This window comes from Balaenoptera borealis (genome assembly GCF_965194805.1).
Source record: "Balaenoptera borealis genome assembly, chromosome: 16".
NCBI classification, from domain to species: Eukaryota; Metazoa; Chordata; class Mammalia; order Artiodactyla; family Balaenopteridae; genus Balaenoptera; species Balaenoptera borealis.
Genome location: NC_138872.1, coordinates 2,921,420 through 3,065,598, shown reverse-complemented (window position 1 = coordinate 3,065,598; position 144,179 = coordinate 2,921,420). Strand labels below are relative to the sequence as shown.

The window sequence follows — 144,179 nt, the reverse complement described above, 5'->3', positions numbered from 1 at the left end:
TCCCACCTCTTCTTACTGGAGTCAAGACCGCCTGGAGTTCGGGAGATCCCCACTCCTGTGGGGAACGGGGTGCTAATCCTTCCCCAGTAACTTGGGCTGGGAGCCTGCCTCTCTGCCCAGACAAGGCAGCTGAAGCCAGAGCCGGCCACGCTGGGTCGCAGGCAGGGCTGAACCAGTTGTCAGCGTTACAATTATCGTCCCTGTCATCTTCGTCATCATTGTCCTTGGAGCTGCCACGTATGTGACCGACGCTGCATCAGATACGCTAGTGTGGTGCAAACACTCGGGCTCAACAGCCCATCTCAGGTTCAAGTGCCGCCTTCATCACTTGCTGGCTCTGTGACCTCAGGCAAGGTGCTTATCCTCTTTGTGCGTCAGCGTTCTCATCTGCAAAATGGGTGTCATGCTACTGGCACTTCACTGGGCTGCTGCGGTGGAATGAGTGGTACAGAGCCCACAGAGCACAGGAAAGGGCACGTGCACAAAAAACAATGGTTTCTATCATCTCATACAATCCGATAACAACCCCATGGAGAAAGGAGTGTTTTTATCCTCATTTTAAAAGTGCATGTTGAACAGACTTGGTTCTTACGACTGGGGATCCATTTATGAACCAGACTGAAAGCACCTTTGCCCCTGTGGAGTTTTCACTCTAGACTTGGAAGACAACAATAAACAAGAAGGCAAATGAATCAGTCACAAAATTTTAGCTCATGGGAGATGCCAGGAAGGAAACCAGGTGGGGCCATTGCTGGGGAATAAATGGGAGGGAAGACCTACCAGACAGTGCAGGCAGAGAAGGGCCACTTGAGCTGAGACCTGAGTGCAGAGAAAGGAGGTCAACCCTTTGAATATCAGGCGGAATTGAACTGCAGGTGAAGGGAGTGAGCGTGCAAAGGCCCCGAGGCAGGAAGCAGACATTGTCTTCCAGGTAAGGCAAGGCCGTCGTGGCTGGAGCTTAGTGAGCAGTGGCTTCTGCCCTCCTCTGACTGGCTTTGCTCTTGCCAGAGTTTTTAGACATAGTCCTTGATTGTGAAAAAGAGTCTTTCTGTAAGCAAACATTTTGTAATGCCTCCTCTTCATCCTGAAATGAAATCCGTAAGTAACACACACTACCTATTACATATATTTTTTTAAATTCACTATAAAGCCCTACTTGTGACATAGGGGAGAACAGAGGAGCATAATGTTAATAAAATAAGAGGTATTCAATATTTACATGCTCAGTACGATGGAACTAGAACCGAAATGCCCCCACAGGCTTCAGAATCATCTCCTGGGGACATCACGGCTGTTGGGAGCCTGTGACCTCACAGCAAAGTGGGAGTGCAGCGTGGTGGAGACCCCGCTCCTGAGATGATTTGGGGCAATGAAGGCCGTCTCAGCAGCCTCATCCGGGGCCCTGTTGAGCCTGGGCCCCTGCTCATTTCCCCAGTGAAGGAGCTGCTGCCTCTGAGCAGTGAGTGTGATAAGCTCCTCCTGTGGCCCCCGGGGAGTGCAGAGGACAGGCGGGATGTGGCTGGGACCATCTGGAGGAGTTTATTCTCAGTGTCGCTCTGAACACGAGTCCTTTCCCGACCCTCACTTGCTGAGTCATCAGCCTCTGCCGCCACCCCTGGAGCCCGCCTGTGCCTGTGCCTGGGGTGAGAAGTGAGGGTCCAGCACCCCCTTCTGGGTCTGAAGACACAGCCCCCTGCATTCCAGATGGGGAGGCGGCAGTCTGTGAAAGCGTGCCCGAGCCGGGGGTCTCCCTGAGGTCTGTAGACAGGGCCGGGGGAGGTGTGGTCATCAGGACTCAACCTCAGCGACCCCCTCCGACCTGCCCACGCAGGAGGAGCGTCTCCCCGAATCCTCCAGTTCAGGAGTCCCCAGCCCCTGGGCCGCAGACCGCTACTGGTCCTCGGCCTGTTAGGAACCGGGCTGCACAGCGGGAGGTGAGCGGCGGGTGAGCGAACGAGGCTTCATCTGCCGCCCCCCGTCGCTCCCCGTCGCTCGCGTCACCGCCTGAGCCATCCCCGCCACCCCCACCCCGTCCATGGAAAAATCGTCTTCCACGGAGCTGGTCCCTGGTGCCAAAAAGGTTCAGGACCACTGCTCCACTTTACCTTCAACTGTTTGGGTCTTTGTTTTTAAACCTCGCCCCGAACTTGCCTTCTGTTCTCAGTCAATTCACACATGTTTATTGAGGTTCCAGTGTCATTTTATGGATTGTGTTCCACTTAGTAAATGTTTACTGAGCCCTCATTCTGAAAGGATAGGGTGAGCAAGGATCCCGAGCAAATACGGAGCTGTCTTCTCACTCCAGGAGGCTGAGGGCTCTCCGGGAAGCTGGGCAGGCGCACACACTTTACAAGGAAGAGTGGCTGAGAGCGGAGGCTGGGCTGGTTCCCCGGATGGATGTGCCTGTCAGTGAGCAGAGGTGCCCCGCGTCACACTGACATGGGGGCACGTCCCCTTGGGTGGGGACCAAGGGAGCTGGTTTTGAACGAAGCAACCTCATTGTCGTGCACCCCCGCCTCCTTCCTTCCCTCCCTTCCTTCCTTTATGTTTTTCCTTAGATGTAGAGTTGGGTTTATCAGGCTCCAGCTCATAGCACATCATCTTTATCCAATGTGAAAGTCCCTTTTTTTTCCCCCCATTGCCCAAGAGCCCCACCTCTATCTGTCTTCTCCCTTTTGGGACTCACTCAGATGTGACTGATGTTGGTCCATAAAATACACATGTATCCTCATAAAATACAGAGGGTTGTTGTGATGTGGCATTGTGCTCTAACTCTCATTCTGTTTCTCACATCTTTCAGTCAACACAACATTTTAAAACAATCTGTGCCTCTGCGTGCACATCGAGTCTGTTACTTCTCACTGCATCGTAGCCTTGCACGTGTGTATCCACGGCGTCACATACCCCAACATACAGGGGCTAGTTTGCTTCCGGCCCCCAGTGCCTCAAAGACTGTGCACCGAACATTTCTGGGCATATCTTGGAACAGTCACTTTAAGTCTGGTCGCAGGGCACGGTTCAAGTGGGCAAATGCTGCCCCACCTGGAGTGGATGCGCTGGAGGGACTGGGCGTGGATGAAGCTGTTTCCTTCCCAGAAGCAGCTGCTGGAGACGGAGGAGAAGAGGCTCCATTCCCTCCTCCGTTGACAGGAAAGCCGAAGTCTCAGACAAGGAGGAAGGTGAGAGCAAACTAGGTGCACATGTGTGACGTCGGGTGAAGCATTAGCGGACGCCTGTGTGTGGTGCCTGGACACCCGATGTCTGTACTTGAAGAAATGAGTGAGGGGGTCTGAGCAACTATTCTGGAAGAGGAGAGGCCGAGGGCGCAGGCAGCTCCTGAGCTCAGCTCCTGGGATAACGACGCTGAGCAGCCGTACTCGCCCTCCCCTGCGAGCGTCCACAGAGGACCTCACTGTGGGCCGCCCTGTGCTTGTCCTCCCGCCTTGGCTGGAAGGGCCGCCGGAAGGAGCAGGACGGGGTCATCGCACGTCCTCTGAGGACGTTTCCTAGGCCCCCATCAAGGGAGCACTTTCCATGATCACCAGACAGCCTGGAACCTGAGACTGGGGCCAGTTAGCGCCTTGCTAGCTCCACTAAGGAGACTTCAGAAGAGCTATCCTGTTTGCTTTCCAGGCCGTCAGACGCAAAGGTGCCGAGGGCCGCAAGGGACCATTAGGGATGACGGCGCCTGCTGGGATGTCGGGAACGGCAGGGGCTGGGCTGCTGGGCTGATCTCAAGGCAGGAGCGGTGCCTGCAAACCAAGTGGGGTTTGTGCAAGCAGTGTCCCCAGACGCAGGGCAGCCCGGGCTCCGCTGCCTGCCTTTGTCCCAGTGAATTGCTTGGTGAGCCCCTGTCTCTGTGGCTCATGGGCACCAAAAATGCCACCATGTTAGGCCAGGTCTGGTTCCCTGAGGATGAAAGAGGTTGACTCCAGGATCAGTTTCCCCCAAGACTTTCTCGATGTGCTGAGCTTCATTAAGGAAACTTTCAGAAAGGAGAAAAAGACAATAAGCGGCCCCTGAAAGTGTGTTCTTGCACCTTGCTATGCAGCCGCTCTGTGGAGGGGCCGATTCTGTGTGAAGAAGTGAAATTCATTTTTTCATCCATTGAGAACACTCCGAGTCACTGTCTCGCGGAGCTTACGTTTAGTGTCGTGAGGGCAGATAAACACACAACTCAGTACACACAGAACAGAATGAGGCCGAGGGCAGAAGTGCTGTGAGGGGAAATAAAGGAGCAGAAGCCTGAAGGAGAGAGCGAGCCACCCACGTGGGACAAGATTCCTCAGAAAGGGGGACATGTGTGCAAAGGCCGGGAGGTCAGAGACCCATGAGGAGGCCAGCGCAGCAACTGGAGGAAGGGAGATGTCGCAGGAGGGCTGAGAGGTGGTCGGCAGCCAGGTCACTCAGGGTGTGTGGACCACGGCTGACGGGGGCTTCATTTCTCATCCGGCAAGACGAGCAGCCCCTGGGGGGTCCTGAGAAGAGGGGTGACGTTGGTCTAACTGCTGAGTGGTGAACAGACCAGAACAGGACAGACATCAGCGCATGGGAACAATTCAGGGAACGTCCAGGGGCAGACAATGGCCGCTCAGACCAGGGTGGGGAGAAGTGGTTGGATACGGTTGACTTTTGAGAATAAATCTGTCGTTAAGGGGAGGAAATACATTGTCTTCATTTCTGCAGAATCTGAGCTTTGAGACAAAAAGGAATCCAGTGCTTCTGTAATGTGAAAGGAGAATGCATAGATGACATGGCGCGTGGCCCAGATCCTCCCATCAGGACCGAGACCCTCAGCCCCACCCCCCCATTGCAGGGCTTGGTGCTTATGGATGCCTCACAGCTCTGTCCCTCTCTGGACACGGACCCGGCCCGCGGCCGCCACCTCGCCCAAGACCCGCCCCTTCCCGGCAGCCTGGGTCCCATGTCCCCTTGGGGTTCACCTTCTCCCTGTGCCTATTCCTCGTCCCCTCCTCTCAGGTTGTTCCTGAGACCACTCCCTAGTGAACCCGCTAAGGACAAATCTCCACCTCACATCCTGTTTTCTGGAGACCCCAACTTCTGGCAATTATCACCTTTTCAGTGGTTGGACTGCACGTAGAGACCCATTTAATTCTACCTTCTAATGGAAGGTTTGGGGCAGGGGAGATTCTTGTTTCAAAGAGCAAGATCTCAAGGCAGTGAGGGAAAGCGCTCATGGATATGCGTGACTAATAAACTCCTAAAGATGAGTTTTACATTGTGAATACAGAGGTAGGTGGAGAAGAACAAGCTATAGAACTTTCCAGAACATGGCAAAATAGGGGCAGATAAATGGGGTGCCTTGTAACAGAGCCGTCCTGAAGTCAGATATTTGGTCACCATGTCTGAATCATGAAAATCCTAAATATGATATGGCCAGACGTGCCTCTCCTTTGTCGTTCACTGCTCCTGGAAACCCATCTCTCAGCTCATTTTGTAGTGTTCTTCAGAGATTGATGGGAAAAAAAAAAAAGCATGTCCTCAGTTACCAGACAGTATGGGCAGCGTGATCTCAGTGGAGATTGAGTCCGGGAATGCTCTTTGTTGTTCCGTGACGAGCTGGGAAGCTCTGGGAGCCTGCTCAGTCCCGTAGGCATTTGCGCTTGTCAGAGGGAGAGAAGAGCCCAGGCTTGGAAGGCATCTGTTCAGGGCGGAGGGAACATCCCCAAGGGCTCCCTGGAGGACCAGGAAGAAGGCTGTGCTCATGGAGATGTTATTTTCCATAACAGAGAAGAGAGAGGGGACAGGGTGACAGGTAGACTGAGCACACGCCGGTGACAAGAGGTGGGTGACCGTGGAGAGGGAAGACGTCAGAGAACCCGGGATCTGTGACTGAGACAGGAGCGCTCTGAAACCCGACATCGCCTTCAAGATTCCCGCCCGAGAGCAGGTCAGTTCACACCTGTTTCCTCTAAGCAGCGATGGACACAGGTGCCAGAACCTTTTGACTGGGGTTTGTCCAAAGGAAGCCACTACCATTGGCTTTCAGTGGAGAACCCCCCACGTGTCATTTGGAAGGCTGGGCTCGTGGGCTCCATAATTAGCAGAAAGGGCCGCCTCCAATTCCAGCGGTTAGAATGAGGCCCGAGGCTGTGGCGATTGATCTGAGGAACCAGCAGCAGGCCTGCTGGAGCAAATTGTACCTGTCAAGGTGTTCTGCAGGAAAGGCGCAGGTATGAAGACTGCCGAGTCAGCAGCAGAGGGCCTAGGAGTCTCCTGGGGTCTGGTCCAGGAAGATGCGCTTTAACAAGCTCCCCAGAGGATTCTGGGACTAGATGAAAGGCCCTTTCCCATCTGTGAGTCCTCACCTCCTTCCAGGAACAATGAGATTGTTTCATTCCTCCGTCTCTGCCCCCACCCCGTTACATTTTCCCCCAGCAATGGATTTTTGCCATAATCTATATACAAGGTACACAGCCCCACTGAGAATTTAGCCAACTAATGAAACCTCAAATTCCACTCCAAATCTTTCTTATTGATTTGCTTTTGGAAAGTGGGCCCTAATTGGCCATTAAGAAAGTGTGCCGTAGGTTCCTTTATGGGCCCCCTGGATTTATCCAGCTGGGACCCGAGTCAGAGGGAACGAGAGGCTTTCACTCAATGTCACAGAACGTTTAACTAACCGTTTCATTTCTTCCCAGACCTAAAGGAACAAACACATTTATTAAAGCATTTTGATCCTTTGGAGACAGATTAATACGAAGCTTGTGTCAGTTCTGTAGGATAAAATGAGTCAATAAGGAGAAATGCACACTGACAGGAGATCCTCTGAGCCACAGGCAGGACGATGCACATGTGTATTGTCACAGAGAAACATTACTTAGGAAGAATAATCCGCAGTGTTGTATTTCTCTTACTGAGTGGATACTCGAAATCTCAGTTTGCATGTGTGTGTTTGTGTGTGTTTGGGGTGAGTCTATTTTTTTTTTAACTGAATATAGTGAACACATTTGAATAAGGTTTTGAACTCAAGTGTAGCAATGCCATGAGTTTCTATTTAGCCTCTGCCATGATTTGGGGGGCCATGTGGTCTCCATCGAAACTGCTCATCTGTCACAGTTATTGTGCCAAAGTGAACACAGACATCACTTAAACACACTGTGTGGCTGCATTCCAATAAAACTTTATTTATAAAGTAACAGGAGGAGACCCACTGAAGCCAGGAAAAGCCCCATATCTGTCCATCCTGAAGAGGCAGTCTGTTTTCATATCTCATTACTAAAGGATTGTTTATTCATTGGCGATGTATTCTGACCTTGTATTTGGGGGGTAGTTCAACTCTCAGGAACTAATTCAGGAAGTATGTATGTGTATTATACTTCTTGTAGTTGGAGACTCTTCCTGGCAGATGCTTTATTCTAATTTAAATGAGTTCTCCTTTTAGAACAGGAGTTTAACATGGAAATAATGTAGATTGTATTTTGCAAGCAACACCTTCATATCTAAGAACAGTCATTTGCTTCAAAGACAATTCAGACCCTGACTTCTTTTACTTTAAAAAAAAATTAAATTTGAGTAAAATTTAATTGTGTTGAAATGGAGATTAGCATTATGGTTTAATAATAACTAGGAAAAGGTCTTTCATTTTGACTAGGGAATTCCTGAATTCAATAAATGACAAAGTTAATTAGACAACAAGGACAAAAGCGTCTGTTTCGTTAATCCTGTAAGCAAAATGAGACTTGATGGGATCACTGGCAAATTGGTGTTTCTGAAGTTCCCAGTAAACACCCCACTCGTGTTCCCAGTTTGGGGAAAAAGAAATTCAGAACAAGTGTTACTACAGGAACACCAAATCTCTTTTTTGTTTTGCTAATAATGGATTATTATTCATGCCTCAAAGCCAACATTATTAACCTTTAAAACTACATGCTTAAAAAGGAATGACTCCATCTAAAACCAGGAGCAAAATTAGATTCAGGTGATGGTATCTGTGGCTGTCTTCTGATAACCTGTTTCCTTCCTAATTAATTAGCCTCTCAGAACCAGGAGTTGCCAAGCAGGAGAGTGTGTGGGGAAGCTTCTCCAGGAACGTGAGACAAACGAGATGCAGGCCAATCATGGCTTTCCTCCTGGGAAGCACAGCTGTTCACAGCCCATATTTGTGTTTAGACAGGGGAGGAGGAGAGGAGGGGGAGACAGAGACACGGAGAGATTCCAAACTGGGGAAGCCATTTCCCTTTCTAGTTGGAAACAAACACATTCTGAACCTTTCCTCCATCTGTGCAGCAGAAAATTATGACAACAAATGTTTGCCAGTCACAACGTGATTTCACATATTATCTTAGCATTTAATGATCACACACGCCTCATCAAGTAAGTGCTAATATGCCTAAATTACAGATAAAGAAACTGAGGCTTAGAGAGTTCCGGAGGTTTCCTGGGATCATAAAGGAGATCCTGGAAAATCTGACTTTTTTCGGTCCAAAGTCACTGGGTGCACTTTCATCACCATTGGTTTTGGCCCAGGGTTCCCTGGATTCAGTGTAAGTAGCAGAGACTGATTATAAGCGCTTCAGTAAACACTGTCTGCCTGCCTGCTCGTTCTCCAGGTAATTGCTTTTGTATCAGCAGCTCATCCGCAGCGGGGGCAGCACACACATCTGTGACTTTCCTTTTCTTCTTGATACCTCACTGTCTCAGGCCACACTGGGGTTCATCAGAAAGAAAGAGGGCCCAGGGTTCCGTACTGAGCCACAGCTGTCATCGTCCCCATGCTGCAGTTCTCACCTGGGCAGTTATCCCTCTGAGCCCTGGATGGACGCCATTTCTCACAGCAGTTCACCTCCTGGCCACACAGGACGTCAGTGGGCTCCGCGGCACAAAAGTCACTTGCCAAATATTGGATAACTGTGTCCTGTAGTAACATTGTACACAGTTGTGTACAGTTACATATATTGTACAGCATAAAGGAACATTTACAGGAACACGTTTATTTAGAGATAAACTCATAGAAGAACAGCTCCTGAAAGAAAGCTGAAAGTTTAGCATCAAGCAGACAGACAGAATTTGCCTTTGTAGGGGAATTCAGTGTCTAGCTGAGCCTGAATGGAGGCTGCGAGATTGCCACGTCCCTCGGTTATTCCCGATGGGATCGATTGGCAAACTAAAAATAAGGTGAAAAGGAGTGATTCTGGCACCCTGCTCTCCATCTGTTACTCCTAGCTCAAAAGATTCCCAGGCTGAGATCTGACATTGGTCAGAACCCAGCCCAGGGAAACATGCTGCCTGCCACATTCCCCCATGGGCGAGGCCACCAAGGATGGAGACCTTGGGTTGAAAGATGCGTTGCTAAGGAGACCAGGATGTGGACGCGGCAGATGAGCCCTGAACCCCGAACGCACTTCCTCTGGAACAGACGATTTGCTCTTTCCAGTCTCAGCTTCCCCATAAATCAGACACAGGCCCTGTATTAATAACGGGGCAAACTTTGGTTTTGCCACTACGTAAAGACGTTTCCCCCACAACTTTTCTTCCTGCTTGCTACGAAAGGACAGCTAAGAAAACAAGATGCCTATTTGGCATTTAATGGTGTGACAACAAAAACACTGGTGATAATTACATGTTATACGCATCATGAACCATTCCCTTTCACCCATTCTGCCACGCCATCGGGTATTTGCAGCGACCCTCTGAGGAAGGGGCTGTGTGGTTATTAGAATGACCATATGGCCTGGTTTTACTGCAATGGTCCCACTTCCTGTGGCATGGCATAATTATACCTCACTGCCTTTCTATTCTTGAAAGTGTCGCAGCTTGGACAACAGGATGCATGGTCACCCTAACTTTCAAATCCACACTTTATTAATCTGGAAGTCGAGAGTCGGAGAGGCTAGTTGCCCGGGCATACCCAGGGCAAAGGGCAGCCTTGGGATCCAAAGTCAGAAGGAAGATTCTGAACCACTCGTGGTCTCCTGAGTCTCACACGATGGCAAGGGGCATGTCGCTGACCACAGCCCTCCTGACCGTTCTGCCACAAGAAGGCTAGTTTATGAGTCGCTGAAGGCAGGCCAGGGGGCCCTGGGAGCCCACATGTTAACATAACAACAACAGTCACATTTGGGGAAACTGAGATCATCAGCCAAACCCTAGCAACGCCTGCCTGCTTCTTCTTGTTCCTGATGTTCAGGCTCAGGCTTCGGGCTGGAATTCTCAATGGACAGGCTACCCCTGCCTGGGCTACCAGCCCAGTGGAGAAAGCGGGGTTTTGGGGGGAAAGTGCTTTAAAAGCTGTTTCTATATCATAAAAGCATAAAGTCTTACTTATGGGAAAATCAAATTTTTGATGGACTTCCTTCACCCTAGTTGGCAGGTCTATTGTTTAAATTTTAAATGATGGATGTGGGAGTGGGGGCACCACATTTTTTCCTGATGCTGTGGATTCCCCAGGCCTTCATGGGACTCGACCTCTGTCTTGAAGACAGAACGTCCTACCGAGTAGAATTTGGAAGGTTGTGTCTGTGTCTGGAGGTGAAGTCCACTGACAAAGGCCCTCCAGCCATCAGTAGCCAGCAAATTAGTATGTGTGCATCCACGGTCTGTCTCAGCAGGAGAATGATTTACCTAATGCCTGTGATCAGCAGGACACCTAGTAGATCAGAGGGTGTTTGGAAGGTCTCGGGCTGGACCCTCCGGTGAGAAAGGCTCTTAAGACAGGACACATAAAATAACAGGGCCCTCAGGGGCGACGGAGCGTCTCTGCCCCGCCTTTGATTCCATATGTTTGCGTTCAAAACTGGCCTCTTAACAACATGGGGCTTCCCGCTCTTGACCTGAGTTGCCTAGTTCAAGGCCCATCCTTCCAGGAGGTGTCAGGGCCTCCTGTTTCCCAGTTAAAGGTTAGGAGCACCCAGTGGTGACCATGCCAACATGGGTTGGAATTCACCAGATTCTACAGCTTTAAAATTATGTGATTCTGAGACTAGATAGAAATTACAGGGAAAAATCTGTAAAAAATACAAACACATGGAGGCTAAACAATACACTACTAAATAACCAAGAGATCACTGAAGAAATCAAAGAGAAAATCAAAAAATACCTAGAAACAAATGACAATGAAAACACGATGACCCAAAACCTATGGGATGCAGCAAAAGCAGTTCTAAGAGGGAAGTTTATAGCAATACAATCCTACCTCAAGAAACAAGAAAAATCTCAAATAAACAATCTAACCTTACACCTAAAGCAACTAGAGAAAGAAGAACAAAATATCCCCAAAGTTAGCAGAAGGAAAGAAATTGTAAAGATCAGATAAGAAATAAATGAAAAAGAAATGGAGGAAATGATAGCAAAGATCAATAAAACTAAAAGCTGGTTCTTTGAGAAGATAAACAAAATGGATAAACCACTAGCCAGACTCATCAAGAAAAAAAGGGAGAAGACTCAAATCAGTAGAATTAGAAAGGAAAAAGGTGAAGTAACAACTGACACTGCAGAAGTACAAAGGATCATGAGAGACGACTACAAGCAACTCTATGCCAATAAAATGGACAACCTGGAAGAAATGGACAAATTCTTAGAAAAGCACAACCTTCTGAGATTGAACCAGGAAGAAATAGAAAATATAAACAGACCAATCACAAACATGGAAATTGAAACTGTGATTAAAAATCTTCCAACAAACAAAAGCCCAGGACCAGATGGCTTCACAGGCGAATTCTATCAAACATTTAGAGAAGAGCTAACACCCATCCTTCTCAAACTCTTCCAAAATATAGCAGAGGGAGGAACACTCCCAAATGCATTCTTCGAGTCCACCATCACCCTGATACAAAAACCAGAGAGAGATGTCACAAAAAAAGAAAATTACAGGCCACTATCTCTGATGAACATAGATGCAAAAATCCTCTACAAAATACTAGCAAAGAGAATCCAACAGCACATTAAAAGGATCATAGAACATGATCAAGTCGGGTTTTTCTCAGGAATGCAAGCATTCTTCAATATACGCAAATCAATCAATGTGATGCACCATATTAACAAATTGAAGGAGAAAAACCATATGATCATCTCAATAGATGCAGAAAAAGCCTTCAACAAAATTCAACACCCATTTATGATAAAAACCCTCCAGAAAGTAGGCATAGAAGGAACTTACCTCAACATAATAAAGGCCATATATGATAAACCCACAGCCAACATCGTTCTCAATGGTGAAACACTGAAACCATTTCCATTAAGATCAGGAACAAGACAAGGTTGCCCACTCTCACCACTGTTATTCAACATAGTTCTGGAAGTTTTAGCCACAGCAATCAGAGAAGAAAAAGAAATAAAAGGAATCCAAATCAGAAAAGAAGAAGTAAAACTGTCACTGTTTGCAGATGACATGATACTATACATAGAGAATCCTAAAGATGCTACCAGAAAACTACTAGAGCTAATCACTGAATTTGGTAAAGTAGCAGGACACAAACTTAATGCACAGAAATCTCTTGCATTCCTATACATTAATGATGAAAAATCTGAAAGAGAAATTAAGGAAGCACTCCCATTTACCATTGCAACAAAAAGAATAAAATACCTAGGAATAAACCTATCTAAGGAGACAAAAGACCTGCATGCAGAAAACTATAAGGCACTGATGAAAGGAATTAAAGATGATACAAACAGATGGAGAGATATGCCATGTTCTTGGATTGGAAGAATCAATATTGTGAAAATGACTATACTACCCAAAGCAATCTACAGATTTAATGCAATCTCTATCAAGCTACCAATGGCATTTTTCACAGAACTAAATCAAAAAATTTCACAATTTGTATGGAAACACAAAAGACCCCGAATAGCCAAAGCAATCTTGAGAAAGAAAAACGGAGCTGGAGGAATCAGGCTCCCAGACTTCAGACTATACTACAAAGCTACAGTAATCAAGACAGTATGGTAGTGGCACAAAAACAGAAATATAGATCAATGAAACAGGATACAAAGCCCAGAGATAAACCCCTGCACATATGGTCACCTTATCTTTGATAAAGGAGGCAAGAATATACAATGGAGAAAAGACAGCCTCTTCAGTAAGTGGTGCTGGGAAAACTGGACAGCTACATGTCAAAGAATGAAATTAGAACACTCCCTAACACCGTACACAAAAATAAACTCAAAATGGATTAAAGACCTAAATGTAAGGCCAAACACTATAAAACTCTTAGAGGTAAACGTAGAACACTGTATGACATACATCACAGCAAGATCCTTTTTGACCCACCTCCTAGAGAAATGGAAATAAAAACAAAAATAAACAAATGGGACCTAATGAAACTTAAAAGCGTTTGCATAGCAAAGGAAATCACAAACAAGACGAGAAGACAACCCTCATAATGGGAGAAAATATTTGCAAATGAAGGAAATGATAAAGGATTAACCTCCAAAATATACAAGCAGCTCATGCAGCTCAATATAAAAAAAACAAGCAACCCAATCCAAAAATGGGCAGAAGACCTAAATAGACATTTCTCCAGAGACGATTTACAGATTGCCCACAAATACATGAAAGGATGCTCAACATCACTAATCATTAGAGAAATGCAAATCAAAACTACAATGAGGTGTCACCTCACAGCGGTCAGAATGGCCATCATCAAAAATCTGCAAACAATAAATACTGGAGAGGGTGTGGAGAAAAGGGAACCCTCTTGCAGTGTTGGTGGGAATGTAAATTGATACAGCCAGTATGGAGAACAGTATGGAGGTTCCTTAAAAAACTAAAAATAGAGCTACCATACGACCCAGCAATCCCACTACTGGGCATATACCCTCAGAAAACCAGAATTCAAAAAGAGTCCACAATAGCCAGGACATGGAAGCTTACTTTAATTTAATTTTTATTTTATTTGTTTATGTAAAAAGCCCATCTGTGAACCCCTGGCTTATTTTCCTTTGAAAATGACTAATTTCATATTTTATAAGTGCACAGTGAATGCCGATGAGTCTTCATTTGTCACTGGGTGCCTGTGATTGGAACAGTCATTCCCCAAATATATCTTGCAGAAGAGCCAGCGGGATCATTGGTGCTGGTTGCACAGAAGGGAGGCTTTTTCCTGCCACGTCCCTGTCCATCTGGCTTAGTGACCTCCCTCAGACTGCAGGTGTGTCAGCATGATTTACACTCATATTCCGTGTGGTCCTTTGCCAATAGAATTGACTGGCCATTAAAGAGGAGGAGAGAATTCTGTAGACATCCATACACATCCATTTCAGGATATATGGCCCATCAGCTGCTGGTGGTTAAAGTAATACAGAGGCCTAAAACCATTTTGAATATCAATATCCATCCCCAACTTTCAACAGCATTCTAATTTGGCAATGCTTGGTGGTGCTTCTGCCTTTCCAGCCAAATGACATTTGTCACACTCAAGTAGGAACAATTATTAATAATTTTCATTTCATTAGAAGCACTACAATAAAATGTCAGCAGTCTTAAAAGTGCATCAGAAGTGTACAAATTAATTTTGATTTTCTGAAGTGTAATTACTTTTGTAAGTACTAGACTGTGTAATCACTTTGGGCGTTGTTACTTGTGCAATCAATTATACTTAAATGCACTTATCTGTTTTCAAACATGATTTTCAGAGGTCACCTGTTGGTGCTTTTTGCTATTATAATAGGAAGTTGCTCTAGTTCATATTGGACATGCAGTAACCAAGGCATGGTTAAGGTAGTGATGAGATGAATAGAAATATAATAGTAAAAATTGTCTTAGTAAGAGACCAGCCCAACCCACAGAAGACTTTGGGGCTTAGTTTTGATTTAATTCTGGCTGGGGGACTACCTAGTGACTACAAAATGTTTTTACAGTGGAAAAATAAAGGTGGTAGTTCATATCTATTTTAGAATGTGGATGTTGAAAACTTGGTTTCTGATAGCTGACTTTCCAACTTGCTAGCTGTGTACCATTGAGTACATTCCTGCACACCTGTTTGCTGTTTACTCACCTATAACATGAAGGGGATGGAGCATCTACTCCCATGAATCTCTGGGCCTGCTTCCATCATTTCATCTTTACTACACAGCCTGGTGCAGAGTAGATGTGAAATTAATAGTTATTGAAGAAGTAAATGAATAAGCATTGATGAAAATTCAGTGTTAAAACATAGAACATGATGATTAGCTGTTAGCTAGTATTATTAATCATCATGATCAATATAGTATTAATAATGATCATTTCAATCTTAGAAAAATCTATTGATTCCATTTATTTTGACCAGGAAATGGAACCAAACTCAATATAGCCATGGAAAGATTCTACACGTCACTAATAATTACATAAATGCAAGATAAAGCATCAATTGAATACCTTTATTGCTTACAGTATATCGAAATGAGATCAATAGCATTCAGAGATGGTGGAGTGGTGGAGACACGGGTGCTTTCATACACTGTTGACAGGACTATAAATTGGCTCAACCTTCCTGAAGAGTGATTTGGCTAAATATATCACAATTAAACATGTACACATGTACTTTTGGCATCTAAGTTACAGAAATAACGTTTAAGTAGACAAAGATATATACACGAATGATTTTTTTTGTAGTATTAAATGCATAAAATGGATACACCATAAATGTCCATCAATAAGGTATAGCTAAACAAGTTATGGTTTGCCCAAGATCAAAATTTTATATATACGTTAAGAAGAAGAATCTTTGTGAATTGGCATGTACATTTTTTCTAAATTACTGTGCTAAGTGATACAAGCAAGTTGCAATCCAACATGTATCATAAGCTTATATATATTTTTAAAGAATGGACTAGATTGCATAAAACCTAAGAAGAAACTAGAAAGCGAGTTATGATCAAGCATAAAGAATTACTGTCTTTTGGGGAATGGATTGCACGTGTGTGGCTTTGACTTTTATTTATTATTTCACATATTTTAAGTAGTGGTATTATGTGTGGTTTTAATTTATTTGGCATTGGTAAGAAATTTAAATAAATGCATCACATTTATTTAAAAATAGATGTAAGCCTATGAGAACACTCTTGGTAAGTAACCAACTGAATCAATGAAAGAAGGGTAACCAGACCCATCTGAATCATCCCCCCGCCGGGTCCATTTGGGCTGTGTTCCCAGGCTTATGCCTTAATTGGCTCCCAGCTGGAATTGATTAGCAAGTGTACCAGTATAAATGGACGCCTCATGAAAAGGGGTTGGTAGATCCCTATAATTTATACAAAGAATCATTTACTTAAACTTCAACATTCTCAGGACCTTCCAGTAATAAAACTCCGAAAGTAGGACTACTCTCAGTACTTTCCAAAAATATGGATAAACTCTCAAAATTATGTCTTTCTCCTCAAATGATTTCCTTAGCTGTTAGCTAAATTCCTGCCAAAACGTCATTGTACGAAAATGGTGAGGTCCTGCCTCCATGGAAATGGAAATAACAGCTCCAGCTCTTTGTGAACGGGAACCAGAGTGGTGGTTTCTTGTCTTTGTTAGAATCCATTCCATTTGAGGTCCATGAATGGGGTGTCCGCCTCACTTTTACCATGTTGATTTTTAAGAAAGAATCACATTTTAAAACATTGTATTAGTAAGTAAAGTCATAATTACAAGAAAAATGAAATAAATAAAATAAGAAAATAACATAAAATAAAAACGTAAGACCTATTTTTAAAAAAAAATCTCCTGCTCTAAATAACATAAAACCTTGCATTGACCTGAGTACTTGGCTAATGAGGCATTTGCCAAGTTGTTTAGTTTTTATGGCTTGCCAAGTGTGTAATTACTTTGCTTGGCACTTTTAGAAAATGTTATTATGAACCCTTCTTCCAAAGAAAATTATGCAACATAATTATTAACTCTAAAATTACACACACATTTATCTGCTAGTATTCGCTTTCATGCTTCAGCTGTCACTTAAACATCGCCCGCTTGAATCACGCACCTGTTCACAATGATGTTTTCAATGTGTTTCTGCTAATTTCCCATTATATGGTAGAAAGCCAAACACTGGGAAAAGGAACGTAACAAAAACTGGGCTTTAATGGAAAATCACTTCCTGTAACGTCTGAGACCCTGATAGCCTTCACACGGAAGGAGGACCATTGAATCCTTGTCCATCGTGATCATGTTATTCACGGCCTCTGTTGTACATTTTCACCCATTTTGAATATTTCAACCAGAAACAACAGCACTTCTGACTCACACACAAAGGCAGGCTGGATCATGTCCGGGTTAGATTCTATTCTTGCTTTCTCTTGAATGTTGCCTCTGAAAAGAAAGAAAAGAATGCCTTTTTTTTTTTTTTATTAAATTTATTTATTTATTTTTTATTTATTTATGGCTGTGTTGGGTCTTCGTTTCTGTGTGAGGGCTTTCTCTAGTTGTGGCAAGCGGGGGCCACTCTTCATCACGGTGCGCGGGCCTCTCACTATCGCGGCCTCTCTTGTTGTGGAGCACAGGCTCCAGACGCGCGGGCTCAGTAATTGTGGCTCACGGGCCCTGTTGCTCCGCGGCATGTGGGATCTTCCCAGACCAGGGCTTGAACCCGTGTCCCCTGCATCGGCAGGCAGATTCTCAACCACTGCGCCACCAGGGAAGCCCAAGAATGCCTTTTTTAATGGACAGAAGTGAAAATGTCCAAGGACAAAGTTTCACGAATAAAACTTTCATTTCAAGGTGGTCTTCACCCAGATTTCATCTTTGAATTCCCTTTATGTGAGACATCTGCTGTCTGCTAACCAGAAGCTCCCCAAGGGCAGGGCTGGGTATCATAACTGCCCAGCCTCAGCACCTGCTCAAGCTCGGGGGTCCCCCCGATGCTCAGGAATTATTTATTAATAGGCTGTTTTCCTTTTGCTTCAGTTCATCAGTGATCAGAACATAAGAACTATTATAGATTGAATTGTGTCCCCCACTAAATTATATGTTGACATCCTAACCCCCAGGACCTCAGAATGTGACTATATTTGGAGATGGGACATTTAAAGAGGTGTTTAAGTTAAATGAGGTCATGTGGATGGGCCCTCATCCAATGTGGCTGATGTCTTTATAGGAAGAGGAGATTAGGACACAGACACATGCTCAGAGGGAAGACATGGGGAGAAGACAGCTGTCTAAAGGACGAGGAGAGAGGCCTTAGAAGGAACCAGTGCTGTCAACACCACTGTCTTGAACTTACAGACTCCAGAAAGGTGAGAAAATAAATTTCTTTTGTTTAAGCCCCCCTCCCCCAGTCTGTGGTCCACTGTTATGGCAGCCCTAGCAAACTAATATCTTGCTCTGCTTAGTAGAGAACTCTTTGTGAGTAGCTATGGAATAACTTGAGCTAATTCCGTTGAAGCTTCATTTTGAATTTCAAGACAGAAGAGAAATGGATTCAGCAGTGGCAGTGTGGTGGGATCTGTCCGTAGGGAACTGCCACCCCCCAGAAACCCTGGGGAGTCAGGAGTCCGTGGTTCACTGGGTGACCACGTCCAGGGAGACGGGAAAGTGCAGAGTCAATATATCTGGATGATTGTGGCTTTCTTTGTAAGATATTGTGCCAGCATTTTCCTGGACAGTAGTGGACAGCTTTACTGTCATATTTTAATCCATTTCCATTATACAAACTTCCCAAATGTCAGGTTAAAGATCCACTGTAAATTGCTGGAAATGTCATAGTTACGGTGCAAAGGGGAATTCTAAAAATGCACTAACCTATGCACATGGACACTGGCTTCCCAAGACCTGAGGGGCAGCTGTCATCTTCTTCTTGTAAAGTTATCAAGCTCCAGACGTTGGGTTGGTTGCCCTCTTCTTGTAGAAATGTGATAGTGGATCAAACTCCAGCTAATCTTCATGGGTGCCCCAAGTCAAATGAAGGTCTGATGCTGAATACATTGTTGTTTGCAGGGAAACAGCTTTTATTGAAGCTTTACATGTTGAACTAGGATGTATATCACTCAAATAATTTTTTAAAAACCTGTGTTTAGAGTTCTTGAGACACAGTGCTGGATTATTTCCACATTTACTGGCCCTACACTTCCTAAATTGATTGCTTCTTTTGCTTCTGGTTTAGCAATAGAGATTAAAATTTATTTCTCTGGGGAGAGAAAAAGGACACAAATAAGAAAGCTCTGGGAACATAACCTTTTTTTCCCCTGTGAGCCCTGAGAGTTTATCAATATAGACCCATGTGACCATACTCTCTGGTATGTTATCAGATATTATTTTGCTTTTTGCTGGATGCCTCCTTAGATAATCCAAGAGAAATGACATGCAAATCTGCATGCTGCATTCTTAGAAAACATTTTTAGGTCCCATTTTAAGGAAAGAGTGAGACATATTTTCACTTTTACACCTTCTGTTCCAAAATGAAAACATTGACTTGAAAGCCAGGCTTGCAAACAGCTTCCCACTTAAACAATGAAAATGCACTGAAATCTTTCCAGTGATACAGAAGTTATATGTAAGATGTAGAATTCAGGTGCTTATAAGCATATAGAATATATGGAAATTCACCAAATTAAACCAATGAAGCATATTACTTTTCAATGCAAAGTGATATATTAAAGAAAAGTAGCAACAGTCTCTGCTGGAATGTTCACTTAGCCCTCATGGAAATACCAAATTAAGCAACAAAGAAAAAGATGGTTCTGCTTATTATGCATTGGATATAAGAAAAGAATACAACCATCTAAGTTGTATTCATGGGGAAACCCCCACCTTTTTGCAGGAAGAAGTGACTCTCCAAATTGAAGGCGAAGTTTATTATCACAGAGTTAGTTCATGTGAAAAATGGAGCATTCAAATAGGGACTCCTAGACCGTTAACAGCACAGATCCCACGGTGATTACAACTGTAAACCTGGAGTGTGCATTTCCCTTTGCCAAATGTATTGGTTTTTTTCCTAGTGATTAACTGGAGGAAAAAGGTAAAGTCAGGCACATATTAATTTCCAAATTCAAATAAAGTGGTGTGACACAGTACCTGGCTAGCCTCATTTTAATTTCCACTTGGTACAAGGACATTCTCTTAGATTTGTATCTTACTGTTCTTTTTTATTATGTCTCAGAAGCTTGCCATGTGGGGAAAAAATCATGCTGCTCATCAGATAGACTTGCTCTAATACAATCTCAGCTCTAATCCCTGGAAATGTCTTGCGTTAATGCTTCGTAAAGCTCATCAGTTTTTACTATCTAACTCAAATCAGGAACAAAAAGATACACTGTTTCCTTGAGTCCATATGTATTTAGCAAATTTACCTTAAAACCCACTGTCTACAATAGACAATGCATATGTTATATAATGTGCTTATAACTCTAGGAAAGCTTCTTTGTTTAATGAACGTAATATCCTGCGAAGTTTATCTGAACAATAAATGGTGTTTTAGGTGCACGAGGAGCATTTGAAGCTACTCTTTCAGAAAAGCCACATTTGCTGAAATTTTTCTGGTTTCCTGAATCGTGTTGAGATCACAGGGTTTTCAGGTAAGACACCAAAACTTGCTTTTTACTGGAACTCTTACTTTGGAAGGCACAATTCTAAGAGTCACAAATTTGGTGGTAAATTGATGTTTAGCCATGGCCACAGTGACTTTTCACACCATCACAGAGGAGTGTGAGAGTATGAGAACCTCTCATGGAAGTGGAGTGAGTGCCTGGGCTGGAAAGCGCTATTTTAACCCAGAGATGGAGAGACAGTGCTCCAGGGCGGGGCGGGGGGGGGGGGCGGGCCTGGGTGTGCGATGCTGGGCGTCTTGAGGTCTGAACTCGGCATCAGAGGGGTCCCTCACCGTGTCCTCCTGGAGCACACTCCCCATAACATCGTCTCTGGACCCAGGGAGCAAGGACCTGTGGGGCATTCAGCCTCCAGCGTGGTCCCTTGCTGCCCATTCACGTCTTTGCGCCTCATCACCTTCATTGTGTCGCCAGGAGCACCAAGCAGGACCTTCTCAGGTGGCGGGTCAGCCGTGCGCTCACACGAGACCACGAAGTGTGAATAAAACGCAGCTTTCAGTTTGCACTGACGTTATTGAATCTTGCTCATCAGCATATTCCTCCCCACCCCCCACCCGCTGCTCAGCCAGAAACAGACTTGCCAGTGAACACAACCTTGCTTTCCCTGGTCTAACTAGTTGCCCTCGGCTCGGATCGCCCCTTCTGTGTGATGCCCAGTTTTTCAGGTTCGGCTTCTTCCCTCTTCGTCTCCCCAGATGAAGTTGGTGCCGCCGGGGGCGCTGCTGATGGCAGTGGGTAGAGGAGGCTTCTGAGCGGCGTGTGGACCCTGGACCACCTCTCGGGTCTTGGTTGGCCTCCGTGGAGGTGCTGCCCCTTGTGCCTGGCCAGGCCACTGTCCAGCTCCTACTGGCCTGTGATCCAGCTCGGGTCTCACTGGCCCTTTTGGGTCTGGCTCATGTTCCATCCTTGGCCAAATGGTTCCCCTTGTACCTCTCTGTCATATCGTCACTTCTGAATACCTCCTGGGACCCATGGAGACCCCAAGGGGAACCTAGGCCCTCCTCTGCCTCATCCTGCCACTCTGAAGGCTTGCCCTGGGTGTGGTCATCTCTGCTGGGGCAAGAGGGAGCCACTCCTGCAAAGTGCTGTCCTCCTAGGCGGCCAAGGGGGAGTCAGATTCCCCACACGAGGCAACCTGGTTTGGTAAAACAGGTCTTGCATTCATATTCCTGATTGCCTGTATTGGAGTCCGGGCCACTTAGGACCTGTGAGAACTTGGCCCAGTTACCTACATTTCTAATGCTTCAGTTTCCTCATCTGCGAATTGCGGATGATGAAAAGAGCAGCCTCTACCTCTTGTGGTAATACTCTTGCAGTATTTAGAGCAGAGAATACCATGTCGTTAAACCTCAGCAATGACTGCCGTTATTGCTAATACAACCTGAGTCCACGATGGTAGATGAGGTGGAGGGAGAGAGTCAGTGCTTTATTGCTGGGCCAAGGTGATGCTAAGGACACTCCAGGAATGCACCTCTACGGCTGGATAACACACGGCTGCTTGCTGTGCGCCAGGTATCAGAGCGGCTTGAGAGTGGCTCTAATTTAGCCCAATTTTACAGACAAACCAGATCAGAGAAATTATGTTACCTGCCCTAGGTAAAGAAATCTATCTTTTTTTTTTTTTTAAACATCTTTATTGGAGTATAATTGCTTTACAATGGTGTGTTAGTTTCTGCTTTATAACAAAGTGAATCAGTTATACATACACATATGTCCCCATATCTCTTCCCTCTTGCGTCTCCCTCCCTCCCACTCTCCCTATCCCACCCTTCCAGGCGGTCACAAAGCACCGAGCTGATCTCCCTGTGCTATGCGGCTGCTTCCCACTAGCTATCTATTTTACGTTTGGTAGTGTATATATGTCCATGCCACTCTCTCACTTTGTCCCAGCTTACCCTTCCCCCTCCCCGTATCCTGAAGTCCATTCTCTAGTAGGTCTGTGTCTTTATTCCTGGCTTGCCCCTAGGTTTTTCATGACCATTTTGGGTTTTTTTGTTTTTTTTAGATTCCATATATATGTGTTAGCATATGGTATTTGTTTTTCTCTTTCTGACTTACTTCACTCTGTATGACAGACTCTAGGTTCATCCACCTTCCTACAAATAACTCAATTTCCTTTCTTTTGATGGCTGAGTAATATTCCATTGTATATATGTGCCACACCTTCTTTATGCATTCATCTGTCGATGGACACTTAGGTTGCTTCCATGTCCTGGCTATTGTAAATGGAGCTGCAATGAACATTTTGGTACATGACTCGTTTTGAACTACGGTTTTCTCAAGGTATATGCCCAGTAGTGGGATTGCTGGGTCATATGGTAGTTCTATTTTTAGTTTCTTAAGAAACCTCCATACTGTTCTCCATAGTGGCTGTATTAGTTTACATTCCCACCAACACAGCAAGAGGGTTCGCTTTTCTCCACACCCTCTCCAGCATTTATTGTTTGTAGATTTTTTGATGATGGCCATTCTGACCAGTGTGAGATGATATCTCATTGTAGTTTTGATTTACATTTCTCTAATGATTAATGATGTTGAGCATTCTTTCATGTGTTTGTTGGGAATCTGTATATCTTCTTTGGAGAAATGTCTATTTAGGTCTTCCGCCCATTTTTGGATTGGGTTCTTTGTTTTTTTGATATTGAGCTGCATGAGCTGCTTGTAAATTTTGGAGATTAATCCTTTGTCAGTTGCTTCATTTGCAAATATTTTCTCCCATTCTGAGGGCTGTCTTTTCATCTTGTTTATGGTTTCCTTTGCTGTGCAAAAGACTTTAAGTTTCATTAGGTCCCATTTGTTTATTTTTGTTTTTATTTCCCTTTCTCTAGGAGGTGGGTCAAAAAGGATCTTGCTGTGATTTATGTCATAGAGTGTTCTGCCTATGTTTTCCTCTAAGAGTTTTATAGTGTCTGGCCTTACATTTAGGTCTTTAATCCATTTTGAGTTTATTTTTGTGTATGGTGTTAGGAAGTGTTCTAATTTCATTCTTTGACATGTAGCTGTCCAGTTTTCCCAGCACCACTTACTGAAGAGGCTGTCTTTTCTCCATTGTATACTCTTGCCTCCTTTATCAAAGATAAGGTGACCATGTGTGCACGGGTTTATCTCTGGGCTTTCTATCCTGTGCAATTGATCTATATTTCTGTTTTTGTGCCAGTACCATACTGTCTTGATTACTGTAGCTCTGTAGTATATAGTCTGAAGTCTGGGAGCCTGATTCCTCCTGCTCTGTTTTTCTTTCTCAAGGTTGCTTTGGCTATTCAGGGTCTTTTGTGTTTCCATACAAATTGTGATTTTTTTGTTCTAGTTCTGTGAAAAATGCCAGTGGTAGTTTGATAGGGCTTGCATTGAATCTGTAAATTGCTTTGGGTAGTGTAGTCATTTTCACAATGTTGATTCTTCCAATCCAAGAACATGATATATCTCTCCATCTATTAGTATCATCTTTAATTTCTTTCATCAGTGACTTATAATTTTCTGCATACAGGTCTTTTGTCTCCTTAGGTAGGTTTATTCCTAGGTATTTTATTCTTTTTGTTGCAATGGTAAATGGGAGTGCTTCCTTAATTTCACTTTCAGATTTTCATCATTAATGTATAGGAATGCAAGAGATTTCTGTGCATTAAGTTTGTATCCTGCTACTTTACCAAATTCATTGATTAGCTCTAGTAGTTTTCTGGTAGCATCTTTAGGATTCTCTATGTATAGTATCATGTCATCTGCAAACAGTGACAGCTTTACTTCTTCTTTTCCAGTTTGGATTCCTTTTATTTCTTTTTCTTCTCTGATTGCTGTGGCTAACACTTCCAAAACTATGTTGAATAATAGTGGTGAGAGTGGGCAACCTTGTCTTGTTCCTGATCTTAATGGAAATGGTCTCAGTTTTTCACCATTGAGGACGATGTTGGCTGTGGGTTTGTCATATATGGCCTTTATTATGTTGAGGAAAGTTCCCTCTATGCCTACTTTCTGGAGGGTTTTTATCATAAATGGGTATTGAATGTTGTCAAAAGCTTTCTCTGCATCTATTGAGATGATCATATGGTTTTTCTCCTTCAGTTTGTTAATATGGTGTATCACATTGATTGATTTGCGTATATTGAAGAATCCTTGCATTCCTGGGATAAACCCCACTTGATCATGGTGTATGATCCTTTTAATGTGCTGTTGGATTCTGTTTGCTAGTATTTTGTTGAGGATTTTTACATCTATGTTCATTAGTGATATTGGCCTCTAGTTTTCTTTTTTTGTGACATCTTTGTCTGGTTTTGGTATCAGGGTGATGGTGGCTTTGAAGAATGCGTTTGGGAGTGTTCCTCCCTTTGATATATTTTGGAAGAGTTTGAGAAGGATAGGTGTTAGCTCTTCTCTAATTGTTTGATAGAATTCGCCTGTGAAGCCATTTGGTCCTGGGCTTTTGTTTGTTGGAAGATTTTTAATCACAGTTTCAATTTCCATGTTTGTGATTGGTCTGTTCATATTTTCTATTTCTTCCTGGTTCAGTCTCTGAAGGTTGTGCATTTCTAAGAATTTGTCCATTTCTTCCAGGTTGTCCATTTTATTGGCATACAGTTGCTTGTAGTAATCTCTCATGATCCTTTGTACTTCTGCAGTGTCAGTTGTTACTTCACCTTTTTCATTTCTAATTCTGTTGATTTGAGTCTTCTCCCTCTTTTTCTTGATGAGTCTCACTAATGGCTTATCAATTTTGTTTATCTTCTCAAAGAACCAGCTTTTAGTTTTATTGATCTTTGCTATGGTTTCCTTCATTTCTTTTTCATTTATTTCTGATCTGATCTTTATGATTTCTTTCCTTCTGCTAACTTTGGGGTTTTTTTGTTCTTCTTTCTCTAATTGCTTTAGGTGTAAGGTTAGGTTGTTTATTTGGGATGTTTCTTGTTTCTTAAGGTAGGATTGTATTGCCATAAACTTACCTCTTACAACTGATTTTGCTGCATCCCTTAGGTTTTGGGTCGTTGTGTTTTCATTGTCCTTTGTTTCTAGGTATTTTTTGATGTCCTCTTTGATTTCTTCAGTGATCTCTTGGTTATTAAGTAGTGTATTGTTTAGCCTCCATGTGTTTGTATTTTTTACAGGTTTTTTTCCTGTAATTGATATCTAGTCTCATAGTGTTGTGGTCAGAAAAGATACTTGATACGATTTCAATTTTCTTACATTTACCAAGGCTTGATTTGTGACCCAAGATATGATCTATCTGGAGAATGTTCCATGAGCACTTGAGAAGAATGTGTATTCTGTTGTTTTTGGATGGAATGTCCTATAAATATCAATTAAGTCCATCTTGTTTAATGTATCATTTAAAGCTTGTGTTTCCTTTTTTTTTTTTCATTTTGGATGATCTGTCCATTGATGAAAGTGGGGTGTTAAAGTCCCCTACTATGATTATGTTACTGTCAATTTCCCCTTTTATGGCTGTTAGTATTTGCCTTATGTATTGAGGTGCTCCTATGTTGGGTGCATAAATATTTACAATTGTTATATCTTCTTCTTGGATTGATCCCTTGATCATTATGTAGTGTCCTTCTTTGTTTCTTGTAATAGTCTTTGTTTTAAAGTCTGTTTTATCTGATATGAGAATTGCTACTCCAGCTTTCTTTTGATTTCCATTTGCATGGAATATCTTTTTCCATCCCCTCACTTTCAGTCTGTATGTGTCCCTAGGTCTGAAGTGGGTCTCTTGCAGACAGCATATATACGGGTCTTGTTTTTGTATTCATTGAGCCAGTCTGTGTGTTTTGGTGGGAGCATTTAATGCATTTACATTTAAGGTAATTATTGATAAGTATGTTCCTATTACCATTTTCTTAATTGTTTTGGGTTTGTTATTGTAGGTCTTTTCCTTCTCTTGTGTTTCCTGCCTAGAGAAGTTTCTTTAGCATTTGTTGTAAAGCTGGTTTGGTGGTGCTGTATTCTCTTAGCTTTTGCTTGTCTGTAAAGGTTTTAATTTCTCCATCAAATCTGAATGTGATCCTTGCTGGGTTGAGTAATCTTGGTTGTAATCTTTTCTCCTTCATCACTTTAAATATGTCCTGCCACTCCCTTCTGGCTTGCAGAGTTTCTGCTGAAAGATCAGCTGTTAACCTTATGGGGATTCCCTTGTGTGTTATTTGTTGTTTTTCCCTTGCTGCTTTTAATATTTTTCTTTGTATTTAATTTTTGATAGTTTGATTATTATGTGTCTTGACGTGTTTCTCCTTGGATTTATCCTGTATGGGACTCTCTGTGCTTCCTGGACTTGATTAACTATTTCCTTTCCCATGTTAGGGAAGTTTTCAACTATAATCTCTTCAAATATTTTCTCAGTTCCTTTCTTTTTCTCTTCTTCTTCTGGGACCCCTATAATTCGAATGTTGGTGCGTTTAATGTTGTCCCAGAGGTCTCTGAGACTGTCCTCAATTCTTTTCATTCTTTTTTCTTTATTCTGGTCTGCCGTAATTATTTCCAGTATTTTATCTTCCAGGTCACTTATCCGTTCTTCTGCCTCAGGTATTCTGCTATTGATCCCTTCTAGAGAATTTTTAGTTTCATTTATTCTGTTGTTCATCACTGTTTGTTTGCTCTTTCGTTCTTCTAGGTCCTTGTTAAACGTTTCTTGTATTTTCTCCATTCTATTTCCAAGATTTTGGATCATCTTTACTATCATTGTTCTGAAATCTTTTTCAGGTAGACTGCCTATTTCCTCTTCATTTGTTAGGTCTGGTGGGGTTTTGCCTTGCTCCTTCGTCTGCTGTGTGTTTCTCTGTCTTCTCATTTTGCTTAACTTACTGTGTTTGGGGGTCTCCTTTTTACAGGCTGCAGGTTCATAGTTCCCGTTGTTTTTGGTGTCTGCTCCCATTGGTAACGTTCGTTCAGTGGCTTGTGTAGGCTTCCTGGTGGAGGGGACTGGTGCCTGTGTTCTGGTGGATGAGGCTGGATCTTGTCTTTCTGGTGGGCAGGTCTACATCTGGTGGTGTGTTTTGGGGTGTCTGTGGCCTTATTATGATTTTAGGCAGCCTCTGTGCTAATGGATGGGGTTGTGTTCCTGTCTTGCTAGTTGTTTGGCATAGAGTGTCCTGCACCGTAGCTTGCTGGTTGTTGAGTGGAGCTGCGTCTTGGTGTTGAGATGGAGATCTCTGGGAGATTTTCACCGTTTGATATTACGTGGAGCTGGGAGGTCTCTTGTGGACCAGTGTCCTGAATTGGCTCTCCCACCTCAGAGGCACAGCCCTGACGCCTGGCTGGAGCACCAAGAGCCTGTCATCCACACGGTGAGTGGCAGAGGTGCTGTTAATTTCCTGCGTTGTTCACAAAGAGAGCAGCTTAAATCCTCAGTGGCAGCGGCAGTTGGCGACAGGGAACCCGAATTGCAGAGTGAACATCTGTCTGTGACCATCTGTCTGCAAGCCTGCTGGGGGTCAGAGGCACAGTGAAATATAGACCTGACCTGTTGTGTGGTAAAGGGGGCAAGAGGGGAATCTATCATAATTTTAATTTGTAGTTTGACTTATTATCTTCAAATTAAGGTGTAACTAATTGAACGCACATGTGTGTACTCAGGTATTGAATATACACATATATAGATAGGCATTCAAATTGGCTTTCTTCATTCATTATGCTGATGTGTTGAATATAGGTGGGATTTAAAAAATAGATGTATTTCCAGGAAATAATAAAGTAAAACCTGCCATCTTAAAAGGACAACATGATGTTGGCATCTGTATTAGTTCTGTCTTGCCCCCAAACTTAGAAGGTTAAAACGGCAAACATTTATTATCTCCCCTAGTTTCTGAAAGTCAGGAATCCAAGAGCAGTTTAGCTAGTGGATTCTGGCTAAGGGTCTCCCGGGAGGTTGCATCCCAGCTGTCAGTGGGGCTGCATCTGCTGAAGGCTTGAGTAGGGCTGCAGAACCCGCCTCCAAGGTGGCGCCCTCACCTGGGTGTGGGTGGGAGGCCTGGGTTCCTCACCACCTGGGCTCTGCACAGGGCTGCCTGAGAGCCTCCTGGGATGGCAGCTGACGCCCCCTAGAGACTGATCGGTAAAATACACAGCAAGCAAGAAGCCACCGTTTATCACCTGGTCCGTCCCCACCATCACTTCTGTTTTATTCGTTAGAAGTGCATCAGTAAGTCCAGCCATTCTCAGAGGGAGGAGAATCAGGCTCCACCTTTTCAAGAGGGGATTATCAAAGGATGTGTGGATGTTTTAAAACCACCACCGCATCCATTCATACTGCTTTAAACCCTGGTACCCCACTGTGCACCAAGAGAGCCCTGTGGTTTGCCCATGGCTTCTTCGGGGGTGCTTTGATTGTGCTTCAGATGGCGTGCATCGGGCATGCACATTATTGCCTGGAGTCACCGCAGACGGGGCACACACCTGGTCAGCTGCTGTGACAGAGATACCTGGCTTTCCCCCATCTAGGCAAGGACCCAAAAGCATCATATTTCTAGGTTGTAAGTGCTGCGAAGGTGATTTTGCTCCAAATGTGTACTCAGCACCTAAAACAGTTTTTAGCACATAGTAATTGCTCAATAAATAATAGTCTATTGAATGAATGAATGAACAAATGAGTGAATGAATCAATGACCATGCCTATCGACATGCAAGGACTGCATGTCAGTCTCAAAGAAGGAAGAGCCTCTGAAGGGGAAGGAAGGCTTAAGCACCAATGGGGAAAAAAAAATCCAAAACAGAGTGTGTGTGTGTTTTCAGACATTTATACAGATTATAGCTAAGAAAATAGGGAGAAGTCTATGCAGACATTGTCAGCTTCAATCACATATCCCTGAACTTGTAGCTAAAAGATAATAAAATCCAGCATCTCTGTTAGCACTCAGAGTTATTAATTCACAGGCAGGCACTTTGGATGAATTCTGGATGAGAAGCTGAATTTTCAGGAGCACAGCAGGAAAATCATCACTTACCGCAGTTGAGAATGGTTATCAGTGATTAGCGTCCCTGTGTTTGATGTGGTAGCTTTTGTGCTACGCGCAGCGTGGGGTGAAGTAGCCAACTCTCTAGACGAGAGTCTCAGTGCACTGAAACAAGCCGTGTATACAGGGCGCAGTGAGCATGGCCAGGCGTTGAGGGCAGATACAAGAGGCTTCTTCACCTGGGAAAGAAGAGGGGCGTGCTGCTGGCCAGGGCTCCACACCCAGGTCAGAACGCTTCCATCAGGGGATCGAACGGTCATGGGAAGGAGACGTGGACAGAGCACATTTCATACCCAGGCTTAGCCTCACATTTGTGAACAGATGGACATTTAGATCATTTTTCTAGCCTGAGATGATTCCCTGCATGGAGCCAAGATGCGCAGTTGAAAAGTGAGAAGTATAGCCTCTCAACATGAAAATTGGCGTCCGTGCACTGGAACTATGGTTAATTGGTATTTGGCTGAAGCATTGACTTTCGGCTGGAGTGTTCGGTGTGGTGCCACGAGGGTGTCTTGTGAGCCTGCCTTGCTCCAGGGTGTGTAGCCCTGGGAACTCAACACGTTGATCAAAGTCTCTGCCATCGCGGGGGTTTCTCTTAAAAGACACTGTGGTTGGTGCTGCAATTTCATCTAAAAATTAAGCAACAAGAATCTCTCCCTACATGTGCACACCTCACATCTTTTGGAGTGTAAGTGGGTGGGCATGTGGATCTGTGTGTAGAATCCCAGCCTCTCAGAGCTGATAGTAGCCTCTCTGTAGGATTAGGGACTTTGGACAGTCTGTTGACTCTTTCCTCAGAGCACAAACGTGGTAAATTATCCTCAGAGAAGACAGGCTGGGGTCCCCAGGGACGGATGATTAAAGAGGAGAGTAGGCATCCGTGACTCATTGGCAGTTGGGCGTATGAATTGTTGCTAAGCTTTGCTCAGTGCTGATCATTTATCAGAAAACAAACCCACATGGCTTCTTAAAATGCCTCATAATCATCCATAAATGGTTTTTTAAATTATTCCATTTCATAAGTACAGTCAACTTGGTTGCCTCTAAAAATACATATACCACAGAAATTTATTTGGACAATTGACAGTTTCTCTCAAGCTTGTTCCATTTTAATATTTACTGTGATCTGTAACCAGGTTATAAATAATTATATTCCTGGTAAATTTATTTGCCTCAGTGAAATACAAAATTTAGCTTAAATATCTCGAATCTGTGATTGGTTTTAGGATATAAATATTCTCTCTGCTGTGAAATAGGTATGAATCATCAGGTACCAGTGGAAAACATTACACAGTCATTATGCACCCTCCAAAGGTGACTGATGACTGCTTATCACAATTTCTTCAGAGAGGTATTAGGCATCAAATGATTCATCAGTCATATTTCAGGAATCTGTTTGACTAACAGGGGTAGAATTATCTGAGCATCCTTTCACACTTATATCGCTTCCAGTAAAAACCACTCCTGTCTCTTCTGCGTGCACTTAATGAAGTCTGTGATCTTGCCAGCCTGTGACATTTGACATGCTCAGATGAAAGCAAATAACAAAGATGCTAGATGACAGTCCATGTTCTTAATTAAAAGATTTATTGTTCAACACTGTGTGTGGCATTTCTTCACTCTCTTATAAATAGTTTACAAATTTTGAGAGCGTCAAACTTAAAACACCAATAAGCTAATAAATTAACTCAGATAATTGAAGAACAGTATCCTTGGAGTTCTAGGTGTTTAATTTTTATTTTTGATCGTCATTGGATTTGAATTTTCTAAAATTAAGCACTGTAGAGAAATCTATATCTGCAGGGCATGTTTAGCCCTCTAAGTAACTTCTTTAGAATGGCCCAAACTTGGTTGCCCTAAAAGTATCAGAAAAATTAATTATTAAGAACTCATCACTTAATATAAATAGTGAAAATGTTTTAGAAGCTGCCTTTCTCCTTTTCTTCTCCCTCCATTTCTGTGGTCACTGACATTCCCTCTGCTGGAAGCACTTTTCCCCACATAACCACCTAACACACTCCCTCATCTTCCCCAAGTACTTGCGGAGATTTTCACCTTTCAATGTGCTCTACAGACACCATGCTATTTAAAATGGTAACACCCCCTCCCTACCCCCTCCCCAGACCTCCTGCTTCCCCTGGCCCTGATTTATGTTTTTCATGGGCCTTTTCACTTTCTGACATGTTGTGTTAGTATTGACTGGCTGTCTTCTCCCACAGGTAGGGAACCTCCGTGTGGCTGTTTGTTTTGGTCACCACTGGTCCCCCTAACCGCTAAGATGGTGCTTCTCCCCTTCTGGGCACTCAGTTAATGCCAGCAACCTGGGGTGACCTCTACCTGCCAATTCATCTGAGCACCTGGCCAGCTGGCTAGAACATCCACCTTTAGTGTAGTGATGCTTACATCTCTGGACCACGTGGATGTCTTACAAACATTTCTGGATTGAGAACCAAAACGTGAAAGCTGAGTATTTGGTGAGGATTCACCCACTTCTGCATTCTCCATTCCTTGGAGTGTACAGCTGTCTCAAAAATACTGCTACTAACCTTTCTGTAAACAAATTCCTACCCAACACTAGAAGCTATTTAGTTACACTAAAGCATGAGATGTGAGTCAAGTGGATTTTATATTTTAGGTTATAAAAATGGAACTTTGGCACAATACTCAGACCTTTCACAAAAGGGAACATTTTTCCCTCTTGTTATTGTAGGCAGATCTGGATCTAGAACTAATCATTTTCAGATTGTTCTCATGGCCCTGAAATAGGATTGTCCTTTCCACGCCTGCTTCTGTCATGTGCATCCAGAGAAAAACGTTTCCCCTCAGTTCCTTTCTTCTTCCTGCATTTTGATCCATAGTCTAACCTCTTAAAATGTATGAATTAACATTGGGATATATACTTAACAGAAAGTCAAGATAAACTCCGTATAAGATGGCTACCTTTAGAAATATTTAAAATATGTTATTATAGAATATTCTACGTTACGGGGATTTTTCCATTTATAGATAAATTGGTCTATTTGAGGAAGCTAAAATTATGATTTTGCTTTCCCACAAAACTCTCTTTAATCCTGGCGTGACCAGGCTGACCTGTAAAGATAATATCCTAAATCTACCTTAAACTTCTTCCATTTCGGTTTAATTCTGATTCCTTTTCCTGCAAGGCAGCATTTGTAGTCTCTAGGGGAAAAAAGTCACGTGGGTTTAAAAATGCTGAGGCAGGCCAGGGTGACCCGTTTGTACATCCCCACCCAGCTCATCTTTCCAGAGGATGTCTCAGGGGTCCCTTGGGGTCTGGACTGGTGGATCCTGGTGTCTGGTGACATGGAGTAAGTCCACAGTGGAGGGGGAGGCGCCTGATTGGACCTCACTGCCCTAACCTTGTGGTTGCTTCCGAGAGCCTCCTGGTCTTGGCTTGATTTTGGCCACACTTTCGCTCTTATTGTCTCTGAGACATCAACAGGCGTTATTCAACAAGTAAATGGTGCTAATTAGTGCCAGACACACCTCTACACACTCTACAAGATGACCTCATCGAAGACCACATGACCCCCCGCCACGGGGTAGGTATTGCTGTGATGCCCATTTTATAGAGGAGTAGATGGAGGCGAAAGCAAGCTTGGTGTCTGGTAGCAACAGGGTTAAATAGGGTCTTGTGGGAAAGCAAAATCATCTAGCCCTAATCACCTCCCCAAGTGCCCTCTCCAGAAACCATCTCACCGTTAGGGCTTCAACATAGGAGTTTGGGAGGGACGCAAACATTCGTCCATAACACAGGGCCTCCCGGTCTCAGCACTACCGACATTTGGGGCCGGGTGATTCTCGGCAGTAGGGGCCGTCCTGGGCATTGGCGGATGTTCAGCAGCTTCCCTGGCCTCCACCCTCAAGATGCGAGTAGCTTCCCTCCAGCCATGACCCCAAAGTGTCTCCAGACAGGGACAAACCTCCTCTTGGAGGTAGAGTTACTGCCACTTGTGAATCACTGGGCCAACCCACCTCTGAAGCTTGGGCTCTCAGCTCCGATGCCATCCAAGGTCACCTTGCAGATGATCCCGTGGCTCTGGTTTTAGTGGCAGGGGTTGAACAAAATGTCTTTAAACTACCCTCTAGCCCTGACATCCACAAGCCTTTAATCAAGAAGCTTATGACTTTGTAGGGACTTCCCTGGCAGTCCAAATGGTTAAGAATCCATGCTTCCACTGCGGGTGTGACACAGGTTCGATCCCCAGTTAGGGAACTAAGATCCTGCATGCCTCGGCGCAGGCATTAAAAAAAGTTTATGACCTTGTAGAAGAGGCAAGGCATATGCAGAATTAACCTTAAGCATCTTAGTGCTTTGTTTTGATTTTTTTCTCTCCTGAATTGAGAAAGTGGAAGGTACTCTCTGTCCTGGAGAAGCAAGGGCACACTTTTAAAGGGCCAGTTACCTCTGGCTTTCTTGAATACAGCCCATGAAAGATCTTAGCCAGCTCCACGCCAAACTCCTTGGGGCAGCCTTTTCCTTGTAGGGCTTACAGGATCCTTTGGTCCTGAGCAGGACTAGGTGATGGCTTCCTAGGAAGGAAGGCCTTTGCACAGGGGCCTGTTCTGGCAACCACACCTGCATGCTCAGTAGAGGGACCGCTTGCTGCCTGTCACTGACGGGAGGTGCTCTGAGACCACCTACATATTCGGAAGATGGAACCAAATACGTGAGGATTAAGTACTTCGGTGAACCTGAAATTACAATTGTAATATATTTTTTAACAGAAGTGAACATGTGGTGTTTTAAATTTATCCAAGATTAACCCATATTCAACACTTTAAGCACCCAGGCTGCTGTAATAAACATTGTCTAATTATGCATTTTTGGGAGTGCACTTTGTGTTGGGTTTTCGAGTTGGAATTTGGATCCGACTGAAGTTATCTACACAGTGCAGTTTTTGTGTATAATAAACTAGGGATTCAAAATAGTAAGTCTTTTTTGAGTAACTCCACTTTGGGGTCTCCTTGTAGCTTCTCTCTAGAAAGGAATGTAGTTGAGCGCAGTGCTTGCCTGAGTTTAGAGTGGCCTCTCTACCTTTGACATTCTGGTTGCATTCAGGTACATTTTTGGTTGGTACAGGGTAGCAGTGCAGTTTGCAGTCCTGCGTTTTCCTAAAATTCAGCTTTTTCTCCATGTTCGGTGATATTATTGGAGGTTTCATCATGACCCAGATTCTGCCAGTTTTGATTTTAAACACGAAGCAGTGCATTTACATCACTCGAGTAAAGGGTCTGGTCCTTCCTGACTTCTGCTTCAAACTAATGCAACGTGGAGGTAGGTGGCCCCCAGATGATAGCAATAGAAGTGACACTTTTGGCAGAGGCAGTAGGATAACCCGATGTCTTACTGGTTCCCACTCTCTTGGGAGATTTCTTAGCTCCACCTTAGGCTAGGCACTGCAACATTTTGAGCCCAGCTGATAAAAAGAATATTTTGATAACCTTTTTTTACCCTTTCCATGACAGCATTTTAATGGTCCCCTTCCATCTTCCTAACAATGCATCTCCTTCCGGGAGCATCCAGCTGGGGATGGGAGAGGCAGCCTGTTGAGATCAATTCTGAGGCCTGATTCCCTGCCCACCCTACCCTGCCACCTCCTGCTCTTGAAATGTAGACACATGGACTCCTAACGTCTATTCTGTACCCTGTGGGAGTTTAAAACCCTCCCAGGATTTCTGCAAATGCCCCAGGGCTTACATTCCCATAGTCATGTTGAGATCAGAGCCCTCACTTCCTCGGGGGGTAAGTTGCTGTAACATTCTGCGTGAGGTGTTTCTTTAAACTTCTGACCCAGAAGCCCAAACCAGCCCCTTTCTCTGTTTCTCACCCTCCCCGCAGAAGAAACCACTTGAGGAGCTTTGTGTCTCTGGCACACTTTCGTCAGTGTTTGTAGGGACTGAGACAGGGCAGGACTCAAGCTGTAGGATCACACACTCGGTTTTCTTACGCAGCAGGTTAATCCAGATTCCTCCCCCAATTTAGCTCCGGGCTGCTCTTGGCACAGGCAAGCCCATCACAGAGCTCAGAGCATGAAGGCTTTTTCCTATGAGAAGGGAGGCTACCGAGACGATGGGGAACGCACCTTCCCTTGCTGGCTCCAATCTCCTATCCTCCCTGTGGGTTCTCAGCTTATAGGACCCACTGTGTCCTCACAGGAGCATCAGAGCTCTTTCACATGTCACAGGAGCTGTTCAGAAAGCGACCTTGCCCAACAGGAACCAAGGATAGTTCTTGAACCTTATCACCAAGGACAGCTCTCACGCCCCACCCCCATGCTCAGCCGCAGAAACAAGAAAGGTTCCCACATTATATACAATTTGCAAATTAAACAGGGAAATATCAAAGGCAAAAATGTTCTAAGGCCAAAGGCAATGCCGTTTGCTTCACATGCAGCTGTACCTTGTTTTATTGTGCTTCTCAGATACTGTGTTTTTTTACGAATTGAAGGTTGTGGAAACCCTGTGTTGTCAGATGATGGTTAGCATTTTTTAGCAAGATAGTTTTTTTTAATGAAGGCATGTACATTGCTTTTTTTAGACATAATGCTATCGCACACCTAATAGACTACAGTCTAGTGTAAACATAACTTTTGTATGCACTGTGAAACCAAAACAATTGTGTGACTCACTTTCTTGTGATACTCACTTTATTGCGGTGGTCTGGAACCAAACCGGCAATAACTCTGAGGGGTGCCTGTATAAGGAAACGCAGGATATTACAAGATTGTTATGGTCCTGAATTTGATGAAAAAAGCAGAGCAATATGGACCAGGTTAAGTTTTAACTTTCAGCCAACCTTGGGCCAGGTGCTGGAATTTCCCCCCCCGCTCCATGCCCTGAACCCCATAGAGGTCCCAACATCACCACTTTACTCCTCTGGGATGGTGAACCCTTGCCCAGTGTGGAACCCTTAGGTTGGTGTTTGTGATTCATGAAAGAAATCATGAATCAATATATTTGGTAAATTATGCCTTAGGTGCAGTTATATAACTTCTTGTAAAGAGCAGGATTGCGTGGCGTCTGTAGCATAACAATTGCAGTTGGATTATTCAAGGGAGGTGTGAATATGCATGTCTCAAATGTTAGACAAAGAAAATCCTTTTTTTTGTAGGGGGGGCGGATGATGTCCATCACTAATGACCAGAGCTGTAAGGGCACACTTGTGGAGATGCTGGGTTTGGGAAGAAGCACATGCTCTCGGAGGTGAGACTCTGGCTTCTCCAAAATGAGGGAGAGGACTCAGTTTAATCATGTCAGTCTGGCTCCCATCCACCCAGCAGGTGCCCACACACCTGCTCTCTGCATCTTGGCTCTGGATGTCGTTTCTCGTTCCCCCGCCCGTCTGCTCCATTCCGGGTCTTTCCTCCTATGCCCCTAACCATCCATCACCTGTCTCAGCCTTGGCCCCCCTCCTCTCCCTGGTCCTCGCTCCTTCTAAAGGCCTCAGGCTCGCATTCTCCAAGGCCCTTCACTCCGCTCCAGCCCCGCGCATCCTCACGTGGGGTGTGGGTTAGAGGAGTTCCTGTGAAGAGAACAGACATTCTCACCAAGGGGAACAATTGCATCATTCTGCCTCCTTGATAAGCAAAGGTTCAGCAATGAGAAGATGTTCTGTGGAGGGAAGAATCTTGGGCATTTGCTGGATTCCCGGCTGTCAGTCTGGAATCCCCTTCTTAGTGTCTATAGGAACATAGATTTGGTGGCTGCAGGTCTGTGTTCATTCGAGTGTCAGCCCTGCCAGGCACTGAGAGTCCGAAAGAGTCTCAGAAGAGAGGTTAAATGACTTACCCAGAGACTCAACACTTCTTCTGGAAATTAGTGAAGAGTCTGATCAAATCTGTGAGTCTTTTAGTCACGTGTAACATTCTTAATCTCGGTGTCGGGCACATAGGAAATGAGGAATACAGATTATCTGACGCTATTATCATTATTAGTGTTGTTATTGTCATCCTCGACTGATTCCAGCACCATAACGCAGAGGACCATCCAGAAGCCCAGAGCCTCCACCCTCAGGGCTTCCACTGCCTGGACCAGGGAATTATACCTTCCCTGGTCCAGGCAGTGGAAGGGAATGGACTCCTTCCCTTGGAATCAGAACCTGCCTCTCCCTGGGGGCCTCTTGAAGGGAGCTGCATCTCTCCAGATTAAACGCTGCCGTTGCTTTGAAGCACACAGATTTATTCGGTTGTCATATTTGTTGGGTTGCTCTGCAAGAAAATGATTGCTCCTAATTAACATATCAACACATGAATCATTTCTGGAGCCCTAGCAGCACACACTGCCCAGCTGCTGGTCATTTCTTGCAGAAGACAATCAGGGAAAATATAACAAGCCTGCAGTTCTCACCCTAGCTCGATGCTCCCCTGCCACCGCCCCCGTCTCCCCTGCTGTTCCGGTAACATGACAGGCACTGTGGGATGGGGAGGTGTCAGCTGAGAGCAGGCTGGGGGCTGAGGGAGTGACTTGGTCTTTCTGATGACAGATGTTCTCAGCTAGGTTGCAGGACTCTAATGGGGGCAGGAGGAGGACTTTACAAGACCATTCTGTCTTGAGGACAGAATTGAGTCTTGTTTAACTGAGGAAGCATTTCGTGGTATCTAAATCAGAGCATGGGCTCAAGCCTCTCCGTCTCTTCCTAAGTGCATAGACCAAGTCCTCATCTTGGCCCGTGAAGCACATCTCCATGGGCATCAGACCCAACCAGCATGGCAGGGCTTCCCAAGTCAGAAACAGGCTCATGGAGGGGGTTTGGGGGAAGGATGCCTTAACACTGAACAAGGTGTGCCCCAAGGCAGTTGTATGTCCACCTTGCATCTCAAAATGTGTGTCCCTGTGTTTGATGACAATTAGAAAAAGAAGATGCATTTGGATGCCCACTCTTAACGTTTAAATTCCTCAAGGCCTCTGGTATCATGAGAGACACGTTTCCAGCCAAAATTTCACTTAGTTGCACTCACAATCCAAGCACACACTCCTATATTGATCATCACAAACAATTAAGTTTGTGAAGAAAACCACAAGCCAGGCAGCACGATGGTTTTTCCTGCGTCAGATTCTGTCCAGTGTTCACCTGTTTGCTAATCCTACACACATGTATTGCCATCCCTAGATTCCACACCAGGTTATCCCTTATTTGAGTCAGTTCTCAACATATTCAGCCCATGGAGACTTCTCCATGTATAAAGGACAATAGATATGTCAGAACGATGATGAGAAATGTATCTGGTGAATTTGGGTGGTATCTTGGTTAACTGCAACTAATGAATCAAAAATCCTGTTGTAGCTTTTAAACTATGTTTGTATTGGCCAGTGTATTTTGATTTCCTGTGGACATTGTGTGTTCTATCAGAAGATAAGTGATACTTGGGTTCACGATTCCTGTTACTGTAAACTCTAAGAGGTCCTGAACCATATGTGTTTTTGTTCCTCATTGAGTCTCCGGCACTTACAACAGTGGTTAGTGCATAGCAGGTGACCAACATATATCAGTTAATCAAATTTTAATGAATGCATGGAGAGGTGGATGGATGTGGCAGTACAGGGGCTTTGAGACAGATGTTGGGTTTTAGTAACTTACATGGCATCTTTCATCCATCTGTACTGAACACCAAGAGTTTTGGAACACAGGCACCTGGCACCTGCTGGACCTTAGCTAGTGACGACCACATCTGCAATGTTTGATTTAAGCATATCTCAATGAGTGACTTCTTACTTCTCGTCTCAACCCTGGATACACACTGGAATCACCTAGGGAACTTTTGAGATGATGAAAATGTAATTATGGTGATGGTTGCTCTATAAATACCCTAAGCCTCCTCAATTGTATACTTTAAGCAGGTTAGCTTTATGAGATGTAAATTATATCTCAGAAAAGCTGTTAAAGAATAGTGAATCCCTCACCCGGAGGTTCAAATTCAACTGGTCTGGAGTGTAGCTGGTAAAATCTCCCTGGGTGATTCTAATATGTGGCGAAGGTTGAGAATTACTGGTTTCCAATCTCTCCAGGACTCTGTGACAAATCAATTTCTGCACACATCTGGGAATCGCGGGCCTGCTATGGAGACCATTGATTATTCTATTGGCATAGACCTGGCTACCCAGGGACCCACATCAAGTGTCACGTACTGTCAATAATGTCTTAACTCCACTGTTCCTAAACCTGACCGAGCATCTTACGAAACGGAGATTTTGTAGAAGACATCTCCCCTTGGCCTACCTGCCGACTTCCTGAGTCACCATCCCCTGAGGCAGGGCTTGGAAATCCGAGTCTTTAAGAGCTCTTCCACGGAGCCCGAGACCCCTGATCAGCATTCATAGGGCTACTACATGCATGTTAACATCAGGCACCCAAGACCCCAGCTAAACTGCATATCTTCCCAGAAGTGTCTTGTGTGTCACCTTGTTGGAAACTGTTTGCACGCACAGTCACAAGGCTGTTGAAACAAATGGCAGTTAGTTTACTTAAAGGGAGAGGGATGTTTGTATGAGGCCATCCAGAGAGAGAGGCTGGCCCCTGCCACGTGCTGGCTGTCCAACCCCGGGTGGTGTGTTTTCCCCCGGCACTGCTCCTTCTCTGTCTCGCATACTGCGAAGGCGCTGACTCCTTACACGTGAGGTCTGCTTTCCCGTCTCTGGTCTGAATCCCAAGCTTTCATAGGATGCTTAGGTTCTCAGTGGCACTTCTTCCCTCCCATAACCTCAATTTCTCAGGAGCCATCCTGTCTTCCAGCTCGTAAACATCCTTCTCTCCCATCTTAACAACAACAAAAAAAACGCTCAGTCCCTTCCCGCACATCCCACACCCCGCAAGCTATACCCCAGTTCCACCTCCGTTTTGCATCCAGACTCACTGCTGAAAATACTTGACTGACAGACCACTTTCTGCCTGTTCCTCCGTGTCAGTCCCCTCCCCCCGCCCCCCGCATGGACCCCAGCTCTCTGACCTGCTTTCCTCATCCTTGCCTACCTCACATTCCATTTCAGCATTCTTGAGACTCTGGCCTTTCTCTTTTTTCTTTCTTTGTCTTACTCTTTGTTCATCTTGATTTTTATTTGTCTCTTCTTCTTTATTCTTCCCTAGAGGTTCTCATCCACTTCAGTATCACTGTCTATAAACTGAAGACACCCAGATGATCACTCAACCCAATCAAAAGCTCCTCAGTGCTGCATTTCAAATGCTTCTCGAATTCAGTATCACCTGCAGTTTTCCCTACAGATCTCTGTCTGTGGTCCCCGTCTCGGTGCCTAGCACCACGCTCCATCCAGTGGGTTAACGCAAACTGGAGCCTTGGCGTCTTCCTTCTTTATCCTCCTTAATCAGTGTTCCCTACATGTTAAAAGTTTTACCTCCAGGTATTTCTCAAATCTCTTTGGTGCTCTTCGTCTCTGCAAACTCGCACTTTTCCAAATTGTTCTTTCAGAATGCAAGACTCATCACCTCTTACTCCTAAAAGAAATCCGTAAATGATTCTCTGTGGCTCATTGGATAAAGAACAAAATTTCTAACCACTTCATGTAAGACCCTGGAGAGTCTCACCCTGCTGGTCCCTCCAGCTTCTGGCGGGACCCTCTCCCCCCTGCTCACTGCTCCCCAACCACACCAGTCTCTACCCTCCATGGAGAGAGAGAGAGAGAGCGTTCAGTTTTCTGACACTGGTGTCTCAGTGCTTAGCATAGTTGCATCCTTATGATGGGCCCTGAAAGAATATCTGTAGACCAAGTAAATATTGAACTACCTAAGCCTCAGTCTGCCCGTATGTAAACTGGAGCTGATGATTGTAGCTAACATTTAGGATGACTTCATTCAGATGGCACGTGATAACACCAGTGAGATACTCACACAGTGTCCAGCACATCATTAGGGCACTGACACTGATGGTGATGATGACGATGATGATAAACCCACCAGGGGCATCGTATGGACAGAACCCAACTCATGCTAGATAGTTAAAGCTATTGCTCTGGAAGCAGGATCTTAGAGGGTTTGTGGGTAGCACCCAATGTGGGCCTCCATTTCCTCTAATATGAAATGGGGGTGTGGGCCTGGAAAGGTTTTCTACTTCTTTCCCCAAGACTTTGATGTGGTCGTGTGCCCTGCGGGAGGGGCCAGAGTTGAGGGCTGGGGAGCGCCAGGGGCACCCCAGCTGCTTGATTCAGAGCAGGGCCCATGTCACGGTTTCCATATTAAGCTCTGGCACAAACGGTCTGTGGCCACAGCCCTGATAGTGATACCTCACTGTGGGACTGGGGGAGGTTTGATGCAGTCAGGATTCCTTGTGCTATAAGCAAACAAAACCTAACCCAAACTGGCCTTGCCATGAAGAAACTATTGACAGCTGGGCTTGCGCCCAGACTCAGGTCCCCATCTGAGCTCCCTGCTCTGCCTTCTCCCGAGAACGCCTCGTCCCAGCCCGTCTCCCCCCGTCTCTCCCCAGGAAGGGCTGAGGGGCCGGCTGACGTCCTAGCTCAAAGGTGTCGCCAGGTGAAGGGCAAGTCTCCAAGCAAGTCCTGAGGTCCACTCTGATTGGGCTAACCTGGGTCGTCGCATGCCCACCCCCATTCGTGCCCTTGGGAATACGAGGTGCTGATGACACCCCAACCAAGTTGGGTTCTGCACCCCACTTTTGGGGGTGAGGATAAAACCTCCTGTGAGCGTGTGAGCCGGGAGTGTGAGAGGCTTCTCGGGGGGAAATTGCCAAACGGTTGCTAGAAGGAGTGCTGAGAGCAAAATGCAAAGCCCAACATTCTGATGCTTAGACAGTTTTAAATCCTCAGAAGAATCTAAATTCACTCAAGCCATTTCGGTGAAAATTGCTGCTTCAGCTCCAGCTGCCAAATAAAACATTCCTGACCCCCGGCACCTCTGGACCATCTCTCGGACTAAAGAATTTAAACTTCAGTCTCGAGGCCCTAGAAGAAACCAACTGGCCTTCTCTTAACTCCAGCATTGCTAACAGAATAGTCAGGAAATGAACAAAGCTTGCCGGAGTGCTGGTGTCGGCAGAATTCCAACTGTCACGTCTTCCTTCCCCGAGCTGTTTGCACGGCTCTTATCCTCTCTATCTTGAAGATCTTGACAAATTCCTTACCCATTCAAGCAGCTCCCTCTCCATTACGTCCTTGCTGACCTAGAATATTAGTCTTTTGTGTGCTACTATATCAAACGCTTGCTTGAAGTCCAAGTAAATTATAGCCGGGCTTTCTCCTGTTGACTCTTTGTGCTGTTTCCTTGAAAAATTCTATCAGATTGACCAAGCGTGGTTTTCCTTTGGTGCGTCCATGCTGACTACCTGTAATTAAGCTCAGGCGCGTGCGCCCTGCTTGGTGCCTGGGCTCATGTTCCGCGTTCTGCGCTGGCTCCCTCTGCAGCCAAGGTGGAGCCCAGCAAGGTCCTGAGGAACACAGAGACGCTGCGGTTCTTTCCCAAAGAACCAGTCCAGGGCTCTACTGCCTCCTTTCCTGTGGATATTCCCATCATGCCTGAGAAGGAGCATCCCCAGGGATGCTAACTTCAGTCCAAGAGGCAGAAGACACCTGGGCTTTGGAGGCTGATGTCTTGGGTCCAGATCCAGCTCTGCCTTTTAGTAGCTTTGTCGTCCTGAGCGAGTCACCAGATACCTCTGAACCTGTATCCTCATCTGTCCAGTGGCAACGACAGTGAGCCCCATTTGCAGAACATCCGTCAGAGGTGTTCTTTCCACAGTAAGCCATACAGTAGGTGAACAGTGATGGTGTCAATGGCTTATTTCTGCAAGTTGGCTACTTCCCCAGTCTGTATCTAATCTTATTTCCTACTGTAACTGCTTTCACTGTATATGACTTTAAATATATTTCTAATTTAATTTACACATAAAATTTAAATATATTTAAATTTTTATCATGCTTAATAGACTATTTCTTCTACAGTCTTGATGCTTACCTAGGAAAGGGCTTGGCTAGATGCTTGGTTTCTCTCTACCACTTATCCCCGGGAGAGCAGGGAGCTCTGACTGCTGGGTTTGCAGAGGGATCTGGGCATGCTCAGTGAAGTTTTCTTCTCCCTGTGGAATCTGCCTCTCTTCCTGCAGCCAGAAGATTCTGCTCTGTTCTCTGTTTCCCCAGAGCAGTCTGGATTTTCAATTGTCGTTCCAGTGTAATCCCTAACAGCACCTTTTTCTACTCTCATTATGTCCCACTTTGGGGGGTAGACTCTGCAGTCACCCCGGATCTCCGTCATGCACTGAAAGTGTCTCTCCCTCTAAAGGGGCTTCAGCTGGTGGTCCAGCTGGGCCTGCGTCTAGACGGGCTTCATTCAGGGGTGGGCACCCACAAGCTTGCTAGGCTTCTGTAAGGAAGGTGACCTTTTTTTTTCCCCCTTTTCTTTAGCTTCTGTTTGGGTTTTTATTGGTGCATGATTCGGGAAGGAAGAGAATGCCAAAGTGCTCCTACCCCATCTGGAATTTGTGTCCCCACTCCCCGTCTCACCCTACCCCTTAGTCAAACAAAGTTAAGTCTTATCCAAGGCGTCTTTCCTAAGGCATGGCTCCACCCTCCGTGAGTTGGGAGTAACCCCTGCTTCCTCTGAACTCCCAAGGGACCTCCTGTGCACCTCTGCTGGGACACTTGTCAATTTTTCCTGGTACCCAGTTATGCTGGTGTCTTATCATCTGCTTCTTCAGGATCAGTCCTACCCTGGTCCATCTCTGTCTTCTCTCAGTCCTAATGGAAGCTTTGCTGGTAGGGAGCGTGGAGTGAGAATGTTTTTCTTTATGTTTATCAGTTTTTCATAAAAGGATATGATAAAGAATACAAATGAACATCCGGATGGAAGAGATGCACAGGGCAAAGAACATGGGAAGGGGACAGAGTTTCCATGCTCCCTCCAAGTGCACTACTTTCTCCACCTCTCAGCTTATTCACCAACCCAGAAGCTCTCTGAACCCTTCAGAGTGTTGTAAATGAATGTGTGAATGAATAAGTGAACGCACTAGTGCTGTCTTTGCCCTTGGGGTGCATATTGATGCTTCATTCTAGTCCATTCAGGCTTACAATTATACCCACGGATAGAAATGCAAGTTATAAGCATTAAACTTATAAACAAATATCACAGGGGCTAATGGTTGAAGATTACTACCTATGGAAGATGTTTTGAGTTAGTTAAGACTTTTTAGTTGCAAGTGGCAGTGACCCAGCTCCAACTAGCTAACTGACGAGGGGAGTGTATAGGTTTACAGTACATCCCTAGGCTCCAGGGAATGTTGAACAAGGGAAGGATGGGAAAAACCAAATCTCAGGAGCAAATGCACCAGAAGATTCAGAGGCCGCCCGGACACCAGCCCTCTCTGGTTTCTCTCTGCCTTCGGCTTCAGTCTTTCTCACCACAGACTGGCTTCTTCCAAATGGAGGGGAACTTGGCCACAGGCTGATCTCAGGCATTACTGCACTTGACAGTGAGTCCACGAGACAGATGGTCTCTTCTGAGATTCTACTGGGAGGAATCTGGTTGTCCCAACTGGTGTCCAACATCTGCTGCCAGGCTGACCACCTGTGGTCTTGGGTGGGTGTTGAGGAGGAAGGGAGAGCTGGGAGGGGCACAGCAGTTGCGTCGGGGAGCAAGTGGACGGGAGAGGGTGGGATGCAGAGGAGCGGCTCTAAAAGGAAGGAGGTGCTGGGGGGATGGAGCAGTGGGTCCTTCAGTGACAGTGTGCCGTTGTCCTCTTTGATGCTTGCACTTTAGACATTTGGACCTGGACGCTGGGGTGAAGGGAAAGTAAGGAAGACTAGAAAGAGTCAGAGGAACATAAAGCTAATGGATTAAGAAGCAGCACCCACTGAAGGTCATTACACCTGGCAGCAGTGGGTCTCAGAAACCACAGGGTAAAGAGGACCATCACTACGTCCACCTGATGATGGACACAGTGCGGTCCTTATAAGTTTGGGCTACGGCCAATCCATGAGCTGGGGTAGCAAGGCACTGGGCCTGGAAACCTGAAGTGGTCTTATCTAAACCACTGGATGCTCCTCAGACTCTCCTGTATCCCTTTGCAGAACTTGGGCTAATACTCCAATCACCTGTGAGCCGGGTAACTTTGGACAGGCTTCCGGGCTCCCCCTCCCGGCAAGCCTCGGTCTTCCTAACACTACATGGTGGTGATTACATCTCATCAGCAGGGGTTTGTGGTGTTCAGAGGGTGGATGTCGGGTGCTCAGGTCACTCAGACCCAGTGACAGGTGCCTGCTCTCATAAGCAATGGAGACGGATCAACTTCCACGTCTTCCTCCTGCTGGGCCCCTGCTGCTTCCACTTCACTCCCCCTCCTGCAGGACGTCATTCTGGCAAGCAGCGACAGCACAGCTCTGCTGTGAGGGTCTTGCTGAGCATAAGCCCAGTTCTGGGATGTTCTGTCTGACTCTGCACCCCTGGAAACATCTGACCTCCTCTTAGCAGCCCCTTCTACTTCACCTGTCGAGGGACAGGGCAGACACTGAGACCACTCACTTCCTGGCTGAAGGCAGATCTGAGAGGTTGCGGGCATGGTTCATCTTGTTCCCTGGGGATTGCTTGGAAGCTGCACGTGTGTCCAGAGAGACTGGTGTCATCTTCCTATCATCAGTGTGCAACCTGTTTGAGAGTACACTAGCCCATAGGAAAGCACAACCTGAAAGTGGAGAGAATAAGATCAAAACTGTGTGAAGGTACTGGAGTCACTGAATCCATCTTGACCCGAAGCCAAACCCTTGCTATTTTCTAGGCTTGGAAAAGACCTAAAAATGGACGATACAAGAAGATGCCAGCTCTTCACTTCTCTTGTAAAAGAATAAATCCCTGAGACAATTGTACTAGATGTGCGGGGTGAAGGTGCCCAAAAGGGAGTGGGTACAGCAGGCAGAGGAGGGCAGCATAGCAATTCCCTAGACCAGGGACAGGAAGGAAGTCCAGGGATGCTGTGAACCACCTGGGCTCAGGGATGCAGGTGCAGGTGCTTAAGCACAGCATCTCCCAGCTCCAGCCCAGATGGGACATGCCAACCTTGTACTCAAGGGCTGGAGACTCACACCAGCTCTGCAGTCCTGAGCCCTGACAGTATGGAAATAAAATTCCTATGCAGCACTTAATTTAATCCTGACAACAGTTTTCAAAGAAAGTTACTGTTTTTCCATCTTGATTTTATAGATTGTGTAACTAGTAACTGGCCGAAATAGGATCTGAACCTGACATTCTACTCAAGCAACTGTATCTTATGCACTCTGCTATTCTGCATCCAAGGACTGTGTCCTGGAACAGTGGGCATTTGGGTGGCGAGCAGGGAGGACTGTGTGGATAAAGGGAGGCTCCTTCTGTGCTTCAGTGCTGGCAGGGTTGGGGGGTGGCAGTGGAGAGCCCTGATGACCTGCCAGGAGGGAGGGGGCAGCTCAGAGTGGCTAAAGTTGAAGTAAAGGCGAAACGTGAAGTTGCTCTTTCTTGCATGGGGTTCATGGGCTAAGATCCTTACTCGCTGCATGTTCCATCTCTTAGCCATCTGAGTTCTGATTTCCGAACGTGGCCAGAGTCATTTAACTCCAGCCGCCTCAAAGCCTGGCTGGGACCTACCCAGTGGCTCTGTCTTTGCAACCTTGGAAAGGTCTGTTAATTGAATCTGCAGCTGAAAAGTGTTTAAAATGGGGTATCCTGTTGCAAGAAATTATTTGTAAGTAATCCTCACAGTGATAATTTTGGAAAGTGATAAATGCAACTGTTATAAAAATGCACACCTTGTAATATATAAAACGCAGGTTCATAAATACACATGGAAGGTGCTTAATAAATTACATGCTGAATAAACAGAAGAAGAAATGGATGCTTTGAATTTTCTTACTCAACCCCATCATCTTCTCCATATCCACCAAGATTTTCATATATATTTTTTCAAATCTAATGAAAGTTCTGTGTTATGTTTTAAGTAACTGTGTCTTCATTAAAGTGGGATATGCTGGTATCTTATAAACGTGTAAGCTTCTTTGAAGCAAAATGGATCTCTCTACTCAATGTGAACAGTGAGTGTTAATTCACTAGAGCCTAGGAGGGGAAAAAAAGAAATAAAAGAAAAAATATATATCTCACTAAAATCAGTACTAAGGCTACTTCCGTAAATATGAATTCCACTGCAAGTGGCATCATCATTGCTTTGTGAATCGGCACCCAGACCTTGGCCGTGGAACAGAGGCATAGATTATCTATTGATTGCCGGCATTGTTTATTGTCATAAGAGGAATTCTTCCTACATAGTGGGATTATGACACTTCTTTTTGATTAAAGGTCCAAGACATCATCTGAGAATTATAATGCCATCAGTCAGGCTGAGCTGAATTCATGTAGAAATTCAGTCACCATCAGATTTGCAATTGTAAATATTTTGAGAAGGAATTGGGAGAAACGAATGGCACCATCTTTCATTATCTGCGTGAACTAACGTGCCCTGTGTTGCAGAACAAAGTCTGCGGTAAGAGGATTCTAAATGAAGCACGAAGAACGTGCCTGTTTCATCCTCCACAATCGTAGCGCAGGAGGTGTTCTGACACAGTGTTCCCAGAGCAGAGAGTTCAGCTTTGGGCCACCTGAGCTGACAGCTGCCCTGTGAGCCCACAGCACGCCGGTTTCTCTGAGCCCCGCCCGGGGTTTCTCAGTGTTGGCACGGCTGATGTTTAGGGTCAGAGAAGTCTCTGTTGCAGGGGGCTGTCCTAGCACTGCAGGACGTCTAGCAGCTTCCCTGGCCTGGCATCTAGCATCACTAGATGCCAGCAGCACCCACCTGGCAGTTGTGACAACCAGAAATGTTCCCAGACATTGAAAAGTCCGCCTCGGGAGCAGAATCATCCCCAGTTGAGAATGGTCCAGCCTCTTGTTCCTTCATATCCTGTCTCGTGTCACTGGACGTCAGGCCTCAGCATTGGTTGTCCCCAAGTCCACGCAGAGGATCCTGCAAGGGTAGCTTGTGCACGCACATCCCTGCTCAGCACGTGGATTCCCCGCTGTTCGACAAGCTTCGTGTCCTGCTCCGAGGAAAAAGGAGCGTTGCATCATCTCCTTCCCTCGCCACCTGTCTCTGAAACAGGGCCATCCTCCTGTCACACATTCAGCCAGAGATCTCCTGTAGTGTTGCAGCTAACACAGCTTTCAGTGCAGCCGGATGGGGTTCCTCACTGTGCATCCCAGCTCCCAGGGCAGAATTCAGGCACTCTGTGAATATCCCCTGAGTCAATGTGGTTCCCACAGGTGGTCAGGGAACTTTGGGGTGCCCCTCCATCTCTCCTCAACCCTGGCCATTGGACAAGTGTGCCACTCAATTAAAAAATATGTTGTATGTACACAATCTTATTAAGCTATCCGTTTATAATTTAAATGATTGGAATGGAAGAAATTAAATATGTTCTTTACCTTCTTTATATTTCATTAAATTATATGTAACATTATTATGTTACTGTATATTTACTCTAATATTTTTAGATTAAATTATACATATATAATTTAATAGAACTTAAGGAATAGAATGGAAGGAATACACACACCAATATACATACAGACAGCAGTTTTCTATTTTTTTTTTAAATTTTATTTATTTATTTATTTATTTATTTTTGGCTGTGTTGGGTCTTCGTTTCTGTGCGAGGGCTTTTCTCTAGTTGCGGCAAGCGGGGGCCACTCTTCATTGCAGTGCGCGGGCCTCTCACTGTCGCGGCCTCTCTTGTTGCGGAGCACAGGCTCCAGACGCGCAGGCTCAGTAGTTGTGGCTCACGGGCCTAGTTGCTCCGTGGCACGTGGGATCTTCCCAGACCAGGGCTCGAACCCGTGTCCCCTGCATTGGCAGGCAGATTCCCAACCACTGCGCCACCAGGGAAGCCCCTCTTCTATTATTTATATCCAGTGACTTTCTTCACTAAAAATAATTCTCCACTCGCCCCTTCTCCATTGTTTCTGACCACACCCCGACGTAGGTATGGGATATGGAAAAAACATGCAGAGAAGACATCTAGCTGGTTAGTAAATGTGAACAGATGCAAGGTGGTTGGTCGACTCCGGAAGTCGTCAGGGCTCATGGGTGAAAATAACCATTTTGGCTGATGTGTTGACAATACAAGTTAAATATTGAAGCCATCTGGTAGAGGTGAGCATTTGAAGGGGCAGTGTCTCATACCTTTCATGAGAAGTTAAGTTGGTGCACACGTTTGGGGGGCAATTTGTTGATATGTTTCAGAATTTCAAGTGTAGGGATGCTCCATCCGAGCCATCCAATTGCTAGAAAGCCCTCTAAAAATACACTAATTTTTTAACAGTGGTTACTTGCTGGGAATGAAAGATGGATAAGAGCAGAGGATGAAGAATGTCAGTTTATTCTCTATTTTTTGTACTGTTTGGATTTTCCATGCTGAGTATTTACGTATTATTGTGTAAATTGAAAAATAAATTCATAGAACACTGGAAAATGGACTATAATAATCATAGAAAAAGGCAAATGCCTTTCTTAAATACAAAAATAATCTTCAACACCATTGTTTTAAAATGTATAAAATATTATAAATTAATGTAATATTTTAAAATACTATTGTCCTTCATAAAATATTATTGTCCTAAGACTGAAAAATAAGATATAAGTTTGAGGCAGTTGGCATATAGGAGAAGCACACTTAACAATTATTTGTGAAAGTTTACGTTGGTACAACATTCCTGCTGGACCACTTAGAAATACAAATTTAAGATCTTTTAAAATAACCAAACATTTTGACCCAGAAATTTGACTTTGAAGAAGAGACTCTAAAAAATAATTATAGAAATATAACATATATTAGAAGATGTTCACTGCATTGTTATTTATAATATAAGCAAATGGAAACAGCATTTATATGTTCTTAACTAAGAAGTTGGTTAACTACAATAGGACATCGTATTATGATGAAACATATCATAAATCATTAGAAATAATGTTGTGAAAGAAATAAGTATTACATTGAAAATTCACATGGTGTTTTGCTAAAAAAAAAAAAAAAGATATGGAGCTGTGTTTGTAGGATGATCATTCCAGTCTCAAGGTCCGTAGTAATCTACAGGAGATGAGACTATGGGTGGCTTTTAATTTTACTTTTGGTGTCTGTGTATAACCAAATATTTGTATTCTTGAGGAAAAAAATTTCAAAACAAACGTGGCGGCATTCATGTCAGGGAAGAATCGACCTTGTCCCTCGTTAAACTTCTCCCCGGGAAGTGACATTTCTGCCTTTACCCCCAGTTGAGCTGTGGGGCAGGACGGGGAGGGGGCACGGACTCGGAGAAGCACCACGAGGAGGTGACTCAACTTCTGAGTCGCCTGGAGTTGGCTTCGTTTTCTTTTGCAGTGTGTATGGGGGTGTTGTTTGAAAGTGGGAGCTGCAGACAGGTTTACAGTCTGACGTGTTGAACAAGTTTGATGTGTTCAGAGCAGATCAATGACTGAGTCAAGGGCTGGAGGGGAAGAAAATCAGTATTCACATTCGCAGGGGTTTCGGGGATGCAAGAAAGTAAAGATCACAGAGTATGGAGTAACAGGTGAGGGCAGAGGACCTTTCAGAGGACTCAAGGTCGACCAATTCCCCTCGATGGCCCCGGACACTTGGGATTTCCCTCCCTGAGACCCTCAGCAAGTTCCCTCCAACCCAGGAGTCTTTCCCGCTCTTTGGGTGCACAGGGGGTCCCAGGGCTGCCCCCAACCTCCCACCCACCTCTGCCCCCGGCTGTAACAAACTCTTCTTTGACCTTGCTCTAACAGGATCTTTGGTCATCCCCAACTGACCATCTTTCCTGTCCATATTTCTTCTCAGTGTGCCTTATGCCTTGTTGTTTATCCCCAGTGATGGGGGGGCAGAGGCCAAGCATCTGGTATTAGGACAGGACAGCCTGGGCCTCTTCCAGGCTCACCACTCGCCATGCCCAAGGAGTCAAGACAAGTCAGTCAATGTCTCTGCCACACATTTTCCTCTCCAGGAAAAGGCAGAGGTGATGGCTGCTTTGCAGGACTGATTCAGGGATCAGGAGTGAAGCACATCTAACCCCTAGCTTAGTGTCTGGACCAAACGTGTTTAATAAATGGTTCTTATTATCATCATTATTTCCAGATAGATTTCCAGCTCAATATGGTGTGCAAGGCTGGAAAAAAGCCTGACTGTATCAACTGCTTCAAGAAGATATTTCCTCAAATTTGGTCTATGGAATATATTCATGACTGTTGCTTTGGGGCAGTGGGAGGATTATATTTCTAACCTTCACTTTTTAAAAGGTATTTTTTAGATATCTGTAAAAAGGCAGCAAACAGAATTGTTCCTCTTACTATGTGATAATCTAAGAAAAATAATCTAATGCTCGTGTAGGGCTTCTTATGTGCTAGGTACTATTCTAATGCTTCATATTTCATCTTTAATCCTGTAAGACTACTATTGTTCCCATTTTAGAGATGAGATAGCTGAGGTTCAGAAGCATTAAAGCATTTGCCCTGGCACACAGCTGCTAAGGAGCAGAACCAAGGTTTGGACCCAGGCATCCAGCTCAAAACCACCACACTCTGTCCTTTGACAGATACCCAAGGTCAAGCCTCCCGGTGTCCAGGCAGCACTTATCAACTGCCCTTCACATGAATGTTGTCGACTGATTGGCCACTGCTCTGTGCTGTGTATTTTGGCTGAATATTTCAACATATATCTGCGGCATTATTCAACATTTATGGTGCCTGAAATATTTATACTGAGCAAATTGCTTCCCCACAGCTCTGTGGCTGGAAAGGCAGTTTTATCAAAACAGCAGCAAAGTGACAAAACCACACAAATTCGTGAGGCTCTCAAACTATCTGGAACTTCTCAAGTGAGAACTTCGAAGAGAAGAGAAGCATATGCAGATTCGGTTTCTGAAATATCAAGATCAGATCAATGAATAAACAATATCAAGGTGAATGAGTTGAGGAGTAACCTAATTCAGTTGCTCCCAAATATCGTGACAAATGTAGTTTACATGTTTGTTTCTTTGCCACGTCATGCGTGGAGAAGCAGAATGTTCATATCCCACTCTGAGCAAAAAGTGGAAATAGATTTGATCCTGTACCTCATATGGGGATGAAGCTCAGCAACATTATCCCAAGTTTTAAGCAGCTGTGCGTTCTAGAATAGATCCCAAAAAGTGTTATTTAATAAAACATTTTTTGAAGCATGTCTTCTTTTATTAAAAAATGCACATGCAAAAAAATTACTTTATGTTGATATATTTTATTCTCATTAACTTATGCCTAAGCAGATTCCTCTAATTTGTTTTTTGTTCTGTGAATATGAATCAAATTTTTATTATTTCTTTAAGTGATTAATTCACCTTTGAAAACTTTTTTTGGTGCTGTCTACTTTAATCTAAGCCTACATTTATATTTCATGAACTCCTCTCGGTGTTCCATCAATATATTATAATTTAAAAATGTTTCATGGTTAGGTAAGTTTAGAAAATGCTGATCTAGAACTATCTAAAAGTGTTTTCTTGTCATGTAGAAAAGAGGTAAGATTTTTGTACTGGGAACAATTCCACTATCTGTTTTGATAATCTCTGATTAACAATGGCATGAAATGGACTATAGATATAAAAATGATTAAGAAAAGTTACCTAGGAAGAAAATGGTGCCCTTGGGTTTTACCCTTGGTGAAATCAGAAGCCACTGGAGAGTTTCAGCCAAGATTGGACAGGAACCGACTTGTGTTCTGAAAGACCCATTCTGGCCGTGTTGACAGAGAAAGGGGAGGGGGGAGAATGGAAGCGGGTGGGGGGAGGTCGCTGCAGTAATCAGGCAGGAGAGGATGATGGCTTGGTCCAGGGAGGTGGCGGTGGGGATGGTGAGGAATGGTCAGATTCAGACGTACTTTGCAGTAGGGAATTTGCTACAGATTGGACATGGGATGCACGAGGAAGAGGGGGGTTGAGGCCACCTCAAGAAATTTGGCCTGAGAACCTGGAAAGATGGATTTTCCATTTGCTAAGGTGAAGAAGACTTTGCTTGAATTTTAGGGTGATGGATTAAAAGTCCAGTTGGAACATTTTAAGTGTGAGTTGCATCTCAGCCATCTCACTGCAGATGATGGGTGGGAATCTGGATTGTCAGGGAGAGGGACTCGCCAGAACTCTGAGATCCGGGCCATTAGCATGTGTATGATTTGGCAGTAAATTGGATGAGATCCCTTAGGAAAGTGGTTTTCAAACTTGGCTGCACATGGCCATCACCTGGGAAGCTTCGAAAACGTACTGATGTTTCCGTTCCCCCCAAGAAATTCCGATTGAATTCATCTAGGGTGCGTTGAAAGTTTTCACAACACTCCAGGTGATTCTGATGTGCAGCCAAGATTGAGAACCACTACCTAGGGAACCTAATAGAAGTAAGGAAGTAACAGAACTGAGCCCTGAGCCCTGGGCATCCCAACATTTTGAGGTTAGAGAAGTGAGGAGGAACCAGCAAGGGAGACTCAGAAGGAGTATCAGTGAAGAAAGTGGAGAATCAAGAAAGAAGTGGAGAGTCAATCAGAAGCCAAGTGAAGACAGGAGGCCATGCTCTGCTGTGTCAGATGCTGCAGACAAATAACGTTAACATGAGAACTGAAAGAAGACTTCTGGGCTTAGCAGTGAGGAGCTTTTAGAGTTCTTCTCAGGGACAGTTTTGGTGAATGGTAGGGATATAAGCTCGATGGGTAGGTTCAACAGACAAGGGAAAGAGAGGAACTTGATACAAGTATAGACAACTCTTTGCAGAAAATTAACATAAAAGGGAAAGTCGAGTGGACTGGCGAGAGATAGAGGATCAAGAGAGTTCAGATGTTGGTCTGTTTCTTGAGTTTAGGCAGGAATCACACTACTAACAGATTTTCATTACAAAGATGACCAAGGGTGTGATAGAAGCTGATGAATTGCTGAAGTAGGTCCTGGAATATTTCAGAGGCGAGAAATCCAGTGCCAGAACAGAGAGGATGGACGGCCTTGGATGAGAGCACAGGCAGTTCACCAAAAGTAACAACAGGGAGGGCACCCGTCCACCTGCACGCAGGCTAGTGGGTGTGATGGTGGCAGAACGCGGAAGTCCTCCTCTCACTGCTTCTGTGTTCTTCCTGATGAGGAAGCAAGGTATTCTGCTGTGAGTGAGGATGGGGAGGAGGTATCTCTGTTTCAAAGAGAAGAAAGAAGATGCTCAGTAACCCTCCAGGAGGGGAAGGAGGGGAGAGTGAGCCCCAGACTCGGGCACACGTCCAGTTAAAACTGAGAACGCTGGGCCTCCCCTGCAGGCTCTCTGCTTCAGTAGGTGGTGCTGATGCTGCTGGCTGGGGACCACGTGTTGAGGACCAGTGGGTTGCGGAGCGCGGAGCTTAGAGTCCAGCGAGGCTGCATGGACTTCTCTTGAGGTGAGCTCACGATTTCTGGTTGAGGCCAGGTAGGGTGGTTGCATTTTCCTTTCAGCTCCTTTCAGCTGTGTATGTGCGGGTGTAAACAGAGTTGGATCTGACCAGATGGGACTTGGCTAGGTGAGCGCAAGGAAGAAACAAATACCCTCTGTTCCTAGAAAGCCTTTAGAAAACTTGCTTTAATAACGAAATGAAAATAAGTCACCTTTAATAAGAATTCCACCAAGCAGGGTTGGGTAGGAAATATGCATTGATTTGTGTATTAAGAAGCATTATGTGACAGGGACTACCAGAGAAAAGAAGTCATACCAGCATTAGCCAGTAACAATGCCTGGGAATTGCTGCATCTACTTGAGTTTCCTTTGACTTTATCAATGATGTAAAGACCTTGCATATATATGGATATGTAGATGTGCGTGTGCATATCACGTAGTTTTTCATAGTATGAAAACTTACAGAAGAATCACGTATGACCTCAGATTTACCTCTCTGAGCTTCATCTTCTCCATCGATAAAGTGCAAACAATGATGATGTCTACTTCAAAGGATTGTAATGATCTAAAAGTTAAGTCATTAGCTTTTGTTTGTGGAAGTGTATAGCTAAGTACTTGGAAGAAAGTTAGTATATCTTCACATACTTTTAAGTGGTATAGTTTTGATTACCCTACATCATTCTGGGTCTAATGCTACTTGGGGGTCTTGACAGTCTTGCCCAGTGGTCTCAGAAGGTGGTAAATGTCTTAAGAGTGGGCCTGGTGAAAGAAAATCAAAATGGAGTTGGTACTGCTAAGAGAACTCTCTAAAGTGGAGCGGGGAGGCCACAGAAGAAGTGTGACTTATGCGTGTCTCAGCCTGGATGGGATCTGACCTTTGGGCCTGATGAAATCATCCAGAACACCTGCTGTAAACTCAAGATACTTATCGGACGCTTACCCTAAAATAACTCGCCACAGTCTAGTTATCAGACCCCTACCCAAAAACAGCTTGTAAGGACAGATCTTTTCTGACTCGCGTGAGAGCCAATCACAGTTCTCTGCCGGCAACTTGTAACAACCTTGTGGCTTTTGTCTTCATAAGCCCTTGACTCTGTCTCTCGGAACACTCTTTCGGGGTTACCGGAATCTGTGTCTTCCCAGTTGCAATTCTTAAGACCCCCAGTAAACTACTTTCTTATTCGCATCCTTCTTCCTGCACTATGTTTTGGTTGACGGCCCTAGTTCTCCATCTCCTCTTGCTCAAGAAGCAGATGAAGGCTCCCAACACGATGGCAGCTGGAGATGAGAAGAGAGGAACTTCTAAGATTAGAAGTGTGTGTGTTTGTGTGTGTCTGTATATACTTTAAAATTTACATATAAATGTAAATTGTGTCTAAATTGCTAATGCTAAAAGCATCTTCCCAGCTTTTAGATGAAAAAAATGGGTATTACGTTCTGCCCCAAACATGCAGTCTCTGGTAAGTGAAAAGCTTTTGAGTGAGTTCGGTTTTGGAGCCCTCAGCCCCCCACCGAATGCTGTAAATTATCAGATGGGAGGGAGTGCAGTCACCGCCTGACTCCTTAATGAGTTTCCCATAAATCTGGGCCACTCAGTAGAGGTCAAATTGATAACCACGAACAATGAATATCCGCGCCTTCTAGAGTTCTACACAGAATGCGACTGTAGCTACCGAATGGCTGCTTCTTTATCGCGCTTTCAGAAAACAGTGGTACTTCAAACACTCCTAACGGCCAGCCTGAAAATCAGAGATCATTATTGTGTTCATTTCAGTGAATCAAGACATAAAATCCTCTGATGATGCACTTTAGACATTGGAGAACCAATGCTTGATTATTTATTGCTTTGGATTTACAATTAAATTATTTCTCCTGAAACCTTTCTGGTGGCTTTTGGTTTTGGATCTGCACTGTTCAAATTTTAAATACTCATGGAAATCTCTCAATTCCCCTTGGGCTCTTTCCCCTTAAAGACTGAAGTACAGTGTGCTTAAATTTCTGGTCTTTGTATTGATGAAGTTTCTAGCTTCTTAGGAGTGTAGCTTGGAGGTAGGATTTGAGAAAGTTTGGGATTCTCACTGTGCAAAAAGTGAGCTGAAGCCCCAGGATACTTTGGAACTATTTTGCTTGATTTTCCTTTAATTAAACAAAACAGGTTTGAGAAAACAGTCGCTGGGTAAAGGAGCACATTTGTCTCCATTCCACCCCTTTCCTTCTGAGGCAAACACCGTGACACCTTGCCATGAAAATTTCTTACAATGATCTTCTCTAACATTTTGTCTCAGTGATATGGTTCTTTTAGAAATCAGTTCTAAAATGTTGTGTATCTTCTCTAGCAATGGGATGGAGAAATGCATGCAGAAGAGGAATGTTGTTTTATGTAAATTGCAAGTCCTACTAATAAGCCTTAAGGGAAAGGAGGACCCTCTTTAAAGAAAAGTGAAAACAGAATGATCATATTCTTTTATTGCAAAGCTCCAGTGCTGGGGATTGGCACTCATAAGTATAATACTGATAATATGTAATCATAATGGTTGTGGTAGATTGTATACTGCTCCCAATTATTCACTACCCTCCCTGTAACAGGATTACATGACCTTGTCCCTGTTAACACCAGACTTGTCCACTGGACTTGCTTTGGCCAATTAAATGTGAGTGAAAACGGTAAATGCCATCCCCCTATCCATGGCATCAGTCCACAACGATGCCCAAATCCTATGGGAGGTTCTGAGTCTCACTGTGCCTTCCCCCCACCACCATAGAAAGGGAACGGGGTTGGGGGCAGAGCCTCAGAGGACCTTGTCATCGCCAGCCCCTGAGATTCGGGAGGGATTTGTTGCCACGGCGCAACCAAAAGAAAACTAATACAGTAATAAAGGTCATCTTTATTAAATCAGGTATTATTCCAAGTGCATTTCTTGTATTAACTTATACAGTCATCACAACAAAGCTATTCTTCTTCCTGTTTTGGAGATGAAGTGAGAGGTTAAGTGACTCGCCCCACGTGAGTAGGTAGTGACAGCACCGTTACTGTAACGCGGGCAGGGTGGATGGTCAGCGTCCACGCCCTCAGCCTCAACCAGCTGATCATTGAAGCAGACAGGGCAGCTTCTGGAACAAACTGCGATCTGCCACTTGGATTCTTCCAAACCCAAGGATGGTCCCCTTAGAGGAGTGAAGTCACCCCAAATAAGGGAAGAAATTGGAAACCCTGGGGCCCAGAGCCTGGCGTCGGATTTGGGAAGCATTTTGGAGTCTGCACCATGATCAGCAGAACGTTCCAAAGGAGAAGTTCCTCCCCGCTCCCACGCCTCATATTTTCAGAACGTTAACTTTCAACATTAAAGTCCAGTTGATGTAGGTGACCAAGAGTTACCAAGTTATACCCAGGTGTTTTTTCTTTTACTAGTTTGTAATAACATTTTTATTCCCAATAAAAAGAGCTCTATTCTTTTTTTGTTGTTGTTACTGTTTTTTAAAAAATTTTATTTATTTATTTATTTATGGCTGCGTTGGGTCTTTGTTGCTGCACGCAGACTTTCTCTAGTTGCGGCGAATGGCGGCTGCTCTTCGTTGTGGTGCGTGGGCTTCTCATTGCCGTGGCTTCTCTTGTTGCGGAGCACGGCTTCTAGGCATGTGGGCTCAGTAGTTGTGGCTTGTGGGCTATAGAGCGCAGGCTCAGTAGTTGTGGCACGCAGGCTCAGTAGTTGTGGCCTAGGGGCTCTAGAGTGCAGGCTCAGTAGTTGTGGCGCACGGGCTTAGCTGCTCCACGGCATGTGGGATCTTCCCAGACCAGGACTCAAACCCGTGTCCCCTGCATTGGCAGACGGATTCTTAACCACTGCGCCACCAGGGAAGCCCACTGTGTTGTTTTTTTTTTTTATTGAACTGTTTTTTTAAATTGAACTATAGTTGATTTACAATGTTGTGTTAGTTTCAGGTATACAGCAAAGTGATTCAGTTATATATATTATATATATATATTCTTTTTCAGATTCTTTTCTCTTATAGGTTATCACAAAATATCGAGTAGAGTTCCCTGTGCTATACAGTAGGTCCTTGTTGGTTATCTATTTTATATATAGTAGTGTGCATATGTTAATCCCAAACTCCTAATTTATCCCTCCCCCCTTTCCTCTTCTCTTTTTTAAATAAACTTTTAAAATTTGCAATGATATTAGATTTACAGAAAAATTGCAGTGACGGTACAGAGGGTTCCTGTATGTCCTTCACTCAGTTTTCCTGGCATTAACATCTTATGTAGCCATCATACCTTTGTCGAAACTGAGAACTTAACTTGATATGTACTCTTAACTAAACTCCAGGCTTTAGTCACGTCACCAGTTTTTCTAGGAATGTCCCTTTCTCCTCCAGGGTCAATCTGGCATCCACCTTATATTAGTGTCATGTCTCCTTCATCTTGCTAGTAGGCCTGCCATACAAGAAATGCTAAAGCAACTTCTTTAGAAAGAATGAAAAGAAACAATCATATTCTTTTACTGCAAAGCTCCCGTCCTGTGGATTGGCAGTGATAAGTATAATACTGATGACATGTAATCATAGTGGTTGTGGTAGATTGCATACTGCTCCCGGTTATTCACTGCCCTCCCTGTAAGAGGCAAGTGGACAGATGCTAAAGATTATGTAGAAGGGTGTCCATCAAATCTGATAACAGCGAAGCACTGGAAGCGATGTAGATGTTCACAGATAAGAGGCTGGAGAGACACATTACGGTACAATGACAGATTGGAATGCTCCGTGCCACTCGACAGTGTGTAGCTGAGCCCATCAACGTGGACAAACACCCCGGACAGATGATTAAGTGAAAATGCAGGCTCCACATTGCTGCCTCTTCTCCAGTCCGCGTTACCGTCACTGGAGTGGGTTCCCACGTGAATGTGCGTGCACGGCTGTCCGTAGCAGTTATTTGCAGAAACTGTAAACACTTCAGGAAACGCTAAAAGCAATTGCCCACTGATGGCAGGATTCTAGAGGATATCTTACTTCATGCTTTGCTTCATTGTTCAGATTTTCTAGACTATGTATTTAGAGAGGAGCCCATATTTAGAATGAATGTAGTTAGAGAAAAGCAGTTTTCAGCTTCGAGAGGCGGGACGGCAAAGCCGAGACTATTTTCATTTCGGGCACAAGCGCCCAGGAGTGGAATGTGTGTTCAGAGCAGCGCCGGCCAGCGCGTCCCAATTGCTGTAACAGTGCCTGTGACGAGTTCAGCAGCCTCCTGGCGTGAAGTGTCCAGAGTCCCATTACAGCATCTTCACTAGTGGTGCAGGCCCTGCTGTCCCCCGGACGGGGCTTTGCCGCCTGGGAGCTGGGGCATCAGGCAAGTTACTGGACTCCTCGGAGCTTCAGTTTCCCCTCCTTAGCCAGAGAGGATCACAGGTCTTCACGCGGTCATGCGAGGGTTTAATGAAATGACCTGTGTTCATCCCTTGGTGCACCACCTGACGCAGAGTAAGCACTCAGTAAACCAAGGCTACAGTTCATCTTAACCCTCGGCTAAGCCCATGTGGTAAATATGGTCCTCAAGATAACAGGGTGTGGTCCACTAAAGGATGGATTTCCTGGCCGGGTTCCCAGCTCGTTCACTTGTGAAAATTTCTGAAAACCCTCCATCGGGGTCTGGCCTGTGCTGGTGAAGGTGGCTTTAACCCATCCTGAGGCTGCCGGCACGGCGGTGTGTCCTCCCACCACTGGCTCAGGGTAGGGGTTGGGGTACAGCCTCCCCCTTGGCCGGGGGGGCCCCAAAGAATACCAGGCTGGGGAATAAAAACCCTTCATTTTCTCCCTTTAGAAGAGAAAGCGACAGATTCATGCCTGTACCCTAAAACACATCAATTAAACCCAACAAAACCACTTTAGGAAGCAAAGAGATCATTAACAACATTCGGGCCTGAACCCCTCCACAAAGGCCACTATCCACAGCTACCATGTTGGCAACACGAATGTGGCTGAAAGATGTCATACAGAAGAGACTTGTGGGGAACAGTGAGACATGGATGGATTTCAGCACCGCAGAAATCCACAGCACAGCCTTCCCGACGTCCTCCGTCTCACCCCAGCGTCTGCAGTGCATGGTTTGACCCAGAAACCACGTTTAAGAAAATGAATCAGACAAGCCAAGTTTGCAGACATTGCCTAAACATGGCCATTTTATTTCTTTTTCCTTTGAAATCCAAACAGCTTGAGGAGACAGCAGCACATGTGGTTGGCTAATTTCTATACTATGCATACCCTAATGGATTTTTTTTTAAACCGTTATTTTTTTAATAGCTGTATGACTGACATGTAAAAAGCAGTACATATTAAATGTATACAACTTAATGAGTTTGGGGATAAGTATAGTCCCATGAAACCATTGCACCATCAAGGCCGTAGATATATGCATCAACTCCCAAAATTTCCTCCTGCCCCTGTTATTATTATTAGTTTTGTGGTAAGAGCACTTAATGTAAGATCTACCCTCTTGGAAAATTTTGAGCATACAATACAGTATTGTTAGCTCTAGGCACTCTGCTGGCTAGAATATCTCCAGAACTTACTTCTCCTGCATAAGTGAAACTTGGCACCCCTTGACCAACATCTCCCAGTTTCCCTCCCCCACCTTGGCAATCACTATTCTACCCTTTGCTTGCGGAGTTTGAGTAGATTAGATTTCACATATACGTGAGATCATGCAGTATTTATCTTTCTGTGACTGGATTACTTCACTCAGCACAATGTCCTACAGGCCCATCTATGTTGTTGCAGATGGCAGCCTTTCTTTCTTCTTAAAAGCTGAATAATATTCCACTCCAAATATATCTCACATTTTCTTTATCCATTCATCAGTGGATGGACATTTATGTTGTTTCCGTATCTTGGCTACTGTGAATGAACAGGCAAAACATGCTGTGAACATGGGGATGCAGGTATCCCTTCCAGATACTGATTTCAATTCCTTTGGATAAATATCCAGAATTGAGATGGCTGAATCATATGGTAGTTCCATTTTTAATTTTTTAAAGAAGCGCCATACTGTTTTCCACAGTGGCTGCACCAATTTACATTCCCACCAACAGTGCTCCAGGGTTTCCCTTTCTCCACATCCTCACCGACACTTGCTATCTTTTGTTTTTCTTAAAAGTAGCCATTCTAAGAGGTGCGAGGAGATAGCTCAGTGTGGTTTTTGATTTGCATTTCCCTGATGATTAGTGATGCTAAGTACCTTTTCATGTACCCGTTGGCCATCTGTATGTATCTTTGGAAAGGTATCTATTCAACTCGTTTGTCCATTTTTTAACAGGGCCTGGAGCCTAATCTGCAGAGAAGTTAGACGTTTACATGCATCACTTGACGTGTTTCCTCATTTCTCTGCTTAGATGCTAGGATCTCTCACTTGGGGTCCAGAGCCCCCATGAAGGTATGTTCATCTGTGGATGGTTGTTTATATCATATTTTTTCTGTGAGGGGACAGAGCCTGTGACCTCCTATTGTACCACTTGCTGATGTCCTTTTAAGTGATCCTTTCTACAGCCACTAAATCACTGATCCACCATCTGGAAAGCCCTCACTAAAACAGGTCAGGGACACAGATCACTTTCCTTGCTTTCTGGATTTCTAAGCCCAAAGGATTAGAGCAGACCACAGTTCAGGTGAAAATGTTAACAATTGGACACTGAGTATTTGTGATTCCAACATGAGATAGAGCCAGCACAGTGGGGAGGTGTCTGCTCCCGGCCCAGGGTCACCTGCACTGGAAAACCTCCTTCACCACTAGGTAGCTGTTTGACCTCTGGCACTTGATCCTTTCTGGCCCCAGGTTAAAGTCCTCCTTTGTAAAGTACTTACAACTCCTAACTTGCAGGCTGTGCACGAGTTAGGTGCACGGTCCACATCGAGTTCTGTGCATGTAGGTCATTGTTCTGTTCGAAGCTGCTTGAAGACAGAAACGAGGGAGGTCACAGTCAGCTGCAGGTCTGCATGTGTTTTGGCAGGCCTGGCAGGAGGTAGAGGGACACAACAGCGATGTGGCCTGGAGGTGGGATGGGAACACAAGGCTATTTTCTGGACCCCAGAAGGAGACGGGCAAAGTTGGGGCAGTGAGGCCGGCCTCCCGGGGAAGTTGGGATGGGACTGGAACAGAGGATGTCAGGGTAACGAGTTCGGCCTCTGTCTCTCAGCCCAGGAAATGGGGCCAGGCAGGGGTCAGAGAGCCTGGGCAGGAGGCTGTTAAAATAAATCACGACCGGAGGCTCAGGGGCTGGTCCAGGGCAGTGAGAGGGGAGAGGAGAGGAGGAGTGAAGAGGCAGGTAGGGCAGAAGGGAAAGAATGAACCACAATTCAAAACCTCAGGGGCGTGCAATGGCTGAGGAAAGGGTATCTCTCATATTTGATTTGTCCTAAAAACAGACAGATAAAAGAGCACTGTGCCTGTCACAAAACAGAGCGTCAATAAAGAAAATACATGGTTATTTTTTTCTGTGTGTAGTTCTTCTTGATTTCTTTTTTTTTTAACATCTTTATTGGAGTATAATTGCTTTACAATGGTGTGTTAGTTTCTGCTTTATAACAAAGTGAATCAACTATACATATACATATATCCCCATATCCCCTCCCTCTTGTGTCTCCCTCCCACCCTCCCTATCCCACCCCTCCAGGTGGTCACAAAGCACCAAGCTGATCTCCCTGTGCTATGTGGCTGCTTCCCACTAGCTAGCTATTTTACATTTAGTAGTATATATATGTCCATGCCATTCTCTCACTTCATCCCAGCTTACCCTTCCCCCTCCCTATGTCCTGAAGTCCATTCTCTACATCTGCGTCTTTATTCCTGTCCTACCCCTAGGTTCTTCAGAACCATTTTTTTTTAGATTCCATATATATGTGTTAGCATACGGTATTTGTTTTTCTCTTTCTGACTTACTTCACTCTGTATGACAGTCTCTAAGTCCATCCACCTCACTACAAATAACTCAGTTTCATTTCTTTTTATGGCTGAGTAATATTCCATTGTACATATATATATATATATATATATATATATATATATATGTGCCACATCTTCTTTATCCATTCATCTGTCGATGGACACTTAGGTTGCTTCCATGTCCTGGCTATTGTAAGTAGTGCTGCAGTGAACATTGTGATACTTGACTCGTTTTGAATTATGGTTTTCTCAGGGTATATGCCCAGTAGTGGGATTGCTGTGTCGTATGGTAGTTGTATTTTTAGTTTTTTAAGGAATCTCCATACTGTTCAATTTACATCCCACCAACAGTGCAAGAGGGTTCCCTTTTCTCCACACTCTCTCCAGCATTTATTGTTTGTAGATTTTTTGATGATGGCCATTCTGACCGCTGTGAGATGATACCGCATTGTAGTTTTGATTTGATTTCTCTAATGATTAGTGATGTTGAGCATCCTTTCATGTGTTTGTTGGCAATCTGTGTATCTTCTTTGTAGAAATGTCTGTTTAGGTCTTCTGCCCATTTTTGGTTTGGGTTGCTTGTTTTTTTGATATTGACCTGCATGAGCTGCTTGTATATTTTGGAGATTAATCCTTTGTCAGTTGCTTCATTTGCAAATATTTTCTCCCATTCTGAGAGCTGTCTTTTTGTCTTGTTTATGGTTTCCTTTGCTGTGCAAAAGCTTTTAAGTTTCATTAGGTCCCATTTGTTTATTTTTGTTTTTATTTCCATTCCTCTAGGAGGTGGGTCAAAAAGGATCTTGCTGTGATGTATGTCATAGAGTGTTCTGCCTATGTTTTCCTCTAAGAGTTTTATAGTGTCTGGCCTTAAATTTAGGTCTTTAATCCATTTTCAGTTTATTTTTGTGTATGGTGTTAGGGAGTGTTGTAATTTCATTCTTTTACATGTGGCTGTCCAGTTAAGAAAATACATGTTGACTGAAGAAAGGATTCGGGGGGAACCCTCCAGATGGTTGTGTATGTTCAGAACCTTACAACCCTGAACTGGAGTGAATCACAAACCTCAGTCAAAATGAAATTATGCGAGATTTCATTTTCCATTAGTTTTTTAAAAAATGCATTTGATCTTAGAAGTGAGTAAAACTTCAAATGTTTTAAAATGCTACGTCATTTTTTCTTCAATTTTCATCCATTAGTCCCTTCCAAAAAGTCTAGCTTGTATAAGTATTTCAAAGACAAAAAATAGTCTTATTTTTAAAAATGTAGAAAAAGAAGAATTGCCATCAGAAGTTTCTGCAGCTAATTGGCAATAATGTCGTATTTGAAAAACTGGTGTATTGCAGGCTGTTGTAAGCATCCAGCAATTTTGCTGCCAAATCCCTCTTTCTGTACTGATGAGCCCTCTTTGACAATATCGTAACTGTGTGTGTGTTTTAAGAGAACACCTTGCACCAGCATCTAAAAATCGTTAGGAAAAATGGGATAAAAATGTGCATTAAAGGTGATGAGGAAATTTAGATGAGACCTAAAACAGCCGGGATGAGAAAGCAGCAAATCAAAGAGATCAAAGGTAGGGCTGGCTGCTCTCAGCGGTGATGCCGTGGAAGGAGCCTGTTCAGGTAAGGGCTTAATTAGGGCTGTCAGTCACACTAATTGCCTGTGATTAAATAGTGTGAGTCAGCAGGGCCGCGGTTCGCCCAGCGACAGGCATCACCCCTGAGCTCGGAAGGGCAGTCGGCGACCACGCCTCACCTCAAGGGCAAGTGGCACTGTTCGTGGATACTTTCTGTGAGCACCTACGTGGATCAATCTGCTTTCTCCAAACAGCAAGCACTTTGTTTTATCAGCACCAAGTCACGCGCTGGAGGAAGCTTCCAAAGAGCCCTTATTTGATTTCCGTGCTTCCGAGGTGGGGCTGAGGGCGTCAGTTATTAATGAGCAAAGCTCCAGGCATGGACTACGAACCTTCGGCGCCTTGTAATGCTACCAGATCCCTGTTTCTCTCTTTGGCGTCCTGTCTTCACAGCCCAGGCCCTCTTGCGCTGCCCAGCTGGTGTCTGGGGAGGTGCTTCTCTCTGCAGTCCCCCCTGCATTTGTTCTCCATTCCAAGGCCATGGCTGTGCCTTGGCCAAGAAACGCCTCCCCACCACCGCTCCTCTCAGCCCCACCGACCTCCTCTTTTCCAAATCTAACCAAGCTTGGCGGGCGGCGGGCGGCGGTCTGCCTCACATCCTTTTAGGTAACTGCCCCTCCCTCTCCCCACCCCAAGGAGACCCGGCCCTCCTCTGGGTTCCTTTGCACTTGCTGCAGCAGTAATGCACTCTGCCCAGGGACCATCTGTATCCAGTTGACTGAAGTGCTCCCCGAGTGCAAATATTCCTGCTTGGGTCCTCTCTGGGGTTGCCGCACTATTTTGAAAGCACTCTGTATTTTCAAAAATAGTTTAAAATCCAGAGTAGATACTCAGGAGATGTTTATTAGGTCAAAGGAAGTACATACTGCTGGACAGAATCAAAAGGCCTTAGGGAGGGAGGCTGCAGAGAATCCCAAAAGGTCTGTTTTCATCTGGATGGCTTGGCTAGGATACCAAATAAAGCAATAAAAATGTTAATCTTCCCAGCCCTGCCTTCTGCTTCATGGAGCCTCCGAGGCTATGACAGCAATAAAGTAGGTGGAAAAGTTAAAGAGGAAAACATAAATTAGGTCATGAGAGGATAAAGAGACGGATTTTCAATAGGCTTCAACCTTCAGAGTTGGGAGGGCCTAAATTAAGTGGATCATACGAAATTCAATAAACAAGGATTGTAGACGGCAGATGATTTATCCCATTATAATTTGAATTAAGCTCAAGCATCAATAACACCCCTGACCCAAAGGTTATTAAGAGACAGCTAATAACATGAACTGAACCAGCACATCTTGTATATTATTGCTGGGAATTTAGGACTCAGGCATTTAGGGCTGGGGAATTGATTGCCCGACAGAGAAATTTCATCCCTGGTGCCGTGGAGCAGACCTCAGGGGAAGACGCAGCCAGCAGCGTGCCCAAGCCACCCGCCTGCAGCCCAGGACCCACTCACCCATGACCAAGACAACCTGAACGTTTCCCTCAGCTTGGGGAAACGTCAGACACATTTCTTCCTAGCTGGAGTTTTCTCACCTCCCCTTGCTTAGAGCACTTACTTAGAAAACTTGAAATTGTAAATTCTTCCTCTGCCCCTTTGCAGATGTCCTCCCAGCCCCTTGCCTGTTTAACAACCCAGGAAATACCTTTCTCGAGGACCTGAGGGCCGCCTCCTTGAAGTGTGGACAGAGAAGGAGCTAGCGCCTCACCTCTCAGTCTCCCTAGGAGAGGAGCAGCCTGACTTCCACATCACAGAGGAAAACGTTCACTCAGTGTGCCACACACACACACCACTGGCTACCTCCCCGAAGGTGGCTTCCAGCACTTTCCACTGGCTCCCCAGGGCTTACCACCCCCCCCCCGCCCCCACTGCTGGTTTCAGTGGAGTTGAGTTCGGCCCCGACTGCACTAGTCTTGAGGAATGTCTCGCCTGCCTGTTTAACTCTGTCTGGGGCCAGTTTGACTTTGACACGCGTCTGCAGGCATCAGTGGATGAGCATTTGCTCAAGCCCGGACCGCCGCTCTAGCAAGCGCTCGGCTGCCCTGTGTATAAACACGTGCGCGCCAGCCAGTTAATCCAGGCCGTTTGCCTCTGTTTGTGTCAGATGATTCAGACTGTGTTCAGACGTGGAAAACACACCGAATCAATCTCAGAACTGGGCCCAGCAAATCTCAGGAGAACTGTTGGACGGCCTTTTGTTTCCCAGCGCACTCTCTTCCCCAGGCTAGCCTAATTTCAAGCTCCCCGACGTCGGCTTTGTATTAGTCACCTACATCATTTGGTGTGATAGGGCTTTTGCCTTTCAGCACCACTGAGGCACAATGTCGGCAGAGTCAAGCTGCCTCACACCAGCAGGGGCCCTTTTGAGTGTGCTCCCGAGCCCCACCAAGCCCTTTATCCTTTCATCTTACAGGACCCCCAGGAAAACACTGCTAACCCCTCTTCACTGATGAGGAAGCCAGGCTCAGAAAGACTGAGGGTCTTGCCCAAGGTCACATGCACGGACAGAGCCAGAGCTGGGCCCCCGAGACTGCACGATTTCACAGCAGAATGTAGCAAGGATTTAATTGAGTGGAGTAGGAATCCCAGAGGGAACGTAAACCCAGCGGGGGTATATCTAGATTGCTGGCAGGGCAGCTGGGTCAGAAACCAATCTCCTGAGGGACCAAAGGGGACTCCTGCTGGAAGGAGACCTTTCCTGGCAGAAGCACTGGAGGAGGGTCTGGGCACTGTGTGTCTAGGGCAGGCGGGGTATTGTCTGGGAAGAAAGGAAGGGATGGGCTACGGCAGGACCCATGAACTCAGCTGTCTCGCTGGGTTCTGCAGGACTTCAGGACCCCTCTGCTTGTGCAACACCAAGGGAACAGAGCCATCCCCCTTCCCATGACAGGACATCATTGAGCCTTGGAAAGTCAAAGCTTCAGTGCTTCAGCAACTGGGAGAGAACCAGGGCCGCACAAATAAGGCGGCACCAGTGGAGGCTCAGTGGATGCGAGGACGGGGCGGCAGCCATCCTGGGGGGAGGAGTCTTGCTCATGAGCACAGGTGAGCGCCCGCCACCTGTGGACTTCAGATACTCCTGCAGAGGGATGTTCTAGGGACTGAAGGGACCACAGGAGTCACTGAGGATTGCTTTTCTGTTGTCATCGTCTCTCCTCCTCTACCTAGTAGCCAGTGAGGACTGGGGAGGCAGCTCTGCTGTCTCTCTATCGGCAATTTCACCCCCACCTGCCGAGAGTGAGATGCTTCCATGGGAGTTTGACTCTGCCTCCCAAAGGTCAAGTTAAAACCACTACGTCTCCGGTGCTGCCTTTACAGGCGCTGGGTAGGGTGGGACCTGCCGATGGAAGTTGATATCTGCCAGGAGAATTGCCTGTCAGTCAGTGAAACTATCACCTGTTCACTTGATAAGAGAAAATTAAATTATTCAGCTCCCAATAACACAAGCAGCACCCCAGCCATGATAGTGGCGTAATTGTTTTACAATTAAGGCACGCCGAGTCATGTTAATAATGTGTGCATTGAGTCGCTTATTTTTTCCCAAAGAGAGGCAATTCAAATAAGTAATTTAGTGGTAGAAATAAACTATGAATTTAATTTATATGTTCATTAATTGTACAATTAAACAGAATACTAATTGACTGTAGAATTATAGCTAAATGGAACACTGCACCCGGGTAATTAGTTCTCGTCCTGTTTTTCATTGTGAACGTAATTTTTGGTGGTCTCATCCTACCCAATTAGGTTTTGTTTGGCTTTATTGGAGCATAAATCATTCTTCTAGCACAGAGATTTAATCCCCCCAATACAGCTGGTGTGTTACTCCCTTTTTGCCACAGGTTAACTCTTAAAAGAAAGGACATCTGGCTGTAGCAGTCGGGCTGGGCTGGTGCCGCTCGGCAACTTCCAGTGCGTTCCCTGCAGCAGCGAGGGTAGAGGCGAACAGTGCGGTCAGTGATGGTAGCATCTTGCTTCTTCCCCTGCATCCGGGAGGGGCCGGAAGTCCGGACGACCTGCTCACCGCTTCTAAGGTTTTCACCTGGAATGGCCATTTTTAAACCATGGTCCCTTGAAGCCCACACAGGCTGTGGGCTCCGACACGGAGGAAGCCTGACAGGCAGGAAAGGTGTGTATGCAGGAAACGTGGTATCTTTTCATGGAAATGAAACGTCTGCAGTAAACTCAGGACCACTTACCTTTGTGGGCTGCTCCATCGGGAACTCGCACCTTAAGCTTGATGTCATGAGCCAGAGGGTCCGGTTAGGATCAGCTAATCTCTGGTTCATCCTGAGATACATGTTTTCCCAGCTGCTCAGAAAGAAGAAAAGGAGAAGGGAAGATGTGAAGTGGTGGCTCGCTAATGACGCTGGAACGTAGCTTCCCCACGTGCATCGGGGAGGCTGGGGTACAGAGCCCCACGCAGGCGCCTATGGAGGCACCAGGATCTCGCGGGGGTTCGGGTGGCTTGTCAAAGTGCACATTCCTGGCAGAGGGGCCCTCCCGGAGCAGTTTAAACTTCAGGGCTTCTCTCGGGCACAGTCCCTGAATGCGGCATAAAGTCAGACATGAAGCAGGCTGTTGCCAGCACGTTTTCCTTACACAGAGCTTCTGTGGGACCAGGTTTGCTCAAGTCATCCAACAAACAGGGTGCATCCCAGACATGGTGACGGGTACTGGGGATACAGCGTCGGACAAGGCAAACCCAAATCCCTGCCCCATGGGACCCACGGCTGAGACCACAACCACAGGGAATGTGACCCAGGGCCATCGGATGAGTCTCCTTGGCCGGCCCTGACCCAGCTGGAGGGGAATCCAAACAGCAGTCCCCGTATCAGCCTCCTGTGGCAGCTGTAACAAATTATCACCAACTTGGCAGCTAAAACAACACAAACTAGTTATGTGACAGTTCTGGGCGCTGGAAGTCTGACATGGATCTCCCGGGGCAAGATCAAGGTGTCATCAGCACTGGTCCCCTTTGAGGCTCCAGGGCCGCATTCCTTGCCTGGCCTTTTCCAGCTTCTGGAAGCGCCTGCGTTCCTTGGCTCGTGATCCCTTCCTCCGTCTTCAGAGTCAGCAGTGGTGTCACTCCCACCTCTGCCTCTGTCCTCACATCTCCCATTTTGACCCTCCAGCCTCCCTCTTGCACTTAAGGACCCTCGTGAGGACTTTGGGTCCATCCAGACCATCCAGGACACCCTCCCATCTCAAGATCTTCAGTTAAATCAAATCTGGGAAGTCCCTTTTGCCATGTTGGGTAACCTGGTTCCAGGGATTAAGGTGAGGACGTTTGGGGGGACGTTATTCTTCCCACCACCCTCCCCGTGGGGAAAAGGCGTGCAGTGGTGCCAGGTCTTAGATTCTGGGGGAAACAGAGGGTCCTTCTGAGAAGCTTTAGAAATACTTGGTGTTAACTCTTCATTCCATCCTCCAGTCTGCTCCCAGTGACACTGAAATGAGAAATGTGACATTCAGAAGTGACAGGAATGCTCAAAGGCAAAAACCCTTCCTGCCCGTGGAGAGGAACTGGGTGGAACCAGTTTTTGTTTTATGTTTTTGTTGCATTATTTATACCATTGAAAGGCAAATTCCCATAGAAACGAATTATGACAGCAATGAAAGTTAGAAGGGTGGCCTCCCAGGTGATTCCATAATCTAGGGAAGGAGAAATTGCTCAGAACATCATTCACTTTACCATAAAAGTGTTGATGTAACAGGGCCTTAAACTGGAAAATTTCCCTAGTGACTAGTTTGCATGAAATTTATAATTATACATGAAACGTAATTAAAGAGCAGTCATTGTTGGTTCCTGAGTGTCAATAACTGAACATTTACCAGAGGAGAAGGCAAGCTTGCACCTCAGGAGTCTGTGGTGTACACACCCTCCCCCGAACCTTAGTTCCTTCCCGTCTTTATTTTGTTCCTAAGTACTTAGCACCTTCTGATACACTCCATAATTTACTTACTTGTTTTTTTTATCATCTGTCTCCCCCACGAGATCAGGGATTTTGCGTTTTGTTTTCTCTTCCAAGAACTAGAAAAGTGACTGCTCTGTCAAAGGCAGTTGATAAATATTTATAGAATGAATAAGTAATTTACACCATATGATTAGTACACTGTATTTTGCATACGGGAAATAATCTTTCTATTATAGAATTAAACCTGGGTTTTTATTGCTGTTTGGAGGATAAGATTTTTTTTTTTTAAGTGTTAAGTCAAGCCAAGATGCTTTAGGACTTTCCCAAGTTCCCAAATCAGGCCACGCAGTGGGAATTGGTCAGCTCCTTCCCCAACCAGACTCTCTCAAGTTCCCACTAAGATATTCATAAAGGCACAGAGAAAAATGGAGAACTTGTGAAGCTCTTGCACAATGCTGATGGAAAAGTTGAAGAGATAAGATGAAATGGTTAATTATAGATAAGAAAACCAATGTGAGGAATTATAGCTATTTCTAAGGAAAATACCAGAACTACTGAAACAGAGTTAATTATCAATGACATCATTACAGAAAAATTGCTGGAAATGTGATAAGTATCTCAGAATACAGGCGACAAATGTTCTCCATATCCCAAGGAAAATCAGTCAAAATGGGCCAAAGTTAGACACATTTCGGCAAGGATTTAAAATGATAAAATAAAGATAAACGCAAAGACCAGTTTTAGAAGGAGAAGATATGGCCGCATAAAAACAAACACAAATGTGTGTGGTCTCAGATCGCTCCCCACCACACTCCTGCCAGAAGGAAATAACGGCAGCTGCTGCAGTTCATGAAAAAAAGTGGAAAATCTGAGAACCTTAGACCCAAGCAGGGACTTTCCCTGTGTGTGGGTGACACCAGGCAGTCTCTGACATCCACCGGCTCATGAAATACACCATCCAGACACATTTTCTTCAAAGTGTTACAAAATGTCTACTTTAGTGCAGTAAGAGATGAATTTAACAGTTGAAGATTCCATCCGAGACTCGAAAAACTCCATGATGTAAGCACATCACAGGGTCTTGGATGTGCTGCATAATCTAGTAGGACGGTTCTCATGCTGAGGTCTTCAGGGAGTTTGCCCGCCCCCAGAGATTCTGCTTCTGTTCTACAGCCCGGCCAGACAACAGCTCTAATAGCCAATGAACCCTTATTTAAATTAAATAACTTCACCCTAAATTGCTATCTCTCATCCTGAGAGTTGGGCAGAATGCACCGAAATGTGCAGCTGATTGCCTCTGCCTTTCAGGAACCTGGGTGAGCCTTCCGTTCTCTCTTCTCCTTTGCATTTTCTAGGTTTTTAAAAGAAAAAGTCTTTCCAGTGAAAACAAGCAAAAAAACCAACCAAACAAAAAAAGCTTGACAGAAAGAGAAGAGCCAAGTTTTACAGGTCACAGTGACCTGATACCAATATATTCTAACATTCAGTTCTCATTGGAACAGAAAACCCTGTATTTTTATCTGGCTTTTACAAACCTCTTCAAATGTGAACTTCCAGATCCTCTCTGAAATTCCCCTTCTGTGCCACACTCAGTCAAATACATCTTTAATAAAAAGACTGAAAGTGAGTTTTTATCTAAGAGACTCCTGGAAACTTTGGAAGTTAATTCGTAGTTGAAAAAAACAAAACAGGCTTGGGTTTGTCTGGCCCACCTGTCTGCTGACCTTGAAATTCAGGGTGGGCTGCTTACCTGCTCTAAGCCCTTGTTTCCCCATCTTTGAAATGGAGATGATTGTATCTACTTCAAAACAGCAAAGACAGAAATAATGCAACTTGAGGAAAGGTCAGAGACCCTCCCTCTCACAGTGTAGACGCTGGTGGTTGTAGAGGAACTGTGACGGATGAGGGAACGTGGATCTTCACCTTGGCATCTGTGGGAGAGGTAACTCTTCATGCTTTGTTACCCTCACATTTCAACAGAACCATCAAACCAACAGACTTTTGTGGGTCAGGAGTCCCCAAGACCACCATCAGGTTCAACAATTCACTAGGAGGACTCAGGAAAGCAGTTAAACTCATGGTTATGGTTTATCACAACGTAAGGATGCAGAGTAAGATCAGCCAATGAAAGACATGCGTAGGGCAGGCCTGGGAGAGACCAGGTGTGAGCACCCAGGTGTGTGCCCCGAATGCAGTCGTGGAGAGCATTCACTTTTCCCAGCAGTGGTGTCTGACAACATGTGTGAAGCATTGCCATCCAGGGATGCTCACCCGAGCCTTCGTGTCCAAGGTGTTCACGGTGGTCAGTTACACACACAGGCAACACTGACCACCCCTGTGGCTGACCTTTGGTCTCTAGTCCCTCCAGGGGTTGAGCTGATACAGCACGGCCCCAGGCCCCCACCACACGTCTCGTTGTTGGCATAGAATATCAGGGGTAGCCCAAGGCCTCCGGTAAACAAGGACACTCTTACTAAACAGGAGGATCCAAGGAGAGCTCACCTCCCAGGAACTGGGCACAGGTCACTCCTTTCCGAGGCGAGGTTGATCCTCTACTGCACATCTCCTATCGGAGGTTCACTATTTGAAAAAGTCAAGACATAGGTGATACAGACCCATCAGCAAAATGGCAGAAGGGATTCCAGGGCCCTGGGAGAGAGCTGTCTTTGGAACCAATTGCTAATATTTCTGAGAGGACAGGATATAGTTGAAAACTACTGTGACCACATGCCCTCACTACTTGCTGAGAGGTGACAACTCGGACTTTCCAGAACTGATGGTCTACCCCAGAGGTCAGCACACTTTTCCTGCTGTAAATATTTGTGGCTTTGCAGGTCTTGTGGTCTCAGCTCTGGGGTAGAACAAGAGCAGCCATTGACAACATGTAAACAAACCGGGGAGGCTGGGTTCCAGTAAAACTTTCTTTCTTTGTTTGCAGACACTGCAATTTGAATTCCACGTCATTTTCACATGTCATGAAATATGATGATCCCTTTGGTTTCTGGATTACGTGATGCACAGGGGATATTTGGGGGGGGTTATGGAAATATTCTGTATGAAACTGTAATGGTGCATACAGGCCATTATGTGTCTGTCAAAACTTATAGAACTATATGACTCAAAGACCAAACCTTAACGTAAAAGGTGGACTTGGGTTAAGGCTCACAGTTGTAGAAAATGTACCACTAATGTGACCTGTCAACAGGGAGAAGTGTGTACCTGGGCTGAGGGGGGAAGGGAGCGGGCATGTAGAACTCTATGCACTGTCTGCTCAGTGATCCTGGAAATCTAAAACTATATGAAAAAATAAGACCTAAAATGTTCAAACATTCTTAGCTCGCAGGTCATAGGAAACCAGAGGCAGGTGGGGTTTGGCCCGTGACACGTCCTCACTGACCCGCAGACGAGGCGGAGGAAGGGCTCACACGTATACATATGTGGCCCCTTGGAAACACCAGGACTGGGTGTGTAAACAACCTGAGTGTCCGTGCAGTGCTCACGAAGGGCTTCGGCTTCCGCTGAGCTGGGAGCAGCTGCTGTTCCTACTTGCTTTCCGCTTAAACAGCTGGATTATTTGCAGCGAAGACTTTGAAACGCGGGCCTGAAGGGAGACAGAAATGTCTTCAGGTGTTGTGCTGCCTTTAATAAGCTGCTCCCCCTCCTTGCTTCTTGAAGATGGAACAATCAATACAGCATCCCTTTGAACAGAATAATAAGCACCATTCATTTGGGAAACGTGTGTTGAGCACCCACCGTATGCTCGCCGCCTGCCTGGGCTGCCGGAGCTGGTGGCAGTTATGGGGCGATGTCGAAAATGGCTGGACAGCAACTCCAAGTAAGAGAAAGAACACGTGGGGTCATGTTGCTTTTGTGGAATGTTTGCTAATAGATTTTAGTGCAGCCCTGCGTTCCCATCGTGTGGCTGCCTGGTGCCCACTTGGCTTCCGTCTGTGGCTGTTGAGTCTGCCCGCGTCAAATGATGAGAACGCGTTCATCAGCCTCCCCTTGACAGGATATGCATTTACTGCTTCTGACATTCTCATTACATCCACCGAGGGCTCAACCTAGTTCGTAAAGGCAGCGTTGAAGTGGGTTTCCCACAGGAGAGATGAGGATGGAGGCCCCCTGACTCCACACTTGGAGATGGTCAGCAGAAACCAAGTCTGATCCTGCAGTCTCGCTTTCAGCGTTCACATGATTCTCTCTCCTTGGGATTCAGAGGGATCGGAGACCTAATTACAATTTCTCCTCCCGTGTTGAGCATTTACTCCAATTACGTGGTCAATAACTCATTGTATATGGATTTAAGTACTACTTGGGGACTTTCCATTTTTCTCCATTTCTGAGGCAGTGAGAATTGTGTTTTCGTCCGTGGAGACCCCTTCCCTAGAGCCTTCTACCTGCTGGCTTAGCTCCTTCTGTGTAAACCGGTCTTTCAAAGGAAGAACAAGGCAGCTTTAGCAAACCGCTGAGAGCACGGCGTCTGGGTGAGACTACAGGATTCCACCACACATCCCTAGCTCTGAGAATTCACTTCTGGTGCCTCAGTCTCCCCATCTGCAAAATGGGAATAACATTGATGCCTATTTGAAAAGCCCTTAGGATGATGCCCGATATGAAGCGTGCAATAAAGGAATCATCTGTAAAGAGGACAAAGCAGTGAAAGCTGAGCATTTCCAGAGCAGCTTTGGGAAGAGAAAACAGAGAAAAGATGAGAGGCAGCCTGCTCTAGGTCCTGAATTCAGCATGGATCTCAGAGCTGAATGCGCAACCAGAGCTCTCAGTCCCATGTGTAATCACTGCGGGTGTAGAAATGATGCTGCCTTCTGTTTACCGACCTCCTCAGGCCACGGTACTTTCAATGTAGAGACTCATTGCCTTCCAGAGTATTAAGAAAATCCCCACCAAAGGGGGCTGGATCTGCTTCTTACGCTCCCAGGAATGCACATTCGTTAAGAACCAGGCTGTCCCTGAAACACATTCTCAGACATGGGCTATAAATCCACCCTCTTCTTTGACAAACAGTAAATCAAACGTAGGTAATGACATTGATTTACCTGTAACTTAAATCCTTAGAAGTGTCATGTGCAATCTTGCTACTTTATTGGTGGTGCCCACTTTTCACTACAACCCTCACAAAACATGTGACAAACCTCCGGGTGAAAATGTGTGATCTAAGATAAAACATTTCTCTGCAAGACCTCATTTCTCTATAGATTCAGAAACCTTTTGCACTACAGAGCTGCACTCCTGTGAATGAGGCCCCAGGGCCGGCAGCCGCAGCATCCCAGGGGAGCCTGTTAGGAACGCAGAATCTAGGGTCCCACCGGACTTGCTGACCCCCAGACCCCTGGGTGGTTCGTGTGCTCCTTAAAATGTGAACAGCTGTGCTGTTGTGCAGGTCGAGAGAAGCCAGGATGAGCCGTGTGTGGCTTCTGGCCCTCATCACGTCACTTCTGATCTAGTGACCTCTGCTTCAGCAGCAAGACACCCAAGCTCGACACCCCGTGAGCTAATGACTTAGAAGTCCACAGAGGCCAGTGGTTCCATGAATGGCAAAGCGTTGCCTCCAATCTGTCATTTTGGGGCTCCCCTTAGAGCACGTTTCCTCATTTTCCACTCCGTGCACTGAAATGCCTCCCAAAGAGCCCCTTGAAGAACGTTGCCTTCCAACAGGAGGACGGCAGAAAAACTGGGGAGAACGTGGGCTAGTTCTACTTTGCTCGCCTGCCATCTCCCCCCCATGCCTCCTTGCTGCCGCCTTGCAGTGAGCCATGTTTTATTTAACATTTTGTAATTGCAAAATGCATTTACACTTTATTTATTGAGTGTCTCTCCTTCTGTGCTCTCGGCCTGCTGAAGAATGATGGGGGTGATGCAATGTAGGAAGCAGAGGAAATGAACTTGGGGTAATGAGTTTTCACTTGACATCGGATGCAGTGTTTTATTTCACTCTCCTGACATGCATTTGGTTAGGGGCCGTTTAGAATTACTAGTTAATATCGATACTTTCTATTAGATAATTCAGGGTGTGGAGCAACTTCTTTGTGATGGGTACGCTTTTGCATTTTATAATCAAAATCTATAGAGGAGTGCATCTCAGCTGTTCTCTTTGTGTAATGTTTATGCTACCTACAGACAAAAAAAAAGAGAGATCTTTTTGAAAAAGAAAGGCACATTTTTATTCTTTATTGAAACATGTAATCGAGTTCTTTATATATCAGACGAGTCTATTCATCTGTATTGAATGGTCATGGAGATGTTCTGTCTATTCAAAATGCACACAGCCTCAGTGCAAATGCAGGATGGACTCTTGTGATACCTAGGAAAATATAATGCTTTTCGGAACAACAGTTCCAACCGATTATAAAGTTGCCGAATGTTTGGACATAATCATTTCTGAAAAGACGATTAACAAAAAGTCAATTGATTCTGGCTCCTTTGGACTGACGTGAATATTTTAGATTTAACTTGTGGTTTAGATGGCAATGAAGGGAGGGTCCATAGCTGTCAAGTACCTGTTAAAGATGTAGACATACACATACTTTGAAGTAGGAAAGCATATTCAATGTAAATTAACTTTAACATTCAAAGGTGATGGTTCGTGATTTATTTTCAAAATAGTGTATCTGTGAAAAATTAAGAGCCACAAGGATCCAATTATCTCAATGGCAGTCTAATTTATGTGGCATGAAGTACTTAAAGAAAAGTCGGGAGGGATGTTTAGTAAGGCTAAATTGGTGTTGCCTTGCTGGATCACAGCTTGAAGTCTATCTGAACGACATGGATCTCATTAAACATCATCAACTTAAAATCGCTTAGGTGATAAGAAAGATGAAGATGAAGATCAGCCCGATAAAAGTTTCCCTTTTGTTCATAAATGTACTTCCTCTTGGGAGCATCTCTGGCTTCCCCAAGCAAACAGCGCTTTGCCAGACAAGCTGGGAAGGCGGATGGGCTGGGAGCATCTTTCTGCCAAGATGCCCAGGTTTGTGGCGGCCCGACCGTTAGAGGGTGGTTCAGACCATCAACTCCCTCTGTCCCAGAGCCTGAAGTCCTGGCTGCTTGCTGGTATTGATTTTGGAAAGGAGATTTGAAATTGATCAATATCTGTTGGCAGCTGAAACCTTCAGATATTTGTTAAAGAAGCAGATCGTCATGTTTCTGTGGGCAGAGAGGGTGGCTGGTATTCAGGGTTACGTGATTAAATAACGCCTGGTTTAGCTGTTGTTGGTAAGTGACAGGTCGGCACAGAAGCGGGCATTTCCTGTGATTAATCTAAACAAGAACAACCCACATTGACCTGTTCCTTTGGCACCCGTGTAAGTGAAGAAAATTTGTCATTTGCTGCTTTAGAAGCACTTTCTCCCATCTAATGAGCTCTGCAGACAGATGGGGGGTTCCAATATAAACCTGCCACAGAGACCAGAACTATCAAGCAGCTGCAGGAGGCGGAGGGCCTTCCAGCAAAGCAGAGCACGGCTCAGCTCCCCAGGCGCTCCTTCCACACTCTGAAAGGAGTGCAGGAAACAAAACATCTAAGTCATTAGGCAACCATGGGCTGCAGCCTTTCACAGCAACCGGGAGAGACATCCTTGCCCCATAAGCCTAGTGTCTGGGGGTGCATATGTCTCTACAAATTTATCTAACTAGCTTCAGCCCCTAGTGGCACAAGGGATGCTGAATTCAGAGCGGGCATTAAAATGTATTTCCCTAGTAAGGAAGAATTCCTAAGCAGCCCACTGTTTACCATTTCATCTTCTGTGGAACGTTTTGGGACACACTGATAAAATACTCCATACTTGGCCATTCCACAGAGTCTAGGATTGTCAGCCTCTTCTGGGGTGACTTGAGGTTGGGGGGTAAGCTGGTGCTCATACAATCACAGATGCAAAGGAGGCAATTTAAGATACCCTGAACGTAACCAAGTCAAGTGAGAATATATCCAAGCTCAGGGGAAAAAAGTAAAGATTCAAGAGAATCAAGATAGAATACCTGAAAATCCACGGCTGTAACCAGAATACTTAGATTTTATGCATAGCTTTCCATCGTTTAAGACTTTTGGGTTCTCTGAAACAAAGAGAAGAGGGTTTGAATCCTCTTCTGTGTTTGAATCTCTGCTTGGCCATGTATCAGGTAACAGTGTGTGCTGAGTCTTAGATTCCTTATCTCGAGAGAGAAATGATAATCCCCAACTTCAAGAACCCTTGTGTAGAGTAGATGAGATATCAAATATGCTACCCAGGGAGCAGCTGCGTAATAAATAGTATCTGAAATGGTATATTCCCCTGATGGGTATCTGTTTATTTACTACATGGCTATGCTACACACACACAGTGAATACACAGGTGCCTTCCTCTCCGTGTGTGTGTGTGTGTGTGTGTGTGTGTGTCCACTCTCAGAACCTCAGCATCAAACGAGGCGTCCGTCAGACCTGTGGAGAGCTTATCTTTCTTCCTGATCTCCTGATCCGGCATTGACGTCCTCAACCTGGGATCCCATGTGGCCTTATCCCATGGGTCTTAGGGCCCATTCGTCTTGAGCCAACTCTAAATAATACGTCCTCCGGGAGCCCGAGGCAGATGAAGGGGCGGTTGTTACTGCTGGCATCCAGCAAATGCATCCAGCTCGTCAGTTTAAGTGCACCCTCACCTTTGAAGGTATATGCTCTCCCTGGCAATGGCAGTTTCTACCAAGTTCCGAGCAGACAACACAGTTTGAGCTGAAAAATTTACAAAGGGCTTTCACATGTGTGATTCAGATCAATTGCTTTCTGCCCAGGGGTCAATGACAAACTGTATCAAGCGTTTCATAGCTCACCCTCACGATCAGTAAAATGTCTTCCCTCTCATTTATGCCCAGAACCAAAAGTCATGTGGGTCAGATTTTAATTTCTCACTAGGCCAGAGTCAGAGAGTTAACCAGTATCCTTTAATGGAGGGCAGGTAGAAAGACACCTTGTAGGGCGATAAGGGAAAGGCAGAATCTCCAGGCATCAGTAGAAGGCAAGACCCTGAGAAGGATCCTTTTGCTGAAACTTCCACGTGTATGGGGTGTACCCTGTGACATACTGAAGGACCTGTGAATGAAGTATCTTTTATTCGTATGGTGGAGAAGAGGCCCATTACCATCAGGTGTCAGGACAAATTATAGGTCGGCACCAGGAAAAAAAATCCAATGAGTTCACCACTGGATCCCAAGCCCTGAGCTGCACACCTGGTACCACGGACAGATGCCTGTCACTGAGTGGATGGGAGACAAGGCAGAGAGGGAGGAGAACGGCTGTGTGTGTCTCTCATTGCTTCTGTCATGGCCCCGAGGGGAAGGGAGTTCAGAAAAGAAGAGAAAATGATGAAGGAACAGGAGTGAGGGTCCCTGAGCAGCTGCTCCGTGCCAGACACCCCTCTCAATAACACTGTGGCCTGAGAGACAGGTGTCATCCCCCGAAGTTCAGAGACAGAATCCTGCTCAAGGCTACTAAGCGGTTGTAACGGGTCAAATCAGGATTCAACCTCATGGCTTTGCCAAGCTGATGGACCGCTAGGAGGGCCCTGAGTCCTACAGGGAGGAGAGTTGGCACACAGGTATGCAGTGTGAGAGTCTGGAACAGGCACCTGGGTTCCTGAAAGGAAACCTCCAGCTTCACCTTCCTCCCGTCATGCACCTGGTGCCACCAGCATCCCCCAAGCCTGGACACCTAGACGCTGTGCTCCCCAAAGGTGGCAGAGAATGAGGGCTGGTCTTGCTGGGTTTCCTGAGCCCCTCCTGCCCAGGACCCACCTCATCTTCCCTGGTGACCCAAGGGGCTCCACACGTGGACCCTGCCTTTCCTGGCCATGAGCTCGGAAGCATCTTTGTAAAGACCATAGTGATTAAAAAAGAGACACTTTGCCATCCATGGACACAGCATCGTGCCCGTGATTCTTTAATGAAAAAGACTCTAATCTCTGCCCCTGCTCATTTCTTGTTACCACAATTATAAATGCTTCTGTGGCTTTGTGGAGAGCTTTCTGGAAGCATAGAGGCAGAAAATCTATTTTCATGAAAGCTCTGCTTTTTAAATGAGGCTGTCGTTTCTTGTGGCCCGAATGCCACTCTAATTGCCCCTTCCTGATCGAATGACTCTCTTAATTGCTGCAGGTGTGTCTCTGCAGAAGGCACTTTCCTGGGCTGCCCCTCGGAATGGGTGGTGGCTGGCAGTTCCATCCAAACAGCATCGGTGGAGCAAGTACCAAGAGCTTTATACACGCCTCACCTTGTGGAGGTCTCACAATAACTTTGCGAGATAGATACCGTTGTTGCTCCCATTGTACAGATGCAGAAACTAAGGCACAGGGGCCAAACAACTAACCCAAAGGCAGACAAGTAGTCGGTGCAACCAGTAGGTGGCTGAGACAGGGCTTGAGTGTGTGTGGCGTGCCGGTAAACCAGCTCTCTGGGGGAATAAAAATGGGAGGGGTGGGTTTTAGTACTTGCCAATTTCTATAGTGTAAATAACCCCATCATTTAAAGCCACGGATGGTTTAATAGCTGGCTTGCTGAATTCCTAAATATTTAACAACCAGCTCTTGCCAGGCAGGGCAAGTGGGCTTCACTCACCCTCATTACTGGACCTCAGACACCAGCCACTGGGTCCAGCCAAGGCTGGGGGAGGGTCTTTAGCACAGTTGGGAACAACACCCATTTCTATATTCCCACACCCAGGGTTTAGGGTGAGAGGGAGGTGCCCCTCTGGATGTCATCAGAAATACTATGCATTTTGTGAAATCTTCCAAAACTCCTGAAAGGAAGCTAAGTCTAACTTTAAATCTTGAAGGAGTCCATAGGAAGGAATCTCTAGAATTAGGCCTATCACAAGGAAGCTCTGCAACTTTCCAAAGGTAGGAAATGTCTGACCCGAATCACCTTCTTAGCAGGGTCCTTCTATCTTTGCTTCTCTTTCTATCACCTCTGATTTGAGCTGCGGCTACACTGCAGCGTCTGTCTGTTTGGCTCCGTGAGGTCAGGGCAGGGTCCGTTTTGGAGGACCTGGCTCATCTACAGGCCCCTTCTCAGAACGGGCCCTGACCTGGGCCTGCCGAAGGAGCAGGTCTCACTAGCCCGCTGTGTCAGGAGTAGACCCCCCAAGGAGGAAGCACCAGCGCAGTCCTGCTGAGGGACCAGCCCCAGTGGCCGCACCTGACACTGGACCACAGGGGTCCTAACCAGTACTGACCAGCTCGTCTCAGTGATGAGCAGTCAGACGTGGGGATGGCCTTACCTGGTGGTGGGCGCTGGGATTTCATGCGTGTGAACTGCCAGTGGCCACCCATGTAAGGGCCTTTGCAAATGGAACACAAAGTCTGCATTTATTTTCTGATTGATCAAATGGACTCTAAGGATGTACTGTATCCTGGTCCAAAATTCCACCACACATTAGAAATTCATTTAAAATCATGTTTAGCCAAGTTCCCCAACATCGCTCTCCAGAGGTTATTCAGGAAGCCCAAATAATTCCCTATGATCCAATTCCCATGGAGAAATTTTAGACCAGAACTGGAATTTCTTTTCCCTCTCAAGTACAAATGCCAATGTTTTAATCTTTTTTCTTTTCTAGATTGGTATAATAATAAGAGTCTTCCTGACAACATAATCCCATCCAGAGCGAGGACAGATCCTGTCCTGAGACTCATTGGCTCAGTCTAATCCAGACACGGCAGGTCAGGCCCAGGCCCAGAGTCTTGGCTCGAGGAAAAGCAGTGCTTCCAGGAGAGGACAGTGTGGGAAATACGGCAAGGGACTCACATGTCCTCCTGAGGGATAAGACAGGGCAAAGGTACGTTCCTAAAACGGTCTCAATTCAGGTTGTGGTGATGGTTGCACATTTCTGTGAATTTACTAAGTACCATTTAAGTATATACTTCAAGTGGGTGAATTTCATAGTATGTAAATGATATCTTAATAAACATGCTTTAAAAAGGTGCATTGCTGAGGAGGCCACTTCTGTCTTCTATAATGGTTGCATGTTGGTTAAACTCAGGTCGAGTGTATCAAAAAAAAAAACAGAACAAAACATATTCTTACAAGAGGGGATTGGATTAGCTTAGAACTGGGAGCATCAGCCTCGGGAAACTTCAGGCCCAGGTGGATGCGGGGCTCAGAGATGTTATCAGGGTTCACTGTCTCCCCGTTGTGCCCCTCAGCTTCCATCTACACTGGCCTCATCCTGTGGCCGGGGGCCAGGGAAGTGGACCACCATCTCAGGCGGTGCTTCCCGCTTGGCAGCCATCCAGCCCCGTCAGTGCGCCCTCCTCAGGGCCCACCACTATAGCCGGGGAAAGGGGCCCATTAATTGCTTGCACGTGGTCAGAAGACCTCCCCCATGCCATGGCCAGGCTGAGACAGAGTGCCCTGGGCAACGAAGCCCACCAGGACTGAGTAGGATGGGCAGGGGGTGTTTCCCCAAATGGAAGGCAAGGAGGGCACAGTTGCCATAAGACAGACAGACTGCAAAGCAAACTAACAGTGAAAAAGCAGAGCTCTCTGAGGTCACCTACCCCATAGCTCCCTGCCCACAATGTCTGGTGGACCCAGAAGAATGGTCCACACAGGCATCAGGCTTGGGCTGAACTCACAGCCTGGACCTGCCCCCGAGTCTGGGTCGGCTAAACTGAGGTTGACCCACAGACACATGAGTGAGAAATAAAGGCTGATTGCTGTAAACTGTTTGGGGATGGGGTAGTTCGTTACACAGCATAATTGTGGCAGTAGCTGACCATATACCCCCTTTGTTTGCAGAGCCAGGAATCAGTGTTTTCTCCCAACCAAGGAGCCCCACTACAATGAAAATAGGGTGAAATCCTTCACATGATGAACTACCTGGCAGAGCAGTGACCTCCTGCTCTATTCATGGAACCATCTCTCAACTTTTAAGACCTGGCCTCACAGGGGCTCTGACACAGACATGGAGCTTATGCCTTTAAGTCCCCTTTGCGTCTGTACAGCAGGCCTCCAAGCTCACCTGAGGAGCAGAGCAGAACCGCCGTCCTTGGAATGGCCTGGGTCCATCCCCACCTCTATCTGCGGGGACCACCACAGTGACTGGCATGGACCTCCATCTCCTTCCGCCATTCAGATCTTCACCTTCACCAAGGACACAGGTCAGCATTTATAGTGAACGGGACGCAGAGATCCCAAGTCACGGGAAAGTGTAGCAGCCCTCCCCCCGCATCTGTTTGGTAATTTATTTATGAGATTTCAGCTGTGCCCGGTGTCATATGTCCTTGGAGCACTGATGATTTCATCATGCCCCAAGGACATATGAGGAATCAAAGAGAAAGGTCAGGAGTCTTCGTGGGTGTAAATTATCATACCTTCTTGGAAGTGATGTGAGGACACCTCTGGGCAGTGTTTCTTTTTTTTTTTCTTTTCAAGAGTTACTCTTTTCATTTTGAGAAAATTTTAGACCTAAGAAAAGTTGCAAAAATAATTCAAAGCGTACTTATACCCCCCTCACTCAGCTTCCCCTTATGTTAACATCTTTTTTTTTTTTTTAAAGGAATTCCTTTATTTTTATTTTATTTATTTATTTATTTATTTATTTTTGGCTGTGTTGGGTCTTCGTTTCTGTGCGAGGGCTTTCTCTAGTTGCGGCAAGCGGGGGCCACTCTTCATCACGGTGCGCGGGCCTCTCACTGTCGCGGCCTCTCTTGTTGCGGAGCACAGGCTCCAGACGCGCAGGCTCAGTAGTTGTGGCTCACGGGCTTAGTTGCTCCGCGGCATGTGGGATCTTCCCAGACCAGGGCTTGAACCCGTGTTCCCTGCGTTGGCAGGCAGATTCTCAACCACTGCGCCACCAGGGAAGCCCCATGTTAACATCTTAATGTCGTTTTTATCAAAATTAAGAAATTATTCTTGCTGTAATCCTGCTAACTAGAGTATGGACGTTCTAACGTAATAATACTCTAACTATTGAATTTCATAGTTTTTCGTTAACCCTTCTTCTGGTCCAGCATCCACTGCGGGATCCTGTGTTTGGCAGTACTGTCTCAGTCTCTTCCAATTTCGGGCAATTCCTCCGTCTTTCCTTATCTTTTGGGACCTTGACACTTTGGAAGATATTGGTCAGTTATTTTATTGAACATACCGCATTTTGGGTTTGCTGATGTTAGCTCATGGTGAGACTGAGGTTGTGTATTACTGGGAGAAACGCCCAGAAGCAGCGTCCTCCCCAGTGCATCCTGTCAGGGTGCCTGGCATCGATGTGTCTTCCTGGTGATGCTGCCCTTGACCTGAGCCTGATATGCCTGTGCCAGGTTCTCCCTGAAAACGTACTACTTTTCCTTTTGCAATTATTAAATATTTGGGAGAGCAGCAATGCAAATATCCTATTTCTGCTTAAACTCTGAATGGCACACACAGTATATGAAAATAAGCGAATAACCCTTTTGCTCCAGTCTATAAACTCAAGTGACCATGGTTTGAGCCAAGGAAACTGGACGTCTGTCCCATGTCAGTCCGCTCCTTCGATCTCCTCCCAGGCCCTCCCTGCCGACGTTTTCTGGTTTACGTGTCCAGCCTCCGCTCTACCCTCTTCCATGCCAGCCCTTTCCTTTCAATTCCCAAGAGCCTTCTTGGGAGCCTGCACCATGGGCAGCAGTGGCCGTGGCCCAGGCAGGCACGATCCTTCAGTGAGGAAGGATCCTTCCAGCTTCAGGGAAACAGATCCTGGAACAACTGGGGCAGATGCAGAGTGGTGTCCGGGCATTTCCGGTCTTTAAGCCCGTCTCATGCCCACACCAGGCGCACACGGTCCGCAGACCTGGCCTGGCAGCCCCCCACCCAAGGTGTCCCTACATCCCTGAAGCTGCTCAGCGCCACCTCACCCCGTGGGGAAGAGGCGCAAGTTTGCAGGCGAGGCCGTCAGAAGATACGAAGAGAGCCTTCCTGGAGTTCTTCCCAAAGCCCGAAACAGACAGTGCCCCCGCTTTCCTGGTAAATGTCACAAGCCGGTGTGTCGGTTTCCTTGGCTAATCTTCAGTGACAAGTACAGTTGGCTGGTTGGATTTCTCTCCTTCCTTTTTTCAACTGAACATAAGGTAAGGTCTCCAAACAGAGACATTGATCCAGGATTTCATTTTCCCCCTCTGCTGTTTCGGCTTTATGAGGACCCAAGTGGTTACTGCAGAAACTTTTGATGGGCCCAGCAGTCTGGCAAATTAAATCTTGCAGCCCAAGCGAATCCTGCCCAGGCATCTCCGCACAATCCCCGGCCTTTCGGTGGATTCATCTGTCTCTTCCGTGACGGGGTATCGGTTTACCCCCCTGCGGGTGCAGGTTAAATAATAAAAAGGCTGAAAACAAAACCAGCTTATATCACAGACAACCTACTGCTACTACTGCTTTTTCATTACAGTCCAGAGAGAAGGGACCACTAAGGAAAAAGTGTGTTCTGGAGGAAGGGGAGAAATAAAAGATGGTGAGTGAAACGGGAGGGTCTGTGTGGGCAGCGCCGAGCCCTGTTCTGCTGGGGAAAGGGTGTTGGCCAACCTGCCGTGAGATCCGCTCAGTTCTGCGGGGTGGGGAGAACACTGTAGATTCTCCTTACGGATGGGGGGGCAGCCTGGGTAAAACACGAATCCCCGCGACCCCCGCCGACTCTGACCCCGCGGGCGCACGGCCGGCAGAGTCGATACCCTGCAGGGGGACACGCGTCCTCTCTCCTTCACGTGTGCCTCGCCCACTCTCAGTAGAGAAACAGAGCAGCAGTCTGAAAACAGGCTCTCGCGCTGGCCTTGTGGCCCGTCAAAGTCAGAAGCTTCTTTCTTGTGACACACTCCAGCCACCTCTGGCCCCAGGTGGAGCGAGACTGGCCTCTTGCTGCACTTGATACCAGGTTTGAAGCCAAGGGTCCTGCGGGAGCAGTTGAGCCAAGAAAAGTCCACAGATCTGATTTTCCAAGCCCGCCTGATGCCAGGCCAGTCGCATTTTTAAGTTATTTGTAGTATTTTTTAAAAGTAAGATATTTCACGTGAAGATCTGGATTTCTAGTTTATCTAGAAAAACAGAAAGACGCAGCTTCCTCGGGCCCCCTCGCACGGGGAAGCAAGGGGCTGAGCCAGGCGGGTGAGTGACTTTGTCCAGCCGACCACCCTCCTCACGCCGCCCGTGGTGCCCCACTGTCCACCGCTGTGTGTCATCTTAAGGTGTGTCTGCTCTGTTCCCCGACGGATGTCCTGCCGGTCCCCGAAGGGATTCACCGTGTGACCCTCTGGTGGAGAAGGCCAGGGTGGGCTTGGCTCGGAGAGGAAGGGACAGGGCCATCCACAGGGCGGATCTGCTCTGAGCCGGTCCCACTTGCTTTGCTGAGGATAATCACAACTTGGAAAAGATTTACTTAAAAAAAAAAAAAAAAAAGGAATTAGAGCAGGTTCAAGGTTCTATCTGCAAAAATATCACTCAAAAGTGAGAGGCAGCGCGGGTGACACCGGAGCCCATGGGCTCGGAGCGGGCTGCCCCTGCTCCACGTGCTTGGGAAGCCAGGCTTGGACCCTCAGTTTCCCCATCTGTGAAACGGGTGTGATAGAACCACCCTGAAGCTGGTACAGGGACAGGGTACGAAAATGCAGGCAGAACAGGGAGGAAACAGAGGGGGCCACCGGTTGGCGTGCACTGTTTTAATTTTCTGACCGGCGGCTCTGAGACGCTTGGCTGAACAGGAAAGGCAGGGGACTGAGTGGCAGTGAGCCCGTGGGACGTTTTTCCTCAGCTGAGCGTCTGGGAGAGTGAGGGGCAGCCTCGTTCCTGGACGAGTGTCTGAAGAATGAATGGGGCTGAGGCAGCTGGTGAGCGCTTGGGGGTGGCGTGACCCTCAGGGTGGACAGCGCAGCCCCCAACCCCAGTGGCTGCCAGTGGGGAGGCCCCACTGGTCCGGGGCTAAGGGCAGTGCCTTCACTGAGCTGTCAGGGGCCTGCCCATCCTACCCCCGCGCAGAAGGTGGGCACCCGCAGGACCTCCCCTTGAGGCCCGTCTGCGGGCCTGGCCTGTGGGCGCCCCTGCCCTTTGCCTCTAGAGGGCAGCCTTCACCTCCCCAGCAAGACGCTCAACGCACAAGGGCACATTAGTGTAAGTCGTTGCCCGGCCCGCCGTCCCTGCCGCCTGCGAGCCCCACGAGACCAAGGCCACTCTGTCCACACCCATCCCAGGGCTGAGCCCAGGGCCTGGTGCAGGGCAGACGCTCAGGACTGCTAGTTGAATGAAGGCGCCTGACACTCTGCCAGACACGGGCAGGCCCCCCGGCCAGCCCCCAGCCCCGGGCATTTGATGGCAGCTCCTTTATAACATCGGAACGAAGCTTCAACGGCACCGAAGGTCTGCTGGACAGTCTGTGCTTAGCGAGTACCGGCCGCTCACGAGGTTGTTAGTGTCCCCGGAGGAGAGCCACAGGGGACCCCGGCCCGGGAAGCAGCGCCGTGGACACTGGGCAAGCTGGTCGGCGTCGGCTGTGGGCACGATGCGTGCGGTCAGGTCCCGTCTTCTCGGATGTCTTTCCACTCCTCAACCAGTCAGAGCCACACCACCCCATGTGTATTTCAGCCTCGAAAATAAGAGGAGGAGTACCCACATTCCCTTCTTCAAAATTAAGACTTGGTCTGATTCAAGGAGTAGACCCTGATTATGGAGAAAACATTCAGAGCTTTTTTTAAAAAAATTAGCAAAAGAAGCAATTGTCAGAGATTTTCAGTCCTCCCCACCCCACCAAGAGGAAGAAAAGGGGAAAAATCTTTTCTGAAATAACCATCTGAAAGGGGATCTGACTATTTTTACTTATAAGCAGGAAGCAGTGTGACCGTAAAATAGGCCAGAAATACTTGGAAAATGCTAGATGCTTATATTTGACTAAATGGTGATAAGCTTATTGATGAACTGAAGGGATTCCTACATTCAGGTCCATCTGTCTTTGGGTTCTGAGGTCCCCATGGGTGCCCCTCAGATGTGGCTTCTTAGCCGTCCAGATTGAAATGTCTAAAACAGCATTTTGCCAAGTCTCATGGGATGTTCTGTGAAAGAAGTTTCTGTAGTTAAAAGTGTCCATGGAAAGCAGACACCTGAATGTCCCTCCCTTCTCAGAGGTTCACGGGGCATGGTGACTTAGTAAAGGCCCTGACAAGTCCTGCAAGAGAGACACTTGTTTCGCTCCATTTAATCCATTTTTCCTGGACTTTTTAGACTAAGGCACTTCTTTGGTAAAGAAACCTTACAACACCCCCTTGTTATACCGGCAACACAGTTTGAGAAAGCCTCATCCTGCAAAAGAAGAGACGCTCCATTGTGTGCAGAAACCGTCGTAAATGAGAAAGAGCACATGAAAACTTTGTCCAACTTTAAAACAATTGAAAGAAGGAGCATTTGAGCTGAATTTCTGAGACAGAAAAATGTCTAAGACACTGGCAGCCAGACGGCACCGTTCCATCCTTCCTTCCCTCAGGAGTGCAGGGCATGGAATATTCCATCAGCCTTGGAGCCGTCTCTCTGCCCCTTGGAGTCTCCCTGGCTTTGCATGCTCTGGTCGTTGCTGCCTGTAACGTTGCTGCCTCCTCCATGTTAGATGGCGCCCCTTTAACCCCACTTCTGCCAAATTGGGGGCCACGTCCACCGAGCGTATGCATCTCAAATGCAAACCGTCACCTTGTTTGTTCTGAGAGGCTGTCAGAGGACTCTGCTTCTCAGCCTTTGGCATTTTAATAGCAGGGCCTTGGCAGGCCTGCCGTGTCCTGCAGGGAGCCCTGCCCATCCGGGGCTCACGCCTTTTGGTGTCTGGGACGGAGAGCGCTCACCTCTTGCTGGCTAGAAAGGAGGATGTCTCAGGGTGTACAAGGCCAGCTTTGTTGCTCCCATGGACGAAGGTTGAATCCCACTAGGATTTTCCCATTAGGCACTGGGCTTTCTGAGGTAGGGATGCTGCAACTAGAGGATGTGCTTCCCGGAAAGGGATTCGACCGCTCTCAGCGCTGCAAGGGGGCCTGGTTCTGTGTACACGTGTGACCCCTGGAAAGTCATCCCTGAGAAACACAGCCTTCTGCAATCCCCGGACACCTCACTCCATACCACCCCATCTTCAATGGGATTAACTCGACCAAATGGAGGATACAAATCATCAGGGTTTCCCACTGGGCAGAGAAAGAAGCAGCTCTGTTAGCAGTGCCAGTGCAGAATCAAGTGACCATAGAAAGGTTTCTGGGGCCCCTGCTTCGTGCGAGGCTCTGTGTTGGGTGGCAGGGGGCATAAAGCGTCGTCTCAGGCTCAGGGAGCTCAGAGTGTGACTGAGGGGCCAGACGTGTGTGCCCCTCGCCACAGCACAAAGTAATCAGAGGTCACGTGCATTAGGATCTCCTGTGTTTGGGTGTTTTGTTTGCTTGTCCAGCTTGCGTTTTTGGGGTGCTGCTCCTCCCCGATTCCATTTGGTTCTCGGGGGACCATGAATCAGAGCCTCTAGTTCCCCCAGGCCCTGGGGATCCACTCCAGTCAGCGGTACTCCATCCCCAGTACCGCAGAGACTGGTTCAGGCAGGAGCACGTGCCCAAGCAGGGCCAAGGAAGCTTGTTGCCGGAACTGATTTATAGTCTATGAAGGCTGTGAGAGTGAAGGCTCTCTCTGCCAGGCTGCTGAGCTGAGGGATCCTGGGCAGGGCTGGGTCTAGAGTGAGGCATGTAGGGCAGCTGGGGCACAAAGTGGGGGGCGGTGAAGCTCGCACAGCCGTGAGCGTGAACCCCTCCTTAAATTTGAGTCCGAAGCACCTCACCTGCCTCACCCTAGTCCTGGCCTTGATCCTGTGCCCCAAGGCCATCTTTCCTTGCTCTGGGAGAAGACCTACTTGGAAGAGGAGAGAAGGATTATATACAGAGGGAAACAGCAGAGACACAGAGAGAAACAGAGCCTCAGTGACTTCATGGGAGCGCCTAGATCCAGTCTTGCCTGAAGCATGTCTTTCTAGTCACCAAGCTAATACATTGAATTGGCTTTCTGTCCCTAAAAGTGCCAAGATACAACATAAACTGGTACCTTGAAGTGGAGCGTTGCAAGTGATAGAGTGTAAAACACAGACTTGGCTGAGGTGAGGTGGTGAGGAGGCCAGTGAAAATTATGTGTCCCATGCGGGGCAGTTGGTGAGGTTTGTCCTGCAGTGTAGTGAAGCTGTAGATGAGGATGGTACCAGTTCTGTTTCGGGAGTCAGGGTGTTGAAGAGCATAAAAGACTTTGTATGGTGTTCAGGAAGGTTCTAGAACAGAGGAGACCTAGCCTGCCTGTCTGAGAGCAGAACAGGAGCAGGGAAGAGCTTGTTTTTTATTATCTTTCAAGACAGGAAAGTGCTGGATCCAGCTGTGCCTGATGATAGCGCATCCTCGATTTCCGAGTTGTGAGAACCGGTACACTGCTCTTTTCCATGAGCCAGTCCACGGTGGGAAACGCCCACTGAAACTGAAGGACTTCTGATGCGGGCAGGATTGTGATCCCCTCCCCACATGCACTAAATTCTAAGCAACTCGGAGGCCAGTGCCTTGATCCCTCCACCTCTGCCACCCGGGTCAGTGTAGAGACTGACGCCTTACAGGCACGTAGTCAGCTGTGGGAAATGAATGAGTGAATGAATGTGTGGTGGAGAGGCGTCCAGCGCTCCCTCTCGCAGGAGGGCTCACTCTGCCCTGGACGCCCTTCTTGCGATGCAGCCTCTGCTCCCTTGGAATAGCTACTTAGGCAGAGCAGAGGGAAGTTTAAAAGGACCATCTGGGGCCCCAGGGCCTGGGTGCTGACAATCCCCAGCTCTGAGCGAAAGGCACACGTACAATTCCGCCTTTCTGGTCTCCTCCAATCCCCCTGCCTAGGGAGGACGTGGCAGACACCCACAAAGGTGACCCACAGTGCATCGCACCTTGTACAAATCGCCTTCCCTCCAGGGCAGGCAGACCCTGTGACTTGCTTCTGACCAATGGAATGTGGCAAAGGGGACAAGAGGTCACTGCCATGACCACATTACATCATATGACAAAGGTAAAGGGATCTAAGGATGCAGTGAAAGTCTCTGTTTGGTCGACTATGAATTAATCAAACGGATAATCCCAGGTGTGCCTGGCCTAATCAGGCAATGTGGAGGGTCGGGGAGACTTTTCAAGGAGGGTCTCGTCCTTCCCCGATGTCAGAGTCTCCCCATAGAGAGACACTCCCTTGTTGGACATTCAGAAGCAAAAAGCCACGCTGAGAATGGCTGGGGGAGGTGGATGTCCAGGAGCTGGGCCCTCAGTTACGCAGCCGTAAGGAAATGAACACCCTGGGAAGAGGACGCCGACTCCACAGGAGCACGTTGGTCGCAGCCTTGGAAAACCCTGAGCGGAGGACACAGAGGGGCCCTGCTCGGACGCTGCCACCAGAAACTGTGCCGTAATAAATGCGTTTTGTTTCAAAGTGCTGTGTTTATGGTAACTTGTTAGGTGACAGTAGGTAACTAATACGGAGCGGAAAGGATCTGGTAGGGGCAGGAGGGCGGTATCCTCCAGGATCCTAGAGTAAACAGTCTTGCCTTGCAATTCAAACCCGAGGCTACCGGCTGGGAGAAGTGCAGAGAACCGCTCGCCCCAGGGTAGACCTCTCCCGGGAAAGCGCTTGGGCCACTGTCTATGTTTGCTGATCTAATTCCTACTCCGAGCACCAGTGGGCCCTTCACACACGTGCTGCTCAGCCCGTCTCCAGCTTGAACTTATGAAACATTTCCCGTTCGTGCCCTTTGTTCCCCGCGTGTGCTCCTGCCTGTTTCCCACTAGGCTCTCGGGGGCCCTGAGCCCGGCTCTACCACGCGGCCTCGACTCTCTCCAGAACAGTCATTAAATAGAGTGGATGCAACGTTCTAATTCCCTTACTCAATTATGTTAAATTATACATTCCCACAAAATCTCTCCCCTTGCTGCATTATTTAAGGAGAAAGAGCTAAATAAAGAAGACTGCTATTTTTCATTCCTAATTCTCAGATAATTATAAATATACTGCTTTTTTTTTTTCTCCCTTAATCGTGGTTTAACTTTTATGGAGATGGTTGATTTCCTTTTTACGGAAACTTGATTCTGACTGAAGCCCTCAACTTGTAATAAAGCTCATGCCTAATATACCTCCCCTTGTGCTCACAAGAATATCTCACCTGGGCATTTCTATAGCAACTCTCACAGCCGAGTGAGAGGCCAAGGAGGAGCTCGCCGAGAAGCCCAGCTTCATTCCTGAGCCAGCATGTCATGTGACCCCGACAAGCCTTCTGAATCCTGGTGCTGCCTCCATGGGAGACACCCTCATCATTTTACTCAGGGATTTGCAAATGCTCACTGATGGACTTTTCGCAGCTTGAACTCCAGTTTTCCCATTCATTTACATTTTGTGTTTCCAAACGTGTTTCTAGGGGAGGTTGAATGAGTGTTTGACTTTTCCTCACTCTGCTTCCCGTCCTAATTGTGATAAACCAAAAAGAGGAGCTCTCACTATTCAGAAATCCTAATCAATCAATGTTTGTGTAGAACACAAACTCCTTTAAGTAATGCAAATTATCAGACAATATAGGGAAAATACAGTAAAGTGCCTAAGAGCACAGACTCCAGAGACAGACGCCCAGCACTGCCATAGACTAGCTCTGTGACCTTGGACAAGTGACTCAGCCTCTCTGTGCCTCAGTTTTCCCATCTTCAAAATGGGATCATAATAGTACTTGACTCATAGGGCTATTGTGAGGATTAAATGAGTCAATGTAGTTAAAGCACTTAGAATGGTGCTTAGCCTATGATAAATGTTATGTGTATTATTATTATTATTGTCTTTTTTTTATTTTTATAAGATGGATTTCTTTGAATACCACAGGCGATTTACTGATTTACTCACTCACCCATTCATTCACTCATGCATTCATGCTGCAGGCATTACTTCTGTGCCCCCAGGATGGTGCTGGGCACTGTTGTGATGTGGATATTCATTTTCTGCATCACTTTTCTCATCAGTGGGGAAAAGCTTAGACTCACTCCTCCAGGTTGAGCTGACTTATTTCTGCCAACACTGAGCCTTCTCCAGCTTGTTCCCTACCAGTGACCAGAGACTATAATTGTCTTTCACGGGCTCTGGATGCATCTGCAGAGAAAATGTCACACAAATGAGGTCAGTGGGAGAAAATAAGCCGGATACACTGGTGTAGGCGTTCTCTTGAAGGACTCGCGTCTTCCCATCCGCCAGCTTTCTTGGTTCTTCAGAATCCTGGCAATTCCTGGGTTTTGTGAAATAGATGAGCAACAGATTCAGGCTTGTATTGTTTCCTTCTGAAACCTTATTTCAGCACTTTCTGAGCACAGGTGAGTTTTCAGTGGCCAATAGCCAGCATATAAAGGGAGCGCCTGCACCTGCATCTCATCAGTTGTGCTAAATCTGTTCTGTGGGGCAGAGGTGAGGACAGACGGCTGCTGGGGTCACGCAGCTTAGCACAGACACATGCCTAAGACAACATTAAAGCAGGAAAAAGATGCGACCAGCCATCTTCTCAGGTGGCATTGTTAATTTCTATCACACAGCACTGCCTTCAGCCAGACACGGCTTTGTCTTTTTCTTACTTATGGCAACAATTCTTCCATTTGAGAGGATGAGATTATCTATGCTACAGCCTCTCCATGCAGGTAATCAAATTACGTGTCTGATTATCAGGGGTAACATCTGTCCACCCGAGATGAGACAACTTGCCTGGCACCACCCTCGAAGCAAAGGTGTCCTCAGCAGCTCAGCAAGGATTTGAGGACCTCAATTAATTACCCCATCCATCCTGACCCATAAACGCTCATAAACGTCAGAGGAATCACATCCAGAGGAAACAGATGGAATGAGAGGAAGGCAAAAGTTTTTAAGAAGTCATTTTTAGACATTTTGATAACATCTCTTCGTTGGGAAAAAATTTTTAATTAAAAACTAAGAAAACCCAAAAATCTATCATAGCATTTAGACCTCACTCCTTCTCAATTTGTGATAATTGATGCACGGCAGTAGTTCTCAATCGGGTAAATTTACCCTGCTGGGGGATGTCTGACAATGTTTGGAGACAATTTAGGGTGTTGCTACTGGCATTTAGTGGATGGAGGCCAGGACTGCTGTCAAACACCCTGCAGTGCTCAAGTGAGCCCCTCACAACAGAGAATTGCCTGGCTGTCAGTGGTACTGAGGTCTAGAAACCCTGTGACCAGGACTGATGCTAGGATACAACAAGTTTATTTTTATACAACATAAAAGCATCACTTGCTAGGCTAACTTGTGATGTAGAGATAATTTGAAGAGGAACATTTAACAAAGTGACAATCTGCTGGTGTGTAATTGAGTTATCACCTATCTGACTAAAAATCATTCAGCATTTTTCTCCAAGCAATAAAGCTGCCTAAATCCTCATTTTGTGTCATAAGAGTAATTATTATCATAAATATAAAAGTAAATATTTATTGAGCAGTTGTTACTTTCCATAAAATGGGGATGTCCGTCTCGTCATGGGGACTCAGGATGGAATGCGTGTGAAGTGCTTGGTACGGGACCCATCCGGGCAGTGATGGTGCAGGCAAACAGCAGTTGCCTGATAAACACCGGGTGGTGGCACTAGGCGCTGGTACTGTAATCAGAGCTGCTTATCTCACCAGCACCTGTGAGTTCATCCCACTGGATGGTTCCAAATCTGAGGCTCGGGCCGCGCTTATATCCTCCTCACCTCCGACACACACACACACACACACACACACACACACTCGGGCCACGCTTCTACCCTCCTCACCTCCGACACACACACACACACACACACACACACACACACTCGGGCCGCGATTCTACCTTCCTCATCTCCGACACACACACACACGGGCCGCGCTTCTACCCTCCTCACCTCCGACACACACACACACTCACACACTCGGGCCGCGCTTCTACCCTCCTCATCTCCGACACACACACACACACACACACACACACAGACACACACTCGGGCCGCGCTTCTACCCTCCTCATCTCCGACACACACACACACACACACAGACACTCACACACTCGGGCCGCGCTTCTACCCTCCTCATCTCCGACGCGCACACACACACGCACACACACACGGTCAGCTCAGCAGTCAGCACCGCCCCCCAAGGAATCCAGAGTGAAGGCGGAAGCAGGCCCTGCGGTGGTGCCCGTGCAACCAGCCTGTCTGGGGTGCTAGTTGTTTCCGAGCTGTGTGGTTGCTCATTCATGGGGGGCACGGATCACACTCACCCAAAGGCAAGCTCCTTTCCAGCTATAAGGCCCCAGAGGCTGTGGAGAAAGGTGGAGGTTCTACCATTTTGAGAGACTTGGTCCTACTTCACTTCCTGGATCTTCACGGAAGATCTTGACGACTTTGTGTTTTTTCTTGGCCCAGACTCGTTGGTGCAAGGAGGCAGGACCAGGGTGCAAAGGCAGAGCCAGGGTCACCCCACAGCCAACCTTGTTCACTGGCCGTGAGGCTGTGCTTCAGGCTCCCCTGAGTCTCCGAATCCTGCCCCTTTGAGCAGTCAGACCCCCGGCAAGAAGCCCCTGCTTCTTCCTGATCTCCTGAAGGGGCCGAGAGGCTCAGGGAGGAGAGGATGTAGGGAAAGGGAAGGAAGGCGCAGAGTTAGGCAAGTCACACCACCTCTTGGTCTGGACGGCACCCCCGTGAGGTCAGGGTGGTTCTCCCTGCTGCAGGCAGGAAAGCTGAGGTGCAGAGAGGTTAAGTAGGTGTCCAGGGTCCTTGAACTCGTTAGTGGAGAAACCAGGATTTGTCCCAGACTGTCTGATGGCAGATCCCGAATCCTGGGTCACCGGTCAGTGCTGCTTGGGAGCAAGGACGCTGGATTCAAGCAGACCTCAACCACTTCCTAGACTTGTGACATCAGCAGGGCGGCCTGTGCCTCTGAGCCTCCGCTTTCAAGTCTGCGGTTTGCAGATGACAGTAGTCTGTGAGGATCACACGGGGCATCGCAGGGGCAGGGCTCAGCCCAAAGCCCTGCACACAGCAAGGGCGCAGGAAGGATGGCCGCCATCACCACGATTACTGGTCCAGGCATCCAGCGACGTTGGCCGTACAGAGCCTCGATGTGCAGAGGACAAAAGGCCAGTCCGGTGGTAAAACCAGCTCTGCCTGGGAATGGGCAGAACCAAGCAAAGTTTGACAGTAAAGGGGAGATGGCCAGGACTCTCTAGGGTACCTTTTCAGACCGTTTCCTCTGTAAATGTCACCCCACTTCCAGGAGATGGTACAAACGTGCCCCATATTGCCTGCCCTAATACATTTATGTAGTTTTCCCCTGGATGGTGTTAAACAGCACAACCTCTATTTCACACCTGAAGTATGATTCTTCAGCCTTTTAGCTCGACCGCAGTTGTGAAAATGGGGGCATGCTATCTGGCCACCAGTAGAAAAAGCCAAAACATCCCTTTTCCGTGTGTGGTAAATTCTTATCTAATGTAATAGCAGGGTGACCTGAAGCAGCCTAATCTCTTTAATCATTTTAATTAACTAGAGTATAGGGTTTTATCTAAATACGCCAGAAAAAAATGCAGTAATGACAGATACAGTAGGCATTTAACAACACCGAAGTCTCAGAAAGCTGATTGGAAAGCTGCAAGCGCTTTTGTTATTTCTCCTTTCTTAAAATAGACTCTGGCCAAATAAGGGAAAAAGACAATGTAAAGCAAATCAAGGCTGCTTGGCTCTGCGCATTATTGTCAATTTTTCACCCTGAGATTTATGATTAGATGAAGGCTTCAGGTTCAGTACAAGGTATCGCCAATGATTTCACCACCACCCCCTCCCAGCATGAGTTCACAAAGAGAATAGTTACAATTAATGCCAAACAGTCATTCTGCATCTTGATGGCTGAGGAAGGAAGCCCCAAACCTCTATTAACTCTGCCGGTGAAGGACAACCTCAAAGCCACTTCCTACATGTGCCAGGCACGGCCTCCGCTTGGACTCATGTGGCCTTCTGGTCACATCTGCATAAAAGAATCCTGAGGGGGATCCCATTTCCAATTTTCCAATCCCAATCTCCCGAATTCCACTTTTCTCCTCCAATTTAAGAAACATAGTGATTTTCTTTTCTTTTTAAACATTTTTTTATACAATTTTTGTCATATAGTGATTTTCTTGAAACAAGGTAAAGGAAAGAAGGAAAGCAAGTGCCGATTCTGATCATCTCCTTGTTGGGGTTGAGGCGCTAATGACCGGGGTGCTTACTGGGCCGGGAACACTCTGCAGTTGGGTCTCATGCCGGCCTTGGCAGTGGGGTGTCCACGATTCTGCTGGGCAGACACTGACCCAGGACGCTGAGAGATGAGAGCAGGTGGCTTCCGAGGCCACCGCTGGGCTCCCTCTGCACAGCCCAGGGGTCCTCCGTGCGACAGCCCGTGGGACGTCTCTCTAGAATCCAGAGGCTGTATAGATGCAAGGAGCTTATAGATCCAGGATCCCGCCACCGGGGTCTGACAACTGCTCTAAATCCAGCGGCCCCAGCCCTTGCTCGGGCAAAAAGGAGAGACCCAGACCTCCATGTGTTTGTCCTGAGCGTGGAACGTGGTGATGCTTGCCCAGGGCTTGGCATGTGGTGAGCATTCGTTGTTATAATCGAAACTGCCTTCACGACTTTCTTTGGGAAAGCTATTGTCAAAGAGATAGTCAGCTGCTAAAACTATGGATAAAAATGAAGCCAAAATGAAATAGTCTAAAAATGCAGTGTTTGGGGGGGAATCAGGGACTTCAGAACGATCTCAGAATAATAAAACCAAGGTCTGTTGTATTATCATTCCTGATCATTTAATGGGTAAAACATGGAATAAATAAAAAGGCCTTTTGAGCTGAAAAACAATGTGGCACATCATTTCCATAATGATACGTGTTATGGATGTATAAACCCTCTGGTTCCCGGCACGAAGGCCACTGCGTGGTTGAAGTGTCCTGGGTCAGAGAGTCAGATGCATGTGGCTTCTGGCCTCATCAGCCACTCAGGGGTGCGGGACTTGAGCAGGGCACTTCATCTGTCTAAACCTTGGTTTCCCGTCTGTGAAGTGGGGACTGTGGAATCCACCCTTCAGTGCCCTTGTGAGAAGTACCCAAGTGAATGACTCCAAACCGTCCCCACACTCGCCTGCTAAACACATGCCCCTCCCCCTCTTTGTTACGAGGAAATGTCCCTTTGCTGTACTGGGGGGAGGAAAGGAACGCAGAAGCGCCTGATGAAGAAATCCTAATATTTTAGCACAGTGGCTGGTGCGCCTCGCTTCCTTATTTCTGCGTCTGGGTCAGGCTCTAAGGAAGAATTTTCCCCTTCAGAGGTAAATGCCCAGTCTCATTTTTACTCAATCCTTTCCCCTCTTTACCACTGAAAATATTAATTCTAGCTCTTACTTCCCAAGAAGAAAGACGATGCTATTGCAGTTTCAGTGATTTAAGTGGGCTCCCTTGTCTAACTTTGCTTGCTTTTCTGATTGCACCATGTACTATCCTGGCTTTGATATGAATGATGGAACCATTCACAGGGTTTGATTACAGCCGTGGGTATGTTGGTGAGTGATTCTTCTTTGCTCTGATTTCAATTGCTTTGCAGTAGCAGCAGGTGAATTGGGGGAACAGATAAGGCAAAACAAACAACGGTAAATAAAGGCAGGATAAAAGTACCCAGGAGAGAATATAGGTTATTTATATGGTGCCTTTTTTATTTTAGTATGCCATAAGAAAAAAAAGCTACACTTGAAAAAATGGATTTGAAGGCTCAAACATTTATGGCTAAACAGAAAGTATATGAAATACTGTAAACTAAAACTCATCCCTTGAATGTGTTTGCCATGTCCAGTGTGTACAATGCTCTCGCAACTGTGATCTTATTTTTCCTCTAAATGATTCTCTGTGGTCAATGTCATTAACTCTTTCATGGATGACAAATCTGAAACTTAAAGACATGAAATAATTTTCTCCACAGCCAGGTAGCAGTGCTGGCTGGAAACTAGACATTTTCACCTAAATCCAGTGTCCTTTTTAAGACCCATGGCTGCTCTCCAAATGCCAGACCAATCATTCTCACTCTGCAAGATTTAAAGACATGCCTTAGGTCGGGGGCCTGTCTTGGAGGGACACATAAGATGAAAAGGCATATACCTTACTTTGGAGGAAGGAGAACGTATCTTCTCTAGAATTACATATTTTTTGGCATCTCTGAAAACCTAGTCAGATCAGCTATTCCTTATTCTCGGTTCCGCAACCTTGACACTATTCATAATTGGCTGATTCGGGGCTGGATGACTCTTTGTTGTGCATTGTAGAATGTTTTGCAGCATCCCCGGTCTCTATACATGAGATGACGGTAGTACCCCTACCCTGCTGTGACCATCAAAAATGTCTCCAGACCTCACCACCTGTCCCCTCCCGGGAAAAACAGCCCCTAGTTAGAAAACTTTGTCTTATCTCTAGTCAGAATACAACTTGTGATTACATATTATTCCTTTTACTATTTAATTGTTTGGGTCTTTAATTTTATGAAAAATTGGGAACTTCCCTGCAATCTCTTGAGTCTTCACTCCAAATTCAAGGGAAAAGGAAAACACAAAACTTTTGCAAAATTGGCATGCCAAAAGCAAATAACCACGATGCCATATGGGTTTATGTCTGGGTACAGAATTTTTACAAACATATTTCAGATTCAAATGTCCAAAAATATCTGTCTAATGATATGTAGTTTCAGAGTAAACACTTCATTTTTCTTCTAAGTGAGCATTCAGTTTATAGAAATGGAAAACTAATGTATTTTTTCTGCTGCCAGAAACAATCTCCATGGTATTCAGAGACCTTTGCTGATTACTTTTTAGCTACATGATGGTTACATTATTCAAACCAAAAACACCAAAATGATGGGTAGAAGGATTATCTTGGATTTGATTCCTTGTCTGCCTTTAAAATCCAGTTTCACATCTAATCATAAAATAAAAGAGAGGCATCTTGATAAAATGGAGAATTGATTGTAGGTATCTTGTGCCACTAACCAAATTCCTACTGAAAGGAACGAAGGAAAACCTACAACAGCATTGAAAAGGCAAAGTCTCTCTACAGGCCACACAGCTGAGGACTTTGTGCTGGATACAGTGCACGTGGAACAGTGTAAGTACAAGACCGAGGGCTGGACCACAACCCGGTATCTAGACACGGTGGCGCAGGGCCGTGGGCAGTGGAACGAGGTGCGCCTGATGAAATTATGTGAGAGCCAACAGTTTATTGGGGCCTGAGCTGAAGCACAGTATTGCCCAAGAAAGACAGGCCGTGCCAAGGGGTGGTTCTGTGCGGGCTGCAGAAATTCAGGATGAGCTGCCGGGATGGTTGGAGGTCAGCCTCCAAATTCGGAGGAGGGGAGAGCTGGGTCCTTACCTGACTCCATAGCGGTCTCCCAGGAGCCTGAATACATGCTCACGGACCAGGAGTGAAGACCTAACAGACAGAAAATGGGACGTGAAACGCTGTCTCAAAGAACATCATCAGGGCTTCCCTGATGGCGCAGTGGTTAAGAATCCGCCTGCCAAGGCAGGGGACAGGGGTTCGAGCCCTGGTCCAGGAAGATCCCACATGCCGCGGAGCAACTAAGCCCGTGCGCCACAACTACTGAGCCTGCGCTCTAGAGTCCGCGAGCCACAACTACTGAAGTGCGCCCACCTAGAGCCCGTGCTCCACAACAAGTGATGCCAACGCAATGATAAGCCCACGCACCGCAACAAAGAGTAGCCCCCACTCACCACACCTAGAGAAAGCCCGCGCGCAGCGACAAAAGACCCAACTCAACCAAAAAAAAGAAAAAGAAGAACATCGTCAGTAAAACCAGAAAAGCAATGGCGCCCAGTTTTCTCATTGAGCTGCCTCTCAGCCTTCTGGATATTTTAGCATGAGATCAGGAAGCAGAACTCCAACAGAATCCAGGATGAGAGTGCAAAAATGTGGAGGAATTCAGCTGTCAACACTGTTTAGGGGGAAATATCCCAGATATGCAGAGAACACCCCTTACTTACAACGTCTTAATACATAAAATGAATGCCCTGTGTCTAACACTGTTCTCTTAACACTGTTATGGAAATTCCAATTCATGCAATAGTTGACTGACTGATTGATAGATTGATTTGCCTATTCTGAAAAGCCAAGAAAAACATAGACAAATAAGAAAGATAAGTACGTTGGGGCTATTTACAAATGATATGTACAGTGCAACAACAGCCAGACCTTACATACCAGACCCTGTGCTAAATGTTTTACCTATCTCTTTTAGTTGAATTCTACATTGTGCTAGCTGTCAAAACTTACACAAATTTATTTAAACTCTCTGGGATTGAACTTTGTTGGTTTTTTGGTATCTGTGAAGACTTACTTGGTGTCTTAGAATACACCCAGGGCACTTGAAAAGAATGTATTCACGTTGGGTTCATGGATCTAGTTTCCACTAATTGTGACTGGCATGTGTCCGTATCCTTTCCATATCCTTTAATTGTATTATCTGTCATTTGTTGAAACCTGCATTGCTTTTCTCATTATCACTGCCGATTTGGCATCCTCTTGGTTTTCTGTCAGTATTTATTTTTAATTCATTTTGAAGCTGTGCTGTCTGGTGCACACAAGTTCAGGATTGTGTGTGTGTGTGTGTGTGTGGTCTGGTGCACACAAGTTCAGGATTGTGTGTGTGTGTGTGTGTGTGTGTGTGTGTGGCAATTCTGGTGAATCATCTCATTTCTCATGATGTAATAACCTCTTCATCCCTAATAATCTCTTTTACCCCAAAGCCCCTCGTGTCAGATTCATATAGCTACCTTAGTTTTCCCTTTTGGTTAGTGTTTGTATGGTGTATGTTTTTAAATTCCTTTTACTTTGAATCTTTTGGGACCTTACATTTTAAATTTATCTTTTGTGAATAGCATATGGTTGGCTTTCTTTTTTTAAATGCAGTCTGAAAATTTCTTACTTTTAACTACATAGTATAATCTGTTTTTACTTATTGTGGTTTTAAAAATATTTGGATGAGTTTATACGATCATAGTATAATCTTTTCTCCTTCCTGTGGTGTGTTTGATGGACTAGCCTTCATTCTCCTTTTTTTTTAGCCTTTCATCAGATTTGGAAGTTTTGCCTTCTATTTCTTTCCCTTTATTGGTAACTCTTAAAAATTTAACATTAGATATTTAACTTTCAAAGTCTAAAATTAATCAATGTGTATATTATCCTTTCAAAGAACACAACTTTGATAATCCCCTCCTAAAATCTCCTCAGAACTCAACTCTGATAATCCCCTCCTAAAATCTCCCACGTTCTTGTTACTGGCATTTAATTTTTACCTTCTTATAAGCCACCCAAATTAGACAGTTTTCCAGAATGCACTACAGGGATTTATAGAGATGAAAAATAAGAGGCAGACATTATGAGACCAGGAAGGTAAAATGAATAGGTTCAAAAATATATCTAGTAGGATTCTCAGCTATGACAATAAAGAGAATGCAGGAGAAGCAATAATCAGAGGGAGAGTGCTTCAGGAATTTCCAGCGTTGAAGAACAAGAACCTACACACTCAGCAGGCTCAGTGAGCTCTGAACAGCATAAACAATATAAATCCCAGTAAATCTTATTGTGCTGCGACAGCAGGACACCAAAGAAACCGAGGAAATCTCAAAAGCAATCCTAGGGAAGAAATATTTAAAAAGAAATAACAATTAGTTACTAGATTTTTTTTCATCAAGTACAAGATAAGCTAGAAGGAAAGACAATGAAAGCTTCTGATTGCTAAATGATAAGTTTCTAGCAATCTATACCCAGATACACTATTATTTGAGAATGAAGGTAGATAAAGAACTTCTCAGTCATACAGAAACTACAAGTTTTACATTTGCAGATCCCCACTGAAGGAATGATTGAGGGATTAGATCTTTCAGCATAATCTCCGTATTGCTATGGTTACAAATTACCTCTGACATCTCAACGCATTAAAAAATGTTTCTTTTCCTTGCTCTGATTGCACTGGTGAGTATAAAGCCAATAATATTCATTTTTCTGCTCGCATGACACCTACCGCAGCTGGGGCTGTGCTCACAATTCACAGAAGGGAAACTCAAAGGAGCAATTTCCAGATGTATACCCTCCGCCTTTTTACACTTGCACAAGGAGGCAGTGTATACATGGGCTTAGTGTTGCATTTTTCTGTAATGTAAAATAATGAGAGCGATTTTTAAAAATCATTAAGGGAATGTATACAAATTATGGCCTACAATGGAATACTACAGAGCAGCTGTCAGCAAACTCCCTGTGGCCCAAAAAGCCTAAAATACCTACCTCCTATCCCTTTAACAGAAAGTTCGCCAACCTCTGCTTTAGAGCACTAAAGTGAATCGGTGTAAATACAACTAAAAAATATCAAAATTGTAATGTGGCAAGGGAGAAAAAGCAAGGTTCAAAAGGATACATACAATCTGATACACTTTATTTTAGTTATGTATAAAACATAAAAAATAATACTAATACTATATGTCCTGGTACATACACATATAAAAAAATAGAAAAAGAAGCGTAAGGAGGAAAGTGTCTATAAATGTCAGAGCTCTGGTTACCTGTGGAGAGAGAAGGAAAAGAAATGAGTGGGTGAAGGTGGGAATGTTAGTAACATACTTATCAACATTTCTTGTCCTCCCAAATCTAAATGTGAGCAGAGGTTAAAACTCTAGGTCTTGGTACATTTGAGCTACTCCACAATTTAGAATTTAAAAATTACAAAATAAAGCAGTAATTAAAGAGGAAGTGCCCCAATGGGAAAGCAGGCTAAGGATGGCAGTAGAATCATACAAATGTGGGAGAAAATTACATCCTGAATAATAATCAACGACAAATTAATTTTTAAGAGGAGCATCATTTTTCTGCACGAATGACTCTTCAAGGTAATACCTCTAAGTGTCAAGGACATGGGAATATGACGGCCACAGTATTCCGTGTGCTGCGTTGTATGTTGTAACAAACGTTTCTCTTTGGGACCCCCATTCCCCCACTACCACACATTCAGACTATAAACTCTTTGTGGGCAAGATCCACATCTTTTTTCTATCTTTGTATCTCCAGCACCTGTCACTGTATCTATGAAGATCAGCTATTTATCATACCTGTTTTGAAATAAAGGCAAGATTCTGTGTTCTCTGTGTTGCGCTTAAAATACTGATTTTGAAAAATGTCAGCTGTGCAGAAAAAAAATATGCCAACCATCTGGTGCTTTTCATCCCCAAAGTTTAGAACTCCGGTGAACTCTCAAAACAGGCAGACTTGAGTAGAAGAATAGAAATAAGGTCTTCATTTCCCAATATGGGAGCAAGTGTTAGGAGACATTTGAATGGCAAACAGGTCAATCAGCGTATAATTGCATCTGATAGACACTCTAGAAATCAGAAACATTCTTTACCTAGAGCTGAGTGCCACTTGAAAAGTTGACAGCCTTTCCTCCCTTTGAAAACATCAAAGACAATCAAAGCATCAACTTCCAACCTGATCCTTAAGATCGAACGCCCAGCGGATGACGTTGGTATGAAGACAGCAGCCTTGCCAGGAGAAAAACTACATTACAGACCAAAATGTAAGTCACAGAGGAAACAAATCCCACTGCATCTCAGCAGTACCGTTGGCTAGGCAACTGGCTGGTCCCACTTTGAGTGATCCTCAGCAATCCTGGGTTCATACAGGACAGCATCAGATGGGGTGGGTCGGTAGCCAGGACAGTCACCTCTTTGAGGCTTGAGGGGCATCAAAGAAACATTTCCACCTGCTTGTGCTTCCACTAAAACTCTCCTTTGGGTTAACTTTAAACTCTCCAACGAAATGCGAAGAGTAGCTCGGAGAGGTAATACTTGACTTCAGATCAAACATTCACGCCTCATTTGAATTAACATTAGCGGTTACTTGGCCCAAAGCAGAGTTGAGAATAAGTGGGACTGTCAAGAAAGAATTTTATATCTCTGGTTAGAACTTGTCATCACTTTTAAGGGCAGGTTTTGGAAGGCTCTTCTGTGGATAAATGCATATTTGATTCCTGGAAACTAAGCTGTTGGACTTAGTCTTACAGTTTGGCTTTTCAATTGTTGTCTGGTAGGAGAATTTGCCATTTCCTTTTAGAAAACAATTTGCCAATGTATTTGTAATTGACTTTTATTTTGAGATAATTGTGGATCCACATACAGTTGTAAGAAATAACACAGAGAGATCCTGCATACCCTTTGTCTAGTTTTCCCTAATGGTGAGGAGAAAAACATCTCTTTCTCTACCCATCTTGGGTTCATTGGCTGGGATCCTGCAAATTAGAATAATAAAAGACATAACAAAAGAAAACAAACAGAAGCTTATTAACCTGTGCATGGCGTGTACACAGGGGAGTAATCGGTGGTGAGTAACTCGAAAGGGTGGTTAGAAATTGGGCTTCTACAGAATCTTAACAAAAGAACAATACACTTGGTAAAGAAGTGGCAAGACAAAGGAAAAAGGAATTTGAGTTTCTAGGAGCAGAAAATTGTAGGAAGGTAAATATATAGAGGAACTAGTGGAAGAAAAGGTCTATATAGTAATGTTGGTCATGTACATCCCTCTGCTGCCATCTCTGGGCTAAGGGTCTAGAGTTGTCCCTGGTCATTGCCTCTGGCCTTCCTGGTGGAGGTGAGCATCTTTACAAATTTATGTCTTGCTTTTAGGCAAATAGAGGACAGACAGCTTTTATTTTATCTGCTTCTTCTCAGTTGCCTTCGGTTCAAAATAATCCTTATGCCAAAGTGTCATATTTTGGGGTGCTATATTCTGTTACCCTTCAGTAACATCTTGCAAAACTATAGTAAAATCTCACCATCAGGGCTTCCCTGGTGGCGCAGTGGTTGAGAATCTGCCTGCTAGTGCAGGGGACGCGGGTTCGAGCCCTGGTCTGGGAAGATCCCACATGCCGCGGAGCAACTGGGCCCGTGAGCCACAACTACTGAGCCTGCGCGTCTGGAGCCTGTGCTCCACAACAAGAGAGGCCGTGATAGTGAGAGGCCCGCGCACCGCGATGAAGAGTGGCCCCCGCTTGCCACAACTAGAGAAAGCCCTCGCACAGAAACGAAGACCCAACACAGCCAAAAATAAATAAATTAATTTAAGAAAAAAAAAAAAATCTCACCATCAGAATGTAGGCATTGATGCAGTCGATATACAAAACATTTCCATCAGCACAGAATTCTCTCCTCTGTCCTTTCAAACCTTCTCCCCCACTCCCATCCCCAGAAACCACTAATCCCTTCTCCATTTCTAAATGCTATCATTTCAAGAACATTATATAAATGGAACTATGGAGTCTGTTATCTTTGGCATTGGCTTCTTTTCACTGTACATAATACCCTCAAGCTTCCTCTTAATTCTTGTGCACATCAGTATTCCATAATATGGATGGACCACTCATTCATTCACTGAAAGACATCTCAATTGTTTCCACTTTTTGGCTATTACACATAAAACTGTTATGAGCATTCATGCACAGGATTTTGTATGAATATGCATTTTCATTTTTCTGGGGAAAATGTCCAAGAGTGCAATTGATGGGGTGTGTGGTAGTTGCATGGTCAGTTTTCTAAGAAATTACCAAATATTTTCCAGAGTGGCTGTACCATTTTACATTCCCACAAATAATATTTGTGTGTCAATGTATTTTAAAGGATTGTAAAGCTTCATGCTCATTAGCCTAGGGAATCTATCCTCTGGTGACAGCTCAAAATATGGAAAACCAAATAAAAAATTGATATAGGCTACTGTTTTGACTCTGGAAATGCATCGGGTAAGTTAGATGGTTATTTTGTATTTAAGCCTAGGAGAAAACCAAGTTAAAATTATATTTATGGAAAAGTATAATTGAGTGGAAAAACACATTGGCCTATGTTTCTCAGGCAACAATGCTTCTAATAAGCTATTTGTTTTGAACATATGGTCGTATCATTAGTACCACTGTGCCTACATGCTCTCCAGGGAGAAAAGTAAATGTGGAACATCGGGTGAGAAAACCTTAACCATAAAATGTTAATTGACTGGTGAGAAGTAGGAAACTATTAAGGCCTGGAAAATTCCTTAGACTGGTAGACTGAAGTTACGGGTCACCAAGAGGCTGTGTGTCTGTCAGGGGAAGGGCAGCGGGAGTGGGTGGGAGGGGACCAAGGCAGGAGGATGGGAGGCGGTGGAGGGACCCTTACCCTCTGCATGATGGATGCGAGGACAGCCAGGGTTGAACGTTAGCACCCCCGTGTCCTTCAAGGTAAAAACTAAAGCAAAACAAAAACCTTTCTCAGAAATCACATTTTTCAAAAACGGTTTGAAATCATGAGGTGGTTTTTTTAATATATATAAGATAAAATAGTAACCTAACTAGCTAGCATCAAGGGGGAAAGAATTTAATAACATTTCCTATATCTTTAGGGTCTTTGGAGTGTGTTGCTGGGAAACATTCCAGAAACTCAATATACAAAGAGATCAGAAGCAGTGAACTCCTGGGTCTTGTGTGATGGATCTGGGAGCCGTATCGCAGAAATGTCAAGCCAATCAAATCTTAACACAGAATTCAGTCCACTGTTAACAAATCACAGATATGAAATGATGCCTCTGTTAAATCCATTTCCCATGGAAACAGCACCTCCAGCGGAGTCTGGTGTTCACCAGGGGCTGCTGTTTCGGATGCTGGTGGAGGGAGTTGGGTGGAGTCCTCTAGAGATCCCTGGGGCGTGTGTCCCCAGAACCTGTAGGACACCTGGAACGCTGTGGCCGTGTTACGGGGAGGGATGGAGACACAAAAGCAATTAAGCCCGTGGAAACCATTCCAGAAACCATGAGAATCTGTTAAAATCTTCCCTCCCTAGGTGGAGAAGGGAAAGCTACAAGCTCATATTTTGGAATTACGTAGACCTGGAAGGAAATCTCGTTTCTGCTACAGACTGCACTGCGGGGTCGTGGGAGGTCACGAGTCACATCACCTGATGAGCTTTCATTTGCTCACCTGGAAACGAGGACACTCATACCTGCTCATGGGGCCATCCTGCGGACCAGGTAAAGTTAAAAATGTGAACCATGTCGACTGAGGCGTGTCTTAACGACATTTGTTGCTGCATCGGTGGTGTTTATGTGCTGGCTGCATTCCTCTTGTTGCTGGGATTTGTATGTCGTTGGTGGACTTACAATCACATTTTCTTTAGGATTAATTTATTGGCTCAACGGGTGTTTGTTGAAAGCCCACTGGGCACCAGGCAGGGTTCTCGGAGCTGTGGACACAGTGCCCAGGTGCAAGGAGGCCAGGTTCTCAGGGAGCTTACATTCTGGGAGAGGGGAAGAAACGGTAAACAATGAATCACGCAGCCCAGGCACGATAGATGCTAAAAAGAAAAATAAAGTGGGACCAAGGGATAGAGCGTGAATGTGTGGGTGGAGAGGATGCCATGCTCAAGGTTGGTCAGGAAACGCCTCTGTGACAAGGTGGTGTTTAAACAGAGACCTGGAACCAGCGAGGTTTCGAGGGGAATAGTCGTGACCGTGATGTGATGGCCAAGCACACTTTACTGAATTACTTCCTGGTGTGAGTTCTTGATGATTCCTTTTGATGCGGTGGTACCCAAGACTGATCTGGAAAGAGTTTCTGTTATATTTCGGGAGTGCTACGTGGTCTCTTTGTTTGTTTAGTGGGCATCAGACTGTTTGTCCAGGACGTTTGGGCCTGGCTTCTCCGCAGGGATCACTCACGTGCCCGGGCGTCTTGGGCCTCTCTGCCCACGGTGGCTCACACGCAAGCTCCGCGCTACCACGGTTCCTTGTCTTCCCGCCCGTCTGTCTCCACCAAGCGGCCCGCAGGCTGCGGGAGCGGGGGACTTAGCCATCTTTTTTTCTCCGGTGTCTAACGTAGCATTTATTTCAGAGCAGAACCTTTTTCAGCCAAAGTCAGGAGAATCACTGAGGAAAAAGGAAAACTAAATGAGTTTGACTTTAAAAATGCATATACTGAATTTTTATGCAGCACATCAGCAGTAACAGAGTTTTTTCTAAGATTGTTGATCTAGGTAAGACAGAAATCTGCCCTAACTAGTTCAGGAAAAAGGAAGGAAGGAAGGTGGTCTAAAGATCGGAAAGAGCCTCCAGCCAGGCCCCACCGACGGTCTTAGAGGAATGCTGGGAAGTTTGCCTCCACCCCTGCCCTCTCCCCACAGCCCCAGGTCGCTCCTCCCTGCTTCCTTCATGAATTCTCCCTCTGCCATAACGTCCTGCATGTGTGTGGCGTTGCCTGGCCAGGGCAGTGGCCCGAGCCGGGAAGCTCTGTGACCAGCCTCTTCAAGCCTCTTTGGTCTCACCTTCCCAGTTTTCCATCTGGGAGGCAGACTTTGGCTGGTGCAGGGCCTGGGGTCTGCCCTGGGCCACTCGGCTGCGGGCTTGGGATGGAGTCTGCAGCCCCAGATTTGCCCTTGTTCGCGTCGGGTGGTTTTTTCATGTGCTTCTTCTACTAGTAAGCTCCATGCTGGTAGGGGCTGATGCTTAAAGCAGAGATACCCACCGTGCCTCTCAAAGGATCTAGGGTAGAGTAATGGCTCCATCTACATTTGTTAAGTGTTGATTTAATGTTGAATTTGGGAGAAATGCAATGATTAGCATGTCTTCCATAACCATGCACTTCTCTGAGAAATTTAAAGTATGCTTTTGTTTCCTTAACAACGGCCCATTCTGCACCTAACTACCTCTACACTGGCATGATCCTTCTTTCCCCTCCGGATTTCTGCAAGATAACTAACCCAATCAGGAACCTCCACTTCCTAAACGGAGGAATATTACATTTAGGACTAAAAGGTAATAACTTTCTAAACATTCTAGGTGAAGGACAGCATTTGTGACTTCCACATCCTGAGGTGTAGCACATTGTGTGTGTGTCCGTTCACTGAGCCTACTTCTCTTATCTATTCAATGGAGGTATTACTACTAATAATAATAATAGTAATAATAGGAGGATATACTTCATATGGCTCTTGTGAGGATTAGAGGAAGTATGTGAACAGAGTGACCAGCATGGTACCTAGAAAAACATTCAGCCCTGAATATGCAGGTGCTACAAGTTTTATCAACACTGTCAGCATCGGCGTCATTGTTACCATCCTCATGAACTTCACCATCAGCATCATCGTCATCATTGCCGTGAACTTCACCATCCCCACCAGCATCAGCATCATCGTCATCATCGTCATGAACTTCACCATCCCCACCAGCATCAGCATCATTGTCGTCATCGTCATGAACTTCACCATCCCCACCAGCATCAGCATCATTGTCGTCATCGTCATGAACTTCACCATCACCACCAGCATCAGCATCATCGTCATGAACTTCACCATCAGCATCATCGTCATCATTGCCATGAACTTCACCGTCCCCACCAGCATCAGCATCATTGTCGTCATCGTCATGAACTTCACCATCAGCGTCACCAGCAGCAGCAGCAGCCGTGACACCAGCATGACCATCATCCCCATCGTCACTCCCACCCGGTGGGTCATGACGATGGACAAGTGTAGGGCCATCATTTGTGGTTTTCTGATGCAGACAAAAGGACTCAACAAGCTCTATTTCTATTTTTTGAGAGGCAATATGAGGAAAGAACAAGCAGAACACAAATCATTTGGAAAAAAGTTTGATTTATGCCTGCAGTGACATACAGTCACTTTTCAACTCTGTTCATTAGCTTGTGGAATCTCTTGAACCCTCAGCTCTTAAGACACGGTTCTGAACCCGGTGAAGGCTTCAGCTCAGCTTGGAAATGAAATGTGAAGCATGATAAAGATGAAACACAGTTTGCAAGACGCCTGAGCATGGAAATTGTCTGCAATTTAGCCATTCTTCATTCTGTGTGATTGGAAGCACTGGCCCACTTACAAATGACAATCGAATAAAGAGCTTTAAACAAGCATTTTTTAGAATGTTAATTTACTGGGGGAGGAAAAAAATTGTTGTATCCTGCCAAATGACTGCAGCACCTATAAAATGGTAAGGTCATTTTTTTTTGCAGAAATGTCACAGTGAGATTTTTAAAATAGATTCCTGGTGCAGTTTTAATAATGTCGAGGTTAAAGATAAGGGGGAAAAGTACTTAACAATGAAAGGGAAGCAAAAATATTGATGTTTAAAGTGGATTTTAGGAGTAGCCTTTTAGTATTTCGGTGTAAAATATTACCTTATGTCCTGCGAATATTTTTATAATTGTTTTATTCGTAATTAATAGCCATCAGCTGCACAGCTCCAGGCTGTTGATCCCTGCTCTGACTCTCCTGTGGAATATCATAAAATCAGTCCCTGGAGAGTCTGGAAGGAGGGAAAGGAAATGGGGAGTGTATGAGGCCTTGCAAAGTACTCAGAATTAAAATCTGAGTCAGGTCTGCAGTGGACATTTCTTGGAGTGTCTATCCAAACTCTCTCTTGAACTGACACCCATGATTCAAAGCCTCCAGTGGTCAGGATTGTACTAAGTAACCCAGACCCATCCATTCCTTTGTGCCTAGAATTTGTGCTGGGAAAAGAGCCAGAGAGATGGGCATAGAACATATTATTAGTACAGTGCCCGATATTTACTCCCCAGTGGAGGTCTCCAGTTGTTCAGTGTTACTCGGATTCCATAGGTATCTCGGTAACTGTCTGACAAATGACCCCTACCTAAAGAAAACGTATTAATTAGATGGCTTATCATAATGAAAACAATCAACAGAGAGGTTTAATTCTCTTACTGAAGATGTATGGAAGGAGGGGGCCCCAGGGTTAGTTGAGGAACTTCCTGCAGTCTCTCTAATTCTCTTGGCCTTCACTTCAGTGTCACAGAATGGCTGCTGAAGCTCCAAAATCACATCTAGAGTTTAGCCAAGAAGGCAGGAGAAATGTTTTCTCCCTGCCTCCTGCCTCTCCTAGACGTGCCCAGCAGCTTTCCTCTGTGACCAGCTCTGAATCCTCCAGCGATCTCTAGGTGCACAGAAGGCTGGGGAAGCTTTTTTTTTTTTTGATCTCCCTAACAGAAGGTGTGCAAGAAGGGGGTTGAGAGCGGCTGTTGGGTTAGCGGTGACAGTGTGGGCCCCTCTGCCTTGAGTGGCTTTGTGTTAGCAACTAAAGAGCCCAAATATGACGCTGTGAGCTAAGGGATGAGGAGGCCTTCAGACTCTAGGCTCACATCCCACTATTTGCTCTACCTAAGCCTACAGGAAGGAGGGATGTGGGGTCCAGCCTCAACCCCGCCTTCCCTCTCAGACCATGTGGGCAGCTCCACGTGCTGAGTAAGATCCCATACAACCGTGCTCAGCCACCCAGGACACGGGATCTTTACTTCAGTTCCCTGTTTGGAACCATTATTCCATCCTGCCTCCCCCTCTGTCTCCCCAGAGGTCCTGGCTATCGTGAATCGGACTATCACATCCATTCATGGTTTTTAAATATATTTTCCATAAACATAAGTGTTCATAACAATATATAGCATCACATTTTATATGATTTTATAATATTATACAGATGCTATCATACTGCTTATTTGATCGGGCAGCTTTCTCTTTTTTTCACTCAACGTTAAATTTCTGAGATTTATCCATGTTGGCATATGTAGCTCCAGTTCATATTAGCTACTATGTTCTCTTCTATTGTGTGAATAAATCATTATTTATTTATCTCCCTGCTCATGGACTATTAAATTGTTTCCACTTTATCGTCATTACAAGCAATGCCTGAAGGTACATATGTCTTCTTGAGTTTAGGAACAAACACTGTTCTAGCTGTATGCCTAGGAGTGGAATTTATGGAATAAATACATTGAGGTACGAGCATCTTTTACCAGATTTCACCAGGCTGTTCTACACCTCCAGCCACACCCCCACCAGCCATGGCCAGAGGTTCTACTTCTGATGGATGAGTGAGAAAGGGCATCTCTGTGGTTTTAATTTGCACTTTCTTAGTTACTAGTGAGTCTGAGCTTCGTGTTCCATGTCTACTGCTCATCTGAGTTTCCTCTTCTGTAAATCATCTGTTTTCCATCAGTGGTTTGTTTTGTTCTTATGATTCTGTAGGACCTTGCTCCACATACCCGAGTATTCCTCTCCCATCAGTTATGCGCGCTGTCAGCACATAACCCCAGAGTGCGGCTGTCTTTGTTTTGTTTAAGGTATCTTGTATTTTACAGATACTTTAAATTTAAATGTGGTATCACTTGTTTTGAGTGTGGTCTGTGCCTTTTTAGTCCAAATCAAGAAATTTGTCTCCATTCAAAATTATAAAATAGTCTGTTATAACTTACCTTACGGGGTTTGTTTTGCTTTGTTTGAAATGGTTTCAGGGACTTCCCTGGTGGCGCAGTGGTTAAGAATCCGCCTGCCAATGCAGGGGACACGGGTTCAAGCCCTGTTCTGGGAAGATCCCACATGCCACAGAGCAACTAAGCCCATGCACCACAACTACTGAGCCTGCACTCTAGAGCCCACGAGCCACAACTACTGAAGCCCGTGCACCTAGAGCCCGTGCTCCACAACAAGAGAAGCCACCGCAATGAGAAGCCCGCGCACCGCAACAAAGAGTAGCCCCCGCTCGCCTCAACTAGAGAAAGCCCGCGTGCAGCAACGAAGACCCAACACAGCCAAAAATAAATAAATAAATAAAATAAATTTTTAAAAAAAGAAATGGTTTCACTTTTTCATATTTAAGTTTACAGTCAACTTTGAATTTACGTTTGGGTATGATGAAAGTAAGGATATAATGGTCCACATTTCAACCAGGTAGGCGAAGATGCTGGCGCCATTTGTAGAATGCCCATCCCTTCTCTCTGACTTATAGGGCACCCCGTCTCATTCCAGGGCCCCATATGCCTGGGTTCTTTCTGGGCTCCCTGTTTTGTTCCAGTGGCCAGTTTGTTTGACCCTGAACTAATCCTTCATGGGTTTTTATTTTTACATAATAAATAATAAGCAGGGAATTTTTCCTTGACATTGACTGTAATCATTTCAAAACAGTCTGATATTTGCTTGTGGTTTTATCATGTTAAGGATATTCCCTTTTATTCCTAATTTGCTTGCTTTTTAAAAAATCATCTTTGGATGTTGAATTATATTACCTAATTTTGTGTATCTATTGATATGACTGTTCTTTAGAAATGTGTTAGTAAGTTGAATTGCATTCACAGGTTTCTTTATATTAAATGGTAAATGAACACCTGTCTTATGATTTAACAGTGTGTACAAATGTGTGCATAAGTGTGTGTGTCCATGCACATACATACGGGCATTCAATTTGCTGACATTTGATCTAGGATTCTGTATCTGTGCTCAAAAGTAAGAGAACATATTTCTTGTCAATGCTATAAATAATTCCATCCTTTCCTTTTGATTCTTTTGTGTTAGGAAGTTGATTGTGGGGTGGGGATGATTGATCCAATCTGAAAATTTCTGTCTTTTCAAAGAGGTTATGATGTTTCGGTAGGCATACAGTGAGGTTTCCTGGGACTTATTCCTACTCTTATTTTGGCTGTTGGTTTTCCTTTACCAGGCATGACCAGCACCAGGTTTGTGGGGGAACTGGGGTCCATCGCTCCAGGTGGTGCCCACCGCAGCCCTAGTGGGCAGGCTCACCTTTACGCAGGATCGAGTCTGTGGCCCTTACACAGGGCTGCTTCTGCTAAGAATGCGTGTGTTTTTGCAAATGTCCGTCCAACACTAGAACTGACCAGCAGCTTAAAGGGAGGCAGGTGTCCGCTCGAAGCTCAAGATGAAATTTACACCCTCCAAGCCGAGCAGATGGTGAATACATTGCAGACTCAGATTTTCAGGCAGGATCTTCAAACGTGTACAAAGGAAAAAAATAAACCACCAACGAAGCCTATTAAAATATCCTTAGAAAGCACAGCTAAAGTCAAGTCAAAAGATCTAAAAGAAAAGATGGTCGCTCTCAGCAACTCTTGTCTCAATACCGGATAGCCTTCCAGTGATCGTAAAAGTTCTTAGTGATTCCTTAGCCTTGATCATTTGGTAGCAGGAGGCTTATTGTGGCAATATTTTGCAAACAGTGTGTTAATTTTATTTAAAGTCCAATTCCAGGAGATACATAAGAGACACAGTGAAGTTAGGTATGCAGAAAGAAGCTCAGAGTCTGGACAGTTGAATAAAAGATGTGCTCTAAAATAATAACTCTGATTTGTCTAAAGTTATTTGTAAAATGGTTCTAAGGATAAAAACGACTTGGAATAGTTGGAAAACATTCCAAGCTAACATCTTTTAGGCCAGCATTATTCATTTTTATGTGCATTTTGGCAGGATCTTTTTTTAAAAAATATTATTCCATTTCTGTATTATCACAACCTGTGACTACAGGCCAACTGAGAAAGTGATCAAAGGGGAATTAAGACATTTCCAGGAAAAATGAAATCTCATTGAAATCTGAGCGTTATCACCTAACTCTACCAGCGTGTACTCTGATGAGATAAGAATGCTGATCTTGTCTTGGGACTTACACATGGTTGAATGATGGCCCCCAAAAGATATATCCACAGTGTAACCCCTGGGACCGGTGAGTATTGCCTTATTTGGAAAAGGGGTCTTTGCAGAAGTAATTCAGTTAATGCTCTCGAGGTGAGATCATCCTGGATTATCCCGAGTGGGCCCGCAATCCAGTGATAAATGTCCTTAGAGAAGACAAAAGAGGAGAAGACGTGGACACAGGGGAGAAGAAGAGGAGGAGGAGGCCACGTGAAGACAGAGGCAGAGACTGGAGTGATATGGCCACAGACCAGGGAACACCCGGACCCCCTAGCAGCTGGGAGTGGTAAGGAGGGATTCTTCTCTAGATCCTTCAGAAGGAGCACAGACCTGCTGAGAGCTGCCCTTCGGACCTCTGCCCTCCAGAACAGTGAGAGACTACGTTCCTGTTTCTTTTGTTTGAAGCCACCAGGTTTTGGTTATTTGTTATGGCAGCCATAGGGCACTAATCCAGCTCCCGCCTTGTTGCGTGTTGTTACCCACGGGTGATCCGAAGCCAGGAAGAGCAGTGAGGACCTCCATTGACAGATCGTGAGCAAAAGAAAAACCTCCTGAAGCCTACAGTCTGAATTGCTGGATGGCTTTAACAAGGAGACTTAGTAATGTAGATGTAGAATTATAAAAGCCAGCATGGCAAAACCACATATGCACAGGACAAGCAACCGTGAAAACCTTTGAGGGTAACCTTGAAGCAAAGGTGATGCAAATTTGTGAAAGGGTCCACACGAAGGCCAACATGACCCTGAGGGACTTTGATATGAGGCCGGCTTCTAGAACCAGGGACACATGCCGAGCACTGACCCCACGTGCAGTGCCCCCCGCCCAGTCCTCATGGCCACTCTTCAAGGGGGACACATGGACGTGGGCAGAAAAGGTGCCAGGATGGAAAAATGGCTTAAATCCCACTAAAACAGGATGTTAGCAGATATGAGCAATTCCTTCCAAGATCCACAAGCCACACAACGTGTTCATCTCGCCTGGGGGCTTCCAGAGGGAGGTTCTGAAACCTGCGACCCACACCAACCGGGTGTCAGGTCAAGGTGCGGGTGCCACCACCTGTCTAAATGCTGGGCGTCCTGGTGGAGCCAGAGGGTTCTTCCCGCTGCTGGTGTTTCAGAAGTGGGTAGAACACCACTCTGCCGGAGGCTGAGTGCTACCCCAGGATCTGAATGACTCCGAGGGAGGAAAGTGTAAATTTCCACAGGAAAGGAGAGGGTGTGGGGGGGAGGGGCACAGAATGGGGAGGGGCCTTAGCATCGGACCCCCCTGGGCTCCTGAAAACAGAACCCCATTTCCTCACTCTCATCAACAACGAAGCACTTGGATACTCACTTCATGTTTGTTAAACTGAACTTTTAGTAGTTTAATGTTAGTTTTCCAACCCGATTATCCTGTAAGGATGCCAGTAAGAAACTGATATTTTTAGCACCCAGGGAGTAGAAATGTCAAAGCTTCAATTGGGAAATTTTGTGTAATTGGCATGATTCAGGGAAGGAGTTTTAAAACTCGTTTGACCAGTATTTTACTTGGAATATAGCGTTTGAATGGATACTATTCATTCATGGATCAACAAACGCGTAATAAGTGCTCACTGCACACCAGGCACAGCGCGGCAAACTCCACTCGTGTGCCGGGGCGGGGGTCGGGGGGTGGTTATCTAAGCGATTTCTAGCTGTTAACTCACTTAATACCCGTAACAAGCCTAGGAGGTAGATCCTTGTTTCCATTTTGCAAGTGAGAAAACTGAAACCTTGAAATAATGAAATAATTGGGCATAATTAGAATTTATTTGAAATAATTTGAAATAAAATGAAACACTGCAAGTTGGAATAATTTCCTCCAAGTATGTGGCGGTGGCGGTGGTGGTGCCGGGTGTGGACCAGTCCAAGCAGTCTGGCTCCAGCCAGATCCTGGGCTCCTAACCAGGTCTCCACACTCCTGGGTATGTGATGGTGAACTACAGTGTCACCAAGCCCATCCTTGTGTCACTAATAGCCCCAGGGGGAGTGAGACTTTACCAAAAATGCAGAAGTAAATATTCAATCACAGTTGCAATTAGCCCTAGAGAGTGAGGTTCAAAGTGCTCTGAGGTGCACAAAGAAGAATTTTCTACAGTCAAGTCTGCACAGGCTTCCGAGAAGAACGTGACACTTAAGCTGATACCCAAGGGATAACTGTAAACTTGGTTAAGAGGGTGGTCGGGGGGTGTTTCAGGCTGACTGGAGCCACATGCACAAACATTAATCTAGGTTTTGTACAAGATCCAGCCGTGTCCTCAGTGGATTCCTGTGGCAGATCCGTTGGCTTCCATGTGATCCCTGAAGCACCAGCACCTCCTGGAGGCTTGTTAGAAAGGCGAGGTCCTGGGCTCCACCCCACAGCTACTGAGGGGGAAATTCTGGACGTGGACCCAGCACACTGTTCTCAGAAGCCCTCCCAGAGGTTCTGATGCTCACTGAAGTTTGGAAACAGCTGTCATAGAGGATGCAGTGGGGGCCCTGCCCAGAGCCCCTTCCCCAGCGACGTACCTGTCCGGCAGCGGCTGTGAGTGTGGGGCGCTGACAGCTGCTGCCGCTGACTCTAGAGAGTTTCCCTCGGCCTCATGGGAGCGCCGGTCCACGCAAAGTCCCCTCTGCCGTCAAGTTAAGGTCCACTCCCTACAAGGGGGCAAGACTTCCTCACATGGGTCCATCCTTGGTCTCATCCACAGCCCTTGAGAAGGTACTGTCTCCACTTCTGATCTCTCCCAGTAAGTCTGTCCTAAGCATGTTTGTGCCCAGGCTTCCCTCATTCCTTGCACTTCCCTCTCTCCATCACCAGTCACTGAATTTCCGAACATCCTCAGGGCCCAAACCAAATACCAATTTTCCATAAACTTTCCCCAGATGTCACCCTCCAGCCTCACCAAGAAGTATTAGGTTTCCACTCTCTTTGGCCTCATGGCATTGACTAAAGGAATGAATTAGTGAAGAGTAAATGAATGGAGTGATCTACCTGTGTAGAGTCAGACTCTACCTGACTGCATTTCAACTCCAGAGTTAAATTTAAGTTGTCTATATGCGTCGTAGACTGTGGAATTTACATGTGTTTTAAAATATCGAAGATGTGCCAATTCAAGTAATCTTCCTCTGAAGCAAAATCTATTGACAACTAGATCTCACTTTAAAATCCTCAAAAACAATACCTGCTTGTCTGTGGTAGCAAATGGAAAGAAGGACGATCTCTGTGGAGTTTGGGCAATTGCTTTTGCGTCTCCGAGAGCTAATCATCAACCATCAGGATTTTGGGTGACACCTACACCTTTGCCCTCACAGTTATGCCCCTGCTTCATTCAGAATATACTTAAGGAAGATTTCATAGCTCAGGAACGTGGGCAAGTGAAATTTCTCTCACAGACAACATTACCTTCCAGAAAAATGGCATCAGCAGAAGAAGGGCACATATAGGACTGCTTTTTCTGAATGCACGTGGGTTTTTATGGCCAACACTAAATAGAGGCTGGGAGAAATACGAATTTCAAAACAGAAAACAATGACACCTCTCTTCTTGTTGTAAGCTTATTTAGATTCTGCACCTCTGTTGGCATAGAAACTAGTGCCTTGAGCTCCGGTTTAGGGATGACAGTGGTATTTGTTTCTTTCCCACCCTCTTCTCCTGGAAGGTGAAGGTGCTGAATGGGTTGCCAAAGCAATCATACAGTAAGCTTTTCTGATCGGAGTATCCCTCGAGTTAACCATGTCAGCCCAGGACTGCACAATGGAGGATATTGATGAATAGTTTTATGACTCATTTGGGCAGATCCATGAAGCCAATTACTTCATAAGGTGGCATTTCATCACGGCTGCCTTCGATCCACTGTGACTGGGTCATTGATTAGCATTTGCCAAGGAAAGCGAGTGGAACAGTCTGGGCCCCAGAACTGCTGACAGTTGTGTCTGGACTTTACGAAGGGCGTTTCCAGCAATGCGCATGGGATTCCCTTGGGCTGGCTTAATTATCCTGCCATTTGATAAGGTCTGGCAATTTGATAGAAAGTGGGAGAAAATCCCTGGTAATATTAGGCAGAATCCATAATTCTTCGCTTCTGGTAGGACTCATCTGGAACAGCCTCCCCACATCCCCTCCCTTTTTATTGAAGAATTTGAACATTGAATCTAGACACGTGTTCATGCATCGTTTGCTCGGCTTGGAGAAATCGATTAAATTAAAATTTCCAGCTGAAAGATATATATATATACATTAGGTCTTCCTTTTGATTTTTTTAGCTTAAGTACAATAGAATTATGTTTTGGTACACTTTTCATTGATGTACTGTAGGGCTGTGAACAAGAGGAAGCAATTTGTAAGTAGCAAATGCCGTGTGATTCCAAGCACATGCGTAATTGGAAAATTAGGTGCAAATAAAAATATTTTTTGCAAATGATGTATTTTTGCACAGTTTGCTCTCTTTCATTCTCGTGCAGATGCATAGTTGATAGAGTTTTGCGTTCACTCAGCTACCGACTTCTGGAGGCTGCCCGCGGGTGTCTATTCCATCTCAGAGACCCAATGCAGTGTGACACCCAGTGATGTTTCCCCCATCGGAATGCAAAGCAGTTAATGCTGAGGAGGAAGCTTCTTCTCCAGGAAAAGAAGTCCAGTCAGGCGGAGACAGTTTCCGCCAGTGCAGAGCTCTGGAAACTTCCTGTTGTCACTGCCATTTAGTTGGAAGGCAGAAGAGAACCACAGAGCCGGGAATCGGAGCTGGGATGACTTGTTTCTTTAAATAAATGTTTTTCTTTTATGCTAAGAATTTTAGAATTATGGAAAAAAGGTGAAGATGGTACACAGAGTTTCCCCATGTCCCACACCCAATTTCCCCTATCATTTTTAAACATTTTACTGAGATGTAATTCACATACCATACAATTCGCCCATTCATAATGTACAGTTCAATGGTTTTTAGTGTATTCAGAATTGTGCAACCATCACCACAATCAATAGCAGACATTTTCATTGCCTCAGAAAGAAACCCTGTTCCTAATGTCAGTCGTCCTCTTTTGACCTCACATCTCCCAGCCCTAGGCAACCACTGATGTACCTTCTATCACTATAGATTTGCTTACTCTGGACATTTTATATAAATGGGGACATACAACACATGGTTATTGTAACTGTCTTCTTTCACTTAGCATAATGTTTTCAAGGTTCAGCTATGTTTCTTCTTGGAGAATTGATTGCTTTATCATTATATAATGGTTCTGTTTATCCCTAATAACCTCCCTACTCTGAACTCTGCTTTGCCTGGCATTAATATAGCTGCTCCAAATGTCTTTTATTTGTGTTAGCAGGCATATCTTTCTCCATCTCTTTACTTTGAACATACCCTAGTGTTTCTCTGTAAAGTAGGTATCTTATAGACAATATGTAGTCTGGTCTTGGTTTTTATTTTTTTAATACCCCCTAATAACCTTTTCCTTTTAATTAGTGTATTTAGACCATTCACATTTAAAATGACTGATAGAGTTGGATTCATATCTACCATATTTGAATGTGTTTTCCTTTTGTTGCCATTGTTCTTTATTTCTTTACATCCCCTCCATTTTTCTTCTCTGGCTGAATTGAGAATTTTATATGATTATATTTTATCTGATCTCTTAAATTATCGGTTATACTTCTTTTAAAAATTTTTTTCAAAGATATTTAAAGGATTTACAATATGCATGTTTAACTAATCTACACCCGCCTTCAAATAACACTGTACTACAGGTATCTTATGTCACAGGATTCCCAGTTTCTCCCTCACATCCTTCATGACACTATTGTTATTTATTTCACTGTCCATACGCTGTAATCACCCAATATTTTTGTTACTAGTATTAATTTAACATTTAATTTAAACACAGTTATCTGTTAGATCAATTTAGAATAGAAACATAATACTTTATTTTCATTTATATTTTCTCTGAAGCGCTCCCATTCTGTATGTAATCTGAGGTTTGGATCTTTTTCATTTTCTTTTTCTTGGAGAGTTTCTTTTACCATTTCAAGTAGGGAAGGTCCTTTGGCAATGAATTCCTACAGTTTTTGTTTTTCTGAGAAAGTCTTTATTTCTACTTTACTTTTGAAGGATAATTTTGCTGGATATAGAATTCTAGGTGGGTAGGTATTTTCTGTCAACCTTTAAAATATTTCACTACATTCTTATTTCTTGCATGCTTTCTGTTGAGAAATCCACCATTTTTCTTAGCTTCTTTTGATTTTTTTCTTTGCCTTTGGTTTTCTACCATTTGAATATGTTATGCATAGGTGTAGATTTATTGGTTATTATTATGCTTGGCATTATCTGAGCTTTATGGATCTGTGTTTTGGTGTCTGTCTTTAATTTTGGAAATTTCTCAATAATTAGTACTTCAAAATTTCTTTTGATCAGTTCTCTCTTTCTTCTCTTTCTGGTTTTCCAAATATTCACATTTTACACCTTTTGAAATTGTCCCAGCAATCTTACATGTTCCATTCTTGGTGGTGTTCCTATGGTTTCCGTTCTTTTTCTCTCATTCCATTTCAGTCTGGGAAGTTTTCTTCTGACATGTCTTCAAGCTCACTGACTCTTTTCTCCACTTTTCAGTCTGCTTCTGAGCCCATCAAAGGCATTCTTTATTTCTGTTTTGGTAGTTTTTAGTTCTATCATCTTCTTTCGAGGTTTTCTCAGAGTTTCCATCTCTCTGCTTACATTACCCATCTATTCTTGCATGCTGTCTATTTTATCCACAGATTTCCTTGACTTACTAGTTATAGTTATTTTAAATTCCTAGTCAGATAGGAATCCGCAACATCTGTGTCATAACCTAAATCCGGTCAGCTGTCTGCCACTTTATCAGTGTTTTGGACCCTGTGGTTTAGCTCTGTCAACATTTCCTAAAGTGAGCCGAATGGAACATGAGTCCTGTAAAATGACTGACCTGGAAAAATAAAACACTCGGGAATGACACAAACTATCCATTCCCTATTAGAGACTCACACTAGATATTAGTCTGTTGAGCACTTATTCAATAATGAATTAATTTTAGAGTTCTACAGGAAAGAAACTAGTTCAAATCTGTCCAACAAAAAGATTCCTAAACTTATTTAAGGATAAAGACGTTTGTGGATACTTGTTAACACTACCTGAATCTTGCTTTCCCTGGGATATGTTTTGGTAAATAATACCATAATCTAAAATGTGCTTCTCTACTTTTTTACATTATTCTTTTCTAGATTTCATTAGACTATATATGTATGTTTTGAACATCAGAAGTTAAAATAATTTGCTTGATATTCATTATGAAATTCCCTATGTAATTTTCCAGATCTTAGATGATCATTAAGACTCTTATTTGTATATTTTTAGTTATGTATTTTTAAAAACTTAGGTGACAAAATAAAAGTGTAGGATATCTTTACCTAGTCAGCATATGTGAAGGCTCTAGTTCCCAAAGAAAACAAATGCCCATCAAATGTTCCTTCATTCTTTCATACACCAAACATCATCTGGTGCCTAAGTTGTGCCATATAGAGTCGAGTTCTTTGTTCCAGCAGAGGCAGCAAAAAATCCTTTCTCTGAAGAAGCTTATATTCCAAGTATATGCCTGTGAAGCATTAGCTCTTTTCTTAGAGACACACAGATAATGACTTTGGCTTTTTCCTTACTTTAAGGCCTATGAGTCATAATAAAGGTGTCATGAGAAGGCTTGACATTTCTAATTTTTGCTTAGAACAAGTTGCATTTAAGTTTGGAAAAAAAAAAAAGATATATATACACCTCGGAGCACTAATCCCATAGACTGTTAATATATGTAATGCAAAACCCATTCCAAGATCAAACATTCCATAGTACTTCATATTTAGGGAAATTTAACATCCTTCCTTACTGAAGGCACTCTTACCTCCTTTCATTTGCTATTGTGTCCAGTGAATCTGTGTGTGTGTGGCTGGCAGGGCAGTCACAGAGTTTCCAAAACTTGTTTCTCAGGAAGCATCTCATGAATGTGGTGTTTCATAATTCACATTTGGGGAAATGCTTTTCTATTCCCTGTCTACATCAGAGTGCCAAGTACCCAGATAAGACATTTGTAAATATGCCAGTTTTAGATGCCCAGAAACTATGGAAGAAGAAAGGAATCTCAATGGGGAAAATGTCAAAATAAGAATTCTGAGTGATTTGAAGCCTGCAGATGCTTTACAGAGTCAAAAAAAGTAAATCACAAAGGGGGAAAAAGTCAACCTACACGCTGAAAACAAGCTGAAACAAATGAACCTAATTTTATATCAAAGTGGTAACATAACACAGAGAAAAATTATTCCTTGTAATCTCTGAAAACAGCAACCTGAATCTAAATCCTTGGTGATTATAATTCTAAGGATAAAAAGAACTACAGAGAAATCTTAAAATTCACTCAGTGTTTTTTTATAATAATTTTTATATCATAATTTTGACACCATTTAATGAACCTTTTAGAATAAATAACTGTTAATATTATTAGTGCAAATATATACAAATATATAAAAATATAAAATAAAAAACAACAAGAAAATAAATTCTGTCATGCTAAATTGGAATAGAAAATGGTAATAAAAACTCATGATTTAACACACGCACACATCCTAGCTCTCTCCAGTGAGAGGGTTTAGAAGCAATAATATCTTGGGGCAATAGCACACAAGCTCAGATCTAATCACTTCCATTAGAAGGAAGTAGGGTTCAAAGACATATTACCATGTGTCAAAGGCAGTTCCAGTGGTTAAATGTGGGATTATTCGAGCATTCCCCCAAACACATTTTTATTGTAAAATAGAGAATATAAAATACGTGAGTCCCTCATGTTATTAAACTACAAAACAAAGCAGAACAAACTCAAAATAAAAAACCAAACAGAGAGGGTGGCACATGAGGAAGGAGAGGCTCTCGCCAGCTTCCTTTTCAGAAAAGGGTTTGAGGTCCCATTGCAGGGACGGCAGTCGGCAGAGGGCAGGCACTCAGCTGTCAGCTCCTCCAGGACTGCCTCAAGTTCAGGGAGCCGCCTGGCTCAAGGTTATGCTCTGTGCGGGGCAGGAGGGCTGAGCGAGGCGGGGCTGTATAGGTCCAGCCATTTCAATCCAGCTGGGATGGTTCCCTATTCTGAAGGGCTGGGCTGGTCCCAGAGTCCCCTCGACGTTGGCCGAGGCTTCATCAGGCTGTGCTGTGGTTTAACCTCTTCCTCTGCCCAATCCTGCCCCCCTTCCCTTCACAGGGGCTGATCTCTAATGAGCATCCTGCACCCCAAAATCCATCTCAGCGTTAGATTGTGGGGAACCCAAATCGTGACATGATAAAAGAAAAAAACATGCCACTACTGAAAGTGACAACTACAACCACTTCTTACCTTGAAAATTGGTACCTAATGGGAAAGCATTAAGCATTTACCCAGAACCAGTTTATCCTCAGTTAATAAGAAAAACAACTCTTTACAGAAAACTGGCAGGAGATAGATGCGGAAGGAATGGTAGAATTAGATGCGGAAGGAATGGTAGAATTAGGAAATTGTGCCTTTGCAGTCCCCGGTCACATCATCCACCCAGGAGTGTCAGGACGGCTATGATCATTAGGAAGAAGTTTATCAGAGAAAGGATTTGCTTGATTCCAAAGTACATGTCAAAACTTTCCTTGTTATTTGTGAAAAAGAAATACACATTCACATGGATAAATCTTGAGGTCACAAGCTTAACCAAGTGGTAAAATTTATCATGACTATTGGTAGGCTAGGCCTCTATTCTATGCTTCCTAAAGAAAATCAGTAAGAAGTAGGGACTTCCGTGGTCGTCCAGTAGTTAAGTCTTTGCCTTCCAATGCAGGGGGTGCGGGTTTGATCCCTGGTCAGGGAGCTAAGATCCCACATGCCTCGCGGCCAAAAAACCGCAGCCAAAAAACCAAAACGTAAAACAGAAGCAATATTGTAACAAATTCAATAAAGACTTCAAGAATGGTCCACATCAAAAAATCTTGAAAAAAAAAAAAAAAGTAAACAGCATCACCCATGAAGTGTTCTTGTTGAAAAAACATTTAATCTAAAGTTAATCAATACTTTACAGCTAACCGTAATGTAGGGAATCCAGGGATAAAGGATTAAATGTCCCAACAAGAATGCAATCAAATATTCCACAATGGAAGACATTCTGAAAGCTATCTGACATAGTATCAGAAAAATCATTATTTAAACATGCAGCGAAGAGTTAGGGGAGGGGGTTTAGAACAAAGGAGACAAGTTAAATACAACAGCCTCCAAAACAATGTGTAAATGTCGACTGGTTCCTGGAAAGCGGAAAGCCTGGAACACCAAACCCCTCTTAAGCTGTAGGCATAATACACCAGAGTTTAACATGCAGATACCTGCCAATGGTATGTTTTGTTTTGTTTTGTTTTTTTAATTCACGTTCTTTTATTTATTTATTTATTTATTTATTTATTTTATGACTGTGTTGAGTCTTTGTTTCTGTGCGAGGGCTTTCTCTAGTTGCGGCAAGTGGGGACCACTCTTCATCGCGGTGCGCGGGCCTCTCACCATCGCGGCCTCTCTTGTTTCAGAGCACAGGCTCCAGACGCGCAGGCTCAGTAATTGTGGCTCACGGTCCCAGTTGCTCCGTGGCACGTGGGATCTTCCCAGACCAGGGCTCGAACCCGTGTCCCCTGCATTGGCAGGCAGATTCCCAACCACTGCGCCACCAGGGAAGCCCCCAATGGTATGTTTTTAATCCTTATGCCCTCGTGCTCAGGGAAGTGGCTGGGACTAGAGATTTTTTAATGGACATTTGCCACTGTGGCCTGTCCCCCCGCATCCCTTTTCCCTTTTGAGGGTAAGAGGACCTCTGTGTTCCTTTGCTGAACAAACCATCACCCACTCACCATCCTTAGTTTTGGGAAGAAGGAGACACAAGCCCAACACCAAGGATGATGTCACCTCATACCTGGCCATGCCAGACTCGCAGTGACTGGAAAGGGGTGGTCATGTGACCTAGGGAACCCAGTACGTTTTTTTCTTTTTTGAACTACTGGGAAAGAGTTTTACTCTTTATCAAAAGTTTAGTAAATGAGCAGGCTATCAGCCTGGAGATACTGTGCCCGTCTATACCACAAGAGGGGGTCCTGCCAGAGAACGATGCAGCAGAGCCAGAGAAGGAGGAAGACGTGAGAGGGACATCATTTGGGTCACTAGATCCAACCATGCCTGAAGGCGACACCCAGGGCTTTCCAGAAATGGGAGCCAGTAAACTCCCTGTTTGGCTAAAGCCCATTGGGTTGTGTGTGTTACTCCTGCATCCCTGAAAGTGCTGAATAAAACAGATGTGACAGTTAAAAATATGAACAAATTTAGGTGTATGTGTGTGGGAATCTTTTTAAAAGAACTTAGTAGGCAAAAGATGTGATATTTTATTTTTAAATTTTAATTATGAAACGTTTCAAATAAGCATGAAAGTACAGGAGATAATAGAACAGATCATCCATGCACCCACCTCTGAACAGATAATTAACATTTTGTCATATTTGCTGCAAATGTCTTTACCGAAGCATCTGCGTGGTTTAAAATGCAAGAGAGGAAAGAGTATATGGCGTCCTATCTGTCCCTATCCCGTCTTCCAGGCACCGTGTCCTTTTCCCTAGAGGCAACCAGGACTAACAGTTTTCAGCATATGCTCTCAGAAACATTCAAATGCAGACACTGGGAATGCATTTGATCACAAACATTGACTTATCTTTGCCTATTCCCACAGAATATACATTGGAGATTGTTCATATCAGAAGGTATAAGGCTACCTCATTCCCCTTAAAAGCTGTGAAAGTTTCCATGGAAGCAGACCTATTGATTTATGTTTAGATCGTGTTCAATATTTTGCTGTAGTGCAGGAGACCGCCACGGATGACCTTGTGCGTAGATCATTTCACACAGATGGGGCTCCATTTTAGCACACATTTCTAAGAGTGAGAAGTCTAAGTCAAAGGTTTTGTATAATTGTAATTTTGATAGATTTGCCAAATGTTCGACATAGAGGTCGTATCAATTTGTGCTTCCACTGGTAATGTATGAAAGAATCTAATCCACAAATTCTGGTCAAGTTGCCAACGTGATCGCTAAAAAAATGTCATTTCAAGGTTGTTTGAAGTTGTGTTTCATGTCGAGCAAAATTTTATACATTTAAGAGCCACTTGTCTTTAATTTTCTGTGAACTCCCTGTATTTTGTGCCCATTTTCCCACTGGACTTTTTTTTTTAAAAAAACTGGCCAAAACTATCTATCAGTCTATCATCTCCCTCCCTCTATCACTTTTTTAAAATGGCACTTTGTGGCATAAATAGCAAGTGTGTTCCACATTTTCTCATTTGTCTTTTTACTTTTTGTAATGGTGATTTTTATCATGTAGAATTTTTAAAATTTTATTTTCAAATAATCAAATTTATCAGTCTATTTTAGGGTTTTGTGCCATTTTAGAAAGGTATTATGGGATGAATTGTATCCTCTTCAATTTCATATGATGAAGCCCTCACCCCAGGACCTCAGAATGTGACTGTATTTGGAGACAGGGTCTTCAAAGAAGTGATTAAGGTAAAATGGGGTGATGGGTTTTTATTCACTATGACTGGTGTCCTCATAAAGGGAGGAGATTAGGACCCAGAAAGACCCAGAGGGAAGACCATGTGGAGACACAGAGAGAAGACAGCCATCTGCAAGCCAAGGAGAGAGGCCTGGGGCAGAACCTACCCTCATGGTCCTCAGAAGAAACCAACCTTGCTGACACCTTGATCTTGGACTTCCAGCTTCCAGAATGAAAGGAAAGAAATGCCTGCTGTGTAAGCCACCCAATCTGTGGTCCTGCTTTAGGGCAGCCTGAGCTGACTAATACAAAAGGATTTCTCACAATAGGATTTTTTAAAAAAGCAAAATGTCCCATGTATCTTCCAGACATGTAGGTTATTTTATTGCCAATTTTTGAACTGTATTTCTTCCCTTCCAAATCTTCTTCAGTGGATAAAGTCGGTCTCAGAGGGATGCTACTTTTTTTTCAAAGAAGGGCCAGGAGATGAGGTGCCAGCTCTCGCTGGGTAACTGAATTTCCCTGAGTGCACATCTGCTGGCCTGTCTGTGCCACCTGCTTGGAAGGCACTGACCCCTGACAGAAGGCATGGGCAGCATCTACGTGAGCATGTAGTTTAGCCCAAGAGAAAATAAAGTGGGTTGGAGATCTGGTCATTCAGTTGCACATCATAAAAATATGTCCAATAACGATCACCTCCTAGACATGGCAAAAGAACGCTTTTTCAAACTCTGTTCAGCAGCATGTCTGCAGCATCCCAGGACCATGGACCCTCCACCAGACGCCCTCCCCGCTGGCCGAGGAGCAATGGATGCTTAGTGGCTTCTCACCAGGCCATGCGCGCAGATCCCAGGGAGCGAGCACGTCAGAAAAACTCAGCTTGAAGAGACTTGTGTGGACAGCTCTGGCTCCTGCAGCACTGACTTTGTTTTCTAATCAAGCTCCTGGGCTGAATTTATTCACTTTGTCCTGCTTATAAACTCATCATGTAGCTTTTAAGCGGAGGGAAATGTCCCCATTCATTGTGAGTTGATACGGAAAGTGATAAAAGAGCCAATTTGTCCTTTTCCCCACTGGATATAGATTTGAGCTAACAAAAAGTTACCACTGAAGTAGCTGGTCGTACATCAAAGAGTTTAGATCTAATGGGCCTTTGAAGAGATAGTGTAAACACGTGGGAATAAAGTTCTAAGGGAGCAATGTTGCTTTAGAACGCCACGGGGCTTTTATGACTATCAGCAGTGTTTAAATTTTAAATAGTTCTTCAATAAGTTCTTTCAACTTCTCCCTTTCTCTCCTCTCCCCACAATTAGACCGTAAGTAGGACTAGTCGGGATTGGACAAACCGTGGTTATTGTGGTCGGTGTGCAGTGTTGCCAGAGGAGGGGATAAGATGATGTATTTCACTTTCCCTGCCACACACTTGAGATCTGATGAACAGGACTCTTGTCTGTGCATTTGCAGCAAGATACCCCAGCACCCTTCTAAGACTCTGCTCATGGTGACAGATCAGTGGGGCACAATGATGTTTTCTGGATTCGTTTCAAATCTCCTCTTATGGGGACAAAGGTCAGTAATTAACCTTGGACACTGGACAACTAATTTCACATGGCAAGACTTCTCTTTCTCTCTCTGGCTCACCACTGGGGAGCCAGAATCTGATGTAGTGCCTGGCACATAGTAGGACTCAACAGATATTTATTTGATGAATAAAGGAACATTTTTAAAATGGAAGATTAAATAAAGGCCAACCCTCAAAATGAGGACAGCTAGAAAAAGCATACAACATATTAAAAATTCTCCAAGAGGACAGCAGAAAGCTAACAAGGTAGTGAAGAATTAGTGGGATAAGATAAAGGAAATTCAGCTAAAATTAAGAGATGCTTTTCGTCTAAGATCACTGAAGTAAACTAGAAACCAACAGGCCATTACAGCCTCTCCAGATCTAATTGTCTCAGTCATTTGAAATTAGATTGAGGTGATCCCAAACATAAATTGAATCAAATAGGACCTGAGTCATTTACAAACAATTGTAAATGTACAATGATTGGCACACTGTATAAAATAACCAGGCACGTTGAGATGGCAAGGCAACATGTACAAAAAGCAGTAGAAGATACAGGTAATAGAAACAGATTAACAGGGGATCCAGAAATGAGAGTTGTTGGACTTGCAAAAAACTATGATTATCATGTTCAAGGAGGTAGAAGCCATTGAGAATTTCTACAAAGAATCGGAAAACTATTAAAAGAAGAATCATTTGGAAATTACAGAAAAATGCATAAAAATTTTAGAACAAGTCAATGAATTTGACATAGGTTGGATGCAGAAAGAATAGTGAAGTAAGAGATAGATCAGATGTCAATGTCAATAGTTAATCATCAACTGACAAATTATGGGACAAACAGAATAGGGTGGAAGAGACACTGAGGGTGCTGAGAGGAGGACTAGCACATGTGTAACTGGAACCCAGAAGAGTGGAGAGAGAAAACTGGACCGAAGTAACGTTACATTGGTGGGAACTTTTCAAAGCTAATAAAATACAAAACTGACAGATCTAAGAAGCTTTACTAACCCAAATATAGTAAATTTTTCAAAATTACACACTAAGGTACTCTATAGTATAACTTCTGAAAACTAAAAGTGAAGGGAATTTTTTAAATTCTTAAAGTCAGAAAAAGAGGCAAGTTTCCTTCAAAAAAACCCAAGTTAACTGAAACTGACAACTCTCTTCTCAACAGTAGAAACAGAAGTCAGAAGACATTGAGATAAAAAGTGTTAACGAACTAACAGAAAATAACTGCCAAGCTAGAATTCTATACCCAGCAAAATAATAACCTGTAGTGATACTGATGCAGTAAAGGCATCTTCAAGCAAACGTAAACTGTGCGATCCCATCATCACCAAGCCAGCACTAAGGGAAGTTCTGAAGTTGTTCATCAAGTAGAAGAAGCCAGACTCAAAAGAGTATGAACTATGCTACGCTTGTATCTAATATTTTTAAAACGAAACTGTAATAGATACAGTTGTATATTTGTGTGCTTAAACTATAAAGAAAAGGAAGAAAGGGATTCTCATAAAAGATGGGAAAGCCATTTACTTCCTGCGAGTGGGGAGAAAGCGATTTGGTGGTGGGGCAGGAAGGGGCTTCTGCAGTGAAGCAATATTCCATTCTTTGGTCTGGATGGTGGTGTCCTGGGTGTGCATTTTGTGACCAATCATTAAGATGTATATTTTAAAATTTTACTCTTTTCTGTATGTGTCACATTCATAATAGCAAAAATGTTTTGAAAATGAAAGAGATGGAAAAACAACCTAGTATTTGACTTAAATATCCTTTTAGGCAAATAGCTCCGTCAAGAACAGGTCTTAGATGAGACCATTAAGTAAGTCAAGTGTGCATCACAAGAAGGCAGAGCAGAGCACAAGTATCTTAGGTCAGTTTCCATCATGTTTCCAGGACAAATTCAGGTTGTGGAATGTGCTGGAAGATGCTGATATGGAATCCTATTAGATCCTCTTGTAATGAGAGAGGGAGAGAGAGAGAGACTTTAAATTTATTTGAAAAGCAGTATATTTCTGTTTAAAAATATTAAAAAGGAAATACAGTTTATCAAATGAAAGGGATAAACACTTGTAATCCCACCATTTAGATAGGCACCTAACAACACGGTATATATTTATATCTCTATATTATGTCACGATATTTTATCTATGTCAGCATAATGCAAGGCATATAAGAGGTGTTCAGTAAATGCTATTATCCTCCTTACCTTCATCATAGGAAATTACTTTTATTATTCAGTTTGAAACATGTGATTCTGACCCAGTGCTATAACATAAAGGAAGAACAAGTTCTCTTTTTGTATTCTAAAACTTTGACATTATGGAATTGAATAGCTGCTGCTATTACAGCAGTGCTGTTTTGGTGAGGCACGCAATTATCATCATCTAACATTACTGAGCACCCACTGAGGAACAGACGTTGCACCAGATACAGTATGAACCATATTTAAAAGAAAGAGGCAATCACCGCAGCCTGCAGAAAAGGAATTATGATATAAAAAAGTAACTCGACTTTCCTTGGGAAATATTTAATTACATGTGGACATATTTGCATGTTTTCTTTGTGGTGTACTTATTGAAGAGCAAGGAGAGATATATTAAAGTATCACAGGCTGGAGGGAAAGTAAGAAATCTAGTTGTTTCCAGTTTAGGGAAAAATACAAAGGAGCAAATACTATTCGCTATTCTTTACCTACCCACCTCTCTCTGGGTCATCTCCTGTAATCTTACAACAATGATAGAAACCTCAATTTTGTTGGTTCCCATATTTATATCTTGTGAGATAGCAGTTTTTTTTTTAACTACTAACACTTCTTTCTAACCAGCCACTGGTCACATCTGTCTGGGTCTCGCACAGGAACTTCAGAAGCCTCTGGGAAAACCCAAACTCATCATCCACCCTCCCCCTCCAAAACGTTTCTCTTCTAATTTCCTACCTGGGATTGCAACATCACCAGTCTTTTTAGCTTGAGTCCTCTGAGAAAACTTTGACAATCCCTTTTCTCAGCCCACATCTTATGAATCATCAAGCCTTGTAGTTTATGACCCTGAAGTATGTTGATTCCATGTCACCTCCCCACTTCTTTACCCATTGACTCAGCCTCTTCCACCCTGGCTATTGTAAGAGCCTCCTAAATGGTCTCATGTTCATTTAGTCTTTCCTCTGCAATGGCCACGGCATTATTCTTTTAGACACACTGATCGTATCATGTCATATCCAAGATCAAAGACCTTTATGATCCCCCAGTGCCTCCAGGACAATGTCAAATTCCCTAAGCAAGACAGCCAAGCCATCTCCTTACCTGCCCCAGTCCAGACTAAACACCAGCTGCTCCCTTGTTTGTTGCAAGTTTCTGTAACCAGGGGTCCTTATAACCCCCTTTCATACTGTTTAATTTCATGTCTCCCTGTCTTTATTTATGGTGTCCCCATTTGCGTGAAATATACCCCTTTTTCATTTCAGTTATAGCAAACTTCTGTCTGTTCTCTAAGATATAACACACATTTGACCTGTGGTTTCCGTCCATTCCTGCAAAATTTATCATGTCTTCCTGTTACAGTCCTGAGTAGAACCTAGTCTGCTTAGTCACCCTCATTTCTCATTCTCCCTGCACAGAGCTCATTCATCCTTTCAATAAGTCATTGAGTATTGATTGATTGTGTTTGCTATGGCAGGCACTGTTCCAGGCACTAGGGGCACAAGCTAAAAGATCAGTTGAGTCTGATCCCTTTGGAGCTTACGTCCTATTGGTGGGAAGCAGAACTGAAATAAATACACAAGATCATTTCAGAAAGTTGTTGTTTGGAAGAAAGTAAAACAAAGTAGTGGGATAGAAATGACTAGATGGGGTCTATTTAGATGGTGTTGCTTGGGACGTCCTCTCTAATGAGACGACATGTGATAGCATGCCTGAATTATGAGAGGTAACCAGGCATGTGAAGAAGCAATAAAGTTTGTGCCAGGGAAAGGAAGAGAATTTGAAAACACCTGAGTTAAGGGTTACTTAATGGTGTTGTTTACAAGAATTCTTTCTAGAAGACCAGTTCACCTGGGGTATGAATAGCAAAGACACCAGGGCTGTATCACATAGTCTTTACGTTATAACTCTTCTTATAAAAGTCCTACTGGCTGCCCTAAGGGCTACAATATACACCTTTGATTAATTAGTCTACCTTCTAATAATATTGAATTGCTTCACACATTATGTAAGAAACTTATAACTACATAATATTTGTTATACATTTTACTTGTATGTATGCTATAAACCTATGATAAATTGATACTCTTTTTATTTTTGGTAGTCAATTATCTTTTAAAGTGATTAAAAATAGTATTTCATATTTACTTTCATTTTAACGATTTCTGGAGTTCTTCATTCCTTTCTGTAGAGCCAAGTATCTGTGCCATATTCCTTTCATCTGAAGAACTTCCTGTAACACATATTTTACTGCAAGATAGCTGGTAATAAATTTTCTAAGTTTTGTTTGTTTGTTTGTTCATTTGGAAGAAAAAGGGTTTTTTTCTTTCATTACAAAAAGATATCTATAATTGGTATAGAATTCTGGGTTGACAGTTTTTTCCAACTCTTTAAAGATTTCATTCTATTATTTTCCAGCTTGCATAGTTTCTTAAGAGAAGTCGTCTGAATTCTTTTTTTTTTTTTTTTTTATTCTCTATATAATGTGCTTTTTTTCTTTGGATTCAGTCAAGATTTTCTTTGTTTCTTTGCTTTTTCAAAAGTTTGAGTATGATATGTCCAGGGCTTCCTTTTTTGTGATTTTTTTTTTATGAGCTTCTTGAATCTGTAGTTTTATGTATTTCATTACGTTTTTGAAAATCACAGGCATTATCTCTTCAAGTACTTCTTTGATCTTGCCCATCAGCTCTGAGGTGTTCTGTACTTTTCTTTTCCTACTCTTTTTTCTCTTTGTGTTTCAGTTTAGGCAGTTTCTCTTGATCTGTCTTCAAATTTACTCATTTTCCCCTTCATGTGTTTTGAGTCTGCTTATCTGAGAAACTCTTCATCTCTTTTACCATGATTTTTATTTACATTTATACCCTCCCTGCTGAAATTACCCATCTGTCCCTGCACACTGTCCTCTTTTACCTTTAAAGCCTTTGACTTATCAGTCATGGTTATTTTAAGTCACCTTTATGATATTTACAACATCTGAGTCATTCCTGAGCCTATTTCAGTTGATTGTTTTGTCTCTTGGCAGTCTTTTTATCTCATAACTTTTGGTTTATACTCATGTTTGGACACAGCAAGACCCTTCTCCTGCTGGGCTGTTCATGTTGAGGCACTGAACCAGTCCAGCCAGGAGTTGAGCTTGTCTGGGGCTTTGTTATTACTATGGTTACTGGCTTCACATTCTTTGAGCATTACCTTGTGCTTCAGGTGGGGACTGGTTTGCCAGAGGGCTTTTCTTAGTACTACTGCTCTACCTGCAACTTTAGGACCTCCCCTGGGTGCCTGTGCCTTGGAAACTGTCCCCTCCATTCATTTCCCCCTGCCCCGTCTTGCATTGCTATTGCTTATTCCTCTGTGCTTGCTAGCCTGGGGGTGGAGGGTATTGCTCTGCTGTTCTGATTCAGCAACAGTCTTAGAAAGGCAGAAACCTGGGTTTGGAGGTTGGGACTTTCTCAGAGACCCTGCCCCTCTCTTAGGATCAGGAGACCTGTTACGTATGATCTGCGCCTGGGATGGATTCCTGAGGCTTCCCCAGGGACAAAGTCTTCTTTTTCTTCCTTCTAGCCACAAATCTACATCCGTACTCAAGAGACACCAGGGTCTGCTACCCTTCCCCCAATATCTTAAGATCTTTATTCTTTAGGGGAGGAGAGTTCAGACAGGGCTTTGTGCCATCCCATGGTGTTGACTTCACCTCTACAGACCTGCACCACTGAGGGAGGATCCCACCCTCAACTTTCTCCTGAGTTCCTGGTGGAGGTCAGTGGAAAAGAGTCTGCTAGTGGGAGTATGCCCCTGTGTCTGCAGCCACTGGGGGCTCTGAACCCTTAGACTCTTCCACACTCAGTCTTTAGCAATTCACTAAACGTTTTGGACTCAGTTCTATGTGCCTGCTTGCGTGGCAACCCCTCTGACTCCTGGTAAGCCAGGATTCGTGTTCCACCTCCCCTGGATTTGCCTTTTCATCCCCTGGAATTCAGGCCAGTTGGTGCCCTGCAATCTCAGTTCTCTGAGGGATTTAAGAAGAGTTATGACTTTGTAGACAATGTGCAAACAAATGGGTGTGGCTGTGTTCCAATAAAACTTTATTCACAAAAATGTTAGGCCAGATCTGGTCCACAGGCTGCAGTTTTCAGGTCCCTGCTCTGTAGGATTACTGCCCACCTCCTTTAGGTTCTATCTCAGAGACCCCATATTTGTCTTTATGTATCTTGTGGCTTCTGTTTTAGCCCAGACGTTCCAAGTAGCCATCTGAAATTTTGTAAAAATGAGTTCAGATGGACAGAAACCTAATTTCACTATTAAAATGCAGTTTGTTGAGTTCTGACTACGTGCCAGGTCCTGAGTGGCCCGGTTTGTGTGCATTCTCTCACTTGATCTCCTGGGAACCTTGCGTGTGAGCATCATTCATCATATTTGGCAGTGAAAACTGGTCTCTGGGTTACTGTGGTTAGTCATGGTGCTTACAGGGAGTGGGCTATGGATGGCACAGTGGTTCCCTTATATTTCTGTCCCCCACAGCTTGCTTGTTCCTCAGCTCATGCTAAATGAGTCTTTCCCAAATCCAACGGAGGTGGACATTTATGTGTTGACATAAATGACACAGTGCTCTGTCATTCAAAACTGATCCACTTCTGGACCTGCCAACCCTGGGGCCAGTGACTTTCCACCCCTGCTGCTCCGTTAGACTAGGGACCACTCAGCAGAGTCCACTCCTGGAAAGGAAAGTGCAGCACTCTGTGAGGACCTTGGCCTGAGGAGTCCATCCAAGGACAGGCTCTTATATCTATACAGAAGATAATGAAGTGGAACACACCTGCCCAAGCAGCTTTGGGGTTAAGCCAAATAGTTACTAGATCTCCTGTTGATCCAGTTGCCAATGCTAGAGCTGATTGTATCATGTAGATAAGAAATTAGAAAAATAGCCTTATTTGTCTCTGAAAGGAGATGCACAAGCTAATTCGAAAACTGTCATCAAATTTCTGAATAGTGTCATGTGGAAATGAGTGCATTTGTTCCATGTAATTGCTGGATTGAAGAAGCGTGCAAGTGAGGAGAAGTTACCATAGTCACCTTTCATCATCATTCATTTCAAGTTAATAGAGCGAATTGAGCATTAGCTGGCTGCGTGGTGAAGTTAACGGTTGCCAATATTCTAGGAAATTCAGGTTGACTACTTGTATTAGTCAGGGTTCTCTAGAGGAACAGAACCAATAGGAGATAGATAGATAGATAGATAGACAGACAGACAGACAGACAGGCAGAAGAGGTAGATATGAGGATACGTATTTTTATAAGAATGGCTCACATAATTATGGAGGCTGAGAAGTCCCACAGTTTGCCATCTGCAAGCTGGAGAACCAGAAAGGCTGATGGTGTAATTCAGTCCAAGTCCAAAGGCCCATGAGCTAGGTTGGGGGGTGGGGGGGAGAGGCAGGCAATGGTGTAAGTATTGGTCCAAGTCCAAAAGTCCGAGAACCAGGGGTTCTGATGCTCAAGGGCAGGAGAAGTGGGTATCTCAGCTCAAGCCAAGAGAGCAAATTTGTTCTTTGACTTTTTGTTCTATTCAGGCCCTCAGAGGATTGGATGGTGCCCACCTGCACTGGTGAGCGCCATCTTCTTTAACTGGTCTACTGATTCAGATGCTCATCTCCTCTGGAGACACCCTCACAGACATACCCAGAATTAGTGTTTTACCAGCTCCCTGGGCATCCCTCCGCCCAGTCAAGTTGACACATAAAATTAACCATCCCACTGCCCATCCAGGACATTCTAGACAACACTGTAGTGATGTGTGGAGAGCAGGTCTAGGCTCCTTTAAGTTGCCTTCCTGATACAAGGCTGTAGTGTGCTGTTAGGACTGGGATTTCATGCAGAGAAACAGCCCCCACTCAGAAGTGCCAGTTGAGGAGGACAGCTGGCAGAAGGGCCACCTGCCCAATCCACAGCTGCCCAGACCTTCCTGCCCCTGGTACCTGCCTCCCTCCAGTGACCTCCGGAATTCTTATTTACATCGACACAGTGTTCCTTATTGTTTTGTACGAAGCGCGGAGTGTCCCAAGAGACAGCTGGGACAAGCTGTCCCACCTGTACAAACAACATGTTTGCTTTCCAAGTCCACTGTGGCACTGTCCTGGCCCTGGGTGGATGCATCATGTTTGAAGACATTGGGTTTGTAAACATGGAACCATCCACACGGTGAGGCGGGAGTCTGAGTAATTAGCAACGATCAAAGTTGCCTTGTCTAGAAATTGGAAGAGGAACTGGAGGAAAGCCTCTAGCTCGTGAAAGGTTTGGTTTGCTGACCAGATGCTGGTTGGGAAAGGAGCCTTGCGAGAGGAGACAATCTGGCTCAGGGTGGATGGAAGGGCAAGAGCTTGTGGTTCACTTTTGTGCCTCCAAGAGCAATATTATCCCATCAACGCTGCTCAGAAGGACAGCAGGAGTTGGGCAGAGAAAATGGCTTTCCACTGACTGGAGCTATTGAGAAATCAATTTCTGTGCTATACATAGGTCCCTGGGGATTTTGTTCCAGCCTCCCAACCCAGCCAGTCTTTACAAGGGCTTCTCCCACCACTGGAGGAGCAGCAAAACCTTAACCTGCTTTTGGACCCTACTTGGAAGGCAGGCTGACAAACAGCTCTGTTGAATAAAGAGTGCTCCACAGGATAAGGGTGCATGTCTGGGAACCCTAGAAGCCACTCTTACCTCTTCTAAATTAGATCTGTGGGATCACGAGCTTTCTGCTGGGTTGGAATTGGTCCTTAAGCAGCTCTGAAAACATGCCTCCTTCTCTTTCTGTCCTAAATTGTAAACAGGATTTGAAAAGGTACATTAACCAGAAGAGTAAAAACATTCTCAAACAGCTGTCATGTGAGGGATGAATTCATAAAATTTTGAGGGCCATTGAAGAAATATTTATTACATATGGACCTGTGTTGCTCTTGGGATTTTCTGAAACAGTTTTCATTTCAACCATTCTGTCTCATTGACCATGTAAGTAAACTTATACATACAAGGGCGTATTTCCTGATGCTGATTTCTGGAATACAATCCCTGCCAGTTTAAGGGATATGGAGACTTGAATCCAGGTTCTGGTCCTCAAAAGTGTCCTGTCTGGTTGGAGAAGTGCGTGTCAGACATCAGTATGAGGGGCCTTTATCAGGGCCATGGGAGTGACACAGGAAACGGACCGCAGGCAGAGCCCTCGCCTACTCGTTTCTGATGCTTTGTCTGCGCTGGGGCGCATCTCATCTCAGGGGGCAAGAACACACAGCTTAGCTTGTGACAGTTCACTGAAGGCCAATTTGGGCTTTGCCCACAGAACATCACCAGTGTGGACCAGCTTAGATTCCTCTTGTTTTACTGGTGCCATATTGGCATGTTACCCTCTTCTTTTATACTCTGTGGCTGAGCAAGGTGGGAGTTTGTCCCAAACATTGCAGCTGGAAGGCTTATTTGCTCCCTGGAGAACGGTCGTAAAATAAACCCTCATCTCCTGTCTCCAGCCAGTGTAATTCGGGTAGCATGGCTGCCACCTGCACTTGGGGGTGACATACACGTTAATCCCTTTATCCACTTTCACCGAGGGCTGTGTTCACACTCGAAGTACATGTCCCTACACTATTGCTTGTTGCTTGATAAGGGCCGTGCCATTTTATTCTGCTGCTCAGGAGGGCTGTCTAAAGCCATTTCCTCTGGGGTGGAGTCGCCCACTCCCAGATGTACAACAATGTAGGTCCCTCCAAGTCGTTTCCTCTCCATCTTCAACTGTTTATCGTTTTGCTGCACCTTGATGATAGTCACTGAAATGCACAAACCAGCCTTGATGCCTCAGCTGCACAGAGCAGCCAGTCCTCCTTCATCCACATAAATGACAACAACAATCAAGGAATAACTTGGATTTCTCAACGTCCTGGGACCACAACTTTTCCTATAATTTCAGACCGATTTCATTCACCGTTGGTGAAGTGATCTTCCCTGTCGACAACTCAAACTTCTTCTACTTGAACCTCTGTGACTATGGAGAACATTGCCCAGAATTACAAGTTCCTGGAGAGCAAAGGCACCTTCTAAATAAAAACGCTCATGGCTTCCACTTACTGTACAGATGCCAGTAACTGCCCTGTACCTTCGTTTCCTCTTGCAGGCTTCATTGTAGCCTGATGAGGTGGGTTTATTATTACACTCAACCCGAAGATCAGAGAACTGAACGTTGAGGGGGGTTAAATCATACACCTTGTCACTCTCAGTTAGTAAGAGACAGAGCTGGGATCAAAGCCCAGAACTATCTGACTTACACCCCATCCTTTTTATCACGATACAAAATAGTGTCCCATAAGTTTCCCCAGGATAACCTCAGGCCTGATGCTCAAATACTCCTTACAATATTCCTGTCAAAGGGTCATCATGCCTCTACTGAAACAATTGTAATGGTGGGAAATTCGTTATTTCCTCAAGCTCTCATCGCTTCATGAGTAAAGTTTTCATCACTCTCCCATTGTGTTTCTTGGACCACTACAGATTCTTTGGGATATTAATATAGGTTCCTATAAAAACATCTATTAAGGACTCAAATATATTTGAACAATACCAAATTAAACAAAGTTAGATGAACATGCAGGACTTCTCAGAGCCTTTAACATGCCAATGTGGGTTGTGAATCTTCAAGAAGGAGATATATGTTCAGAATTTGCCAAGAGTGTTTCACTTGGACTGTTTGTTTCTGAGGCAACTTACAGAACTAGAGGAGGTTACGCTTTGAAAAATTGCTGCTGCAGAAAAACAAAATACGTAGTAGTTGGTTTTCATTATTAATAGTAGTAGGTTTCTGTAAATTCCCTGCAAACACTGAAGTAGTGAATACCGAACTATTGCTACTAGGGGATTATATATAGATAGAATATTCTACCTCTCTATGTTATATTATCATCTTAAATCTTAAAAACAATTCATCCTGGTACATTCTGTTTTCTTTATTTGTAAAAGAGGAACAAATTTCAGAAGTCTTAAGTGACTTGCCTGAGGCTGCCCCACTAACAGGTGCCAGAATCGGGATTCAAATCCCGACCAGCTGGTCCCAGAGCTGGAGCCTCCTGAACTTGTCCACACCGCCCCCTCCGGTCTCCATCCTCTGGTCGGCTCTCTGAGGGTCTCCTTTTGCTGCATCTCAGCTATGAACATGCCCTCTGATGACTCACATTTTTCACTGCCCTGCACGTGTGTGCAGATGACTGTCGAGATGCTGTGAGTGTTGATTTGGGGGATTACAAATGAAATGTAATGAGTAAGCAAACTCACCAATAGAGAATGCATGAATAATGAGCATCGACTGTAACTCACTGCCCTGTCTTCAAGCAGCTTCATTATTGGGCAAAACACTATGTATGTGCACATACCCATCTCCAACTGAATTTGCTCCAGTCACGAGAGAAAAAGTATCACATGAAGAAACTGGTCCCATTTAGTTCAGTGAGAAATATTTTGTGTTAAGGCCTCCAAAAGTCACACTCATTTTTCACATAGATTTTTTTAAGTATGTAAAAGAAACGCATAGTATGACTAAAGAAAACATTGGAGTGCATATCTTATTAAAACAGCAATTATTTATGAAAAGCAATTATAATTACTTGGTTTGGTGAAAATAAAAGTTTATGCAACCCAAAATTATTCGGAGGAAAATTACTGGATTCCTCATCTCTCTCTTCCTCGCCTCTTGAACAGTTGACTGTGAGTCTTCTGACTGTGGAGGTCCATTGAAGTCTTGCTGTTTGGGGTCCCCTCTCACTGGCCCCCACAAGGGCAAGGACCACCTGCGGAATTCTGCTGTGGCCTGGCCTTGCCTTCTCACACGCCCTTCTCTCAAAGCGGTGACTTGATCCACACACTTGCTATTTTCCAGGAATGTCTGGGGAGTGAAGAGGAAAAGAGAAAGGTGAATCTACGTCCCTATGAAAGAAAGGGAGAAGGAAAGAAGTGAAGTTGGACACTCCTCTGATGACTTTGCCTGGCACCTAAGTGGGACACCACCTAGGAGTGGCTCTCCAGCGTGGTGATGGTTTAGAGAGGGCTTGGCTCGGGGGATTAATTGTGCTAGAGTGCTATGGATTTGGGCTAGACCACCTGAAATGCTTCCTTAGGGCAGGACTCTTCAAACCCAGATTGAGAAGGAAGTGCCCTACGGGCTACTCAACGTGTGGTCCGAGGACCACAGTGTCAGCGTCGCCTGCCAGCTTGTGAGAAACACACAGTCCCAGGCTGCACCCAGGCTGCTGGCTTGGATTCCATGTTGTACCAAGGTCCCCATGTGATTTTGTGGAACAGTTAACGACCAGGAAGCATCTGCTGGGGGTGATGCTGAGAGCAAAACTCTCTGCCTCCCAGGTGGGCTGTTCAGTGCACATTGGCGATCAGAGTGACTTCTTCTGCATCAATACAAAGAGCCAGTTGTTGATAGCAAAAATCAACATTAATTCTTCTAAGGTGGTATTATAGGAAAAAACTGTATTAATGAAGCTGTTCCTTTATCAAGGGACATCCATAGGTGTTGGCACACAGGCACCCCGTCTCCTTTCCTCCTGGGGTGTCCACTGCTGGTGGTGCACGTGGGCTCACTCTCAAACACCACTGCACAGAAGAGCCTTGAAAAATGAAGATGTCTGGGCCCTACACAAGAGCAACGCAGTTGGAATCTCCTAGAGTGGGGCCCAAGCACTGGTGTGTTTTTAAAATTCCCCCAAGTGATGCCAAGGTACACACAGAACTGAGAACCCCTGGTCAGGATTTGGATTCAGGAGAAAGAGGCTGACTTTCCTAAAACCCTCAAATGGACCAAGGTCTTTTACAATTGTGTGGTTTTCATCAGAGTCCTAGATATGATCGGCAGTTAGAAAACAGCTGAGCCTTTAGAAGTCTCTCTCCTTTATACATATATAAATATACACACATATATATATATATAAAACAG

At 44.9% G+C, this 144,179-nt stretch overlaps 1 protein-coding gene across 3 annotated transcripts; it reads left to right on the top strand.

Annotated features, from left to right (window-relative positions):
* Positions 1-51,338: 51,338 nt before the first annotated feature.
* Positions 51,339-126,676, top strand: LOC309613457 (uncharacterized protein). Of its 3 annotated transcripts, XM_082360294.1 has the most exons (4): positions 51,339-51,685; positions 60,627-62,234; positions 109,215-109,401; positions 111,434-126,676. In XM_082360294.1, exons 2-4 carry the CDS (start codon positions 62,229-62,231, stop codon positions 112,033-112,035), a joined length of 795 nt encoding a protein of 264 aa, XP_082216420.1. In that variant the 5' UTR covers positions 51,339-51,685; positions 60,627-62,228; the 3' UTR covers positions 112,036-126,676. The 3 variants fall into 3 exon arrangements, with proteins under 3 accessions (XP_082216420.1, XP_082216422.1, XP_082216421.1); XM_082360296.1 differs by lacking the exons at positions 51,339-51,685; positions 60,627-62,234 and adding an exon at positions 67,301-86,357; XM_082360295.1 differs by lacking the exons at positions 51,339-51,685; positions 60,627-62,234 and adding an exon at positions 67,301-86,737.
* Positions 126,677-144,179: the final 17,503 nt, after the last annotated feature.

Excerpts from the sequence above, each read along its gene's own strand:
- LOC309613457 (XM_082360294.1), top strand. Across the intron at positions 109,402-111,433 it reads GGGGCCATCCTGCGGACCAG|GTGCTACAAGTTTTATCAAC; the intron begins GTAAAGTTAAAA and ends CTGAATATGCAG.